At 49.0% G+C, this 133,952-nt stretch overlaps 1 protein-coding gene, 1 long non-coding RNA gene and 1 pseudogene across 2 annotated transcripts; 1 reads left to right on the top strand and 2 right to left on the bottom strand.

Annotated features, from left to right (window-relative positions):
* Positions 1 to 55,343: 55,343 nt before the first annotated feature.
* Positions 55,344 to 129,644, bottom strand: CDRT4 (CMT1A duplicated region transcript 4; the record flags this gene model as incomplete). The annotated part of the gene is made up of 2 exons (XM_073797913.1): positions 55,344 to 57,771; positions 129,524 to 129,644. Coding segments are annotated over 2 exons (579 nt in total), but the record flags the coding sequence as incomplete, so codon positions are not given.
* Positions 83,488 to 84,125, top strand: LOC101328804 (DDB1- and CUL4-associated factor 16-like; annotated as a pseudogene).
* Positions 85,296 to 90,282, bottom strand: LOC141277349 (uncharacterized). Its single transcript, XR_012328596.1, has 3 exons — positions 90,216 to 90,282; positions 87,340 to 87,486; positions 85,296 to 85,343 (listed from the first exon to the last, which is right to left on the bottom strand). It is a non-coding gene; the product is annotated as an uncharacterized lncRNA (long non-coding RNA).
* Positions 129,645 to 133,952: the final 4,308 nt, after the last annotated feature.

The raw sequence follows: 133,952 nt of genomic DNA, 5'->3' as shown, positions 1-133,952 counted from the left end.
GTTAACTAGAGATGGACAAGCCATTTTTTCTCCAAAGCCATGCGTACATAACTGACTTATCTGTGTCTTCAATAAACGATTCTAACTCAGTTGTGATTTGATGACAGTTGCCCTTGTATGTATCCTGTCTAGGCATTGGGGGGTGAGGGTGGAGAGGGTGTGTTAAAGGGCGGCTGGTGGGAAAATAAAGGAAGAGGAGAAAAAAAGTAAGAGAGGTGAGAGCAATATATGGGGATATGAGTGTGTTGGGCTGAGAAGGAATGTTTAGGAAAATGAAATGGAAAATATTGCCTTTACAGCCAACTGTCTCTAATCTCTCTGTGCCTTCTAAATTTTTTTAATCCCATAATTCCATTTTTATGGCTATTTATACAGGGAAATTGGAAATATTTCACGTTGTCAAAGTTGGGAGAGGTGATTACAAACATTTTCGGTCTAAATTTTAGAACAATGTAAGTTCTTGCAATGTATTCCTTATCATTGTTCTTGGAAATTACTCAGAAACAGATTTGGGACATTTTATTCCAATTTGTACCATCAATATCAATGGTATTCTTTTCCTTGAGTGCTGTGTTGAGAATCAGTAGTTTTGGAAACTATAACCTGTAACTGGGTATGGGATCCAAATGGCCTTCATGCACAGAATATAACACTAATATTTACAGAAAAGTGCTTTGTGGAGTGTTTATTGGCAACTTAATTGAGTGTGTGATGTGTTCATTCAGAATTTTATCATTTACAACCACAGGAAGGTAGTATCCGTTGTCACTGTTATGTTTTGCTTATGTTACTAGGTTATTTATAGGGGTGTGAATCACCATCGGCTTTTTTCATTGAATGACTTTTTCATGACATGAAATTGCAGCGCACACCTCGTTGAGAGTATTCCCAGAGAGCCAAGGTACACAGACTCTATCAAGTTCAGATATCATATTCTAGCTCACTTATTTAGCAAGTGAGGAGCTGTGTCCTAGAGGCTAAATGACATGCCCAGGGTCGCATTTCTGTGTGTGTCCTTCGGATCAAGTAGAAAACAATGGACTCCCACAGCCTCTCTTTCCTTTTGTTTCCATCAGAGCCATTATGTCACCGTCGTATGTTTTCACATATTGTCTCCCCCATTAGACTATGTCCCTGCGAGGGCAGAGACAATGATTTTCCAGCCTTAGTCACGGGAACCATTTTTGAAGCACTTGCTCTGTGCCAGCTTCATACACATCATTTATGACCCTCATCATAAGGTTGAAAATATGATCCCCCTTTTACAGGGACTTACAGGTTAAGTAACTTGACCAAGGTCACATTAGCCAGGAGGTCATAGAGCTGGAGTCTAACCTAGGTCTGTCTGACCTCAAAGCCCATGGTCTTCCCCCTACATCAAATAGCTATATTCCTTCTCGTGTATTCTCCTTTCTATCCTCAGCACCAGCCATCGAGCTTGGCCTACGGTGTACTCCTAGTGCATGTTTGTTGAATGAATGAATGAGCGCTTGGAGAAGGAGGGACCAGCTTCCCTCCCTGGTACTTAATAGTGATGATTTGGGACAAATTCCCAAATCACACCAGGTCTGTTGTATCTCTCCATAAAATGGGGCTAATGATGCTTCACTGGCCTGAAAGGAAGAGCATTAATCAGATGCTCTATTGAAATCCTTCCCAGAAAATAGATTGAAATTCAGATGCTCACTTATGAGTAGTTCTGGGAAAGCTAAGTGTATTTAGCCCACCTAAGGGGAATGGCACCCACCTCTACAGGGACAGTTGGATGCTTCTCTTTCTCCCTGAGATAAATAAAACTCAAGGGAAAAGCAACCCAGATTGGAGCTATCAGGTGAGGTGTGTTGTGGGGTATTAATCAGAAGCCGCCCCAGCAGCTGAGATAGCTAGACAATTAATTGAGCTCTATGACCTAAAGTCTTATATGATGTGGGACACCTCTGAAATCTAATCTTAAAGTTCCATTAAGATTAGACCATTGAGACGGTCCTGGTATTTATTGGCAGTCTAACGTCATCAATTATTCATCATCCACAATAAAGATGACTCATTTTAAGTGCTGCAGGGAGATCCTGACAATCTAAAGGAGGAGAGAAACAAAGACACAAACAGGACACTTTAAAGATGTTAAGAGTCATACAGTGGTGGGACTTCCCTGGTGGCTCAGTGGTTAAGCATCTGCCTGCCCATGCAGGGGACACGGGTTCAATCCCTGATCTGGGAAGATCCCACATGCCGCGGAGCAACTAAGCCCACAAGCCACAACTACTGAGCCCACGTGCCACAACTCCTGAGCCCATGTGCCACAACTCCTGAAGCCCACACACCTACAGCCCGTGCTCCTCAACAAGAGAAGCCACCGCAATGAGAAGCCCGCGCACCGCAACGAAGAGTAGCCCCCGCTCACTGCAACTAGAGAAAGCCTGTGCGCAGCAATGAAGACCCAGCACAGCCAAAAATCCATTTTAAATAAATAAATGAATAAATTTATTATTTTTAAAGAGTCATACAATGGTATATGTTAGGTTGTGGATTATACTTCATGCTATGTATGAAAAAACAGGGCTATATCAAGGCTACTTAGAATCTTGATCTGGCATTTTAGGAGCTGAGGCCATTTTGTAATATTCTCGTGAAGATTCTGCAGAGACTGCATTATTTTTTCAATGTGACTGATACAAGACTAACGGGTCTGAGTAGGCTGCTTTATATCAGCGATACACCGTATTTCATCCAGATGAGTCTTTATCAGTTAAGAAAAATTAGCTTCTGAACTCAGCTACCACTGGGAGGTTGTTAAACTTTAGTCAAGGAGATAGAGCATGTCAAACAGAGTCAGACAGTCAATGTCTCGAATTTACTGGACCAAGATCCCTCATGCAAGCACTGAAGGTATTTTAGCTGTGGGCATGCAAGGCAATGAATTAGACAGGTAACTGGCAGTAGTTTGATTTATAGTGGCTCACAACAGCCCATTGTTAAATTTGCAGGAATTTTGCAAGCCCATTGTTAAAGAGTCCTTATTAAGAGCTAAATTATATCAATGTAGCATTAAATAAATTATATTGAAACTATGGTAATAAATACTCAAAACATCACTTTCTAATTCTTTTCCAACACTTTACTGTTTTTCATCCTTTTGAGTTTATCTTCATCTGTTGCATCATTATGGTGGAAATACTACATAATGACGGTATCCCTTATCATTTTTAAGTTCAGCAATGTCACATTGGTAAATTGGGATTGACCGTGATGGGAGTATTTAAACCATGGAAATCATTAAAAGCTACAAATCAAGGCTTCATTTATTGTTTTCTTGATTGCCTAGACTCAAGAAAGTCATAGAGAAAATGCTATAATGCAGATGAAACTTTAAAAATGTCTTGTGTCTGTGGCCATTACATTGTGACAAGCAAAAAAAATTAAGAAGCTACATTCTCCCAGTATTGAAGACAAACATCTGATTCAGCAAAGAAGTGATTCATATCATTAAGTGAAATTTCAACATGCATCTTCAGTTTTGTCTACTCAACAACGTAAATGAAAATATCAACCAGCATTCAAGCTGAAACTCCTTTGTTCATCAGTTGTAAGGTTGGCTAGAGATACGAGTGTAGCAAAAATCAGTAAAAGCATTTGGCAAAAATCAATTGACTGGATTCACTTTGTTATAAAGCAGAAACTAACACACCATTGTAAAGCAATTATACTCCAATAAAGATGTTTAAAAAAAACAATTGACTATGTGGAATTTGCAATACAGAGTATTGTGTATTTTTGTGACTATTTATAAGTTGTGGGCTATGTGTCCTTTATATCATTAAAATATATAATAAACTTATGTATGTATGCATGCAGACATTTTTCCCAGAGAGCCAGCTGTTAAATGTTTACATCACTGGAAGTGGGCCCCTGTTTTTATCCTTAAAGAGATTATTCTCTGGCAGGACACAGGCAAAACCCCTGTGCTGCAGACTCCAGTGTGGTGAGAAGCATCAGTAAGGAACTCAAGTCTCCCAGGAGTTCTGAAGAGGGCAAAGCAGCGTCATCCAGGGACTCTTGAAAGATGAGTTCACAGGTTATATGGAAAATCGCCTAGCTCTTTAGACCGATGAGGGTTTGTGGAAATAAAAATGGAGTAGGATAGAGATAGATGTGCTGTATGTGTGTAAGATATACATACAAGCTCATCTAAGCAGACCTGCTCTCTCAGGAAGCCAGACCTTGAGTCATCCAGAGAGTAGCTGAGTCATCATATGTGATGTTGCAAAACTCTGGTTGAGAATCACAGACTAGGCCTGCCAGGGAGCCACCAGATACCCTGTCATTGTGTAACGAGCAGGACCCTACGGGGCCTTCCCCAGGACAGGCTTTTCCACCCCCCATATCCTTTGCTTTAGCTTCTCTCTGAACTACCTAGATAATAGTATTTGATGCAAATTTCCCGTGTTGTTTTGCAGATGTTGAAAACCCCCCACCAAATGGAAGATGTTAACTACTTGATGACCCTGAGCACATAGCCCCAGGCCTCCTGGAGCCTAAGGACTAATGAAGTTAACCCCTGTGACACCACCCTGCTCCCTGTGACCCCCAGCCTCCCTCACCTGGCTTTTAAAAATGCTTTGCGGAAACCCTTCGGGGAGCTCGGGGCTTTTTAGGACATGAGCCACCTGTTCTTGCCTCGTCTTGCAATCAACCTTTCTCTGCTCCAAACTCCGACGTTTCCGTTTGTTTGGGCTCACTTTGCTTCGTTGGGCACACGAACTTGCGTTAACAACTGGAAACCTATTGCCTCCGCCGTGACTTTCCAGTTTTCAAACGGTCTCCCATTTGCCATGAGATTTATTTCTCCAGGTCTCCTTCTTGGAATCCTCATGACTCAAGGTAATCGGGTGTCTCTGTTTCTCAAAGAGCCTAAAACACAAGCTAGGAATGACCTCAGGAGGGCCCCAATTTTCTGGCCACTCGTCAAATTCTTAGGGAAGCGTCCTGAAAACTATCAGGGAGGCCGTAATGATACAGCAGAAGCAAGGTGAAGTCAAGACAGTATTCAAATCAGTGGAGCGGTGAAGATGGAAGGAAATCTGGTTGCGATATCGAAAAGCTGAAAGGATGCAGATGAGTGTTCGTGCTTGCGGTAGAAGCGGCAGCTGAATGCCCTTGTCTTCCATGTCCCCTTCTCTCCCAAGGTGAGGCTATCAACCTAGGGAGGAGAGCGGTAGCAGAAAGAAAGAGCAGGAAGGCTATAAACCAGGAAGCTCTACAAACCAGGAATGTTGCGCCCTTTGGCCCTTGGCTCTCTGAGTCTTTGGCTGCCTTTTGCTCAAGAAAACACGTTAGTTCTAGGGATCAATGGAAACTGAGACGTGTTGTCTGGGCTTGCTCCAGGTTCGCCCAATAACTGGATTTAAAAGGAACTTCTGGGCTTCCCTGGTGGCGCAGTGGTTGGGAGTCCGCCTGCCGATGCAAGGGACACGGGTTCGTGCCCCGGTCTCGGAAGATCCCACGTGCCGTGGAGCAGCTGGGCCCGTGAGCCGTGGCCGCTGGGCCTGCGTGTCCGGGAGAGGCCACAACAGTGAGAGACCTGCGTACCGCAAAAAAAAAAAAAAAAAAAAAAAAAAAGGAACTTCTGACCTAGCTCTGCTCACCAGGGCCCCAGAAGAGACAGGGGCTCAGGGCAGACATCTCTGTTCAGAAATGTAGGTTGAACAGTCCTTGGAGTAACAGGTCAAGTAGGGTGTGGAGAAGAGAGATACCAAACTACAACCCTCCGTATCGAAGATGGAAGGCCAGCACTTTACAGGCTCCGGCAAACAAAGAGAAGCTGTGCTTGCCTGGAATCAACTGCAGCTCCTGCAGCCCACACCCCACACTTCTCTGGAATGCTCGTAAAAATACTAAGTGCTCCAATAATTAGCTCGCCGGAGTCACACTGCAGGGACATGGTTGCTCTGCGAGGACATTCCCAGGTGAAGAAGGGGACACATCAGAATTCCCCAGAGATCTTTTCAAGTGCAGATTTCAGGATCTCAGCCCAAGAGGATCTGATTCTGTAAGTCTAGGGCGGGGCCTGGAGATCCAGGCAAACTTTACTTGGATTTGAGCAATGATACCCGATCTTACATTTTTGTTCAGATGGCCCTTACTTTAATCTTTATTTTAAAAGTTGGGGAATTTTAAAGGCGAAGAAGGCCCCTGTATCCCGTTTGAGATGAATATTTGTCTACTTACCTAACTTGCATTGGAAATAAGTTGCCCATTTTTTGCTTGTGGGTGAGATGTTTTTAATAGTTATATTTCTCATTTAAATTAAGTTTAAAAACTGTTTTTAAGTATTCAAGAGGAATCTTTACATCTCTCCTGTTTCTCCCTTACCTGTCCCATTAAGCACACAGTGTCTTTGGAAAGAGGTTTCAGGTAACTGAATCGAAGTTGATGGAATCACAGAAAGTGAAATCTAGAAGGATCTTAATACCTCCCCAGTTCAGCCCCTTTATTAGATGAGGAAACTGAGACCAACGCGTTCAACGTGCCCCATGTCACCCAAGTGGCCACGGAGACCTGCCCCCAACATCCTTTGATGCTGCCCTGCACCCAGAGGCCTGGCGTGAGTATTATCATCTCACTGGAGCTTTTCTCCTAGTCTTGTTCTGCAAACAGCACCTCTGGCCCAGCTGAGCAGGGGTAGGCTTGCTGTCTCTGAGCTCAGCTCATCATGGGGCTCTCCGTCTCCCCTCTGCTTGATCAGACCCTGGCCACGGGGATCCATCCATCACCGCTTGAGGCTTCCCTAAGGAAGAGCCTTCAAGGTGAACATTTTTTAATTAGAAAAGAAAAGAAGACTTCATCATGCCTCAAGATACTTTCATGTCTTCTCAGTTACCTAAATCCCTGCAGCCTGCTTTCATATATCTTCTGAGAATACATACACCTATACGTTCTCTCTCTCTCTCTCTCTAAATATGTATATAATATCTATATATACACACACACATAGTCTCTCTCTATATATATACATATATACATACATGGATACACACATATACATACACCTATACATTCTCTCTCTCTATATATATGTATATCACATACATATATACTCTCGCTATATATACATACACATATATATGGATACACTACATATAGGCACATCTATATATTCTCTACTTCCTCAGAAATTATTTATTTGAGTCCAAAGTGAGAGTCACCAACCCCACGCTGTATTAGTTCTTCTTATCTCATTTTGGACTGTCGTCAATGGAGAGAGAAGGAGAGAACGCCGTGGGCAACGCCATGACCAGTAGGCAATCTCCTGCCACCTCCTGCTCCCAGGGACAAGGGCTGTCACTCATAACCACCTGCAGTGTCCCTCCACATTCCTCCACCATCCAAAGTCACCACTGCTCCAAGGACACTAAGTGCGTCATCACCGTGAATTCGAAAAGGGACCATCCATTGCTTATCCCATGAAGGGACACAGCTCCGCAGAGGCCCCGCTGCGACAGAGGCTGTTCCCTTAAGACCAGGTCTGCGTGGCACCTGCATGGTGGGTCAGCGCCCCAGCACCCAGGCCAGCACAGTTACCAGGGTACCTCCTTCAGCAGCCAGGTCAAGGTCAGGCCCCTGGCCTCCAGCCTTGGCCACCTTCCGCTGTGTAACCCAAGCTGTCAAATACACGTTTTCCTTTTCTCTATGAGCCACGACGTGGAAAGGGTGAGGCAGCACTGCTCCGGACTCACAGCTGCCAGGCATCCCTGAAGACCGCAGCATCACCTGCGGCCACTTCCCACGCCCCCGCCCGGGCACCTGCCCCAGCCAAGGAGCTGCGTGTTCCAGCCCGGGAAGAGCCGTGGAGAAGTCTTTCTGCCTGAGGTGGGCCCTCCGCGTGTTGGAAAGCACATGGGGTCAGCGATGAGACGGACCCAGACTGCAGCCTTGCTTCTGCCCCTGCTGGCCCGAGACCATGAGGAAGCCATTTAAACCTCATTGAGACTCAGTTTCCTCATCTGCAATGCTGGGATAATCATACCACCTTCCCAGCTTCTTACGCAAGTTCAACGAGAACACAGGTGAAATAGTACCTCCCCTCCCCTCCCCAGAATCCTGTTGCTCCTGTGAGACGAGAGAGGGGTACCTGAGGGGAGGTTTGGGAACCTACACGGCCCCAGGGAGCTATTTTCTCCTGGCGGGAAGGGAAGCACCACATCATCTTACAGCAGAACCACAGCAGGATGGGCCTTAATTATATGTGGCTGCAAGTCTGCCACAACCTGGGATACTGCATCAGCTCTTCCAGAAAATGACCAAGGGCTTCTTGAAAGGTGACAACTATTTTTAAATAACTAAACTGGAAAAAAAAAAAAAGAGTTTTCTTCTTTCTCCTCTCAGCTTAAGGCAGATGGGCCCAAGGACTAACCTAGATCAGGGTTTATGATGAATCTTGGGGCTAATTTTTTTTCCCTAGAGTTCCTAAGTGTTCCAAGCACACAGCCTAGAAATAATCACGGAAACAGATTACCTGATTCCTGACACACACGTCCAGGAAGTTTAATTTATCTGGTAGTGCAGTCTTTCCCTGGAGTCTCTAATGGAGCCCAGAAGAGACGGCAAAGGATGGGGACGCAGTGAGGCTACCATGGCTCGCAGGGCTGCTCTCAGGAGGCACAAAGTAGAGGAAGGGGCAGGAAAGTGTCTCACTGGGTCTGGGGCATTGTCCTAGATGCAGCCCAGCTCCCCTCTGCAGCCCAGAAGAGACCAGCGGACGATTGGACTAGCCCACTAGAGGTACCGAAACACTTTCCAAGGGCCAGGCGGGCCCTCCAGTGGTTTCAGGCAACCATTTCCATTCTGTACATATTCATTTCTACAACTGATCTGACCGGAGGGGAGCAGGGTCCTGGAATCCTCCTGGCTCCCCGTCCCTTTCACAGACACCCTTCTGACTTTCAGGAGTGTGTTGCCCTTGGGTGAAAAACATCTCAGGGTGTCCAACCAAGGGACAGTTCAGACTTGGTAATGGGTTCAGAAAGTGTATCACTCTGATAATTAGGTAGTGAATTTTGTTGCCAATCCCGTGGTTTCCAGTTGGCTTCCTGCAACAAAGAAGGAAGAGCTAAACGCTTGTCCATTCATCAAACAATTTTTGGTGATAGATGATCTTGTCATTTTTGACACATAACTCAGAAGGTGTTCTGTTTCCAATTGAGTAGCATTGATATAAGAATACTCCTTCCATCAGTCAGAAAGAGAGAGACAAATATCATATGATATCACTTATATGGGGAATCTAAAATAGGACATAAATTAACTCATCTACGAAACAGGAACAGACTCACAGACATAGAGAACAGACTTGTGGCTGCTGAGGGGTAGGGGGATGGGATGGGGGGGGAGGTTGGGATTAGCAGATGCAAACTATTATGTATAGAATGGATAGACAACAAGGTCTTACTGTATAGTACAGGGAACTATATTCAATATCCTGGGATAAACCATAATGGAAAATTATATATATTTATAAACATATAATATATATTATACTATATAGTATATATAGTATATAAATATATATTATATAATATATAATTTCTGTACACCAAAAAGTAACACATTGTAAATCAACTATACTTCAATAAAATAAATTTTTAAAAAAAGAATACTCCTTCCAGTCCTATCTAATTTGTGTGAACGAGGTTTCTCAACACCAATAGCTTGAAAAATGAGGCACTGGCACAGAACTGACACTGAAACTAAGCTCAGTTTAGCAATGATATGTGCATTGATTAAATAAGTAAATAATCTCCCATCCATCTCATCAAGAAGAGCATTTCCAATCAAGTTTTGCTTTGGGGGTTTAACAATAAATTTATGTAGTTTCGATTCACAGTTTGTTTAACTAAAAATAACCACAAGATTTAAGAACATGTTTTGGGTTTAAATATTAGCCAGTAGTGAAAGAAGGGGCTCAGGCCAGTGCAAGAAAGCCACTTCAAGACCTCAAGAAAGAGGGCAACTGGTGCATTTTTACTTGGTAGTTCTGTTCCACAATCATCACACTTATATAGACCACCCCAAATTCCTTTGGGTTACTCACCCAAAGGAAGGAAGAACAGACTTTTAGAGCTAGAAACATGTCAAGTGGCTTTATTTTTATTTCTGTCTTATTCCGGTATCAATGTTTTGTTCCACAGGAAGCGAAAAGTATATATGCTTGCACTTTTTTTCCGGAAAAAGTTCATCCCTAACCTCTTCCTCTTGTCCTGCAAAGCAAAGACTACTGGGAATCTAAGGAAACTCAAAAAGTATACTGTTCAATCTCATCTCTTTACAAACAAGGAAAGCGAAGGGGAGCCCAGGGAGTTGCGACAGTCACAGTGTTGGAAGGTTCTGGCCCAGAACACAGATGCTCTGACCCCAGCCAGGAAGGAGCATTCCCCACCCCCAAGTCATGATGGCTTTCATGGAGCACATGTGAGCTCCACTCTGCACAGCTGACATCCTGAGACTTTCATTTACCTTTTTTTTTCTCTATTAAATATTGTTTCCTGGCTCCATTGCTTTTTTCCATTTCTGGTTTTCTCTCTCACTTTAGTGGAATAAATCTTTACAGCTTCTTATGCGAAGGTTCACGGTCAGTAAAATGTGTAATTCCCTTTTCCTCTGAAAATGTCATTATTCTTCCCTCACACTTGAGTCCCAGTTGGTCTCAGTAGTAAATTCTAGGTTGAAAATAATTTCCCCTCCGAATTTTGTCATCTCCCGTTCAGGGCTGTGTGATACCATTTTGACTCCTAATCCTTTTTGTATGTGACCTGGTTTCCCTCTTGTAACTCTGTGTCGTTAATCACTATTGTTCTGAAATTTCATAAAAGTAGATTTCTTATGCGTTTGATTTCTTGTTGATTGTTTGTTTGTTTTATTTGTCATGATCCCAGACACTTGGTTGGTTACTATGTGGACTGTCATGTCCGTCTGTTCCAGAAAACCTTCTTGTACTATTTGTTTGATAATTTTCTCTCTTCCATTTCCTCCGGAACTGACATTAGATGATTTTTTGTTTCTTTTAAATTGATCCTCTTAATGTTCCCATCAGTTCTCTCCTGTTTTCCATTACTTGGTCATTTAACTTTTACATTGTGGAGTATTTCCTCAATTATATCCCCCATTTGTTTTACTCCCATACTTTTAGTTTCCAAGAGCCTTTTAGCGAGACCTGATTTCTGTTTTATTCTGAGAGCAACGCTCTTGCACGACTGCAATGCCATCTTGTACCTGTTTGGAGATATTAAATTACACAGTATTTTAAGTTTTCTTCTCTGCCCTGCATAGTTTCTTTCCTCTTCTCCTGTTCATTTTGGACTCTTGCCTCAAATGCCTGGTAATCCTTGACACCCTTTTATTATATGTGTCAGAGCAAGGCTCTAAGAAAGACACTGGAAGCTCTAAATATGTGAATAAGGCTTCTCGCCTGGTGGCCTCCACATTGGGCACTTCCAGATTTCACTGTGTGGAGCTATTTTCTCTGGGAAGGAATTCCCAAATCCCCACCCCTGCATATAGCTGCAGGGACTCTGTGAGCAGAGCAGGGAAAAGGGGCAGGGAGGGGGTTAGGGGATCAGACTTTCATTTCATACCTGTTTTTATCCCTACACCACACCCCTTCCCCCCCCCAAATTGTACCTGAAACGTCCAGGACCAGAGCTCCTTCTATTTAATTTGTCCAGAACATAAACCTGCAGTCTTCTGAGTGGAGTGGGGCAGAGCTAGAAAACCAGGAGCCCTGGATGGAAACAGTGGTCCTGTTTCCCATTTCCAGCCTCCAGCTTGCCTCCAACTTTCTGTGATGCTACCAGGTCCAGAGCCTTCAAGGGGTTTTATGGAATTAAATGGCTTGTTTTCCTTCAGTATTCCCTGCCTACACACATTAGAATGTAGTTTCTTCCTCCTTACTTAGTTCCTCTCTCCCATCTGTTTTCCATCTTGTAGAAATCTGTTTAAATCTCTTGTCCACTGGGGGCTCCTGTCTGCCCTTCTTAGCCCTCAGAAGCCCTACACTTTTGTCCTCCTGTAACGTTATTTTAGGGGGGTACGGGCAGAGAGGTGGGGAGAGAGGAAAGATACATACATGGATGTAATCTGTTCTCTTTTATTGGGTCTTTTATTTTCTTCTATTGTTGTCTAGTTTCAAAGTTAAGCTCATAGTACGAATTGGGAACGTTTACATCTTCTTCTAGGCTCTGGGAAAGTTCCTATATTTCTTGGTAGAATTTGTCCAAAACAGGATCTGGGCCTTATATCCTTTCAAGGGTTGGATTTTAGACTGCCTTTTCCATTTTTCTATGGTAATCGGTTTATTTAGGTTTTCTACTGCTTCTCAAACTTTTTCGAAATGTGGTGTTTGGAGCTTCTGGGTCTCCAGTCCAGATCTTTTACCTTTTGTTTCATTCTTTCTTTTTTTTTATATAAATTTATTTATTTATTTTTGGCTGCATTGGGTCTCCGTTGCTGCACACGGGCTTTCTCTAGTTGCGGCGAGCGGGGGCTACTCTTCGTTGCGGCGCACAGGCTTCTCACTGCGGTGGCACCTCTTGTCGCGGAGTACAGGCTCTAGGCGCACAGGCTTCAGTAGTTGTGGCTCTCGGGCTCTAGGGCGTAGGCTTGGTAGTTGTGGCGCACGGGTTTAGTTGCTCCATGGCATGTGGGATCTTCCCAGACCAGGGCTCGAACCCGTGTCCCCTGCATTACCAGGCGGATCCTTAACCACTGTGCCACCAGGGAAGTCCCTGTTTCATTCTTTCATCTGTTTGTTCTATAGTATAAAAACCCAGGACATAGAGGCATTATTCACAATAGCCAAAAGGTGGAAGCAACCCAAGTGTCCATCAATAAATGAATGGATCAGCGAAAGTGGTGTATGCTTACAATGGAATAATATTCAGCCATAGGTAAGAGGGAAATTCTGACACATGCTACATCGTGGATGAACCTTGAGGACATGATGCTAAATGAAATCGGCCAGTCACAAAAGGACAAATGCTGTAGGATTCCACTTATATGAGGTCCCTAGTGTAGTCAAATGCATAGAGACAGACAGTAGAAGGATGGTTTCCAGGGCCTGGGTCGGGGGAGGGGGGCAGGAATGGGAAGCTAGTGTTTAATGCGGACAGAGTTTCAGTCTTGCAAGATGAAAAGAGTTCTAGGGATGGATGGTGGTGACGGTTACACAGGATGTGAAGGTACTTAATGGCACTGAACTGCACATTTTAAAGCGGTGACAATGGTAAAGTTTATGTTATGTGTATTTTACTGCAATTTTTTAAAAAATTAATCTACATTTTTTAAAAACCAGGGAGAATTTCTTTTTTTAATTAATTAATTTTTTTTTCATGGAAAGGCATTTTATTTGAAATACAGCAGTGTGTACATGTCAATCCCAAGCTCCCAAACTATCCCTGCCCCCTACCCTTCCCCATAAATAGAATAGTACAGTCTATAAACTATTGAGACTGAATCCGGCCCCCGGCAGTGAAAGCACCAAGTCCTAACCACTGGACCGCCAGGGAACTCCCCCCAAGCCAGGGAGAATTTCTTGCTTTGACCATTTGGTGCCTGGATTTATTTTTTATATTTAGTTACTCATTCCATATATTGAAGGATTTTTTAAATTATCTTATTTTGAATTTATAAAATGTCTACTTGATTCTTTTTTAACATCAGTCGTTATTGTGCTGTGATGATTCCTCCCAATTAGCCCATCATAAGGTAATAATTATCTATATTTTAAAGTATTTTTCTGTTTTCACTATTGGCAGGGGGATGATTTGCCCCCTTGTCAAGCTTGGTGGTTCTCTTTCATGAGGTTGATCTTCTGGAAAGGCCGGTGATTCTCACGCTTCCCTTCATCTGGGGGATTCCCTCTTTGCCTGTAGACCCGTTTATTCTGTGGACCTCACTACAGGGAATTATGAGCAGGGGTTTTCTGGGTGTGAGCAGGTCTCCACTCCTCCCTGGGTTCAGTAGCCTCTGGGGACACTTCCTTCCATCTTAGCCCCAAGTACTCACTCTTACTATCCTAGTCAGTGGACAGAAGTCATTACTTCTTGAAGTAGGAGCTGGAAAAGGGGGTTGCCTAGCCCAGCTCACCTTCCAAAGGCAGTTTCCAACTACACCCCTAAAGTAAGACTAGGGGTCTCCTACCTGAGCCTGTGTTTCTGTCTGGAGACTCTGGGCTTCCTCACATCACTGCATCTCATGGCGGCCTTTCAATGGACTGTCCCGTGCTTTGGCTTTTCTGCTATTCTTGTTGCCCACCCCCTGCATCTTCAAAAACTGTCCTCCATCCTTACTGGCTCATGGCATGCCATCTTATTTTTTCGTGCTGTTATCCTTTCAAGAAACTTTCATGCAGGTGTTCAGCCCACCCCCTCACATCCTTCCTTTGTCTCCTTTTGAGAAACCTCTCTGGGTAGGACCAGGTTTCTTCTTAGGCCAACACCCAGTGGGTGGACTGAATATCTTTGCAAGGTGCTGCCTGTTCCCCATGCTGGGCTGGACCTGTAGAGTTAGTGCCCGGGACATGGACACAAACAGACAAAGGGGACCTTATGGCCAGTGGAGGTGCTTCCCACCAGGCTGCCAGGTGAGTGAAGCTCATCACTTCCCACTTCCCCAGCCTCACAAGCACGTCCCCGGGAGCACAGGTGACCCACGGCTGTGTCCTGTGTCAGGGAGCAGATCGTCCAGGGGAGACACTGGCAGTTTTGATACCAACGCCATAAAGAATCAATGCACAGCCATGGGGTAGAGAGGACATAGGCATCCTTTTGTTCACAGCAATTAATGCATTCCAGCCAAGCCAGTTCTGGGCAGGGGGCAGAGGGAGTCACCACAAAATGGCCTTTGTCTGAACTCCCATAAAAAATTCCAGCCAGTGGGAGTGAGCACAGACAGAGTCCAGGGACTCGATTGTAGATGTCCCGGATCTCGGCTTTTACAGCGAAACTATTCCAGGAATCCGTGGACCGTGGTCTATCCAAGGAGGAGGAGAGCAAATACCTCCTCAAGAAAAGGTGCTGCTTTCAAAAGAGCTGATTTGATGGTTGAGGATTTATTGTTCTGAAAAGCTCTAGATATCTCTAGAAAGCTGGGTGGGTTCTTTTGTTAATGCAGTTAGATAGAGCCATAGAGAGATATCTTTCCATCTTCACTCACCCGACACCTACACCCAGTTCCCTCATGACACACAGAAATAGGTATGTGGCCATTTGGTTCACAGCTAAATAACCTTAAAACTGTACTGCATCTTTCTAATGACAGACACACAATAAAACTTGCTCACTATGTAGTTATCATTATCTCTGCTTTAGAACTGGGGGAAATGGTGATCCAAGTGGTTAGGTAGCTGGATGAAGGTCAACTGGCAGGGCTGAAATGTCCAGGTCCACCTTCGTTACCTGGACGTCAGATCCACCACATGGTAAGACGGCCCAGGTCGGAATATTGCCTCCTTGACCATAAGCTGTAAGATGAGCACAGCTCTGTGCTTTGCTTTCCTCAGCTCTACAGTGACCACGACCACACTGCCTCCATCACAGAAATTCTCCAGCATCCAGTGATAGACAGTGGGGCGACCTATAGAACAGAAGCTGGCACTTAGTGAGCAGTAAATGGACCTATTTCAATTAGGTCAAGGGCACAGAGGAAGAGCCTGCCCAAGATGAGGAAGGATGTGCTTCAAAAGATTTTTCCAACTTGGAGGGATTTGCACTGATCCACATATTTTTAGTCTCATCTTGAGCTAATCATGTACACTCAGAAGGGGGCTGGCCATATTAACGATGCACTTTGCTTTCTTTTTCTTTTTTTTTGGCAGCGTTGGGTCTTCATTGTTGCACACAGGCTTTCTGTAGTTGAAGCCAGCGGGGGCTACTCTTCGTTGCGGTGCGCGGGCTTCTCATTGCGGTGGCTTCTCTTGTTGTGGAGCACGGGCTCGAGGAGTGCGGGCTTCAGTAGTTGGTGCTCACGGGCTCTAGAGCGCAGGCTCAGTAGTTGTGGCGCACGGGTTTAGTTGCTCTGCGGCATGTGGGATCTTCCCGGACCAGGGCTCGAACCTTTGTCCCCTGCATTGGCAGGTGGATTCTTAACCACTGCGCCACCAGGGAAGTCCCTAATGATGCACTTTTTGACGACCAGGACATTAGCTGAGGGCAGATGCCTTAAGGGTTGACCACCACTGGACAGAGTGGACAAGAGGAACAGGGCACACCCTAGTGTTCTGGTTTCCACTCTAGAGGGGACGCCCTAGCTTTCCTTTTGTCCAAGAAGATAGGATTTGCTCCATGAACTCTCCTAAGAACCTTGAATAGAAGGCATGCGATGGGGCTTCTCCTTCACTCACTGGGGGCCTTCACTTCTTCATCTGCACAAATAACGAGAGGAAAGGAATCCTCATCTACGCTTTCCTATAGTTCTAGAAACATAAAATTCTGCAGCATTACTTCTTTGTGAAAATCAACCATGGTTTGTCCCAAGGCTGGATTCCAGCCAACTACCACAAAGGAGCAAATCCAAATCCTGAGTGATTTCAGTTGAATTGAACCAACTCTCAGCTGTCAAACTGGAAACAGTATGAGCAAAGCCTTTGCAAAATAACAATAAAGCACAATAAGACATACTTGGGCTCTTCCTAGGTGGTAAATTCACCTTCTTACCTTGTACAGAATACTTTTTGGGTGTTTCACCTCTAGTGCTTCATTTCCACTGAATTTGGCATATAACTTAATTCTTATGAGGTTTGAACTTTTTATTAGTGGGAGGGTAGGAACAGGTTGTGGGTTTCATGCCTCCACTGAAAATCATCTCATGGGTCCGTCCTGACCCACCTGAAATGATTCACAATGTCTTCATCACCATCGTCAGAATAGCTGCCCTTCCTCAGTCACTGTGCTCCCCCCGGGGCTCACAATAAATATCCTTACACGACTCGCAACCCTGCAAGGGAGGGGGCCCCGGGTTCGTTAGAATTGAGGAGTCCCTTTCCCATCCTGCTGCAGGGTCTTCACTATGACGAAATATATTAATGCAGTTGAAGTTTAGTTATTTTGAGTTACAGAGAATCAATATATAATCAATATGTGTACAGCTGATTCTTGTTATTCACGGCAGTTCTGTTTTATAAAGTCACCGAGAACACTGAATTAGCGAATCCTAAACCTTTGCTCCTGGGGGAAATATAGGGCTAGGCTCCTGGGAGCCTCTGATGACAACATTTTCATCGACCAATCGACACATAACCTTGTTTTATGTGTGTTTCTGTTTAAAGACACTTTAATATACATCGTTGATTCACTAAACTCACGGCCGTCAGCACTACCACAGGTGCCCGACAAAGCTTCCCTAACACGTGTGTTTCCTCCATAAGGGACCATCACAGCCTACTTGCACTTAGGATCACTGGACAGCAACTCAGCGCTATTCTTGGAAGCCGTTCTAAACGCAAAATCACCGGCAAAACGCGCAAAAATCCACACAGCTGTGAGTTTCTAGACGTTTCTGAGCATACCACCCTCTCGCTTTTGTAATAACTTATTTCCACTGGACTTTGATATATCATTTTCTTTTTATGAACCTTAATATTCTGCTTGCTAGAAGAATAGGAAAACGAGTGACGCTGACATTTACGCAACATGTGGCTACACCCATTTGGCCCAGAGTCAGAAGGCATGACTCACTGGGTCCTACATTGTTGTTTAACCTCTAGGTAAATCTCAGATAACACACATGCCTTACAGTGTGAACTGTGGAGCCAAAGAACGACCATCAGGTGACAGCTCACCACATCACAATTCTGTTTCCTTAGAGTATCAATAAACTTCTTTTCAAGGTTGAATTTGCAGCCTGAAATGTTGCAAATTCACCATGCATGGTGACTGCAGTTAATAATACTGTATCTCATCACAAGAAAAAATAAAGTGTACCACAAATAACATTATGAATAGTCATCTCAAATACGAACCGTACAAATTCATTTGTTAATTTTCAGTGCACCTTAATCCAAAAAATCAGGTTTCTCGATAGTATCAGAATAATGAAAATCACCATGATCACCATGCTTATTAACATCTGAGCTGTCCCTGGGGAAGGAGAAGGGCAAGAGAGCACAAGGGTTAGGGTAGGAGTTTGCTTCAGCACGGGAATGGGGAAAGACAGCCGTATTCAACCAGAGCTTGCGTTTTTATCGTTTGAAATGACATCGTAAGAACATCTAGGAAATGCTAGCCCAGAGATGGCAGATAAGAGAATCTGCTGTATCAGCTCTAGCTCATGAGGGGTGGTCCCTCGGAGCCCTGTTGCAGAGGATTCTGCCATCACGCTTAGTGGGAAACGGAGCCACACACGCAGGACGTCAAGTCTGACCTCACGCGGGCTCTGTGATAACTGCTTTCTACGCGCTGGCTCGTGGATTCATCCCAAGGAGCACCGTTGATATCGCCATTTTATGGATGAAGAAACTTGCACAAGCTCCACCGACTAACAAAGCTGCCCAGGGGGATCGTCAGGGTGCTTCACTGTCAGAACCCTCCAGCTGGGAGGCAGTGCCTTTGAATGTGGTAGTTCCTGCTCATAACACTTAGTAGCCTTGAGACTGTGGGCATTGTTTTAACCTCTCTATGCCTTCATTTTTTAACCCACCTCATAGAGGCAATCATAGTATCATAGTAGCGTAGGGTTGTTATGATTGGGACAGTGCCAGGCAGACAAAACGTGAGCTATCGTTATTGTCGTTACTGACCTGCCAGCAAGCACTGTCCACGGTGCCTCAGGTGCTGCAGCCCCAGCCCTACCCGAGGAGTGAGTGGCCAAAGTCCTTTGATGGGAAAATAATGTACGTTCATCCAAAACGGATGAAGCTGCCTCTCAGCAGATCAACTTTGCTCAGACTACATAAAACCGCCCATCAGGTAATCTGCCTTTATGGCAGGTCATCAAACTATGCCAAACAGTACAAAACTCCTTTCCCAAGGACCCCAGAAATGACGCCATAGGTACAAGTTGAATGTGCTTTTATTGCAGAGATGATCATAGCACATGGTAGCAAACAGAAAACGCAAATGAACAGAAAGATGAAACAAAAAAGCACCCACAACACGCCCTCTGAGATATAACCACTCTCGACGAGTTTGCATATATCCTTCCAGACTTTCTCTACCTCTATGTGTGTATTTATTTTTCACACACACACACACACACACACACACACACACACACACACACACACACAAAAGTAATCATATGGTTTTGCGGCTTAGCTGATTTCATTGGCTGCGTGCCATTTGGGACCCTGGCAGCCTGCCAGTAGCCGTCCCAAGCACCTGTCTGATTTTCCTGACCCAACGAGGTTGGCATCCTTAAAACCACTCTCAAAGGGGAAAATTAGTGCTTTGAGAGCTTAAGTAAACTCGCCAAAGTCCACAGAGCCGGCAGGCGTCAGAGCCAGGCTTCATCGCCAGCACCAAGGCCTGTTCTGCAAACCAAGCCTCATGCTTCCGCAGAGGCTTTGCAGACACGCATCCACTGGGACAGAACCAGACTTTATTTGACCCACCTCCCATGACTGTGCACGTCGAATGTTATCAGTTCTTTTTACTATTATGAACAATGTGGCAGCAAATATCTTTACGTATCCTTTAGTTATTTTCTTAGAAAAAAATATTTCTAGAACCAGAGTTGCTGGATGAAAAGGTGTGTATGTTTAAGGCTACTAACACATAGTACTAGGTCAGCCTCCAAAATACTGCACCATCGAAAACCCTCCATAGTCCCTTTCCCACACCATGTACCCCTTTCATCAACAAGTACGTGTTAAGCACCTGTTAGAGGCAAGGCACTTATTAAGCACCACACATTTGTAGTCATGGGATTTTTATTATATGATAATATAACGTAGGTGGAAAGGTACGTATTTGTTCACTGACCCTCACAATAATCCAGGAGAGAAGCAGAGAAGGAAATGCTTCGGAAGAGGAAATAGACACCCACGGAGATTCAGGAGCCCACCTGAGGTCACACCGCTGGCAAGGGACGGAGCAGGGATCAGGGCCAGACCCATCAGCCTCCAACGCAGAAGAGGTCTTGCCTTTCTGCCGCCCGGCCAACCCCAGGCAGCAAGGATCATCTGAGGGGTTTTGTGCAATTTCCTGTCCCTTCCCCACACGCTGCCTATTTTGACCATCAAAGGGAAACATGCAGAAGAGCTGACTGAGGGAAAGTTGAAAATGGGGTGACACTTCCTGAACTTCCAGGCTGGCTGGAGTAGGGTGGTTGTCCAGATTCCGTCCATCGAAAGAAACCCAGCAGCAGATGCGTGGCAAGGTGATGGCTGCGCACACCAGCTGCAAATGATGTTGAAACCAGAAGAGATTCCAGCCAGCATGGGGCCCAGCTCCTTTACTTTACCTCCTCAAATGGCAGCCCTGCTCTCTTTCCATAAATCTTTTCTGAACAAGCCCAGATGGTCCTGAGTCCTTTCTCCTAATGCCCAGAACCCTCCTCTCATCCCAGTGGCCCATCAGTGCCAAAGGAAAGTACCTGGAATCTTTATCTCCATGTCTCACCCTTCACAATCCTGCTGGAAAAGTGTAAGACTCCTATGTGAAAAAAAGGTCAACAAAACATAATAACAAACTGGTAAAAAAAAAAAATCTGCACATCATGTGAAATATATATGTAAATATTAATTACTAAACAGATCGTACAGATCAACAACAACAAAAAGCCAAACAATCCCATAGAAAAATGGCAAATGGTAACAAACAAGCATTTCAGAGAAAAAGAAACACAAATGGTCAGTCCACTTAAAAGATGCTAAATCGGGGCTTCCCTGGTGGCGCAGTGGTTGAGAATCTGCCTGCCAGTGCAGGGGACATGGGTTCAAGCCCTGGTCTGGGAAGATCCCACATGCCGCAGAGCAACGGGGCCCGTGAGCCACAACTACTGAGCCTGTGCGTCTGGAACCTGTGCTCCGCAACAAGAGGCCGCAATAGTGAGAGGACCTGCGCAGCACGATGAAGAGCGGCCCCCACTCACCGCAACTAGAGAAAGCTCTCGCACAGAAACGAAGACCCAACACAGCCAAAAATAAATTAATTAATTAATTAAAAAAAAAAAAGATGCTAAATCTCACTCATAATTAAAGTCAAACCAAAATAAAGGCGATTATTTAATGAATAAATAGCAAAAGTGTAGCAAAAAATAAAACAATGGTATCTCATTTTAAATAAAGCTAGCAAATATTTTAAAATATTTCTCAGTCTTTGGCTTCTCCTTGCTTTTTCTGTCATCCCGGTAACATGGAGGGAATGTTTCTATCATTTGCTGTACTAACTGAACAATATTTTTTAAAGTTAAACATATACTTACCATATGGCCCAGCCAGTCTGTGTCTAAGTATTTATCCCAGAGCAATGGAAGCATATGTTTATACAAAAACATACACCTAAATGTGTATAACAGCTTTATTTCTAATACCCCCAAATCAAAACCAACCCAAATGCCCATCAACGGGTGGGTGAATAAACTAAATGTGGTCTAGCCATCTGACGGAATACTACTTAGCAATACAAAGGAATGAACTATTATTGCATGCAGCAACATGGATGAATCTTAAAATAGTTATGTCAGACAAAAAAAGACTACAAACTATACTGTATGATTCCCTTTGTATAATATTCCAGATAATGCAAACAAATCTATAGTGATTAAAAAGTAGATCAGGGGCTTCCCTGGTGGCGCAGTGGTTGAGAGTCTGCCTGCCGATGCAGGGGACACGAGTTCGTGCCCCGGTCCGGGAGGATCCCACATGCCGCGGAGCGGCTGGGCCCGTGAGCCACGGCCGCTGAGCCTGCGCGTCCGGAGCCTGTGCCCCGCAATGGGAGAGGCCACAACAGTGAGAGGCCCGCGTACCGCAAAAAAAAAAAAAAAAAAATAGATGAGTAGTTCCCCAGGGACAGGGTAGGGGCAGGGAGAAATGAGAGGGTGGGGCAAGGAAATTTTAGTGGGTGGTGAATATGTTCATTACCTTGATTGTGGTGATTGTTTCACGAATATACTATATGTATGTATGTGTAAGAACTTAAAAATTCTTTATGTCATACCCAGACAAAATTATAATTCAAAAAGACACATGCACCCCTATGTTCACAGCAGCACTATTCACAATAGCCAAGACATGGAAACAACCTAAATAAAGAAGATGTGGTACATATACATAATGCAATGGAACATTACTCAGCCATAAAAAAGAACAAAATAATGCCATTTGCAGCAACATGGATGCAACTGAGATTATCATACTAAGTGAAAGAGAAAGACAAATACCATATGACGTCACTTATATGTGGAATCTAAATTATGGCACAAATGAACCTATCTACAAAACAGAAACAGACTCACAGACATAGAGAACAGACTTGTGGTTGCCAAGGGGGAGGGGGAAGGAGGAGGGGAAGACTGGGAGTGTGGGATTAGTAAGTGTAAACTATTATATACAGGATGGATAAACAAGGTCCTACTGTACAGCACAGGGAACTATATTCAATATCCTGTGATAAACCATAATGGAAAAGAATATAAAAAAAGAATGTCTATATGTGTATAACTGAGTCCCTTTGCTGTTCAGCAGAGATTAGCACAACCTTGTAAATCAGCTATACTTCCATTTTAAAAAATTAAATTAAAAAAATTTTAAATTTGTTTCTTTCAATCATACCTCCATTAAACAAAGGCTAGCTATTAAACAACACCATAACTTGCCTTGTTCTCCCCGGCATAGCCATCTACCTCATGTTACCCTGTGATTTCTAGTTTCTCCTGCCCTCATTCTTGGGGCTTGCAATTTTTTTTACAGTTGTTTGTACTTCTTTATTTGTTGTTTGAATATTTAAATATTCACTGCATGAATTTTCTTCATGTTCCTATATTTTTCCATCAGCTTCGCTCTCTTATGAATTTGAACCAAGAAAAAAACCTGGAAATAACAGTAAGATCATCGCAACAAATGCAAGGTGGGGAGAGCAGAAGTGATTATCACCCGTCATGGAGAAGGTGACTCAGTTCAGAGCAATTCAATCATCTGGGTAAGATCCTGGTCGAGTGCCGCTTCTACTACACCTCATGCCATCCACCCTCTTACTCACTTAGATGCTGACAAGAAGGGAAAATATTTTTCCCTTTGTCCCCACACTTCAGCCTCAGCCCGGAGGTCAAAGAATCATTGAAACTTCCAGTTTACAACCTGTGATTTCCACAGGAGCTGGGGTTGATGATCTGATGTGGGAGTGTCTGTGAAATTCACTGGGTCTTGTTTGATTGGGGAGGTGGAGTACATCCATGCACGGGGTCTCCCTGTTCCCAACCCTCTGCATCCCAGCCTGGGTGAGTAAGTCCAGTCCTGTCTGCTCCGCATGGACCACCCTAGATTCCTAGAGTCCGTGTGGCCTCCTGACCAAAGCTACAGCCACCCATTCAGCTTTCCCAGGGAGCTCTGCCCTGGGACTGGGGCATATTTGCCATGTACCTGGGCCTTTCACTTTGTCTCAGAGGGGAGAAGGGGTATGCATCAGAATTCATGCATCAAAACCAGTTTGTAAATCCCTAACTCTAATCTCCATCACTCTGCCACCTCCCACCTCCTCCAAAAGCCCACTCTTGACACCTACAACTCACGCATTCCTTCCTTTATGAGGCAGGCGCATAGAATCTTAAGCAACATTAATTTTACGATGCAAAAGGACTCCCCAGAGCCCACGAAATGAGATTAGTGTGGCAAAAACTGCAGGTTAACAGAATTAACGTCCATTCCCGCTTCCTTCCTTGGTAATAGAACCCTAACTAGTAGCTGGGAACATTGCTGATCGGAAAAGGAAAAAAAGCCGATTTCCAGCCTCCCTCACAGGTAGGTATGGCCAGGAGACTAAGGTCTGACCACTGAGACAGGAGCAGGAATGCTGCGTGGAACTTTCTGGAAGGAAGGCTGCTTAAAAGAGCTGCCTGAGATGCGAGGGGCTCGTCTTTCCTGCCTGGAGGGCAGATGCCCTGGCTGAAGTTCCTTCGGCCTTGGAGGACCAGGGGACGAGGAAGCCACACTTTGACGATGGTAGAGCAGGAGACGAAAACCTGGGTTCCTGATGCCCAAGAGCCTCATACCAGCTCTGAACTGCCCACTTCTGGACATTTTTTATGTGCAAGAGAAATACACATCTATCCTGTGGAAGCCACTGTTATTTTGAGGGTTTCTGTTCTATACATTGGATCCTGATCAAAGCAATGTACTTCGTCTTCTGTCTCTGTGTCCACAGCACTTTGGTGGCTTATTGAATTCTACTGGGATTATCACCCGATGTTCACATCTCTCCACCAGACTGTATTTGGTAAGAGCACGGACCGTCTTTTAGTAGTCTCCAGACGCCTGGTACCTCCCCGTCGAGCATGCAGCAGGTACCTGGGGAATATTTTTAAATATCTGAAGGAATGAATTTCCAAGATAAAATTCAAAAGCTGTCTGAAGGTGGGGAGCTCTATAATCTTTGCCCCTGGGGTAACCCCTGCTCCTCTAGGTGACTCATGATGTCTGGCCCCAGGGCTTCCCTCCCTGGCAAACTCAACTCACTGGAGACCAGAAATATGGGTGTAAAAAAAGCCATTGTTAGCTCCCCCGGCATCTTCCCCCTCTCTCGCTGATAACAAAACGGACGCTTTGTTTAGGCAAAGTACAGTGTTACACATTTCTGACCTCTCAGACCCCAAACCTTCAGGAGTGGAGAAAAAAACAATTTGACCATTACTCCTTGTATATCCAAGCCAACATTTATTTAAAATATCTAAACACTGTTTTAGTATATTTTTCTCTGTCTCAGATTCCTACCCAGTTATTGAAAACCGCCCCCCTCCATCTACCCTTCTATCTGCGGCATGTCCAACATTTCTATCTCCTTATTTACTACTTTCCTTTTTTTCTGTAAATGAATTACCTTTAAAAATATTTGTTGGGCATTCATAAATGCTAAACACTGTGCAAGGTTCGGGGAATATGAAGATAGCTTTGATTACAAGTTGCGTTTGGCCACCAGGTGTAAACCACAAAACACAACTTGGCAATTGCTGTAACGGAGGTGCCGGACACAGTGGTTGCCTTGAGGAAGGACCACCTCAGTTTTTCCAAGACAGTTGGAAGAAGCTTCATGGAGACCATGGTGGCTGGGAGATCCTTGAAGGACCATCAGGAGGTCAGCAGAAGAGCAGAGGGGGCAAGTATTTTGTGCAAATGTGAGTTGAGTGAGAAATATTCTAGACGGCATGGGTGCACGTGAGGAGTGAGGCAGATCGTGCCATGGCAGGTGGTCAGAGGTGAGGCTGGACGGATGGGCATGGGTTAGACCAAGCAGGGCTCAAAACATCGTATCCCAGTTTGGACCATCACCTGCAGACGCTGGAGAGATATGGAAGGGATATGTGCTGTAGAGTCATCTCCATGATGATGGCCAACTTTAGAACGACCTCCCTGGCAGGAGTATGGAGAACACACAGGGGTGAAGCCCAGAGCAGGCAGCCATCGTGATACTCCAAGTGGGGGATGGTGGGTAGGGCTCTGAGAGATGTTAAGGTCTTGGAAACAGCAGGGCTTAGTGCCTACTGAATTTGGGGGTGATGGTTTTGACTTTGTGCAAGTATGTGGTAGATACATTTGAGATAGAAATCACCCCATCACTTCTACTTTTCTTGGATATTATCTTACCTGGGAGAAGAGGCTATCGGTGGAGGAAGCATCTCCCTCAGCAGAGAGGCTGAGCCAGGGGAGATGCTGGCCCTTCATTTTACACTGCCCAACTGTCCCTCCCCACTTTATGCTGACCCATATTAACCTCCACCTTCCCCAACTCCCATGCCTGTGTTGCCCATCTCATCCTACTCTCTCATTTCCAGTAGCTCTCGCTTTTAGAGAAGAGTACATGGCAGGCGATGGGCTGTCTCAATCACCCGAGCATCTCTGAAGCAGGGAGACTGGGGCTGGACACTTCTTCATTGGAAGATGCCCAACACACAGTAGTCAGTCCATGAGAACAAGACAGGTGCCAGGTGGGCAACCACTGGCCTTGGGGACTGGGGATTGGGGGCTGGGCAACCAAGAGAGTTACCTGGGCCAGGTCTGTGCTCCGACCTGCCTGATCTCTTCACACTCTCTTCTAACATCCCCCAGGGACTAGAGGGAATAGTTGTACTGCCTGGGGGAGAAAAGAGAATTGAGTCCCTCCTAGGCAGCAAAGAATAGGAAGCATATATTTTCATTCCATACATCTCTTTGAACTTAGTCACCTGGTCACAGGTGACTTGCTAGCTGCAAGGGAGGCTAGGAAATGCCTTTATTGTGGATGACCATATTCCCAATTAAAGATTGGGAGTTCTAGGCTTGTGGTTGCCAAGGGGGAGAGGGTGGGGGAGGGATGGATTGGGAGTTTGGGATTAGCAGATGCAAACTATTATATAGAATGGATAAACAACAAGGTCCTACTGTATAGCACAGGGAACTATATTCAATATCCTGTGATAAACCATCATGGAAAAGAATATGAAAAAGAATGTATATATATATATGTATAACTGAACCACTTTGCTGTACAGCAGAAATTGACACAACATTATAAATCAACCATACTTCAATTAAATAAATTTTTAAAAATTGGGAGTTTGTGTTGTTGTGGAAGGTGGGTAAAATTAATATTGGACGACAGCTATGAACATCTGCTGCCCCCTTGTTCAGGACTACTTGTTCTACCCAGTCTTTTCTCACACCCTCACCTCCTCCACAAGCCATCTTTCCATTTCCTGAACTCCTAGTTTATCTGACCTTCCCTCCCAGCACATGCATGTCTCTTCCTACTCTCTTATGGCCATCTGTGTTCTTTTATTATATCCCCCGCTGTCCTTTGGTCACCCACAGGGCAGTATTCTGCGCTGAACTCGCTTGAACTTCTCCTGTCCTCACCAGCAATGGGTACATAGGGGGCAATGTTTATCACAGGAATCTACAGTGCTCTGGCCCTTGGCCAACCTCCAAATTCTGAGCCAGTGTCTGTGAGCAGTTTCCACGATGACGATGATGATGTTTCAGGTGTACAGAATCAAAACTCAACATCTGCATACACCGCAAAGTGATCACCACAAGTCTAGTCACCATCCGTCACCAAACAGTTGACCCCTTCACCTATTTTCCCCACCCCCCACTCCCCTTCTCCTCTGAGTTTGTTTTATTTTGTTTGTTTGTTTTGATTCCCCATATGAATGAAATCATACAGTATTTGTCTTTCTCCATCTGACTTATTTCACTTAACATAAGACCCTCAAGGTCCATCCATGTTGTTGCAAAGGGCAGGATTTCATTATGTTTATGGTTGAATAGTATTCCACTGTGTGTGTGTGTGTGTGTGTGTGTGTGTGTGTGTGTGTGTGTATGTATCTCACATCTTCTTAATCCATTCAGCCAACAAATAAACACTTAGGCTGTTTCCGTGTCTTGGCTATTATAAATAATGCTGCAGTGAACACGGGGGTGCAGACATCTTTTCCAATTAGTGTTTTCCTGTTCTTTGAATAAACACGCAGGAGTGGAATAGTTGGGTCATATGGGTTCTTTCTTTTCCTGATAATCCATTAGTAGTGTATAGAAACACCACTGATTTCTATATATTTATTTTATATCCTGCAACTTGACTGTTCATTAGTTCTAACAGATTTTTGGCAGAGTCTTTAGGGTTTTTTATATATATAATACCATGTCATCTGCAAATAGTGACAGTTTTATTTCTTCCTTTCTACTTTTGATGCCTTTTCTTTCCTTTTCTTTTTCTTTTTTTCTTTTGTTTTTTTGCCTAATTGCTGTGGCTAAGACTTATGTTGAATAAAAGTAGTGAAAGTGGGCATCCTTGTCTTGTTCCTGATCTCAGAGGAAAAACGTTCAGCTTTTCACTGTTGAGTATAATGTTAGCTGTGGGTTTATCGTATACGGTCTTCATTATGCTGAGGTATGTTCCCTCTATACTCACTTTGTTGAGAGTTTTTATCATAAACGGATGTTGGATTTTGTCAAATGCTTTCTCTGCTTCTATTGAGATGATCGTGTTGTTTTCATCCTGCTTTTTGTGAATGTGGTACATCACATTGACTGATGCGCAGATATCAAACCCTCCTTCCATCTCTGGAATATATCCCACTTCATCGTGGTGCATGACCCTCTTAATGTATTGCTGGATTCTGTTTGCTAATATTTTGTTGATAATTTTTGCATCTACGTTCATCAAGGATATTGGCCTTTCATTTTCTTCTTTTGTAGTGTTTTTGTCTGGTTTTGGTATCAGGATAACACTAGCTTTGTAAAATGTTTGGATGTTTTCCCTCCTCTTCTACTTTTTGGAAGAGTTTGAGAAGGAAATGTATTAATCTTCTTTGAGTGTTTGGTAGAATTTGCCAGTGAAGCTCTCTGTCCTGGGGTGATTTTTGTTGGGAGATTTTTTTTTATTACTGTTTCAATCTCCTTACTAGTCATCAGTCTATATTCTATTTCTCCACAATTCGGTCTTAGAAGAGTGTATGTTTCTAGGAATTTGTCCATTTCTTCTAGTTTGTTTAATTTGTTGGCATATAATTGTTTGTAGTAGTCTCTTAGGATGTCTGTGGTATCAGCTGTAACATCTCCTCTTTCACTTCTGCTTTATTTATGTGAGCCCCCTCTTTTTTTCTTGATTAGTGTAGCTAAAAGTTTGTTGATTTTGCTTACCTTTTCAAAGAACCAGCTCTTAGCTTCATTGATCTTTTCTATTTTTTTTTTAGCCTCTGTTTCATTTATTTCCACTCTGAGCTTTATTATTTCCTTCCTTCTATCAGCATTTTTAAAAGCACACCTTTTTTTTTTTTTAACTTTCAGATCCTCTCTTTTCCTTGAACCCAGAAATATGTCCATATACTGCGCTGTATATACTGTACTGTACTGGGGATGGCTTTGAGTGACACCCACACAGACTCACCTCTCCCTTGTAATGACTAGAAAGATCCTTATCATACTTGGTTCCTCCTGCCACGGGACAGGCAGCCTCCCAGGATGCCCTCAGCCTCTTGTGAATATACACACTCCAGGGTCCACCCCGTCCCTCTTCTGCAGACACGTCTGAATTCCATCTCAGGCTCATAAGCTCTTACATAATCATAAGCTGTTACATAAGTAATCACAGACAGTTACATAAACAATACCCAGAGCCTCTAATTCTGTGCAAAAACACAGTGTTATCAACATTTGATGGGTGGATAATTATCGCCTCCAATTTACTGACTCTAGGAATCATTTAGTTGGGCTTAAGTGCAGAACTATTTTTGAAATACAGATGGATAACCATGGAGTCTCAACTGGAGGTAAAGCTAGTGATAGTGGAAAGGACCAGTTGTAGATAAATAGACATTTTGTCAGGTGACGGAAAGGAAGGGGCCCTGGGGATGTGCCCGCAGAGAGGTCTTTTCTGTCTTTAAACAAAAATGATGTCCAGAGACTCTCATGTTTCGTGAATGATGCTGGATCCTTTCTGTGCATTATTTCTTAGCCTATAACAACTTGAGGGTAGGAACCCCACTTTACAGAAGGGAAAATTGAGGCTCATAGAACAGAACTGATTTGCCCTGGAGCCCATTAATAGATTTTAGATTGGAACTCAGATCTGACTACAGAGCCTGTGGGGTTTCTGCTACTGCATGACTTTTCAGATATTTGACGAACTCTCCTGTGGAACAAGGAAGAGCCTTTGGAATGTGTTCAGGTAGGCTGAGCAGGGGTCAGTGGGCAACAGTACAGAGAGGCCAGCGGGGCTCAGGGGCACAGGGGTGGCCTAGGAGGGAAATGGTCTGGCTTCCTAAGCGATGAACTTCCCATCGGGGGCGGGTTTGAGCAGAGGTCTTGAGACCAGATGTCAGGAAGCTGCAGAGAAGGTTACATCTGGCTGGAGGTTGAAACATGGTTTCTAAGGCTCTACCAAGTTCAAGACTGCAGCTAGAAGACGGTTCTTCATCCGGGCAGACAGAGCAGGCTGCTTATGAAGAATGTGGACATGAGATCAGGCCTAACATGCCTGAGGAAGGTTGCACAACAGTGTGAATGTGCTTAATGCCACTGAACCGTACATTAAAAATGGTTACGATGGTAAATTTTACATCGTGTATATTTTACACAATAAAAAAAAAAAGTCAGTAGAAGAAAAAGAAGTGACCGATCCACTTCTAGACTGAAAACAGCGCAAACACAGGAGACTTCCAGCGTTACTGTAGAGGACGATGGCCCTGTAGACTCAGACAAAAGAAGCCTCTCTGCTACAAGACTGGCCATGTCTTGGAATTTAAATAAAGAAGGAGGACTTCCCTGGTGGCACAGTGGTTAAGAATCCGCCTGTCAATGCAGGGGACACGGGTTCAAGCCCTGGTCCAGGGAGATCCCACGTGCCGCAGAGCAACTAAGCCCGCGAGCCACAACTACTGAGCCCGAGTGCCACAACTCCTGAAGCCCGTGCGCCTAGAGCCGGCGCTCCGCAACAAGAGAAGCCACTGCAATGAGAAGCCCGTGCACCACAACGAAGAGTAGCCCCCGCGCGCCACAACTAGAGAAAGCCCGCGCGCAGCAACAAAGACCCAAAGCAGCCAAAAATAAATAAAATAAATAACTTTTTTAAATAAAGAGGAGGGATGACCAAAAATTGGTCAATAGCAGTCTTTGCCCACCCACTGTGCTCGTGTAAACAGCCCTGTGACGTCCGGCAACTCTGAGTCCCATTTCCCTTGCAATTCAGAGGTTGGTCCACCAGAGGTGTCAGGAGGGTCAGTGAGGTTTTGTTGTAATGATCAAACATTACAGCTGGCTTGACTGGGCACTTACTACCTGTGAGGCGCATCACGCTTACTTTACTGGAGCAGAGATGCACAGGGTCAGCGGTAGGGAGGAGAGAGGTGGGCCGAGAAGGAAGGAAGGGTGGGAAAGGGCACCTGGGAGAGGCTTCAGGCCTGATGACCAGTGAGCATGACTTCACTGCCTTTCTGGATGGTTCCCCTGGGTGGTCAGTACATCCAGCGCTCTGTGGGTGGACAAAGGCTGCTAACAGATTGAAAAAATCTAGGAGAATATTGTTTTCTGTCTAAAGACAAGTTTTTTTGGTTTTTTTTTTTTTTTTTTGGCTGGGATTCCTTCAAATAATTCAAAGAGCTGGGACTTTGCTTTCATAAATCTAGCGTTCTTACCTGCCAAAAATCTTTGCATTTGTGAAGAGCGGCAGTGTCCTAGGACAGCCAGTGAGCAGAGTCACGGGAATAGACAAGCCTTTGCCTTTTGGGTTCGCAGGGTTTTTCTCACTTCCATCCCACCCCTGTCTTAGCCTGCACCCTCTACGCCTCGGTTACAGTCAAAGGCGTTTTGGGTTCTCTGCCACCAGCTTCCCCAGACCCCAACCTAGACCTTCAGCTGTAGAAAAGTCTTCCTGAAATCCCGGGTCCATGTCTTGCTTACAAAGCCGGCAAGGATCTTTCTTCCCAAATAGGAGGCCCCGATTTGGTATCATCACAGCCCTGGGGGCCCGCTTCACCCTTTCCATTCCTGTGCACCCTGTACCATCCCCCTTCGCTCTGGTCAAGCCCATCTCCTCCACAACTGGCCCTTCCTGGCCTCTGTGCTTTGCCAAGACTCATCCCTCCCATCATAAAAGCTCCTTTCTCCCCATCAATTCAGGGCTACCAGCTCCTGCGAGACTCAGCTCACTGTCTGCAGGAAGTATTCCAAAATGGCCATTTGAGATTTGGGTCATTGTGTTCCATGTCTTTGGGTCATTGTGTTCCGTGTCTTCGGGTCCAGAAACATCTTCAAAATGAAGAATGTCTGGTTTTCTATCAGGCTGTGGGCCAGGCCGTCAGTCACCTACTGTGCAGAGCAGAGGCGGAAAGGGATGGGGGCAGGGGAAGGAGTATCGTACTTCTTCTTAAACAGCTTTCCAAGGAATACACTCTTCTGACGTCCACTTCTAAAGGCATGTGGGGCTGCCGTTCCTGCGGCTTTGGAGGGTTCCGGGGTGGACACTGGGCTTCGCCTCTCTCACCCAGGGTTAGCAACGAGCTTCCCATATCCGTTAAATTACTGACTGTGTGTCCATATGCTTCTATCTTCCAAAATGCGGCTACAATCAACTCCTCTCTCATTTTCTTTATGCTTATGTTCGTCTGCCTTTCTTCCCAACCCCTCTTCTGTGATCGATGGCATGTTCTGCCTTTTTTAACTAGAAGTCCCAAGTGGCTGTTTGCACTTCGCTGCTGAGTTCTTTCTGCCCTAAATGTATCTGGCCTCCCAGCTACATTCTAGACGCTGGTGGCTGTGGCTGCCTCTGTGGAAGGGACTTCTCTGGACACACACAGACATGGTTTTTGACTGATGACCTGAGTAGCCTCTGCTGCCTTTGGTGGGTGGAGCTGGTCATGGGTGACTGAGTCCTGGGAATCACTGAATCCTCCCTGGGGAGGGCACAGTGCCCCTTCACCATTTGCCAAGCTATGGGGTCCGTCAAGCCGCATCCTCTGTCATGTCCCGGGTTTCCCACTGGGTCTGCAGGCCCCTGCTGGGAGGTGTAGACGCAGCGTCATTAAGGCAAACGCAGCCCTTGGCCCGCATGTTCTCATTTCCCAGGTGAGAGTTGAGCAGACATACAATGAAAAGAGCCTCACGGCCCTGGAGCCACCCTGACCGTTCATCCCTTGGTACCGGAGCTATGCGTGATCAGAGGCATTGCCAAGCCCCAGCCCTGTTCTGGGTCACTCCATCCCACACGCTCACATGCTAACCAGCTGGGCACCCAGGAGAGAGGCAAGGAAGAACCGACCCAGGTTGGTGGGTTGCTCCTTCCTTCCCACCTGTGTTGTTGGAGTTTCCTTCCATTGATGTGTGTATGGAGTGCCTCCTCTGTGCAAACCCCGTGTTAGCCCTGGGGTACCAGGAAATCCTGTCCTAAAGGAGTTTAAAATTGATGGAAGCCGTAACCAGGTCAACGGTACCCTTGGCATGGTGGGTGTCGTGCCAGGGTGTCCAGAGCCGTGTGTGATCCCAGACTAGGGGTGAAGGCTGGCATCCCGTGTGGGTGGTGAGTGAGGTTTAGGGAAACAAAGAAGGCAGGCAGGGGCCTGAGCTGAGCACATCACTCAAACCACCTGCACGTGGTCCCGGGTTCACATGGGCCTGGAGATCACGTAAGAGTTTGCACTAACCCTGAAGAACAGTGGAGAGCTGCCAGAAGGTTCCAAGCAGGGGAGGGATTCACATTTCGGAAAGATGTCTCTGATCACTGAAAGCAAAACGAATCGCAGGGGAGGGGTCTAGGGCGTGGCAGGAAACCCAGGTCCCAGCAGGTCCTGGCGAGAGCCTGGTGGCTTGTGAGAGGTCGTGCAGGATTTGTTAGGTCCTCAGCAAGTGGGGTCACTGGGATTTGGAGATGGATTCACTCCAGAGAATGAGGTTCAGGAACCTAGGCAGGGGTCACGTTTCTAGCTCAGGCCTCTGTGTGGTGACATTTGCCAAGACAGGGAGGACTGGGGCAGTTCAGCAGGATGTGCTGCATCTTTCGTACTTAAAAAAGGCAACAGTCAAGACTAAAGACGCCCCTTCGCAGAAACTCCACTCCACGAACCTGAGCAAGGGGCCGGGTCTACCCTGAGTTCATTAGCGCTTTCTCAGCACCGCCCTCTGCCCATTCATGGCCCACCTCCTCACCTTAGCCTCTAATTGGACCTTCTGATCAATGAGAAGCCAAAAAAAACCCAGCTCCTAGGGTCAAACTCCATAACATCCCCAAGCTAAGCCCCAGCTACACCTGGGGACGTCAGCTGTCACTCTGCAGCCCCTCACTGCCCTGTGCTTACACACAAGCACATCCCAGGCATCACAGCAGCCTGCAAACCCACCGCGTCCCCTTTACTTCTGAGACCTGCGTGCATGCTGTCCCCTCTGCCTGGACCACTCTCCCTAGCCCCGGGACCTCCCTCAAAGCCCACTGGATCCCCAGGCCTTCTGAGATCCCTTTCTAGCTGGAGGCAGAACAGGTGACTGTGGCCCTCTGTTTGATGACACACACAAAACATTCAGGTAAAAGCAAACTGACGGGCTTCCCTGGTGGCGCAGTGGTTGAGAGTCCGCCTGCCGATGCAGGGGACACGGGTTCGTGCCCCGGACCGGGAAGATCCCACATGCCGCGGAGCGGCTGGACCCGTGAGCCATGGCCGCTGAGCCTGTGCATCCGGAACCTGTGCTCCGCAACGGGAGAGGCCACAGCAGTGAGAGGCCCACGTACCGCAAAAAATAATAAAAAATAAAATAAAAAATAAAAAGTGAAATGGGGACTTCCCTGGCGGTCCAGTGGTTAGGACTCCACGCTTCCACTGCAGGGGGCACAGGTTCAATTCCTGGTCAGGGAACTAAGATCCTGCATGCCACGTGGCCAAAAAATAAATAAATAAAAAGTGAAATGAACCATAATAATATATTTCACCCAGGATATGCAAAAGTATCCAGACCCCCATCTCTACACACCTCTCCTTCCACCAGCTCAAATCACGCTCTGCACCTGCTAGGACTTGCCGGGAAGGAGGGCGGGGAGTGGGGGTCTGGCTCTGAGTAGCAGCCTCTCCAAGGAAAGCAGTCAGCACGCAAGCCCACTAAGCCACACATTTTGCAGAAAATCTGCACTTCTCTCAGGAGCCTGAAGCAGAGCGAGAAATGTCCCCATAATGAAAGTGTAGGCCGTGGTAGACATTGTCCCCGCCTACAGCACACAGAGGACTTTTTATCCAGCCACCCATTTCCAGGGCGCTTTTAGCTGACACAGAAGGCCCGTGGGCTACTGGCATCCCAGCCATCCCCTGAGGTGGCTGCCCGTGGGTGGCACAGCCAAGTCCTGGGAGGAATGCGGGGACAGAAGGGCCTGGGGAGATGGACCGGCTGGCCCTAGTGCTGGAGGCCCAAGAGTCAGCCCAGATGACTAGCGCGGAATTCCCATCCCCCTGGGTCCAGGCAACGAGACCAGCTTCCAGAGTTCCACTCCCTTCCAACAGCCTGGAATTCCACATCAGGCCCTTTAAAAGCTGCTGCCGCCACTGGCTCTGCTTCCACCTTGTCCGAAGGTGTCCTCGTGCATCCCCGGGCCAAGCGCTTCTTCCCTGGCCCTCCGGACAAGCTCTGTGGGGACCACTTAACGGGCGGGCTGCCGACCAATGACAGGTTCCCAGGTCACAGAACCCTAAGAGCGAGGCTGGCGTATCGCCCGCCACCAGCTGGCCCAAGGCGTGGCTCACCTGAGCGCCGAGCAAGGTGGGCGCTCCGATGGGTGGAAGTAGCCAGCTCCTCAGACAACAGGCCATCACAGGCTTTGCCTGCAGGCTTTGCTTCAGACTCACACTGAAATGGCCACTGAGCCCTTGCAATGTGGCTAATCCAAGCTGAGATGCTGTTAGTGCAGAATACACACCAGAGGTCAAGGACTTCGTGTGCAGGAAGGGTGTAGGAGACCTCGCTGAAAATACGTATGTTGCTTCCACGTTGAAATGAGCTTATTTTGCATATACTGGATTAAAGGCACTGTATTGTTATAATTAATTTCCTGTGTGTCTTTTTACTTTGGATGTGATCACTTTAAATTTTTAAATTACATAGGTGGCCTGCGTTTTATTCCTACTGGACAGCACTGTTCTAGTGGCAGCATTTTATTTGCAAGATCACTTCCTGGGATTTAGTTCCAGGACAAGGGGTGTGAAATGAGAGTGTTCGGGCGCCAGGGGCCACCACCCCCATCACTGGCCCCTTCTCCACCCTGGAGGCTGAGGCGTATAATTCAGATGAGGAACCGTCACCTAGACCCAGGCCTCTCATCACTGCCCTGTGATGTCAGCCAGGGCATCTCCAGGTGAGGGCTGAGTTATGTGATTGCTTCTTACCCTTTAGAAATGGAACATAAAGTCTAGCGCTGCACATCAGGACCTCGTCAACACAGGGACCCCTGGGACGATGGAACAGACCTGTACCTTGATGTTGGTGGTGGATGTATGAACCTCCGCAAGTGATAAAATTACACAGAATTAAGTACATACACACATACACACCTGTATTATTTCTGACCACTGCATGTGAATCTACAATGATCTCCAAGTAAAAATGTTCAATTTTTTTAAAAACCTAAGCCATATTTGCACACCCATGTTCATAGCAGCATCATTCACAATAGCCAGAGGTGGAAGCAGTTTTTTTCTTTTTTGGCCATGCCACGCGGCTTGCGGGATCTCAGTTCCCGGACCAGGGATTGAACCCGGGCCACGGCAGTGAAAGCACCGAGTCCTAACCATTGGACTGCCAGGGAAGTCCCAGAAGCAACTGAAGTGTCCATCCACAGATGACGGATAAACAAAGTGTGGTAGATACACATGCAATGGAATATCATTCAGCCTTCGAAAGGAAGGAGATGATGACACCTGTTACCACACGGACGAAACTTGAAATTGTTATGCTGAGTGAAATAAGCCAGACACGAAAGGACAAATAGTGTATGATTCCACTGACGTGAGGTCCCTAGAGTAGTCAGATCCGTAGAGACAGAAGGTAGAATGGTGGCTGCCAGGGGCTGGGGGAGGGGGGCCTGAGGAGTTAGTGTTTCGTGGGGACAGAGTTTCAAATGGGGAAGGTGAGAAAGTTCTGGAGATGATGGTGGGAATTGTTGCACAACAGTGTGAATATACTTAACGCCCCTGAGCTGTGCACTGACACATGGTTAAGGTGGTAAATTTTATGTTATGTGTATTTTACCACAATGTTTAAAATTTTTACAAACCAGGGCCTTTCGACTTAAAGATGAATGACTTTCTCTCCCGAGTCACTCTGCTCAAAGAGGGAGAACCAATAAGCTATCGGGCATGTTAGCAGGGACCAGACAGCCCGCTTCTGGGCGATCACCCTTTGAGAGAAGCCAAGCAGGGCGTGTGCTTGGCAAATGTGTGGGCATTGGGACAGGTGAGGCCCAGCTAGTGCCAGGCCTCACCTCAAGTATGTCCCATCCCCAGCCGGATCTCTTATGCCACCTAAAGGTGGAACTAAACCTGTTATTACAGAGGTGGCCTTGATCAACAATGTTCATAACCGTGGAGGTCAGGGAACTGAAAATCTAGGTGGAAATGTGCACGTCTGGAGTTTGAAGCAGCTGGGAAGGCGAGGGCTGAACCCTGAATTGGCAAATGGGATCTACTTTAACGTGGGAGGCGGGATCGGCGTTTGGGGATGTAGTTCTTAATACCAGCTCGCTAAAGGTACCAGGTTTTTCCTGTACAAACTAAGGAGGGGTTGACCTTATGAGCCCCCCACCCCAAGTTGTGCAGTTGAAGCAGGCCTGGGCTTCTTAGGACAGGGAGGGTGTGAACAAACCCGCTGAGAGGGGCAGGGCAGGGGAGGGGGTCTCTGCACCCCACCCCATCTCTGGGAGGTTAGTGGCAACCCAGAGATGACTTCAGGGTAACAGGGGAGGAAGGAGCTGCCCAACTGGGAGTGTCTTTCTTATCCAATCATCAAAGAGCACACGATACCAAGGGTCCATCTTTGGGAATGGGGGCATCCCAGAAGATAACTATTTCTTTCCTCTGAAATCCACCCAGGCTGGCCAGGAGCCCCTGGACGGCCTGAAATGTTTATTAAAGACGCCAGATGTCTCAGCATTCATTTTCAGCCACCAGGGCATTGATCAAGATACACAGTGCCTCTGCCGTCCTGCTCCTGGCCTCCACCACGGCTGGTCCTCACACGGACACTGTGCCAGGCAGCTCTTTGGGTGGTCTTGCACCTGACCTTGGCAAAGGCAGGTGGGCACATCTGCATGATTCTGCTCCACTTATCATGGTTCCCTGGCCCCTGCTCCCTGAGCCAAGAGATTCAACTTTTTATGAAAAACAGTATTGTTTTCTCTCTCGGTTGTCCACATCATGGGAAATTTTTGTGTGGTGATGCAAAAATCCCAGAAAGTTTGGTTTAAAAAGTTCCCTCAAATGTGGGTGGTTCCTCAAGTCTGTCCAGATTTACTGAATATCCTGTGTCCATAAAACAAGCCTGACGCTTTCACCCCAACACCCCTCAAGGGGCCCCTGGGGTTTGTAGAGGCTCTCATTAGCGAGATCTGGAAACAGGCGGTTGCATGTAGCACTTTTAGCCTTGAAACTGAGATGACCCTACAAGCCTGAGTTCACAGGGTTCTCTCTGAAAAATCTTTCTCTGATGTTTTAATCCGTCAACAGCCCTTTCCTGAGCACCTGTGTGCGGGGCTGTGGCAATGCTACCGCCCCCGATTTCCCCTCCTGTCCTATCCTCCCACACCGCCCTCCTCACCCAGAGGAGGACTTGTCTGAGACGCCTCCGCGGTGACCAAAGCAGCCACTGAGAGTGATGGTGTCAATGGCGTCTCGACAGGGAGAGACGACGGAGGAGGGGCTGACAAAGGCGCCCTTCATGCCGCCTTCATAAATACTTCAGTAGTACACCTTTGTGGATATGTACGTACAGAGAGGTAGATATTCACGTGTATGTTTCAGTAAAACATATCTGAGAGGATACGCACAAAAGTGCTCAGAGCGATCGCCGGGTAGGAGAATTTTCTTTTCTTTTAGCTCCTCTGTATATTTTTCCTAGAGTAAATATGTATGACGTGTGAAATCAAAGAATAAATATGCTTTAAAGGAAACATCGGCGTTGGTAGTAGATTTGGCAGCCATTTAAATTGGTTTAGGTGTGTGGTTTGGGGAATTCAGAGTTCTGGCTGAGATCATGGGCACCTCTGCACCAACGGTTTAAGCCTGGACAACGAGAAATGTAAATTCTGTGATTTTCCTATTTATCCCCTGGGTGGGATTTAAATTATATCTATAAATATTTATGCCTATATATACGTTTATTATATACATAATTATTTATCAAGGAGCCTTTACAACCACTAACGTCGTCAGTATCTGTATTTATTACTGCACCAGACTTAGCCCTCGCACTGGCCTTAACAATACGGATCCTGTTACCTATACCATATCCAGTAATTAACATAAACTTATGTGTATTGTTTAGATCAGCTGTATCAAGCTTAGCTGTGTATCCTAGTCTCTGATCGGAAGGATGGGCTTCACACTCAAAATACACCTCGACAGGTGCCCTGGGAGAGGTAGCACAAGCTTCACACGAAGGACCTCAGCAATCATCCGATGATCTGCACTATTCATCACTTAAATATTAAGGTTAATGTTCATATTAACCTCCTCCCGGACCATGAGGGCGGCATCTCCTCTCGTCTGCTCGGGCGGGTTCCTGGCCCTGCCTTGGTTGTTCTGATGGGTCAAAGGCTGAGGCTGGAGAATAGATTAGGAAAAAGCTAAGAGAAGTTAAATTGATCTACGTAAGAAAAAGCCTAACAAAAAAGTGGGGCAATACCCCATAGGGGAAGGAAGTTGAAAGAGCTTGAGCAGAGAAGGGAGGGGGAATAAGGTAGAAGCAGTGCATCTGGGGTTTTTTAGAGAAAAAACTGGGAGGAGGGCTTCCCTGGTGCTGCAGTGGTTAAGAATCCGCCTGCCCACGCAAAGAACACAGGTTCGAGCCCTGGTCCGGCAAGATCCCACACGCCGCGGAGCAACTAAGCCCGTGCGCCACACTACTGAGCCTGCGCTCTAGAGCCCGTGAGCCATGACTACTGAGCCCACGTGCCACAACTACTGAAGTCCACACACCTAGAGCCCGTGCTCCGCAACAAGAGAAGCCACCGCCATGAGAAGCCCGCGTACCGCAACGAAGAGTAGCCCCCGCTCACCGCAACTAGAGAAAGCCCGCGGGCAGCAACGAAGACCCAACATAGCCAAACATAAATAAATTAATTAATTAAAAAAAAAACTGGGAGGAAAGAGAAGAGATTTGTGGGAAGCGGAGAGAAGGCTCAACAGCACCAATTGCAGGAAACGTGGACACAACCCACACTGGCTCCCCATCAAGGAAACCTGCAGTGAAGAGTCACTTTACTCATCAAGGTCTGGGGCTCAAGGGTGTGTCTCTTTGGGATGTGTCAGTTGTCGGATTGGGAGTCACCTGCTAGAGTGGGAATCCAGGCGGCTGAGAAGATGAGGCAGAGCCCCGAGAAGCATCGGGAAGCAGCCCATCTCTGCCCAGCAGCCCGGACGGCTGAAGTCAGGTCCCCACGCCCCAGGGTCCCACCACCGCAGCACGAGCCACGCATCCACTGAACTGGTTTCCGAGGGCTGTTGTCACAAAGTGCCGCGGACCCGGCGGCTTCGACAGCAGAAACTTGCTGTCTCACCGTTCTGGGGGCTGGAATCCAAGATCAAGGTGGCGTCAGAGTTGCTTCCTTCCGAGCGCTGGGAGGGAAGGGTCTGCTCCCCGGGCGCCTCCTGGCTTGTAATGGGCACCTTCAGCCTCTGTGTCTGCCTCTGTGCCCCAGGTTCCCCTGTTACAAGGGCACCAGTCTTACTGGATCAGGGCCCACCCTAATGACCTTATTGTAACTTGACTACCTCTGTAAAGACCCGATTTCCAAACAAGGTCACATCCTGAGGGACCAGGGCTTAGGACTTGGACATACAGATTTGGGGGTGGGCTCTGACACCTGCTGACAGCTCCACGGCCGTGCTCACCCTGCAGCTACATATCCCCAAGCTGTCCCATCCTCACCGTCCTCGGAACCCCAGCGTGGTGACCTCCCCCTTCCCGGTCCGCAGCCGGGTCCTGAGTTTCCTCCTGTGCTGCCGGTTCCCTGGTCGATGCGGGGGTGGGGACTGAGGAGAGGGGAGAACCTCGCGGGTGGGCTCAGATCCCGCCCAGGGGAGGCTGAAGTTGCTCCCACGTTACGATGCCCGCCGATTACAGCTTCGTCCCTGGGGGGGTCTTCAGGTGGCTGGACGGACAGCCCTGGCCACCGCCCTGGGACACACTTGGCCTCATTGCTGCGGGGGTTCCTGGGCCCTCTTGAGGACAGGTCTGTTCCTCAACGCCTCGGTCCTCTGCCCTAGATGCCAGCTGGGGGTCTGCGGCTGGAGGGACTGGGGAGCGAAGGGCACATTGGGCCGCCCAGCATCACTTGGGTGAAGGCTGGGGTTAGGATGGACAGCTGGCCAAAGGGCACAGGGAGGAAAGGGGCCTGAGACAAGATGGGAGGAGGGGCTGGATGGCGGGGCGAGGCGAGGCGGGGGGGCGCTGCTTAGACAGACATGATGTGTTTCTGCAAGGGGAGCCAAAGATTTGCACTAAAACCCCAATCCCTGGCACGCACACCGGGAACTGTGGTTCCTGACGAGAGCAATTTACGTTTGGGAAAGGTTTTTAATCATGTGTTAGAGGATTCGTAATTGTAGGGCTTCTTAAAACTACTGGTTTGCCTGCTGAGCTCCCAGGGTGTGCTAAGCCTCCTGCAAGGAAATGGGGAAGAGCCTGACCAGCCTCCAGAGCCCCTCCCACGCCCTCTGCCCCCGCCTCCTCCCCGCCTCCAGGCTGGCCACCCAGCTTTCACCTGCTTGACTTCACCCCAGCGTGACTTCAAAGGTCTCTGTGATTACAAAAAGAGACCTCTGTGATTATATTATTTTATATATAATATCAATATATATTATTTATAATATCACACTGTATTATTTTATACATTAAAATATCTATTATATATACATATGTATATATATGCCACTGATTTAGCTAACGAGTTCTCCATGCATATAAAATCATTCAAAATATAAATATTCAACGACAAGGTCCTACTGTAGAGCACAGGGAACTATATTCAATATCCTGTGACAAAGCATAATGGAAAAGAATGTACATGTATGTATAACTGAGTCACTTTTCTGTATAGAAGAAATTAACACAACACTGTAAATCAACTCTACTTCAATAAAATTTTTAAAAAAATTTTAATATATATATATATACATATTCAACTTACGTATGATCTCTCTTTTCTGAATCACATTTGCTACGTGGAGTCGACACCTGTGTCTGTAATTCATTCCGAATGAGAAAGGGCATCTTCAACACAACAGGAAATAAACTCTAACTCGAGAGGAGCTCTGTCCCTAAGGAAGATGCTCCAGCCGTCAAAAACAAGAAATATTTGGATGGAGACAGTCTTTGGCTGGGATGCTCTTGGCCGGTCCTGCATGTACCACATCAATGCTTCAAAGTTAAGCCAGCTGAGAGGACCAGCTGTTCTTCCCCAAAGAGGCCATGGATGCCGAGATGTTCTATAGATCTGACTGCCTCCGTGGAAGCCCCTTCTGGGAAAGGAAGGGCTGAGCTCGCAGGGCTGCGCCCCTTCGCACGAGCTGCACGGTCCTGCCTCAGAGGTGCGCTGCCTGAGAAGCAGGTTCTGGGGCCATCTTCCTGAGTTAAAGTTCTCACGTGTGGGCCTGGGTTGCAGCAAGCAGAGCGGCTGGAAGGAGAGACATGGGTGGCTGCCTGTGCTGGGCTCACTTTAATTCTGTTCCCAGTCCTTAGTGGGGCCTCCTGTCCGAGAAGCCCTGTGCTCCGAGCTGGGGGTCCCGAGGGTAGGGAACGAGGGTCCTTGTTGTGTGGTCGGGGGAGGGGCCCCACGCACAGATGATGAAATGTCCTGTGTAAGGTGCTGTACTCTGGTCCCGGGGCCCCGAGGTGGGGCAGGGCCCGTTTGGAAACGCAGCGAGGCTTTCTGAGCTCCTGGCAACCTCGCCTGCACTCCCATTGCGGGACTTTCTTGATGGACTCTGGGTCTATAAATACCTCCAGCTGTGGCGAATGCCCTTGCACAGAAGGATAGAATTTCAGCGTTTGAAGCAAGCACCATCTCCACGAACCCCTGCGCTGGTCTGATGCGGGAAGCCCCTCCAGCACACCCTCACGGGTCGGCGTCTTTTGATTGCCCTCAGGACAGGGTGCTCACTCCCACCTGGCAGGGGCTGGGACTACCTGGGCACCCGCTCAGAGGCGCCTCGTCTGTAGAGCCTGCATCCTGTTTGGGGCATGTGAGGCTGAGGAATGATGTTCGCTGTGTGTCTGGCTTGCTCGGCTTGCCCAGGGCCCCAGGCTCTGGGATGCCGGGGCCTCGGGTTACATCCCAAAGTGGTGCAACCGAGCGGCCAGCTGCCAGCGCTCCTTCTGGAGGCACCCGGCTCCTCAGGGTACGGCATGTGCCTCTCAAGGCAGCCGGCCCAGCCAGAGGGTCGGGGCCAGCACATGGTGCCCCTGCATCTGGCCCCCTGCTCGGCCACGGGCCCTGCGGTGACCTAAGCCCCGCCTGGCCTGGCCGTCAGCTCAGCTCAGCCCGTAGTGCCTTGGGCTCTACTTGGATGTGCTGCTCGCCTGGCTTTGGAGAGTTCTTTTTTTTTTAAATTTTATTGGAGTATAGTTGATTTACAACGTCGGGTTAGTTTTGGGTGTACAGCAAAGTGAATCAGTTACACATCTACATAGAGCCACTCTTTTTTAGATTCTTCCCCCATATAGGTGATTACAGAGTACTGAGCAGAGCTCCCTGTGCTATACAGCCCGGCCCTATTAGGTATCTAGTTTATATATAGTAGTGTATATGTGTCAATCCCAGTCTTAGCTTTGGAGAGCTCTAATCTCACCTCTTTCGTTTCTGCTGTGGCCCGGGGGGTCCCCTTCACTATTCCAAGTGCATCAGAGTTCCTGTGAGCACAGGGGCTCTGCCTCTCCTGTAAAGTCACATCACTGCCACCGTCAGTCCCAAGCCCCCCCAGCCCAGTGCATCTTCCAATCCTCCCCAGAGCCATCCCCCACTAACCCCGCCTTTTCTCAACTTCCATGGCACTTTCGTGCCACACCTGCCCAGCCAGGGCCCCACCGCATCCTCTCTCCTGCTACTTCCCACCGATTTTCTCTCTGTCGGCCTCCTCCCAGTGAGCCCCTAACAGAAGAATTTTCTCTCATCCCCCTTTAATCCCCTTTGAAGCACATCATAGGTTTCAACGAATGTTTGTTCAATGAAGAAATGAATACAGTTTGAGCCCTGTCCTCAAATAACCTCATAATCTACGGTGGGGGGGGAGCGTGGGGGGCAGGGAAACGATAACAATCACTGCAAAGCGGCAGGAGGGGGGGCAGCAGCACAGGGCCAGTCACCCCAGGGTCCTCGGTGATGGTCTGATTGCTCGATAAGATGTGCACACGATCTGTCTCTTTCTTCTCGTGAGCCATCGCATCCAAACATCAAGCCGGCTTTATTCCTTACAGCGCACCCTTGGGTTTATGCTAAAATAAGGAGACGTGTCATCATGAAAATCACAGTGATTGCGCTTGGGCGATGATTTGCAGTCTTCAGAGCTTTCTGTGAACAGAGCGTTTGCATGTGGCAGTGACGGGCTAGATGGTTTCTGGAACTCTTTCTAGATCAAATCCCCTTACTTTACAGAAAAGAACAGGTTTTCCAAGTGAGTTTCCCCAGTTCCTGCAGGGGTGTGGGCTACCAGGCAGCATCTTTGCTTCCAAGACCTTATTCAGAAAAATACCGTGGCGGGCACCGTGACACCCCCTTACCTAGCGGTGACAGATTACCCCTGGCTTTCCCACCTGTACCTGAAGGTTCCCCAAACCATTTGCCCCTGAGCACAGACCCCTCTCAGGTGTTCTCCTGCTCCCATGGTTGAAGCCCACAGGAGTAAAACTCTTCTCTGATTAAACTTTATTGCAGTATAGTGAAGATGTTTCCTCCATTTAAGGCATCTGGGAGGGTCCCCTCTGGGAGGGTGTATTGATTTTAGTAGGGGCCAAGTCTGAGATGATTTCTAGGTCAATAGGAGTATAATCTTAGTAGTCATGGTGGTGAAGTGGACTCTTCGGGAAAAAAAAGGAAAAGAAGTCCTGATTTGTAGTGTCTGCTGATTTCTGTGGTGTAAATACTCCCACCGTGGTCGACTTCAAGCTGCCAAAGTCATGTGGTGGAGTTGGCAACGTGCCAGCCGTACTTGGCATTGGAAAGAGACATGCACAGTTGGCTCCTAGGAGCCGGCACGAGCAGCTGCTCCAGCCACCACATTTACTGAGATTTTTCTACGAGCTAGGCATTTCTTTAGGCTCCCTGAATCCGAGCACTTCACTGTGATTTATATACAGAAATAGGAACAATTACAAATCCCTTCCTCTCGGGTTTTGTGAGGACTGAAGTCACACAAATGACTTAGAGCACGCCCGGCACGTAGGACGCTCATAGTAAACAAACACAACTGTAACTGTCCTTATTACTACGTACATCATCTCAGTTACTTTTTTTTTTTTTTTTTTTGGCTGTGCCACGTGGCTTGTGGGATCTTAGTTCCCCAACCACGGATCGAAGCCAGGCCCTCGGCAGTGAAAGCACGGAGTCCTAACCACTGGACCGCCAGGGAAGTCCCTCAGTTACTCTTTTCGACAGCCGTGTGCCGCCGATGTCTGTCGGTAGCGAGCAGGAGCCTGACTCGGTGAGCACGTGTGTGGTAAGAGCGAAGAGCGCCGCACAGGCTGCTGATCTATTGAGAAGACGATGCCACACGTTTATCTTTTGACCCCAACTCCCATTTTACCAGACCTCCCTGGGGATGAACTGTGATAGTTTTATACATCAGTTGGGCTGGGCTAAGGGATGCCCAGATAGCTAGTAAAACATTATTTCTGGGGGTCAGTGAGGGTGTTTCTGGAGGAGATTAGCATTTGAATCCATAGACTGAGTAAAGATCACCCTCCCCTGTGCAGGTGGGCCTCATGCAATGGGCTGAGGGCCTGAGTAGAACAAAAAGGTAGAGAAAGGGCAAATTCTCTCTCTCTCTCTCTCTCTCTCTGCTTGAGCTGAGACACGCATCTTCCCCTGCCCTCTGGCACTAATGCTCCTGTTTCTTGGGCTTTTGGACTCGGACTAGCCCTTACACCATCGGTTCCCGAACTCCCAGGCCTTTAGCTCGGACTCATTTAGACCACAGGCTGTCCTGATTCTTCAGCTTGCGGAGAGCCGACCGTGGCCTTTCGTGGCCTCCATCACGCCGTGAGCCAAGGCCTATAATAAGTCTCTCACACCTGTCAGTTGAGCCGGGCCCTCACTGAAGTTTGGGGGCGGTTGTGTGGGGCACTGGCCTGGAGGCAGGGGACCCCCCTCACCTGACCTGTACTCACAGCTCCTTCACCTCCTCCCCCCAGCCCCATCATCCTCTCCCGCCCTCTCCGTCTCAGACACATGTCCACATGGTCCTCGAGAAAGGGGTGAGCCCAGCTGTGCATAGGGCCCATCGGCCTGGGTGGGAGAACCAGGTGGGATCCCTCCTCCGGGCCTGCGAGTGCCAAGCTCTGGGCACCTCCTGAGGTTTGGGCGATTGTGCAGGACAGATGCTTGCGGGGAGGTCTGGGTACTCTTACAGCTGCTCCCCGGGGCCCCGCACACTCTCTCCTGGGGCGGCCGACGGCCCCCCGGCCAAGCTGTCCAGGGCGGGCGTGTACAATGGAGGCCTGTTCCTGGGGAACCAGGAATATTCTAAGAGAAAGAAGCCGGGAAGGAAACAATGTCTACGTATCTGGTTTTGCTTCCCACGCGTCACCCACTGCAAACATTGACTTCATACCAAAAGCTCCCACTGAACCGGGGACCGGCGACTCGAGCAGCCCGGGCGGAGGAAGGCCGCTCTGCCCAGCTCTGGCCCTGCGTCAGCCTCACGGCCTTGGCCCCGTGCTCCATGCTTTCGGTCTCCTGGAACGTTTGACCGAATCGTCGGCACCAGTCATATTCCAAGGGTGACAAGGGAGGAATTTCTTTCTGCTTTGCGTTTTCCTTCTATTTTGGTATCACTTTTCTAAGTGGAAAGGGAGTGCCTTCAGACTGATGGGCAAGTTCAAGTTCGGACGCTTCCCATCACATCCGAGGGAGGTACCCCAGTCCCAGCACACCTTCAGCACCTCAGGTGGCAGGCAGGTTATCACCTCCAGGAAGGGAAGGAATACAGGTAGCTTTTATTTTGCTGTCGACCTTTTAGCAGGAAACGGGGCTTGTCAGTTAAAAGGATCAAGGAGCCTGCCTTCCACTCACCAGTCTGATCACCTAAGAGAAAAGAGGGCAATTTTACTACCTGAAAATCACTTTCATTCTCGCCAAAAGGCTCAGGGGCCACCAGAAAAAAACTTCAGAAAGGCCCTCGGGGCTTACACTCTTATCAGACAGTAAAAGAGGTTTTTAAAGCTGCAGTAATGAAAACAGTTTGATTCTGTCACATAGACAGATCAGTGAGCTGAAATAGAAAGTCCTCAGAGAGACTGGAACACAGCACGCTTTAAGGTATAAGAAAGGGAAATTCCAATCACTGAGGGAAAGGTGGATTATTCAATAAGTGTTGTTGGAAAAACTGGCCAACCCAGAGGGGACAAGTTCAACTGCATCCTCCTTCATGTCTTTATACTAAAATCCATTAAAGGTAAAAATATATATTTAAGAAACAGAAAAGCTGTAAAAGTACCAAAAAGGAACATGAGGTAATTTTTTCATGTACTCTTGGGAGAGGAAAAAGCTTTTCTAATTAAGGCAACATTCAGAAGCCATAAATAAAAGTATTGATGAGGTTGACTGTAAAAGTATTTAAATTTTATCCATACCAAAAATACTAAAATGACATCAAAATACAAGTGAAAAGGTGGGAAAATATTTGAAAGATGGGTTATGAACAAAGGACTGAAGGGCTTAAGATAAAAACAGGACTTGCGAACCACAGGTTAAAGACCAACAAACCAATTTTTTTTAATTAGGAAAAGATATAAACAAGTGGTTCACAGAGAGAGAGAGAGAGAGAGAGGAAAAAAGGAAATGGCATATAAACAAATGCAAAGAAGAAAGAAGAAAGAGATGAAAATCTGTAAAATTTTTACTGATTAGGTTGGCAAAGATCAAAAAGTTTGCTAACACACGTGTTGATTAGGATGGGGGGAAACAGGCCTTCTCACCACTGTGGGGGGATGTGAATAGATGTGGCCTTTTCCGAAAGCAATTTGATAGTTTCTGTCCAGATGAGAATAAAAAGTGGCTACCACACCCCAGGAACTCCTCGTGTGCTGATGTGTCCCCGTGTGAGCAGAGACGTGGGACACAGCAGCTCTGTTTCTGGCTAAAGACCAGAAACCACCCAAACGTCCATCAAGGGAAGGCCGGCTGAATAGCTGAGTTCATGACCGACACTCACAGGACCTTACACCCTGCAGCTGCTTAAAAGGATGCAGTGATCCTATGTGTTCCAAGAGAAACAACCTCCAAGATGGCTACATGGGAAAAGCACCGGGTAGGACAGTGTGTATCGTATGACGTGTGTGTACATTCATTCAACAAAGCTTTCCCAAGCAGCTACCTTGTACCAGGAACTGTTCCAAGCGCTGGGGATACAGCAGTGAACAAAAGAGACAGACCCTCTGCTTTCCTGAGCTGATATCCTACTGCGACAAGCAATAAGTAGATGGTGGAGTGGTCCAGCAGATGGAAAGTGATACGGAGAAAACCAAAGATACGTGTGAGGAGTGCAGGGAATGGGCTGCAGCAGATAAGCTTCTCAGAGAAAAGCTCCGCCGAGAAGGGGGTACTTGAGCCAAGACTCTCAGGACGTGAGGGAGAGAGCTATGCACGTGGATGGGAAGGAGCCTTCCAGGCAGGAGGGTGGCAGGTACAGAAGCCTGAGAAGGGAGCCTGATGGCTGGCGTGATGGGGTCCAGGAGGCTGGAGCTGCCAGGGCGAAGGAGAACGTGGAGAAGAGGTCCAGAGAGGAGACTAGAAGAGCTGGCTGGCTGTTTGAAGGGCTCTGGTTTCTTACTAAGAGGGGATATGACGTGATGTGACTTCAGGTTTTCAGAGGATAACATTTCCAAAGGGACACACATCTACTGGTTAGGGGTGGTCACCTCTTGGGAGAGGGACAGGCGGAGGCAGGCAGGGAGGTGGGGACAGAGAACTGTTTTTCATCATATTCCACGGACGTCTTTTTGGCTTCTTGACCATGTACAGGCGCGTTGTTTTTTCCATCTTTTAAAGAGCCTTTTTGCCCTGAGTGAAACACAAAATAAGGAACTTCCCCCAGAAAGGGACTCCTTTATTCCTGGGTGGCTGCATAATCCAGGGATTGCCTGCATGATGTCTTGGGTTGCGTTCCCCAAAAGCAGACTCTAAGATGAGGATTCAAGAACAAGGAGTCTACTGGGGACATGAACCTGGGAGACACAGCAGAGGAGTGGAAAAGTAGGGCAGAGGAGGAAAGGAGGCCGAGGGTCAGGGCATCCTTGAGGGGACGGCTACTCGGGTACCCGAGGCTCTGTCCCGCTGGGAACTCAGAGACAGCGTGGGACTGGCTCACTTATCCACCCAACGTAGGGGTAAGGAAGCTGGGCTATTTGTCCTCCACCTCCTGTTGGCCATACCGAGGGCAGCTCCGGGGACCTCAACGCCCTGTCCGTCTGCGGCAGGGCATCAAGAGAAAACTCCAGGTGGAGAGTGACTGGTGGCTGGGGTGTGGGCGGGGGAGGGGATGTGGACCAGTTGCCACAGAGCTCATTTTGCCTCTTTAAAGGACTGGCAATGGTTTGTCCCTCCAGCACTTCTCACCCTGCCTTTCGTAAAGAATGCTGCTCTTTAATTCATTACACGTGAAGATGGAATCGATCGAAGGGAACGGGGTGGGCTTGGAGACGTTTCGAAAAACCCAAGTCTCCTGGAGCACGAGAGACAGGGATCGTCCCGGAACCAGGGTGTGGATGCAAACACCACCTGCCTGTGGTGCTCTGCTGGGAAAGAAAGTTTCAACAGAATCTTTAGCTTGCCTTTTTTTTTTTTTAGGAAAAGGAATTGTAGATGGCGGTCCGTGTTTGGATGTACCTGGGATGCCCCACCCTCTCATCCACCCTGTTTGTGTCACTGCCTGCTCCAAGCTCAGTTCTTGCAGGAACCCTCCTGAAGGAATTCCAGCTGCCTGCTCTGGGCTACCAGGACAGGCCCCGCCCTCGGGCCTCCTGGCCCCTTCCCCGGCCCATGACAGGCGTCAGCAGCGGATCGGGAAGATTTGGAGGGACTGCATTCAAATCCTCGGCCAAATCACTGGACCTCTCTGACCCTCTGTTCCCTTGTCTTCAGAACGACTGGGTGAGATTAAAGGAGCCACCCTTCCACATCCTCCCTCATTCTGTGTTTCTAAAGCATCTGGGTTTTGGTACAGCCCATGAACTGACTCAGAAACTATCATGACCAAACAATGGAGCTCAGAAGGCTCCGAGCAGGCCCAGCTTTGCTGGAACAAGGCACAGTTTCTCAGGTTGGCAACATGGAGTCAGTGGATGACTTGGAAGGGGACCCCTGCCACTTGAGGAGGCGATGCCTGTATATACTTCTAACATCACTTGTGAGCTCCTCAGAGGCGGGCCGTACATCCCGCTTTTCCTCACCCCCCATCTTTAAGGGTGAGCTATAATGTTCACAGTGCCGGGCCAGGGAGAGAGGAATCCAAACAGGGTTTAGTCTCCACCAACAGAGCTTGCTATTTCCCTGCCTAAAACCCCGCAGTGGCTGTCGGTCATTCTTAGGAAGAAGTCTGTCTTTTGTTTTTGTGTCTTGAGGTGACCCACTCTCACACCCTGCCTCCCCAGCCTCCACTTGGGTCCCTCAGCCCACACCCGCCCCCGACACTGGGGCTTCTCAGAATGTGCTCTTCAGACCTCCTTCAAATATATAATACGGTATTATTAGCTATAATCAGCATGCTGTACATTAGATCCCATTCATCTTATAACGGGAAGTTGGTACCCTTTGACCAATATCTCCCCGCTCCCCCCACCCCCAGCTCCTGTAACCACCACTCTATTCTCTGTTTCTCTGAGTTCAGCTTTCTTAGATCCTACTTATAAGTGATATAGTAAAGTATTGTCTTCCTCTGTCTAATTTATAAAATAGGCCTTTTATTGAGACTGTGTCTTTGCTGGTTTAATAATTTTTCAATAAACAAATAAGGGCTGCACTTTCATAAATTTGTTCAGAGGTGATGTGCTGGTGATGGTAGTGGGGATGGAGTTGCAGATGGGGGAGGTGAAGGTGAAAGTGGTGGTGATGGTCACAGTGGTGGTGATGATACTAGTAATAGCTGTAGATGGAGGTGAAGGTGGAGGTTGTGGTATTGGTGATGGTGGTGATGATGTTTGTGCTGGTACTGGTGGTGGTGATGGTGGTGGAGGTGGTAGTGGTGGTCACAGTGGTGATGGTAGTGGTGGTAATGATGTCAATGGTAGTGGTGGTGGTGGTGATGGTCATGGTGATGGTGATGATACTAGTAATAGCTATAGATGGAGGTGAGGGTGGAGGTGGTGGTGGTGGTGGTGGTGGTGATGGTGGTGGTGGTGGTGGTGATGGTGGTGGTGGTGGTGGTGGTGATGGTGGTGGTGGTGATGGTGGTGGTGGTGGTGGTAGTGGTGGTGGTGATGGAACTGCTGATGGAGGTGGTGGTGGTGCTGTTGTGTGTATCCTGCCAGGAGCTTCCCACCCTTGGACATCAGAAGGCATAACTTCCCCACATTCTGCCAGCAGGATCCCGAGAGGACTAGACAAAGCCCTCTGCTAACTGTTCTGAAGCCCCAACTGCACTGTGTTCTCTTGAATATTGTGATTGTCTTCTCCAGGCCAGGAGAACTAAACCACCTCTTAGAAATGGGCCACTTGGTATCCCAGTGGCAATTCTGTGACCAAGAGGGAGGTTATTGACCCGGGAAAGGAAGGTGGAGGTGGCTCCAGTGGCTCCAGGATTAAGGGGGAACTGGCCCTGGATTCTGAGTTAACGGCCATGAGTTGAGATCCATATTGGAGGTGGAGCTGGCCCTCACCAGGGAACAGCATTCAGATTTAGGCTGTGGGCCTCCCAAAAGAGACACTTCCAATAGAATTGTGATTTACTCTGTTGTGCTTCTGCCACGCCCAGGCCTTCAGGGTAGACTTGCTGATGCGACAACCTGGGAGAGCCGTGCGGATGGCTGGGCTGGGGAGAAGTGGGACAGCAGCGACCTGGGACCTTGGGACAACTGCTCTGGAGTGAGACAATGGCCAGGGTGACAGGGGCCCTGAGGGGCGGTTTCGTGAGCTACGCAAGCATTCCTCAGAGCTTCCCAGAGAGTGTCTGGGCGCTCCCCGTGGGCCTCAGGAGGGAGGCTGGGACCCACGATCCCGGCATTAAAGGGACCTGCTTCTCCTAAAGTTTGTGGAGCCTGGGCCATCTCGGCTCCCTTCTACCGCAGGGAGCCGGAGCCACTTAAAACAAACGTCATTTAATTTTGCAATGGCAAAAAAAATAAATAACAATGAAATTCAAATGGAAAGGAAGGAGGGGGGAAAGAAAAGGAGGGAGAGGCTCTGCAGACGAGGGCAGAAAGAGGAAGGACGTAGAGCGGGGACCCTGCCTTCCCGGGGTTGAAGCGCACCCCTTGCCCCGGTCTACAGAGGGACCTCCACAAACCCGGAAATGCTGGTAGAAAGCACGGAAGGCCAGAACTGGTCTCTTTGCTCCGAGACCTGGGGAAGTTGAGGTGAGGCTCAGTGGGCCAGAGGCCAGATGCTGAGGGCTTGGGCCTGGTCCCCGCCCGGGGTCTGGTCAGGGAAACACAGGGGCTAGAGGCCTGCCTTGAAGCTGCCTCGCCAGCCCTCCAGCCAAAAAGGCAGGAAGTGAGTGGCCTGGGGTGAGCAGCGTGCAGATGTGGGCGCCGCCTCTGTGTTGCTTCGTGGGGCCGGGAGGGACAGGCCATGCCCTGAACCTCGGCCCAGCCAGGGGACAGCTCCATGGTGCTACAGAAACAAACAAGAGAGCCAGGCCAGCATACACTGAAGGCAGCTTTGCAAAGTTCAAAACCTTCAGCAGGCCACTACGCTTCAGTTTGGCCAAACTTGCGCCATGACCTCACCCCTTTTCATGAGCAGCTGTCCTGATCCGAATCCTGCTTCCTTCTCTAATCCCTTCCTCATGAGCCTGGGGAGGGTACATGAGGAGCTCAAGGCAAGAACGCCCTCACAGAATCCTGTGCTTCTCTGTAACACCCCTCGCAACCGCGATGGCATGAAGTGATTGTCCGGTGTCTGCACCACCAGACGGAAGCCTGAGTGTCTGCCCTGCTCACGGCTGGGCCCCAGCAGGGTACCTGGCACAAGCCAGCACCCAGTGCATATCTGTCGGGTGCCCTCGATCGGCACCCGAGAAACTGTTAGGTCTATGAAATTTTGTCCCTTCTGATAAAGCCCGGAGGAAATATGTATAATTAACTTGGAATTCCATCAGACAGGCATGGATTGGTCGTTTAAAAGGACAGAATAACTAGATGTTAAATTTTAGGAGACTGTGTGTCCTGCTACTCTATCCCTCCCACGTCCTACAAGGAAGGGCACGTCCAAGGTGCCAGCTGGGTCCTTTGTTCGAATCACACTGTCAGGACCAGAAGGAACCTTACAGCAAAGGTGCCTGCCGCTTGCCTCAAACTTTCTACACAACCCGGCCAAGTGGTTTCTCCAGCCTCTGGATATTACAAAAGAAACCACCGCTTCGCCATGCATTCTGTTTCGGGTGTCAGGACCTGGCGTTGTAAGTAATTGAGCCCCAACCGTGTGCCAGGCTGTGGGCCGAGCTCTGGGAAGATGACCGTGAGCAGGGCTGACCTTGTCCAGATCTCACGGCCCTTCCAGACCCTCCTTCCTAGCTCTGCTGGTCCAGCGGCAGATGGTGAGTTAGCTCTGGTTCACGGGTCACACACGACGGGCTTCTAGTGAAGCCACTGCCTGACAGATGGGTCAGCAGCCACAGGCAGGACACACCTGCCCTCTTGAGGACGCGCCAGCAGGACTGCCGGTGATGAAACAGAGGAGGAGAAAGAGGGGGAGAAGGGGGAGGGGACCCGGGTACAGGGGAGGCAGCCTGGACTTGGGCTTGAGGGCCTGGGTTCCAGTCCCAGAGGGGCTCACTTCCTTCAGGGTCAGCTAGGAAAGCATACAGAAGCCCCTGGACAGTGAATGGATGTAGACGCGCTGCAACACACAGAAGTGTGTGCACAGGTGCTGGCGCACGTGTGGCCCTCGGGGCGAGCTTCCTTCCAGCCGCCACTTTCTCTGGAACCAACTCCTCTCTCCACAAACCCCTCCTGACTGGCGGTCCGCAGAAACCATGCTGACTTGCTGGAAGAGTTGTGCTTCTCACCTGCCTTGTCTACCAAAAGCATTGGAGGGTCCTGGGTGGCTGAACACTTAGACCTGAAGAGGAAGTGGATTGGTACCACGAGCTCTGCCCGGCCCCCAGCAGTAGAAGCTTCCTAGAAAGGCCTCAGGTGGAGTGGGAACTTTTATTTGCCCTGGAATAGAGAGCCTGGGAGAAGAGATGGGGGCCTTGGCATTAAGCCCAAGGTCATTTTCATGACACTGTTTATCCCGCCCTGTCCCATATAGACATCGGATCATCGTCAGGACCAAGGCACAGAACATGGGGTGGCACCTAAAGCTGGGGTGTTCCCGCATCCCCTGCCGGCGCTGCCTGCCCTCACCCCCGAAGAGATGCGAGTGGGGAGGGGTTAGTGAAGGAGGAAGAGGGAGGGTTTCCTGATTATTTGACAAACACAAACCCAGGTCTGAGCTTCAGTCCGGGCTCTGACGACATCAGCTCACAGTAAACCCCAGGCCCCTGTTTACCTCCCCCCTCCGGCTCGCATCCTGTCTTATCTGTGGCCCCGATAACCTGCCGCCCCTGCCCGTCACTCCAGAAAGGAGGGGCTTCCAAGAAGCTTCTAGGAACGAATGACTCAGCTAAAGCTGAAAAGAGACGCTCGGTCCTGACGGGCACCCTGGCCAGCCCACATCTCACAAAGCACTTCTACGATCTTTTTTACCACCTCTGCCGACACGCGGAGCGAGGCTACGGGGCTGGGACTCTGCTGCAGGTCTCCGTCTCCAGGGACACGGAGCCAGTCCCTGCTTGGGGTCCCTGGGCTACGTGTGACTTCTCCTCCACCTCCCAGGACGCCCACCAAATCCCAGGGGTCAAAATCCCTACCTCGGGGTACCCAGCTTTTATCCATGTCCTAAGAAAAGATTAAGGGGACTGTGGGGCAGTCGCGCCTCCTACAGCAAGGTCCTCCGGCCCACGAAAGGAAGAGGAGGATTTGCTGTCTATCAAGTGCATGGCTCCCCCAGGCCCCTGGGTTGAGGCCTTCCCCCCGCCCCGCCCCCCGCCTCCCTTGCCAAGTGGAGGGCTCCCAGGCCACCGCCAAGCACCCGGCCCGCACCCACCAGCACTGCAGCCTTGTTTACACAGTCACCCCCCCAGGGACCTGCGAACCCAGCTTGGCCTTGAAGGGACTCCCTCCTTTCCAAGGAATTAGACTGTTTCTCTCTCAAAAACGGCCTCAGGAGACAATGCGTCTGGACCACAGTCACAGACACAAGCCATTTTCATCACAGCATAGAGTGCGTATGTCCTTGGTTCCTGCTTGTGTGGTTGTAACAGGCTGAGAATTAAACTAATCTAAACAATACTATCTATAAAACAACCATTTTAACTTAGAGAGTATATGCGTGTAACAACTGCCAAACACCTAGAGATTTAAAAAAACAGAAACAACAAAACACCCAAAAAACTATACGAACACTAACACAATGAGGATCTATAATCCATAGCTTCCCAAACATACTCTGGCTATAAACCCCCATAAAAGGAGAGAAGAGAGAAGAATTCTCATTGGGAATTTATCACCAGCCTCCATGTCTATAAATGTTCCGTGGACCCAAATACAGTCATTCAGATTCACTGGAAATCACCTATTCTTTTTGCAAAAATTCAGCCTCTTCCAGCAACTAGCACATTGCATCTTCTATGTCTCCGTGAGGGAAACAGGGTGAGTATTAACTGCTTCACAAATATAAGCAGAGAAACTCAGGTGAGGGCAAAGAAGAGAGATGCTACCAATGAGGGCATGCTCAGCAGGCAAGCCCCAAGCCTGAGACCGTGTGGTCTGCCTGTCATAACTCGAGTCTCTTTGTGTCTAAAGACAGAGTCTTCTGCGTCCAGACTGAGTACAGCATCGTTTGCTTTGAGGCCAAGTGGGAACAGCTCAGAGCATGGGTGGACCAATGCCAGCTGCATCTGACAAAGCATAGCTGGGGTCCAGCCGGGAACCTCTCCCCCAGCCAACTGAGCTCCACAAGACTTAAAGAACTACAGGGGAGAAAAATCCTCCATTTCTCAGCAGGGGACGCCCGGGTCTCCACTGCCACTTTGTAAACCCTCCAAGGAGCAAACATCCCAATACCAGGTGCCAAGGCGGGCAGCAAGGTGGGATCGCCCAGAACCCCGCCGGGCAGGTAGTGAGCTCATCTTCCCTTGGCTCCAAGCCCATCCTTTTGCACTCTGCTTTGAGATGCAGGACTTGGGATCCTGCAAATCACATTTCTGCTCCCCTCCCGGTGAGGCTCTGCCCATCAAAAGAGCCAGAGGGAGTCCGGAGGCTGAAGGAAGAAGAAGGAACTCGCTCCTGATTTGTTTCCTGTTTACCTCTGTCGGCTTCCTGTCCCTTTCTGTTTTCCCCAGCAATTCTCGTTCACTCGGACGGTGTCAACTCCTTCCAGAAACAAATATTTGAGTCCCATTTTGGTTTTCCGAACACTCTCAGAGCCAACTTCGGGGCGTCCGTCAGCCAAACAGCTCCCCCTCCTCAGAGGCAGGGCTGCCACCCCCAAAGGGGTCTCCTGCGAGCTCAGGACACCAGCGTCTGGGAGCTGAGATGCAGCCCACCTGCCCCTTCTCCGAGTGTCTAACTCTTAACGCCTTCTCTTTGTCCCCCCAGCCTGCTTCCTGCGGGCGCCCCCTCCATCCACATCTCTGTGCCCCCTTCCTGCCTTTGCAGCTACCTGGCTAGAAATTCTTTCTATCAAAGGATCTCTGGTGTGATTGCTGTCTCCTGCCTGGACCAGGACTGATTCACCCCCAGCTGGGTCCTAAGCATCTCTGGCAGGATCTAGAGCCCGGGGGCTTCCCACCCGCACATGACTGCACTGCCAGACAGGGTGCCCTCACCCCCTCCGTGGCCCACATTCCATCTGGTTGATCTCAGCCGACCTCTGCCCGAGCAGGGGCAAGTTCCAACGCAAAGGCCGTCACGAAATATGTGGCAAATGGCCCTTAACTGCTGTACAAGCTTGGGGGCGGCTGCGGGGACTCCCTGTTAAACGTCGGGGCGTTTCTCCTCGCCGGCCAGCAGTGAGCGGTACGGAAGCACCCTCATCCTCGGCTTCCGGGAGAAGATGATCTTGTTGTAGTCGGCGGTGGGACTTGCCCTAGCATCCGCGTGGAAGTGGGTGCGCTCTGGAACCAGGGGGGGACCCGTGTCCGACATGGAGAAAGAGCCCCACGCCGAGAGCATGGTCTCTGACCCCACGTCCTTGAACATCATGTTGCCTAAGGACGTGAAGGACTTTCTCCTTTCCAGCTGGATGACGCTGGGAGGCTTTCTCTGCCTGCATGTCGGCCGGCTCTCCTCGGCCGTTTGCAAGCGTTCCACGTCTCTGGCTTTGCTTTTCTCAATCAGTCTTTTCACCAGCGGGGATGTGTACGTGACATAGGCGGGCCACAGGTCATGTTTCTCAAGCAGATTCACAGGAAGCCCGATGTTTTCTGTCAGTTCTACCGGCAACGAGAAATACGGGCAATTTAGAGGCACTCGCGGCCAATGATTCCATTCTTTAAGGGTCGGAGGGTATCGGAACTACATGTTTGATTTCCCCCCCATCATGCATGATAGCCCTTCCATCCCCCGTATTCAGTGGGAATAAAATGAAATCCAAAGTTAGGAGACATGGACTTTCCTGGCAGTCCAGCAGTTAAGACTCTGTGCTTATCGGAGAATGGATTACTTTACAGGTTCATCCGCGAACATTGGAAAGTCCCAGGGAATGTGTCCACTGCCTCCTGCCAACGTCCAAGGACTAAGAGATCGGGTGGCTTCTAACAAGGTCACGGGTGAGGTGGGGAGCTGTGACCCCACTTTGAGAACCATCGGTCCAGGGCCACGCCACTCCACCTCTGTGAGCACTAAACCCCGGGAGAGCCTGGGAAAACACGGCGGCGGGGTCCCGCCCCAAGGATGCAGACTCCGCAGAGCTGCTCTGGGGACTGGAGAACTTGCATTTCTAAGTCACTCCCAGGCGCCGCTGCTGGTTTGAGCACCTCCTGTGAGTGGCCCTGGTTGAGGCTGAATAAGCTCTAAATCTTTCTTTTGGCTGCAACATACACGAGGACCGGCTTGTGCAGGTGGGAAACGTGGCCCTCAGGGGAGCGACTGCCAGACTTTCCACCCCTTTTCCCTCCTCATCGAGGAACCACTGTGGAAGGCAAGGGAGCGAGCTCTTGACGGGGGTCACCTTCAACGCCACGGCATTTATAAGTAACACTCCCAATGTCAGTGTTTTATTATAATATACCTCACGAAGCATAGCATCCTAAAGATTCATTCAAACTCTTAAAAAAAAAAAAGCGAGTTTTTGTCAAACCTAGTCAGATTCAGGCCTCATGGATTCCTTACTGCTAAGTCTTAGTGGCAATCTTTCATGACAATACGTTTTTAGGAGAATTCACAATATCATTTTTCTGAAGCTAGGGAAGAAATAATGCTCAAATAGTCTTCTAAGCTAGAGAGAGTTTCATGTAATAATAATGATGATAAAATGGAAGTTGAAGCACCCTATGTCTCCTTCTAAGACCTAGAATGTCAGGCCATCCATTCCAAGTCCCCAGCAACACAGAGTATGTCATCCAAGGGGTCACTGTCCTTGCTTGCCCACCTCTAACCAAAGGAATTCCTGGCTTATCCTCCACGTTTGTAGGGCTATTAGAAACATGAGTACCAGGAGTCCCCTGGCGGCCTAGTGGTTAGGACTCGGCGCTTTCACTGCCGTGGCCCGGGTTCAATCCCTGGTCAGAGAACTGAGATCCCACAAGTCATGCGGTGCGACAAAAACAAAACAAAACAAAAACAAACTAACAAACAAAAAACACATAGAATTATACAATAAAAATAAGTGTATTTTTTTTTTTAAGTAAGAAATGTGAGTACTTCTCCCCATACATACAATAGGATTAATCAATCATGTCAGACGGTGGAAAAATGCTCTGAACCGGTGATATTTGGGGGATGTGGGATCATTCATCCTTGCTTCTAAGCCTCTAGTTTATGAGCCCTGAAGCTTCAGAGAAGCCCAGTTACTAGTGAATCGTTCGTTTCCACAGCATCCCCCTCAGAGCCCCTTGCCCCATCCCGCTGCTCCCATAACAGCCCCCACGGCTGATAGGACAATTCCACAGACTGGTAGGTGTTCTCACGCCTGCTGATGCAGAGACTAGGATACTGTACGATCAAGGGTGGGAATGTCCGAGACAGCCTCAAAACTCACGGGGAGGACTTGTTTAAAAATCAAAGGAAAGGGACTTCCCTGGTGGCGCAGTGGTTAAGAACCTGCCTGCCAATGCAGGGCACATGGGTTCAAGCCCTGGTCCAGGAAGATCCCACATGCCGCGGAGCCACGAAGCCCGTGCACCACAACTACTGAGCCTGCGCTCTAGAGCCTGCAAGCCACAACTACTGAACCCACACGTCGCAACTACTGAAGCCTGTGCGCCTAGATCCTGTGCTCCACAACAAGAGAAGCTACCACAGTGAGAAGCCCGCACACTGCAACGAAGAGTAGCCCCCGCTCGCCGCAACCACAGAAAGCCTGCACGCAGTGACAAAGACCCAACGCAGCCAAAAGTAAATACGTAAAATAAATAACTTTATAAAAAAAATAGAAAATCAAAGGAGAGAAATAGTCGACATTAAGTCTGAAGACAAGCTGTGGGCTCTGATAATTTCCTCCAACTCTGGCACGCAGGGTCCATTCTGTGTCCCTAGAAATGAAACGCAGACCAGTGGTCCCCAGACAGAGGCAGCATTGCTAGGGCAGGAGGCATGACACTGAAGGGGTTTTCTTGTTTCTCCTTCAGGCACGAAGGCCCGTGTTCAATCCTCTGGGTTTTCAAGCCCAGTTCCTCCCACCCACCCCCCGGTCTCATATCCCAACATCCCCAGAATCTAGTCTGATTGGCCGGGTTTGGCCCAAGTAAGGAATGACACTTGTGTGGAACCTGATCTGTGACCTGGATCGTGTCTCTTCACCCCGTACGACCTTTGTCATCTCACTTACGAGATGAGGACGAGCTCCTGTCCTGCTTCTCTCACAGAGGCGTGGTCGTTATAATAAAATGTTATAATAAAAATAAAGTGCTTCTACATCAGTGCCCCCAGTTTCGCTGCATGTTGGGATTACTGGGGATCTTTAAAAAATTCAAATACCTGGCTCTTCCCTGCCCCCACCCCACCACATTGTGATCTAATTGGAATAGGATACAACACAGGCAGCGGAATTAAAAGCTAGATTCTAACATGCAGCAAGGTTTGGGAACCGCTATCGTAGAATCTAAACCCCCCCAAAACACTGAAGGTTTATAGGGTTTTAACTACTTCAGAGATAGGAAACAGGTCCAGGAGGTCACTTCAGTCTTTTTTAAGTTCTAAGACACAGATTTAAGAATTTACACATTCAATTCCGACGTATATTCAAGGATTCTTTGTTATGTATGTTCAGGACTGCATATCAGTGGCCTTTAACCATTTTAAAGGACCCTGGAGCATTCCCACCACCACCTGCCAATACGGGAACCACTAAGACCGAAGAAAGCGCTGAGCTAAGAACACTGGGGCTGAGGGTGGTGCTTCGGTGCAGAACTAATTCACGCTCTATCTGTGGCCACAAGCTGCATCCTTATCTCGGAAAACCATCCTGCAAAAGGATTTTGTGGGTTCCAGGCAGGACTGATTGGATGAGTGGGCACGAGTCCACCCCACTCAGACTGTTTGCCCCACAAATGCTGTGTAAGTAGTGCTGTTTGCACACCCCTGATGGGCAAGACAGTATCTGGCTCCAGTGTCTCCTGAGCTGTGCCCCCAGAGAATGCAGGCATCTCTCAAGATGTTAAGAGTGTTACTTAAAGGAGGGGAAAAGTCCATGGCAAAGACCACCCTCTAAGGGCTGCATATACTTTTTAATCCAGGGGGCCCCCATACACATAGTCTGTGTGGTTTTGCAATAGAAATACAGCAAGCCTGTCCGCAGTCCAGCTGGCCTGAAAGATGACGTGTTAAATTCCTTTAGTGCAGGCATTTCAGAGCCTGTGATAGGCTGACTTGTTCTGTAACTCTCCAGAGGGAAACTGGGATGCAGCATCCCCTAACCTCATATGACCAGGGAATCATTCATTCATTCACTCACTGGGAAGGGCATCTCAGGGAACTAGTAAACCAGGGAAACGGCTGGGAGAACTCTGAAACAATGTCCTCGCCAGCCCTTGTTTTGGAAACTTGAGCATCAGAGGAGGCTCTGCCATAAGTGGACAGAGGGACAAACTTGCTCAGGGTATAGCTGGGTCTTCAATGACTCACTTCCTCCAGAACCAGCCTCAGAAGGTTGGCCTCATGAAAGTGCCCATCCCCAGAAGCGCCAAGCCAATGCGAGGGCCCAGCACTCCCCGGAGACCAGACCCACTTCCCTCTGTCCTCTCTGCTCTGCTCTAACCTGCAGGCATCTTGTGTTGCTTGCGTCTCCTCTCACTTTTCTCCCTAAACGATCCGGGGAGCTTGTCTGTTCCCCGAGGGAGAACCACATTTTCCCCGACAGGAAGCTGATGCAGAGTTTCTTTTCACCTCTGTGTGTTACCCTCCTCAACTTCCCGTTTCCTCCCCTGCCCGCTCTTTCCTTATCTGCCCTCTGGCTACTACTCATTTATTTGGGGTGAAGAGGAAGCTTCCACTTAGGCCAGAAGTGCCTGGAGGCTTATCTCTAAGAGCTGGGCATGAATCAACTTGGCGCCACGTGGGGTGTCTGCACTGATCTTCATCCGAGCAGTGCTCCCATCTTACAGGCCGAGTGTACGCTTTGACCCCCTCCCTGCACTTCAGACCTGAGGAAGCCCAGTGCCCCCCACGGACCTCCCGTGAGCACCACCCCCATCACGGCTCTCTCCACCTCTTCACCCTGTCCCGTCCCCCCGAGACCATGGAACTGGTGGGCTCCAGGGGGGCCTCCACGAGATCCTGATCTGATGCTAGGGAGCCCTGAGGATTCCAGAGCTGTTCACGCAGAGGGGAGCGGGATGGGGAGAGGCAAGTTGGTGTCCCCTCACCCCTCACTACGGGACAACGTGCTGGCCACCTTCTCTTCTGCAAACACACACACTCCAGGGAGAGGAGGGACAAGCCCATCACTGAGCTCTGTTAAAAAGCCAAGTTGCACATGACGGGCAGCTTTGGTAGCTGATACAGACCACGCCTCTTTCTGGGGGGGGGGGGGCAACAATCTCCAAGCACACCAGGGGTGGGGGGAGAGATGGGAGTCTCATGAGATGGGACGGTCTTCTAACACAGACCTGGCATCACCGATTCACCATTGCGGCGGGAGGGAGGGAACACGCCACTTCTTGAGAACCCTTCTGTACCCTCCACATTCTCTAGTGATTATGCACGGACTTTGAGGGACACAAAAGTGGAAACAGAGTTCAAGTGCCCACGGCCACGCAACATCAGTTCACTCAGGCACGCAGGCACTCCGCAAATGTACGCTGAGCTCCAAACACCGCACTTCTAAGAGATGCGGATCCCGCGCTCACCCAGAACCCGCTGTGGACGCGCCATGCTCACCTCTTGCCTTGGGGGGTCTACCCTTCTCAGTGTCAAGGGTCCACAAGGCACGTTCGTTTCCCATGCTGATAACAGATCAAACAAGACTAATCCATGCCACCTGAGTCATCAGAAACAAAAGCGGAGAAATCCCTGTAGAGACCAGAACAAGTCCCCTCGGCCACTCTGCAGATGGGTGTCCGGTGCCTGCACGTACCAGGCCCAAAGCAGAATGAGACCGAGCCTTGGTTCAAGGGGCTCCCTGCCCAGTGAGGAGACAGACCACAAGCTTCCTAACTCAGCCTGGGTGGGGAGGGATGGCAAGAAACAGATTCAAGGAGAGGAGATGATTGTGCTGAGTCTTGAAGGACCCGGGGTGGTGGACGGCAGGCCTCGAGGGTCTCAGATTCCGAGTGCACCGCGTCTCTGCTCGGAGCCCACATTCCTCTTCTCTGTGTGAGGATCACACAGGCTGTTTCCAAGCAGCATGGATTCTGCATAGGAACCGCGATGCTGAGTTGGCTGAATAAACACTTGACAAACGCGTTACAGGAAGAAGCATTGGGCACTGGGTAAAACTACGCATCTGAATTTTATATTTATCTGAGGAATGTTCAGTTATAAATATTAAAATTCCCACTTTAAGATGTAATACAAAGACCCGTTAGGCTAAAAGCACCCATGGCCGTAAGTGTCTAGAGATCAAGTTTCAAATTTTTTAATGTAATTTCCCAAACAAGCCCAACAGGCCTGATCAGAGGAGAGCTTTTCAGCCTTTTCCTTCCGTGGCCGTTTTGGGGCAGCCGGGTACACTGATAGGCTAGACCGCTAGGAAAGAGATGAAAAACCAGGCAGCAAGAACTAGCCCTGCCTTTTCGTACTCAGGAAACCAGACATGAAAGGCTTCAAGCAGTTTGTGCTCGGAGACCCTGTCTCTGCCTGACAGCTGGCTCAGGAGTAAAGAGACCATGAAAATGTGTGGCTTCACAATGTGTAATCAGTCAGAAAGAGGAAGTTCTGCTTCTCTGGAACAATGAGGGAAACAGACAGGCATCTCCCAGGGCTGGCCACAATCAGCGGGCCCGGCCACCCCCTTTTACGATGCTCAAAGCACTAGCAACCCAGGCCAGTGTTTGCTTTGAAGAAGGTGACTTGCTAACTGCTAACATTGGTTACCTTCAGGTCAGGGACCAGGGGACCAGAGAGCGAAGGAGGGAATTCAAATTTCATTTTATCCCTTAATGAAAAGTGTGAATTTTTAACATGGTCTATATTACCTACATTTAAAATATCTTTAAGAAAAAAAATAAAAGAAATCTCAAGCAAATCGTAGAAACAATGCTTTCTTTTACAAAACAATATTGTAGGTAATAATTAGGAGCAAAATTTTATTTTTTTATCCTTGTATTAATTTGATTTTTCTGCCTGTATACCTGTACTTATTTTTCTTAATTGGGGAATTTTTCATAAGGCCTCGTTCCACCTGATTATTTTCTTAAACTTTGCTGTAAACATATTAAAATCCTTTATCTTGTTTAAAAAAAAAGAGAAGTGACTTTCATTTGAGACTGCCTAGAAGCCAAGTACCAAAGTGGCTGCCTTCTGCAGGGTTCAATTATCCCATCAACACATTGACAGCTTGGCCTCAGCGTCAGGCTTTATCCCAGTTCATGCCAGGATGAGAGACAATCCAGGCACCACACTTCGCACCCAACTCTTGGGTCACCCGTAAACACAAATTGCAATGAAATCAAACTCCCAGCTGTCTGGGGTGAGTTGTCCGCAGCTGAACCACAATCTAGATAAACCACCCTTGTGAAAATTAAGGGTTTGACTTTGGCTGTACCTTGTCCTGAATCTCTTCATTCATACTCAGCAATCATTTCAGTCCTAAAACAGCTTACAAGATGGAGATGAAACAAAAGGAAGATGCGACGTTTGGGGATGAAGCAGAGGAGGAAAAGCCGCGTAGATGGATACGCGGCACTGTTAAAGTTGGAAGGTGGAGTGAAGGAGGCTGAAATCAAAGCTGGGCAGAGACGACCCTGTTCAGTAACTGGAGTCCCACACTCCTTCCCATGTCACCAGCCCCATGGTCACGAGCAGATTGTGAGCAGGAAATAGAGCAAATCATCCCCTTTCCCAGAAAAGCAACTCAAGGCCTATGTCGTGTCAATGATGGTCAGCTGCATTTTGCTGTATTTCTTTTTCTTTTCTTTTCTTTTTTTTTTTTTGGTCTAGAGGTTTTCGGGATCTTAGCTCCCCAACCAGGGATCGAACCCAGGCCCCTGCAGTGGAAGCGTGAAGTCCTAATCACTGGCCCGCTAAGGAAGTCCCTATTTGTATGTCTTCCCATAACGGGAATTATAAATCAGCATTAGAGAAAGTTTGGAAATGCTATGTTTTAATCTCACAGTCCCATTACCATCACACGACTCTGACCTATGTGCTCTCACCTAGTTCTAACATGGTATGGGCACAAAACGTAGTTTCGTCTTAATCTATCATTTTTGCTCTAACATTAAACTATCTACCTTTGTGGTCTTAGAGATTCCTCTGCTTAGCCATCCATCAAATGAATGAACCATTATTAATCATATTATTAATCATTCCTCCGTTCGTGTTTTTAACTTTAGCCACTATGAGTGATGAGCAGTGACTCTGAAAGATGAAGAGCTCCTTGGTGCCCTTCTGCTTTTATAAACCTGTGCATTGGAAGGTGCTCAGAAAATGTTGGCCACTGAAGGTTTCTGGTCCCCCAAAGTTCTCGGTACCACCAAAGCCCCTCCCCTCTCAGTCCTGGGAGGTGGGTAGTATCCTCCCTGATCCCCTATCCTCCCTGAGCAGCAGAATATTTGCCACCACGGTCTCTAGGGTTCCTACCAGCTCCAAGGCCCATCGTTTACCGCAGCACATTCCACACTGATGAGGCCAGAAGCTAAAACAGAGTCTGTGAGCGACTGGCAAAGTGAAGCCGACTTCAGGCAGGAGGACCACAGCTAAAGTCCCAGATGCCACCGTCATAGAAGGTCAGGGAGGAAGTTAGAGAGAATCAGCTCCCTGAGGCCAAGACCAGCTGTGCACGGGGAAATCGCCCGAGAAGCACGCTATGCTCTGTGAGGCTTTATTTTGGGGTTTTTTTAGTTTTGCACAGATATTTAGGGTTTTCCTTTAATTGAAGTATAGTTGATTCACAGTGTTGTGCTAGTTTCAGGTATACAACAAAGTGATTCCGGTTTATATATATGTATATATACATACAACTGAATACAACAGTTTTATATATATAACAGGATATATATGTATGTGTATATATGTACGTATATGTACATATGTGTATGTGTGTGAATATGTATACACGTGTATGCACACATACACGTGTATATGTATGCGTGTATATGCATGTGTGTGTATATTCATATATGTGTGTATGTACACACACATATATATACACAGACACACACACACACACATATGTTATTACAAAATATGGAGTTCCTGTGCTGTGTGATGCTTTGTTAAGACTGGATGTGCTTGCAGGGAAACAGCAATGCGATCAATGAAAAATACTCTCTAAACTTTCAAGGGGTGGGTCTCTAGGGCTCCAGGCATAGGAGCCAAGCGAAGGCCACACCACAACCCTCTCCCAACCAGGAGGGATGAAACACTCCAGCCGATGGTCCAGACACCGTGCGACCGGGAAGGGAATGAAAGAACTTCGAAAAGGAAACCAAGTTCCTATAAAAGCACAAGGAGCGCAGGGCACTTAGTGAAGGGCCACCAGCCTCAACTCCCCGCCCCAGCCCCCTGCCGTGACGAGGCTGTCCCAGCACGACCACAGCCAGTAAAAAGCACAGAGGTCCTCAGTGAGGTCCCTGAGCCATCACGAAGTTGTCGAATTGTGTCCTATATTTTCTACTAAGAAAGCAAGGACATGTGGGACAGATCCTTCCACAGTTTGCACGTTTCCTCCACGCTGTGCGGGGGAGCAGGGACTTGGGAAGGGCAGGGCTGGTTCTCTGAGAAGTGACCAAACACAAGGCGGGCTCGTTGGCTATCTGAGTTGATTAAAGGGGTCCCCTTTTGCTCTTGTGCTCTCAGCAATCTTCTAAAAACCAATAACCCAGTAACTCATAGGTACAGGTCCCATTATAAATTTAAGATGTTGGCATCCTGAATGATGATTCATTTTCTTTTGAATTTGGTCAAAATTAATCTTTCCACCTGAGCCTTATCACTCTGTAACCTCAATTCCACGGGGACCTTGACAATGAACCAAAACATGCTCCTGGGACCCATCTCTTCCCTGAGACTAGTCCCTTGTTTCTAACTGCTTATTAAACAACCTCCTCTAAGCACTTGTATTTCCATCAAATTCAAACTTGTTCAAGACCAAAGTCAGTAGCGGTTACCACCCCACAGGTCCACAGACGCCTCGTCTGTCTCCACACGCTGTTTCTGTCAATGGCATCAGCATCCTTCCCGATGCTCAAAGAAGAAACTCAACTCCTCCTTCCTTCTTTCACCCCAAATTCAGGTGCCAAGGTGACGTCCATCGGTTCTGTGGCTTGGCATCTCATCTATCTGCCGAGTCTTCACTCCAGCCTGACCCCCTCCCCAAAGTCCACACCTAGACTTTAGCTGCCGTCTTTACATCTTCATTGGTGTGTCTAATAGGATATCAACGTTTTCACGGCTCAAAAGGAACTCTTGGGCTTCCCTGGTGGCGCAGTGGTTGAGAGTCCGCCTGCCGATGCAGGGGACGTGGGTTCGTGCCCCGGTCCGGGAAGATCCCACGTGCCGCGGAGCGGCTGGGCCCGTGAGCCATGGCCGCTGAGCCTGCGCGTCCGGAGCCTGTGCTCCTCGACGGGAGAGGCCGCAGCAGTGAGAGGCCCACGTACCGCAAAAAAAAAAAAAAAAAAAGGAACTCTTGGCCTTACTCCCTAAAACGTTCCTCTCTGGTCTTTTCCATCTCAGAGAGAGGCACCAACCACCATTCACCGAATTGCCCAGTTCAAAAATTGGGGTTGGGACTCCCCTGGGGTCCAGTGGTAAGATTCCGCGCTTCCAAGGCAGGGGGCGCGGGTTCGATCCCTGGTCAGGGAACTAAGATCCCATGTGCCGCAGGGTGCGGCCAAAAAAAAAAAAAAAAATCAGGGCTGCCTGACTCCTCTTGCTGCTTCACTGAATACATGCGATCCATCATCCTGCCCCCTACCCACTGCCCCCACCATCACCCCCTCCCATTGCCTGACTTCCCGACCTCTCCATCCTTAGCCAAGCATCAACAGCTGCCTCCTGGCTGACTGGTCTCCCTGCTTCTCTTCTACTCTTGTTCTCTGCGAGCCCTTCTCCCCAGGGGACCCAGAGCGATCACTTGTAAACATAAATCAGATTAGATTATCCCGCTGCCAACACTCCAGTGGCTTCCCATCCCATTTAGGACACAAGGCAAATCCCTTCCCCTGACCTACAGAGCTCCCCTTGGTCTAGCCCCGCCCACCCTGACAGCCTTCACCGCCCCCGACCACAGGTGCCTCCTTCTCGCCTCAAACACACCAAGCTTCCCACGTCGGGGGGGTCCTTCTGTAGCTGCTCGCCCTGCCTGGGACGCACTTTCCCTGATTTTCGCACGGTTCTTCCTTCCTAGGAGTCAGGTCGCAGCTAAGTGTGAATTCTTCAGGAACGACTTCAGGACAGCCTGAAACAGCCCGCAGTCACTACTCTGGCTCCCGTTCTAATCCTCTGTGTAGCACTATCCCTGACCGACACATCTCATGATTTACTCATTTGTTTATTTTCTCTGAACCAACTAGAAGGCAATTTGCTCTGTCCCCAGGCACTTGGATCGTTAGATTAAAGGATGTCACTGCAGTCGCCACAGCAATTTCCCCAGAATCTCTAAGGATTATTAGGAATCCAGACACCAGGCAGCTTCCCCTTGTACAGGACCCAGAGGAAAGCATGAGCTGGCTGACTTGATAACAGCCACGACGAGAGGTCAGATGGCAAAACACGGAACGTGACCTAAGAAATATGAGGAACGGACATGGTGCGTGGAGAGGCCTCGGTTTACGTCCCAGCGCTGTCACTTACTGCCTTTCACTGGGTAAACCACTTCCCCCCTCTCTCGGACCTTTAGGTTCTTCCATAGGCGAAGTGGGAATGACACCCCTCTCCCTTGTAGGATTATTGTGCAGCCTGAATGAGACACTGCATGGGAAGTGCCCAGAAAACAGCAACAAGGCAGTAGCTTGGGGCCACCAAGTCCAGGATTCAGGCTTCACTGAAACCCTGTGTAACACGGAAAGTCCACGGGGCCTGAACAGACCAAATGCCAACTCAAGCCCTACTCCGATTTTCCTCAGAGCCTCCATTTCCTCTCCCACCTGGTCCAACACGTGCTCCATCCCCTGTGCACCTACCAGAGGTCACCACCGCCAGACGCGGCAACGGGGGAGTCGGCCATCTGCTCTTAGTGGATGAAATGGCCTTTTCTTCCCTCAGGATGATTATACATTTAGACGTGTGGCCCCCCCCTCTAGTCCCTTTGTCGCTCCTTCCGGGACTGTTCCAATGACACTTCTTTCGGGAGGCCGACCAGCCCCCTAGGTGGGCTTCCGCCTGCCCCTCCTCTGTCCTCCCAGGTGTCCTATCTGTGCCTCATCTACCAGAGCCATTTATCCCATTGTGCGTGACTTGGTATAGGGGTCTCTCTCCCTGGGCTTTCTCACCTCGTTTTGATCGCCTCTGGTTCCCACTTCTCCCGCATGGAAGCTTCTGAAAGTCCCTGACGTGGCTCATTTCACGTGGCTCATTTCACAAGGTTTCTGGAAAAACAGTTTGAGGAAGGCAAACTGGCAAAATAGACTATCATGTAACTACCATGGATGGTTTGAGGGAAAATGGACAGTTGAATACACAGGAAACTGTTGCCTATGGTTAAAAGAGAAAAATAGCAATGATCAGTTCCCCAGAGATCAAGAAAGAGGTCTTTTGAAATCAGGGAGAAACATTGTGCTACTAGTTTCAAATGAATCGTTCTAGGCACAAATATACACAAATAGTGCACAGCCACCCGTAACTGCCATCCACATAGAAAATATGTGTGGGTAACGTGCCAGGAAATTCTGAGGTACTGACAAAAGGAGTTTTTGTTGAGTCAGAAATCCAGTTAAACAAGGGCTTTAATGTGTGTCTTTGGCACAGTGGAGGGATGCATGGAATACTTTTACAATCCGGGAACGGGCCCTCCACGGCGTGTGCCGGGTGGACGGACGCTCTCTCCCAGTGAAGGCCTGGCCCTGCCGACCCACCCTCGTGCAGCCTTGCAGGAAAACCAGCTCTCTCCTTGCTGCTTTCGTGTTTCTGTGATCTTATTGTGTGTGTATTTCAATATCTCCGGAAGGCGACATATAAGAATTAGCCAAAGTTCCTAACGGAACAAGGCTGCCTATGAAATCATTGTTTGGAGTAAAGCATAGAATTGAGAGCAAGGGTGCAGGACAGGCAGCTACTGCTCAGCTGTGTGACCCGAAACGGGATACCTAAACTTCCTAGGTCTCAACGATCTCATCCGTAAAATAGGGTCAATGACAGGAACTGCCACGAGGACGCTGTCAGGAGGTGTGTCATGTGAAGCACAGCGCACGGGGCCCGGGCGCATGTGAGGGTGACTGGTTGGACTGTTCTCACCCTCGTTAACACGCAGGACTGTGACATCCGCAAAGAGGCTGAAGCAGGGGGAGGGGGCAGAATGGGCTCAGGGTGGGGGGCCCCCAACACAGCTGCTGCCACACTGCTGTCCCAAAGTCTCACTCATCCCCCATATCCGCCCCACTCCCAACAGCTCCGCTTATACCATCTGCTGACGGAAAGGACACCCTCTGCAGGTGACCCCTGAGGCCGGCAGCTCTGAGGCATCAGGGTCCACCTGCAGCCACGTGTGTTCAGATGCACAGACAGGTGCACGGCCCTGAGCCCCAGGGGCGGGGAGGGGTCTATGACCTACACACACACACGTGCACACACGCACATGCACACACGCCCCATGTTAAGTCTGTGACATCCCTGGGCGTGTCCGCTGGGTGACCCTCAGCTTCGACACCCCTGGTCCCAGCGGAGCCCCATTTCTCTTCTCGGGCCACCGCAGTTCCGGCCTAGAATGACTTAATGAGCAAACCGGGGCCAAGGAGTCTCGCCAGATTCCTGCTGGGAAGAATCTAGAGAACTGGGTATGTGAGCAGCTTAAAGGGGACGCGGAGTGTTTGTTTTAATTTTACTGGCGTATAGTTGACTTACAGCGTGGTGTTAATTTCTTCTGAACAGAAAAGTGACCCAGTTATACATATATATTCTTTTTCATATTCTTTTCCATTATGGTTGTCCATTCACGGAATATTGAATGGACCTAGAGATTATCATACTAAGCAAAGTAAGCCAGAAAGAGAGCAACAAACACCAACTTCACTTCTGTCCAATCTTGAGGAGGTTACTTGATTCTTCCGAACTTCCGTTTCTCTGTGAGAAACACCCTGCCTCAGGGGATGTTACTCAGATCCAATTAATTCAGGTGGAAGGATTTCATGACTAGTAAGCTCTCTCTAACCATCTGCTTTTATAGAGGAGACCAGGAATCCTGAACTAATGGTATGAACTTCCCTCTCGGGTGCGTGACCGGGGCTCACGTTGGTAACAAGAATACGCTGTAACATTCACACCCAAGGCAAGAACTAGATGAGTTCCAGAGAGAGTAGCGGTGTCGCAGAGCTTTATCCAGAGAGTGGAAGAGACCACAGCGGGGGGTGGCTGGTGTGGCTTCTGCCTGAGGCTCGTTCGCTTTCCTTGGGGTGGAGGTGGGATGGGAGGGGAGAGTGGAGTGTACGTGTAGCCAGTTTAGAAGCTCAGAATCACTGGCCCCTGAGAAGTCTTTAGAATGCTGTGTCTTACCCCCAGGAGGAGCAAGGGTAACCATGGAACTCGTTTCCCTCTGCCCCTCACAGCCACGGGCTTATCAGAATAAGTGTGGGGTGGCAGAGCCCATGGGCTGAACAGACTCAACCGCAACTGGGCCCACAGGCCTCGGTAGGCAGCCTCCCAGATGGCCCCCAAGGATCCCCCCTGCTGGAACTCACATCCTCTGAGACCCCCTCCCCCTGCATCTAGCGACTCACTTCTAACAAATAGAATGTGGTCAAGTGATGGGACATCACATCGCAGATGAGGTTACACAGAAACCTTGGCTTCCAGCTTCAGCTTGCTCTCTGTGTCTCTCTCTCTCTCTCTCTCTGTCTCTCTCTCTGTGTCTCTGTCTCTGTTTCTCTGTCTCTGTTCATCTGAGGGAAGCCAGCTGCCCTATTATGAGCTGCCCTACAGAGAAGCCAGAGGCAAGGAAGTGAGGGGCGTTTCCAGCCAACAGCCAGCAAAGAACGGAGGCCCTTAGTTCAACAACCTGTGAGGAACTGAATCTCGCCAATAACCACAGAGTGAGCTTGGGTGGGGCCCCTCCCAAGTTAGCGCTTTGGACGGGACCACAGCCCTGGCCAAAACCACGACTGCGCCCACCCCCATGGAGAGACCTGGAGATACAGGCACAGTTAAGTCTCACTCAGATCCTCGACCCACAGACACTGCGAGATAACACGTCTGTTTTAAGGAACTAAGTTTGGGGGTAATTTGTTACACAGCAAGAGGTAACCAGTACAAGGCCCTTATCAGACTTTCCAGGAAAGATCCTAGTCCTGAGACTGAACAGAGACGTGGAATCTGCCAGCCGTGGGAGCAATTCCTCTGCCTGGTTCCCCCTTCCGCTCTGCCCCCGTCTCGGGGGGGACAGTGCAATTCCTGCTACAAGGGAACACGTGCACGTAAAGGATTCATGGCTATCAAACACCATGGAAATGAAGCCATCCTCCAACAAAGCCAATTTCAACAAGGCCATCTCAACACCGTGGACACACTGCCGTGGTCGGAGGGATCAGGGTCAGAGTGAGGGACGGGGCAGGGTGGGAAGTGGGGGCTCAGGAATGGTGCCAGGGTGCTTTTCCTGCACATTCTTGAGAGGTTCAGGAAGCAGAGCTTTTAGTGGTTTGTTTTTAAGACCAAGGAAAAACGACTTTGGCATCAAAATGGCTTTGCGAAAGCAGCCAGATTATAAAGTCAAGTTCTATCAAGCAACTATTTTATCCACCCCCGCTACATAAATACCGTTTGGGCTCTGGACCTGGGTGGATGGCCACCCATCTTTCTCTCCTACTTGTGCGTGCATGAGCGCATGTGTGTGCACACACGTACCCACCCACTCACGTACACAGACACACACACACGTACACACACCATAACAGGGATTCAAGAGTAGGATTCCAGGGTTTGAGAGCACAGGGTGAGAATGCCGGGGGTTTCAAGGCCACTGCCTGCCCCCTGCCCAACGTGGATTTGGGCTGTTCCAGTTCAAGAGGCTGAAGGGCAGCTGCCCCGAGGCTGGGGCTTCACCCAGGACCCCACGGAGAGCAAGTCATCGTCGATAAAGAATGAAGGAGGGCTTCCCTGGTGGCGCAGTGGTTGGGAGTCTGCCTGCCGATGCAGGGGACACGGGTTCGTGCCCCGGTCCGGGAGGATCCCACATGCCACAGAGCGGATGGGCCCGTGAGCCGTGGCCGCTGAGCCTGCGTGTCCGGAGCCTGTGCTCCGCAACGGGAGAGGCCACAACAGTGAGAGGCCCGCGTACCGCAAAAAAAAAAAAAAAAAAAAAAAAAGAATGAAGGAACAGGTTATTGTGCTCGGAAGGAAGAGCGCCTTTATCTTTGAATTGATCCCATTGCTTTCCCGAAAGTCTCTGTACCTTCACGAAAGAGAAGAGAGTCTCCACGGCCCTGTGTGGTTGTGCTGCTCAGTAATAAACGACCGTAAGAGTCACAGCTTATCACAGGCACCTACCAGCTCGATCCTGAGACCCAACCAGCTGTGTTGGGGTCTTTCCAGCCCAGCTCTCTAGGCCTCATCTCACTAGATTTCTCTATGAAAATAAGGGTTCCCCCACCCCCACCCCCCCAGTGCTGACCTCTTCCCCACACAGCATGCCAGTTTCCCAACATCCCACCAAATGAATTCCTTATGAGCCCAACTTCTGGGTTTATCTTAGCTGAGAAGACACAGCAAGCCCTGGCCTTCGGTACTCAGCTGGTTCTCCCTTCCCGCTGCGTTTCAGCAGAGAAAGCTCACTTTGCCCTCTAGGGCGGGAAATGCGAAAGGCAGGGCGCAAAGCTGGGGAGAGGCCGCCACCAGCCCCTCACAGGCAGGCGCAGCGCCCACAGGGTGGCTGGCGGTCTTTCCATCCGCCCATGGAAATTCTAGACGCAGAAGGTGCCCGGACGAGCCTGCTTTCACGCCCTTGCCAACTGCCGTAAACCTGTTTCTGTCCCATTGGAGTTGCGACATGAAGCCAGAAATCTGGAAGAATTTAACACCCAGTCGGTTCAGACAGAGGAAAACATTGTTCAGAGTAAACACTGGAATCCCTCCCTCATCACCCAGGAATGTAGAGCCAGTGGGGAGGGATCAGCGCGGCTCTGTGAGGGCTGCCACGGCAGGAGGGCCAGGAGGGGCTGTGGTCCAGCCTGGAGCCTGGCGCCGGGGGGCTTCTCCCTTCCCGCCGTCAAACCTGGGCCTCGGCTCCAGAACCCCGTTTGCCGGCAGGACCCTGCCTGCCTGCGGAGGCCTGCACGTCTGTGAACTTGGGAGGAGGCTGGAAGAGGCAAAGGGGGGACCTCGTGGAACCCAGAGGGGCTCAAGATGCTCTGGGACTTCCCATTTCCTTCAGCTGCACAGGCCGTGAAAGAGTCACTTTTCCTCGAGGAAGAAAGGAGGCTCTTGTGCACGGCGAGGGCGCGATGCCCGCAACCTGGAGCCGCGTGTGTCGGGCGGGCTGTGGACGCCGGCATCCATCTGGCTCTGATGGAACCTTGACGGACTCCATCTCTCAAAAGCCACAGGCCGGGCCCCACCCCATTTCCTCTGGCCCTGGAGTGGGGAGACGAGGGACTGGCTTTCCCCAGGGCTACATGGGGGTCCCAGGAAGAGGGCACTGTGTCACCACGTCCCTCTGCCTAAAATGCTGCCTAAAGTCCACCCGCGAACACGCAGGCCTCACCTGAACTGCTAACGTTTCTGACAGTCGAGGTCAAGGAGGAAACCTGAGAGTCGGGAAGGCTTCAAGAAGGTGGTGCAGAGTCCGAAGACGGCTGCTTTGTCGCAGGAAGCTCTGGTGGGGCTGCCAGGGAGCTTAGGGGCAGCAGCAAAGCTGGCGACGGTCGCCCTGCGTGTCCCTGCGCCTCACCACAGCCCTCATCCCACTCTTGAGCCCCGAGGGATCCACAGAAGGCACATTTAATGTACTTACGGACGCCTCCCCCTGATGCCTTCCCTGCTCTCAGGGAGCGTGTGACCCAGCCCAGAGGTCGCCAAGGGTGGTCCAAGGGCCAGCCGCAGCGTCACCTGGAAGCTTGCTGGAAATGCATTTCCCCTGGTCCACCCTGGCCTAGCGCGTTGGAAACCCTGGCACGGGGCCCGGGGGCCTGTGGTTCAACAAGCCCGCCAGGTGATGCTGGCACACAAGAAAGTGCCCGTCTGCCACCTCCCTCCCGCTGGGTAACAGAGAAAGACTGAAAGGTTAATAGTTGCTTCCGGGAAGTCGCAGAAATGGTGTGTGAATGTGTGTCTAGATTCAAAACTGCTGCACCAAACTCTGGCGTCCGTGGAAATTCTGATTCCGGTTTTAGAAACACTCTTTCCACCTCAGTTTGGTCCCCCGTTACGGGTGGTTTCTAAAACTTTATTCTGAAGCTGCGGCAGGAGCAAGAAAACAGTGGGATTTCTTCTCACTTGGAGCAGCCCCCAGCCCTGGGCCGTGGCAGCTCCCTCTGGAGGCCACTCTGAGGGGCTGGAGGCCCTGCTGCCCCCGGGGGCTCCCACCTCACCTAATGCTTGCCGGGCGGCAAGGAGAGGATACAACCAGATTCTCTAACTGAGCTGACCTGTAAATTGAATTACCAACGGATAAAGTAAAATTTCATCCGTCCCACCGGCAAATGGCCTCCATGCGGCCCAACTCCATCATCTACGCTGTAATTTGCTGCTTGCCTTGTCTGCTGGCAGCAATGGAACCCGCGGCCTCTCCTGAAACTCCCTCTTCCCTCAGCCCCATCCCTCCACTCGGTCCCAGTTTCACCCGCTCCTCGTCAGATCCTGCCCCCCTGCTCCACCTTTAAAGTGAGGGGTCCTGGGCTCCCCTTCCTTTCCCCATCGGCACCCTCTCCCAGGGTGACCCCATCATTGTGCCGTGGCTCCCACCTGTGTGTCTCCAGCCCTGGGCTCTTCCCTGAAAGCCAGGCCCAGACGTCCTACCCCACCCTTCCCAGATGTTTTATAGGTGCCTCACAACTACCCTGTTCAAAACTGCTCAGAGCTACCCTGCTCTGATACACACACACACACACACACACACACACCCCAAAACCTGCTCCTTCATTGGTCTTCCCCATTTCATTTAAGGGCACCACCCACAAACCATTTTCACAAAAAATGAGTCTTTTTTTTCTCTTTCCTTCATCCTCAAGATTCAATCTATCAAGTCATGTTAACTCAGCCTGCAGAAGTATCCTGAATGCGTCATTTCCTCTCCATTCTACTATGATGGTAGGTGCTGCTGCAGCTGCTGCTACTACCGTCCCTCCTAGTGAAGACGACGATGAGAATAACAGCTCACGGCGTGGATGCCCGTGCTCCACACGTATTGACGCACTGAGTCCTCCCAACAAATGCAGGACTTACATGCTACTCTTCTCCCCTCTCACGGAGGTGCATCTGGGGGAGAGGAGCTCAGGGACTTGATCAAAGCCGTCTGTCCTCCAAGGGGGAGCTAAGACCTGGGCGCTGGGGAGCCGGCACCGGCTCCCAGCTGCCTCCGCACCCACAGGATGCTCTCATGACCTCTGACTGGCCTCCCCGCTCCTACCCTAGTCTCCATACGATTTACTTTATACACTCAGCAGCCTGAGTGGTCTCCCCAAACCATGCACCAGGACCCATGTCACCCCCCAACCTAGACATGCCTCCCCCAGGATTCCACAGAGTCCTGGAAGTGAAGCCCAAACTCCGACCAGGACTGCCTCTGCCTCTCAGATCTCTCTCCCTCTCTCTCTCTCTCCCTCTCTCTCCCTCTCTCTCTCTCCCTCTCTCTCTCTCCCTCTCTCTCTCTCTCTCCCTCTCTCTCTCTCCCTCTCTCCCTCTCCCTCTCTCTCCCTCTCTCTCTCTCTCCCTCTCTCTCTCTCTCTCTCTCTCCCTCTCTCCCTCTCTCTCTCTCTCTCTCCCTCTCTCTCTCCCTCCCTGTCTCTCTCCCCCCTCTCTCTCTTTAAGAATCACTAGCTTGGATGATTTCCTGGCCCCAGGTGACCACGAAAGTACTCTGTGAGAAGCTGTGTGCCACTCACTCTGGTAGAGACGTGGCTGACGCTGTGAGAAAGGGCCACCCAGCTCACCTGGGAGAAGAAAGAATCAGAGGCACTTCTAGGAGGAAATGGCACCTGAGTTTAGTTCTGAATAACATGTAGGCATTACAGAGACAAGGGAAGAAAAATAGGAAACGTGAGTAAAAGCAGGAAGTAGCAGGAAGTAGCATGACGTGATTCTAAAAGTTAAAATCTATTTCAATATTGCTGAAGTGTAAAGTATAAAACCGAGATTAGCTGAAGGTAAGACTGAAGCCAGCACCAGATACCAGTCTCTTGAAAGATGAGTAGCAGGAAGCCAGGCTGAATGAGAGCAGGTGAGCCTGACCTACTCAGAGAACTTCAAAAACTTTGGCCAACACATAGGGTGCGCATAGGTGGATGGAGAGGGTCGCAGGGAGAAGTGAGTTTGTAAACAGGTAGAAGCCAAGCCATGAAGAGTCCCACCCTGGGGCTTTGTGCTACCTGTTTCCTCTGCCTAAAATATTCATGCTGCAAAGTTAGATCTTCACCTTGCAGGCACCATGGTATCTGCTGAATGACTTTAAGGAGAGAGAAGCATTATCAGCTCAGAAAGATCCCTGAGGCAGAGACCTACGGTTGTGCACCAAGGGTTTGTACTTCCTGTCCTTCGTGTCAGCCTGACGCTGGGAATCAGTTGCCCAGCCAAGAACTCTATTTCCCCCACCTTGTATCCATCATAAGGTAGAGCCTTATGTCTGAGTTCTGGCTATGTGCAGACCTGGCCCAGGAAAGCACCAATGTAACCCTTCATTCCCTTTTTTTCCCCATTCATAGGCTAAGAAGCAAAGGAATCCAAGGTCCCAGGAGACGCAGAGCCACAAGATAGAAGGAAACCTTGGACCACCACATGGCAGTTGGCCACAAAACACCCAACTGAATTCTACAGGAGTGAGAAATGAACATCTATTGTGTTAAGTCCCTGATACGTGGAGAGTTATACACATATAACACCTCGGGATATCATAATAGATTCCTATGGCTTTGCTATGATCATGAACTGGAGGCCAGCAGGACTGGCGGAGGGAGATCAGTAAATAAGCTGTTTAGCAACTCGGGGAAAAATTATGAGAAACTGAAGCAAGTTAGTGGCAGTGAGAATGAACAGAAGCGGACAGAAGGTGACCACAACTAACTATAAGGATGAAGGAGAGAGTGGAGTCTAGGAAGATGCTCGGGTCTCTGACTTGGGTGATGGAGACAAGCAAAAGAGAAAGAGAGCAGGTTTGGGGAAAGGGTGCTTATCTTTATTGGGGGCATCCTAGAAAAAGCAGGTAGTCGTGCCCACTGGACGGCTGTCCAGATGACCCTGGAATCCAAGATGGCAGCCATGGTTATAGGCACAGAGATTTGGTAAAAGATGAGGCCAGAGATTGTCATAGGTCTCATTTTCATAGGGTGAGTTGAGAAGAGGGATGAGAAGGGAACCATGAAAAAGATCAGCATTTAAGTCATGAGAGGCGAAGAGGAGACTGAGAGGGGGCCAGGCAGAAGAGCTGGAGGAGCCGCCTCAGGAAGTCAAGAGGAATTCCCTGCTGAGGAGACTGTGGTAAAATAACACAATATGTGCTCCTTGTCCCGTTCCTGGCACAGAGCTCCTAAAGCCTGTGGAGCTTATTGCGTTTTGTGCGCTAATACGATTGCCAGTGGGGGAGCCCTTGATAGCTTCAGGATGGGGGCTGGTGGCAAGAAAGGGGGTCTTTAGAAGGTTAGGACTTTGACCCCACCCCCAGCCCCTGGAGCAGGGAGAGGGGCTGGGGATTGAGTTCAATCGCCAATGGCCAGTGAGCTCATCGATGGTGGCTACATAAAGAGAACCGTAAAAATCCCTCAACGATGGGGTTCGGGGAGCGTCCAGGTTTGTGAACAGTCCATGTGCTCGGGGTGGCAGCCCTGGAGAGGGCATGGAAACCCTGTGTCACCCCCATCTCTTCCATTTGGCTGTATCTGACCTGTATCCTTTACAACAGCGGTCACCAACCTTTTTGGCACTGGGGACCGGTTTCGTGGAAGATCATTTTTCCACCGGAGGCGGGGTGGGGGAAGGTTCAGGCAGTAATGCGAGCGATGGTAAGTGATGGGGAGCAGTGGGGAGCAGTGGGGAGCAATGGGGAGCGGTGGGGCACGGTGGGGAGTGGTTGGGAGTGACGGGGAGCTGTGGGAAGCGACGGGGAGCGGTGGGGAGTGGTGGTGAGCGGTGGTGAGCGGTGGGAGCAGTGGGGAGCGACGGGGAGTGGTGGGGAGCGATGGGGAGTGGTAGCGAGTGGTGGGGAGCGGCAGATGAGGCTTCGTTCACTCGCCCACCGCTCACCTCCTGATGTGCGGGCCAGTTCCTAACAAGGCACCAACCAGTACCAGTCCACAGCCCAGGGGTTGGGGACCTCTGCTTTACAATAAACTGGTGAACATCAGTAAAGCACTTCCTGAGTTCTGTGAGCAAACCTAAGGAAGAGGTGATGGGAACCCCCAAATTTATAGCCAGTTAGGCAGAAGCAGAGGCAGCCCCTTGAACTGAAGTGGGAGCAGTCTTGTGGGGCTGAGCCCTCAGTCTGTGGGATGTGATGCTCTCCAGGTAGACAGCATCTGAATTGAAGTCATTTGTAGGACACCCAGCTGGGGGTGGAGGATGGAAGAATTGTTTGGTGTGCAAAACCTCACACACTTGGTGTCAGAAAAAAGACGTCACAGAGATGGACATGTCGAGGCCACAGAAACGTCAAGAAACTCAAGGACCAGATAAGCCTGTTGACGTTGACCCTAGGAGCAAGTTTGAGGGCAACTCCATAAGAGGACAGGGTGAAAGCCAGAATTTGGGGAGCTGTGGAGCTCATGGGAAAGGTGGGCATGGGGACAAGGACCGGGGTAACAAGTGTAAAGGGAGGCCCGTGAGTGCCAGCACTGCCGCCAGAGGGACACGCTCCATGTCATTCATTCCTCGTCGCTGTACACCTATGACACAGCGTCCCTGTTCTGTAGGGGGAGAAATGAGCCTCAGAAACACCAAGCAACCCTCTCAAAGCCCTACCTTTGTCAAGTGCTGAGGTTCGGATTCAATCTGATTCTACAGCCAGTGCTCTTAACCAGTGTACAGTTGCCTCCCACCCGCTATCCACGGACGCCGAACCCGCAGATACCGGGCCAACCGTAAGGAACTGGAGCATCCCTGGATTTTGATAACCACAAGGGGTCCTAGAACAATCCCCTGCACACACGGAGGGAAGACTCTGACTGCACGTGTAGAAACCCAGGTGAATCTACAAATAAACTATTAGAATTAGTGAGTTTAGCAAGCTTGTTCGAGGCAAGGACAACATACCAAAATCATCTGCATTTCCATATACCAGCCAGAAACAAATGACTGAAAAGATACTGTTTACAATTGCCTCAGAAATGCCAAATCCAGGGATAAATCCAACAAAAGATGTGCAAGTCCTCTCTGTAGAGAAGTAGACATTATTGAGAAAACATGTTTAGAAATCTAAATAAATGGAGGGATATGCCATGTTCACTGTAAAAATGACAGTTCTCCTAAATTGGGTTGTAGATTCGATGTCATCTCGACCCATCGAAGAGTGTCTGCAGAAACTCACAAGCTGATTCTAAAATGTGCTGAATATATGGACATAGGGCAAGCTAAGAATAGAGAAGGTAATCTCAAAGGTGGACAAACCTGAAGAATGCATTATGCTTGACTTTCAAAACTTATAAAGCCAGAATAATTAGGACAGTGTAGAACTGGTACACAATTGATAAATAGACAAATGGCATAGAATAGAAAGCTCAGAAAAGACCCACTTCTCTATGGCTCTGCAGCGCAGCGAGTGAAGAACATTATTTTCAAAACTGCTGCTAGATCACTTGAATAATCATGTGGAAAAATCATTACATTTAACTCCTACCCTCTCACAGGACCCAAAAATCAGTTCTGGGTGGGTTGTCCTTCTGTATGTTAGAAGTAAGACAATAAAACTTCTAGAAGGTAAAATGGGAAACTATCTTCATGCCCTCAATGTAGGAAAAGTTTCTTAAAGTTAAGAATTTCTGTTCACTGAAAGATGCCATTAAGAAAATAAAAAGTCAAACCTCGGTGTGGAAGCAGACTTTTGTAGTCCATATGACAGAAGAGGGTTTATACACAGAGTATATTTTAAAATTTAAAAAAATCCCTATAATTAACCAAAAAAAAAAAGACAAAAAAATAGAAAATTGGTCAAGAGACTTTAGGTATATCACAAAAGATGATATTCCAAATGGCAAAATAAACAAAGGAAAAGGTACTCAACCTCTGGTAAATTCACATTAAAGCCACCAGGAGATAGCACTATACCCCACCACATGAATGGCTAAAACTTTTTCAGCTGACAAGTAGAAAGAAGACGTAGCGCAATGAGAAAGCTCATAACTGCCAGTGGGAATGAATCTGAAAACAGTTGGACCTCATCTACTGAACACAAACATACACCCACTCTTTGACCCGGCAACTCCACACCCAGGTTCAGAACCGTGTAACATGAAAACACACAGTCAAGAAGATTTATAACTGCATGACTTATAATACACCCCAAACTGGAAATAAACCAAATATCCATCTAGGGTGAGATGGATAAAATACACAGCAGTGCATTCATTCAATGGAACACTGCGTAGCAATGGAAATAAATAAGCTACACCTGTGTGCAACCACACGACAGAACCTCACAAACAAAATACTGAAAGAAGCCAGGCACCCATGAGTATATGTAGTATAAGTCCATTTACATCAAGTTCAAAAAGCAGGCAAAATACACATGATCCAGCAATCCCACTCCTGGGCATAAACCTGGAGGAGACTCTAATTCAAAAAGATACATGCACCCCAATGTTCATTGCAGCACTATTTACAACAGCCAAGACATGGAAGCAACCTAAATGTGCATCGACAGAGGAATGGATAAACACTATGTGGCATATATATATATATATATATATATATATATATATATATATAATGGAATACTACTCAGCCGTAAAAAAAGAATGAAATAATGTCCTTTGCAGCAACATGGATGGAGCCAGGTTATCATACAAAGCGAAGTAAGTCAGAAAGAGAAAGGCAAATACCATATGATATCACTTATATGTGGAATCTCAAATATGACACAAATGAACTTATCTACAGAACAGAAACAGACTCACAGACATAGAGAACAGACCTGTGGTTGCCAAGGGGGAGGACGGGGTGGGGAGGGATGGATCGGGAGTATGGGATTAGCAGATGCAAACTGTTATATATAGAATGGATAAACAACGAGGTCCTACTGTATAGCACAGGGAACTGTATTCAATATCCTGTGATAAACCACAATGGAAAAGACTATGCGGAATGCGAGCCTTGCGGAGGAGCGACTGTTGGAACAGCTGGTGGCGCTAGGCTTAGTCAGGTCTTGCAGCTGGGAGTGAGGCAAGGAAGAAGAAAGGATCCTCCTTGGTCTTCTCATTCACAGGTTAAGCCTACCTTTCCAGATAGTGCAACAATTAAGTCACCAGTTTCCAAGGGCATTTGCACTACCTATGGAAAACATTGGATCTGTGCACGCCAGAGAGATCCTTGACAACTCGTCCCACCATCCCCCTGCACAAAAGTTGCTGCACCAGCAGACGAAGAAGGCGACCACTGAGTTTCTTTTCATTACCAAATAGATATAATATCCCTGCCAACAAAAAAGAGTACACAAAGTGTCTCTTCATAATTTCACAACCAGTTGAGACCATGCTAAGAAAATCAGCTTGCCTAGATGAGGACCCCTTCTCTTCTTGGGTAGCCAGCATTTGAAGGAGAGACTCTGACCTGTGCCACTGATAAGTGACTAACTTTTACACACTGAACTGGTCCTGAGAAGTGAGCTGTCTTCTTTGTAAGTGAAGAACATACAGCATAATCTTGAAGAACTGCACAGTGGTGCGAGCCAGAGGCATACCGTGTGTGTGTAACAGACTGAGAAACAGACAAATGAATCCTATTGAAAGGATTTCTCATCTTCTGCTTCTGTTTGCCAGTGTTAGTGTTTTACTGGCTTATACTGGTACCTTTTTCTGGTACCTTTTTTTCTATCCCATTGTTCTGTTCTAATGGGTCCTAGAAATCCCTCTCCTGACCCCTTATCAGAATCAGAAAGTGAGGAAGAAGAAAACGCTAAGAAAACGCTGAACACACGCTAACTGCCTAAATGAGAGTTCTGGGGAAGAGTGGGATTCCTCTGAAGAAGAGGACCCTGTGGTGCCCCACCTAACACCTCTTGAGAGTCTTGCCTGGCCGGTTAAGTGCCTTTTAAAATATCCTACAACTTGGGAACCTTTAAATCCTAATTCCCGGTTGTGTCATGCTAAACTCTTGGATGCTAGCACACCAGTCCATATACTTCGAGAGACCCAAACTGGAACCAATTCCTGAGTGGCCTCCTCCAGGCTCTTGTGGAGTCCCACCTTTGCAAAAGCCCCTTATGAGTCCCAGCCGGCTTTCTAGAGATCATGCCACTCTCAATGGAGTACCGTGCTTTGCCACCGAACAGTTAAGCCAAACATTGAGTACAGCCACTCCCATACCTGAGTCCCTAAAACAAATTCCTAACTCGTGTGTTTCTGGTTGTTGCTGGGGCTGGTTAACTAAAACAGTTAAGGACACGACCCGCACTGAACCCATCCACACTACTTACTCCTACACTGAGTTCCAAAAGGCAGTTAACAGACTCCTAACTGCATCACGATAAAGATGCACCGTTCCTTCTCCTATCTCTTGTGTTGCCAGTTGAGAAAGGAATGCAGTTCCACAGCCCGCAGTCGAGAAACTAACGTCTTCCCAACCAAACTATGCCCTGTCCTGATATGTCAAAATACGATCAAGTACTGAATATAATACCCAAGGGTCCTGTAACTCAACTACAGAAGATGTTCGCTGTGAGCATTCCCTTTGGAAGACCTAAAATGTGAACTTCAGTAGAGAATTAGTCAAAAGGGACCTTATTACATGAGACAAGTTGACTATTCTCCACACTCAGTGCTCCCCACAATTTACTCTGCCTATCTAATGGACTTAACTAGATACCTAATTATTAATGGGAAGGAAAAGGAGGCCACTACCCTATTTGTTACCCAACCTTCAGAACAGCCATTGTGGAAAGTGATAAGTTAGCTACTCCCAGTAATACCTTTCTGAGCATACTTTTCTCTGATATTCATTTCTAGGGAGGTAGTTGAATTAAATTGAATAACCAGATTTAAAAAATGGTGGGAATATGGATTTATCTCCCAGTTTTTATATTGGTAGACCTACATATGGCAGGCACCTTTTAGGAGTTCCTATTTTGGGGGGAGGGAGTGCAGTAGTAGCCTACACTACCCCAGACCTATTATGGGACCTGCAGTTACAGCATAAACATTTTATAGGCTCCCACCAGTCTGTCTCTAGCTAACCTGGCTTATAAGATCATACCTGGGGATTAAACAGACACCTGTTCTGTAGGGAATATATTTCCTGCATCTTGGCATCCAGACCTTAGTCAAGAGCAAATAAAACCCATTCCAAAGACCAATGGGAAAAAACTAAGAGAGCATTTATGCTAGTGGATTAAAGTATTTCATCTGTATGATGCTTCCTGGAGCAGTACTTCATGTACTTTCCACATCCATTGCAAACTTTTCAGGAACACTTCTAACTTTAAAGAAACTTACTACAGAAAATCTCAGCCTAATACAGTCTGAAGTTGAAGAGGTTTTTTAGCATCATTGCTTTTCTACATCTAGCTGTAGATTTTTCTTTTCTGGCTGAATAGAAAGCATATGTATCCTTGTAAATGAGTCTTGCTGTGTTTATTTGGATGAGTCAAAACATAGAGATCAACATACATAAAATGCATGAGACCAGTAAGTCTTTTCACACACCTGCAATAAAGAGTGAAACCTTTGTGTGATCCTGGTTAACTGGGCCTCTAAAGGGAATCAGAAAACAGATTGTTAAAGATGTATCACATATCCTTCCTTATTTTAGTTTTGCTTTTTCCTATTCTCCATAATTAAGTGCTGTATACACTGTGGCATCAAAAACTTGAAACATTGGGGCTTCCCTGGTGGCGCAGTGGTTGCGAGTCCGCCTGCCGATGCAGGGGATACGGGTCCGTGCCCCGATCCAGGAGGATCCCGCGTGCCGCGGAGCGGCTGGGCCCGTGAGCCATGGCCGCTGAGTCTGCGCGTCCGGAGCCTGTGCTCCGCAACGGGAGAGGCCACAGCAGTGAGAGGCCCGCGTACCACAAAAAAAAAAAAAAAAAAAAAAAATTGAAGCATTAATGGAATCACAAATTCTATAAATGTATAGCAACTTTAAGGAGAGAGAAGAATGTTTATAACCTAATGAGTAGTTTCTGCTGAACCTTAGTGGTCTCCTCTTGAGGAAAAAGGAGAGAATTGTAGTGGATAGAAAAAAATATTTGTTAATGGAAAATTGTTACTGAACTGAAACCATCTAATGTTAGTGTAACTGAATGTATCGGTAACTGTTCCTTTGTAGATGTCCTATGAAGTTGGTTTTTAAAATGTTACAAAAACCTCTTTCTTTCTTTCTTTCTTTCTTTCTTTCTTTCTTTCTTTTAGGGGAAGGTGGGAAGAGGTAGCAGGGTCTAAAAATTAAAATATGTTGATGCTATGTAACCATAATATGTTCGTGTGTGTGTGTGTATAAAAGTGCCTTGTTCATGAACACATTTTTGCTGTTCATTCCCAAAGGAAGCCTTTCTTCAGCTTCCCTGCTGAATAAACCAACAGCTTTGTACATGCAAAAAAAAAAAAAGACTATGAAAAAGAATGTCTATATGTGTATAACTGAATCACTTTGCTGTACAGCAGAAATTAACACAACATTGTAAATGAACTATACTGCAATTTAAAAAAAAGCGGCAAAATAGTGTTTAGGAATACACTTCCTCAGCGTAAAGCACGGGTATAATTGATTACCATAAATTCGAGAGAGCAGTTACCTCTAAGGATTAAAGAAGACGGAAGTGATGGGAGGGGGCTGGAGGGGAGCTCCTGGGGGTGGCACTGTCCTACTTCCTGATGTGGACGGTCGTTGCCAGGCATCCACTTTTGAAACATCACAAAGATATAAAATGTATGCCTCAGTGCACTTGATGTATTGATACATCTCAATTTTTAAAAAATGCTTTAAAGATATAAGGATGGCAGGGCTAGAAAAAGGAGTAGGGAGGGTGGGCAGGACTGGAGCAAAAGCTGAAAGGGAAAGGGGAAACGGAGGATTGTGGAGACTAACTGGGTGTCACCCACAACCCCGCCACTGGTGGTAAGGCCACCAGTCTGGGGTGGGTCTGGATGTGGGGGAGGGAGTCTCTTTAGCATCAGAGAGGAGACTTGGGAAGAAGGGTGTGGGATGAAGAAAAAAAGGATCAGGTGTGGTGGAAAACCCAGAGGGCCATGGGGTCGGGGAGGGTCAGGGAGGGTCAGGGTCTCGGTGAGCCGGGGTGGCTGGAGAAGAACGCAGAGCCTGGAGACATCCTGTAGGCAGCCTCCCCCTCAGAGAAGCCCTGGCCACCAGCCAGTGACTTTTAGGCTGTAATTAGCTAATTGGGTCTTGTCTCTCCATAGCCAAAACTAAGTGTCAAAAACCAGGACAAAGTCATTCTTTCCCATGTTCCTAAAAACCTTGAGAATTACAAAGGTGGAATAAACATTTATGCTAGAAATAAACAATGAAAGTTGAAAATCAAAGTGGGCCAAGTATTTGCCAGGCAGCCGGCCTGACCTGCTCCACATTCCTGATGTCTGGTTTCAACCACGTGCTCCCCGCCAGTTGGCAACCCGTCCTTCCTTTCTCCTTGATTTCCCAGCACATTCCCCACAGCGCCAAGCCCTGTGAGCTCTGGGTTCGGCTCCCCATTTTCTCTCTCTGCAGCCCACTCCCCACCACACATTTACCAGGGGCCACGAGGCATGACACTGGCCCGATCCAACTGGAAATGCCTTGTCACCAGCACCCTCCTGTCTTCCCGCATGTCTGTCTGTCCCGTCACCAGAAATGTGGTGTCCTGAGGAAAACAGGGACTGGGGACGTCGCCTGAGGTCCTGGGGAAGAAACAGGGGCCAGTAGCTGGTGGGAAAATCTGAACTGGCACACAGGCTGGCTGAGGTTTCAACAGTGAAGGGCCAACTCAGGAGCAGGCAAAGCAATATTAGAAGATCAAGCAGGCAACAGAGCCAGAGGTCAGAGGGGGACCAGGGACCAGGAACCCAATGCTACAGAGGCGTCCAGAGCTTGAACACTGGAGTCAGATGGCGCTGGGCTCCAGTCCTGGTTCTGTCATTTACCAGCTGTGTAACTTTGGGCAAGTTACCAACCTCTCTTGGCCTCATTTTTCTCTAGTGAAGTGAGGATGTGGATGGGCATGGGGATGGGGATGGGGGTGGGGATGGAGGGGGATGGGTGGGGAGAGGGAGGGGGAGGGGTGGGGATGGAGGTGGGGAGGGGGAGTGGAGGGGGTGGGGTGGAGGTGGGGAGGGGTGGGGATGGAGGTGGGGAGGGGAGGGGAGGGGAGGAGTGGGGGTGGAGGTGGGGAGGGGAGGGGGAGGGGGAAGGGGAGGGTGGGGATGGAGGTGGGGAGGGGAGGGGGAGGGGATGGGGATGGGGTGAAGATCCACATGCCAGGCAAGCCTTCAGGTGTGAGAGGCTGATACATCTTTGTCGCATGAGATGCTGAGCCTGTTAAAGGCAGAGAGCAGCTCCTGGCCTGGGCTTGGTGTTTGGCACCTTCTACCTGCCCCTTTTGCTGGTCAGGGCTCATTCCCAACAGCACCAGCACAGCAGCTGGGTGTGTGAGCAATCTGGGTGCTTGGTGACCAGCCCGGGACGGAGAGCAGCTGTGCTGACGTCCACTTTCCACGTTCCGTCCCCTCCGCACGCCCAGCCCATTGGCCCTACTCCCTGCTCTCATCACCAGCATTTTCCAAATGTCCCTCCCTTTCTGCTTTCAAACATCCCCAAGTCTCCCCTCCCCTAGAAAATTCTTCTCTTGACCCCAAGCTTCCCTGACTTCTATTTTCCTCCTTTTCTCTGCCAAAACTCCCCAGGGAGCAGCCTGTACCAGCTGCCACTCCTTCCTCACTCCCCAAGGCCCAGCACTCCCCAAGGCCTGGCGCCCACTGACAGCCTCCGGGCGGGAAGGACAGAACGCACAGCCTCGGAGGGGCTCGAAAGTGGGAGGGTGGGCACACACCCATACAGGGATGCACACACAGGCACACACACATACACGTGCACACACAGACACACACGCACACAAAGATGCACACAAACATGTACACATAGGCACGCACACAGAAATACAGACGTACACACACAAACACGCATGTACATTCACAGAGACACACATACACACACAGAGACACACAAGCACACAGAGGCACACAGAAATACACACACAGATACAAATACATATACCCAGGCACAAAGACACACAAAGAAACACAAACACGTAAACACACAGGCACAGACACATACACTCACAGTCACACACACCAGACACAAAGACACACACACACTAATCCATTCCAATACGACAGCCGAGGGCCCGCACTCTGACCAGAGAGAGGAGGAGGGACCCCCGGGGTCATCTCTTGCTCAGCCTGAAAGCTCCAGACCCCTCATGGAAGCACCAAGAGCGCAAAGAGAGGCCGCTGGAATCGCTGCCCTGCGGGCAGACCCAGGCCATAGGGGCCTGACCGTCCACAACCGGGGAGGAAGCATCTTTATACCCTGCACAAGTCCCAGCTGTGAGCGCTCAGAAGACACCCCTGAAATAATGTCCGCTGAAAAGGAGGGAGCGAAGTGCTGGTGGAGGCCTGGAGGAAGACTGTGACCTTGGGACCCAGAGGGTCAGGCGTGCAGGACCAGCTCCCTGACCCCAGGCTGGTCAGTGACCATCTCCCAGACACGGGGCAGAATCTGAACTGAACCCCGGGCTCTGGTCCCCTGCGTTCTTGCCCCTCACCTTTCTGCTTCTCTCTCACCAACTCCACGCAGCTCAACAAGAGCAGAACCAGAGCTGCCGGCATAGAGAGGGTGGCCTCTGTGGGGGTCTGGGTTGTGGGCCCAGGTCCCCCTCTCCCGTGGAAAGGAGTCCTTGCTCCCCTTCCCCTCGCCCGTCTACACTGTGGCCTCACTGATCTCAAGGTTTACAGATTGTTGTGTTTATTTACTGACCCTTTTTCCTCCTGTTCTTAATTATTTTTAAATAAGCAACTGGAATATTCATCACCAGTTTTTAAAAAACCTACTGTCCGGGTGGCTGTAACAACCTTCTCCCCTATCGGTTCCTACAGGCTCTTAACCGTGAGAGTTAAGGAGATGCTTTCCCAGTCCCGGCCGAGCATCTCCTGGGTCCTGAGCTCCGGAGCGAACGTGATAAGAGCCCCGCCCCACACCTCCAGCGAGGAAACGTGGGTATGTTTTGTGGGTTTGTTTGGGTTTGCTTTGCTGCTCAAGTAGACTTGTCGCCTTGACTGCACTGTGGAGTCACCTGACCGTTTTTAAAAACATGCCCGAGTCGTCTGCAAAGTTAATCAGACTCCGGACCTCAGGAGGGTTACAAGAGTCCGGGTGTGGCGGGCGGAGCGCGACCAGACCAATCGGGAACCGGCAAGGAACGCGGAGGCTCCAGGAAGGCTCCTGCTGTGGAGGGCTCGGCCTCGGGCCGGTTGGGTCTGTGCTTTTTTCACCTTCATCCCTGACTCTCCTCTCTGGGACACCTGGCGTCCCAAGGTGTGAGATAGGACCCACACACACACCTAGCTGTTACCTGAGAGGCTCCTGCGGTTCCCCACACTTCCTTCAGGATCCTGGTAGTTCTCCTGCCCAGGGCTTATTTCTCCCCCGCAAACGTCCCCCGGTCCTGGATCCCCCCTCCCCCCTCGGTCCTCTATTTGCTGCCGCCAGCCATCCTCTCTCTGCTGCCCCCAGGTGGTCCAGGAGCCTGGAATCAGAGTAAATGGGGCGTTGTGACATCAGCACTTGCCGTGCTCCCTGCCCTGGAGTGTTCTCTCCTCTTCTCTTCTTCCCCAGGGAGCTCAGCCAGCTCCAGGGTTAGCCCAGGTACCGTGTGCACGACCTCACTTGGGTCTCTGCCCCCAGAGGAGCAAATACAAAACCTTACTCTGCGCCAGACCCAGCCAGCTGGAGAGCAGTGGTCGCCTGCCTCCGTGTGGTCACCTGGAAGGTCTGTTGAGACTCGGCTTGCCGGGTCCCACCCCAGAGTTTCTGATTCGGTAGATCTGGGGTGAGGCCCAAGAATTCACCTCTCCAACAAGCTCCTTTCAGCAGAAATAAGCCTATTTCTTTGGAAATAAGATGCTCTTTGGATGAACAGCAGAGAATTGCTGTCACCAGAAGCTGATGGGAATCAGCCCGTCTCCTCCACTCCAGTGACATGTCCATGTTTCTCTAAGGAATGTTCAACGTGTAAATTCCCACCTCACCTGAGACCCCAACTCTGGAAAATTCCCCACGATTCCAGGAGGACCCGGCACAGAGCAGTGTAATTGTGGGTGTCAGCTTGGGACCCATCTGAGAGCCAGGCTGGACTTCTCTGCTGCAGAGTCATCACGCCCCAGGTAGCCCCTCCCAAATGCCTCTCCCAGTATCCACTCTTCTCCATCCCCCCACGGCTCTGTCCCTGCCTGCAACCTGCCCAGCCAGGAATCCAGTGTTCTCTGGCCTCTCTGCACCCAATCAAGCGCTTCATCTCCCTCACGATGGTCAGCAATGTCCCGTTGTCTCCAGGGTTCTCTGGCACGTGCTGGGGAAAGCCCAGGACCAGGAAGGAGGCAGACGTGTCTCTCTGTGTCACAGCATCATCACTTAGTGGCAGGAAAATGCACACCCAAGTGTTCTGCGGCACAGACCCACGTTTCCTCCTGCCCACGAGCCAAAGCCTGGTTGCTGTCCTTCTCCAAAAGCCTTCCTCTATCCATCCTCTCTCCAGATTCTAGTTCTTCACATCCCGTCCCTCTCCCTGGGCATCCTTCCCCCTGCTAGGACCCCGAGTCACTGGGGCCTGCCTGTCACCTCTCCTCGGGCACCATGAAGGGCATTAATAAGAGATGGAGCCTGCAGGGCCTGGCTGTGCGGGCACACTGCAGGGTCTGCACGGGCAAGGAAGGAGATGAGCTCTGAGAAGCTCCACCCTCTCTCCCGGCGGGTCTACGGAGACTGTGGACACCTTCGTGTGCAAAGGCCAGGGGCAGCGGTAGGTTTGCAGTGTTGGGGGTGGCTGGTGACCACGGTTTCACAAGAACCTCCAAAGACACAGCCCATAAAGCCTTCCACAGCTTGAAGTGGCTCTCTGAGCTCTTCACAGGCCTAGCGCTGCAGGTGACGGGGACCAGGGCCCAGCTGGGAGCCAGTTAAAGAGCCTTCGGAGAGTGACATCAGCCCCGCCACCTGCCAGCACACAGGGGAGGCCATGATGCTAACCACACCCATGTCTATGTCGTTCATGGCGAGGCTCCAAATCTCACAAAGAAAATCCACGGCCCGAGTTATTTTCCTCGTACAGGCCTGCCGGGCCTTTGATTGCCGGCTTTGGAGAGGTGCGTTTTTCCCTCCTCTGTGGGCAGCAAATTCCCCGAGAGTCAGCACGCTGTGCCTCTGGGCTTCTCCCCCAGCTGCTGTCACCTCCAAGGGACCAGCCAAGGCAGTGTGCTGGGCGAGCCCTGGGCCTCCTGGTGCCAACCAGCCCAGACGCCCCAGGGCTTCCAGGGTCCCTGGTGCACCCGACCGGCCTCAGCAGGTGCTGAGCCCAGCCCTTCCCTTCACTGAGGGCACAATGAGTTAGGACACCCGGGGGTCAGGAGCTGGCTTCGGGTCCCCCGTGCACAACCCCCGTGCCAGGGACTGTCCTCAGCTTCCCACACATTCACCGATCTGATGTTCAAAATCTCCTCCATGGCCTAACAGGTAGGTTCCGCTACTTTAACTTGACAAGCAAAGGCACTGAGGCACAGAGACAGTGAGTGAGTTTTCCGTGGACACACGCTCTGTAAGTATGAGAACAGACTCCAGAACATACGCCACCGAGAAGGGGAAGCCCAGGCGACTATCTGCGTCAACTCATCATGAGGTCCCACTCGAAATCCATGGGGGGCACTGCCCGGACCCCTAGCTCCCACCTCTCCTGCAGGCCTTCCTCTTTCCCTCCCCCTTCCCAAATCACTGGCTACACAGACTCAGACATGTCTCTTTGGCACTCAGACTTTCTAAGAAAAATGAGAAGAAAATCAGTGCTTTGGGTCAGAAGTTGATCAAACCTCTCTCTGGGTCCTCAAGTTGCCTTCCAGGTGGTAAACACCAGCACAAGTCACCCCTCCCTACGAGGGTCCCCCGTGGCCCTGCACCTCCACTTGAGTAAGTCAAAGATGGACAGACGATCCCAGCAGGCGGTCCACTGCCTGGCCTCTGACCTGTGGCCTGGCCTGGAACAAAGAGAGGACCTGGGCCAACCCAGTTGTCTCGGGAACGCCAAGAGAAGGGAAAGAAAGGCCTGGCACCGACAGCTGGAGCCCAGCTGGAAGGATGTCCTGAGGAGCACAAGGCCATTGAGGGGTCACGGCAAACCCAAACAAGGCCTGGGGGCTGCAATCGGTCCATCCACCTCTTAAGTCTCTTTGATTGTACAGGCTTGTACAATAAAAACTTTGGTTCCTTGTGTGTAGAAGGAACTGAGACTCCCACGGTCTGGACTGTGCTGATTACATCCCCATGGTGTCCTCGAACTATGTGTTCCTCTGTCCCCTATGAACTGGCTGTAAGATCGAGAGCCTTGACCAGGTCCAGTTTTGCTTTTCCAGAATCGGTGTTGTAAGCATCAGCAGGCGTGTCGTCTACTCTGCCGTGTCTCCTTTTGTGATGTTAGCAGCTGTGGATGATCCATGACTAGAAGAGTTACTTCACGGGCAGTTTCAACGGGTAATATTCTAATTCTAGCATTCCTTCTTCATTTTTCATCCAGAGATCTTCTATAAGGAGACACTTCTCGCTGACTCGTTGGCTACACTGAGACGCAGTTCATGGGAAAAGCAGGACAAATCCTGGATTGTTTCCCCTTATCAGTTTTCTTTTCTTTTCTTTTTTGGCCGTGCCACGAGGCTTGTGGGACCTTAGTTCCCTGACCAGGGATCGAACCTGTGCCCCCTGCAATGAAAGCACCGAGTCCTAACCACTGGGACTGCCAGGGAAGTCCCTATCAGTTTTCAAAATAATAACCTGGGTGCTTTGCATGACCCAAAAGTGACTAGGGTTATTGGGTTTTGTAATGAATTCATGGGCTTAAATATATTTGAATTGTTTCAATCCATTACAGCTCTTATTCTTAGGGATGTCCAAGTATCCCTCCTCTAGCCAGTCAGAACCTTTTCACGCTGGTTCCTGAGTCCTTTTGACATGACCCTCGAGGTCTTTGATAGCTTCCTTGCTGTTTTTACAACAAGCTGCTCCAGGCTCATCTACAACATGAGATAAGCAATTCCCCTAAGGAGCCCTCTTCCTCTGGTGGGGTTGGTTGTCAGAGGCTGCACGGAGACTCACTCCCACTGCTGTCTGTGGACCTGTCCTCACCCCTCCAGATGTTCTATGCAGGACCTTCCCGCAAAGCCCCGCCCAGGGACAGCCTGCAGACCCCATAACATAGTACCCCAAGGTAGATTTCCAGAGATCCAGTGCTGTGCTAAAAACCATGCTTACTTCACTTAAGCTCTTATGGGTCTAGAATTCAGGAAGGACTTGGCTGGTCAGTCCATCTCTGATCCACGTGGCATCAGCCAGGGCAGCGGGACTGGAGGATCCATTTCCAACACAACTTCGTTATTACACGCTGGCATCTGATGCTCCTTGGTCTCTCTCTCTCTCCCCACCATGGTGCCCCATCCTCCAGGCCTCTCCATGTGGTCTGGGCCCCTCAGCAGCAGGGCGGCCTCGGGGTGGCCACACCTCTCACGTGGAGGAAAGAAGTGGAAACCTCAAGGCCAGTTAAGGGCTGCTACTGGAACCAGCAAGGCATCATTTCTTCCAGATGCTATTGGTCAAAGGGGTCACAGCACTTAGCCAGACTCAGCGGGGCGGGGGGGCAAAACAAACCACATCTTCTGATGGAGTGACAAGAACAAGTTGCAGAAGAGCACGTGAGGTAGGGGTATTATTGTGACCGTCTTCAGAAAATAAAGTCTGCCAGAGTAACTACTTCACAACCCTAGGAATCACGCACACGTTCCATTGACTCGTTCACGCATCCATCCAACAAATAATCTCTGAGTGAGGCCAAATAACTCTTGCTAAGGACTTTATACAGAATTTCTGAGAAAATGAAAAAGGTTCGGAAACCATTTCAATTTTTTAAATTGACTTTCCCCTTTAAGTCCCAGCTTTTTTCTCTTAAATCTCATAGAAAGAAAACATTGCCTATCTTGGGCCAGTTCCATTGTCACCTCCTCTGGGAAGCCTTCCTTGATCTCCCTTCAGGCATACTGTTAGCCCTCAAGCACCCTGTTCACAAACCAGTGCGATGTTTATATCTGATCTGTATCTGAGTTCACATCCACCACAAATAAAGACTACATTTCCCAACCGCTTTTGCAACTAGATGGCCATAACACTACGTTCTGGCCCGAAAAATGTAAGTGGAAGTGGTATGTGCGACATTCCAGAGAGGTCCCTAAAGAGAGGGACTGTACCTTTATCCTTTCTTTTCCTCCTTCCTGCTGCCTGGAATGCAGTCCTGATGGCTGGAGCTAGAGCAACCATTTTATACCATATGATGACTTTGGGAACAGAAGCCACATACAAAAGAACAAGATAAAGAGCTCAAGTTCTTGACACTGTGGAGGGCCACTCCCACGCTGGACTTCCTACACCCAGGTTTTTACATGAGACTGAAATGAACTACTATCTGGTTTAAGCCACTATTGGGATTTTCTGCCACTCACAGTTGAACCTGATCCTAGCTGATATGACACATCTCAAGCGGGGGAAAAAGGCAAAAATGCCATGTGATGCCCTCTTCACTGAACTATGTGCTCCTTGAATTCAGGGTTTGTGTCCCTGTCGTGCTCACATCTCCAGAGCCCACATGGGTGTACAGTAGGTGCTTGATAAACATTTTCTAAATTAAAGACAAGCACACAACATTTTAACATATCAAGACACATAGAAATGAATTATATGAGCTTCTAACAGACACAGACAGAACTTGCAGCTATTGGTGGGAAATACTAATTCTACTAACAGCCCAGGCAGGAGAACGAGTACCTCAAATAGTAGCATAATGGCCCACAACAATGCATCTGGGAACATTGTTCATAATGTCAAGAGTCTGGAAACAACCTAAATGCTGATTGAGGGGGCGTGGATTAAAATATGGAACATCCCCATAATGGAAATTCTATGTCTCTATTTAAATGAATGAGGCAAATCTATATATACAATGATCACAGTAAGTATTTAAGTAAAAATGGCAAATACTATCACCCTAAGGGAAACCAAAGAAAGTAGGTTAAAAATGAAAAAGGTGGGCAAAAGTGGATAATCGCTGAAGCTGGGTGATGGGTATGTGAGGGGTCCCTGTACTTGCCTCTCTCACTGAAGTGTACATTTGAGAAAATCCTGTAATAAAAGTGAAAACGGAAACAAAACCATGTGGTTCTGAGCCTTGTTTTTGTTTTCACATTTGATTAAAAATATTTTCAAAAGGCTGCCCTTGTGAAGAACTAAAGGGAAGAAGGGGGATGAAAATACATTTAAGGGCTTAAGTATGCACAGAAGATTTGTCTCTGGCATGCCACAAAATTCCAACTGCAACTGAAGGGGGGAAGATGGGAGACGGGAAACTGACTCTTCATTCTGTCGTTTGTTTCACCATTCGCCTGCGCAGCCCTGTCATCATGGACAAACTCATTGTAAGAGGAAGCATGGGAAAGAGTGCCACTAATCACCGGTAGGGTTGTAGGCCTGGAGGCAAGGACATAAGAAATCCCCATCTCCCCACCGGCCCCCGCTTTTGCTCCCTGTCTGTCTAATTCAGAAACAACCTTTAAGTTCCAGGTCAAAGGCCATCTCCCACGGTGGGGACCAGAACCTAGGGTCCTTGATGAACAGGCTGGAAACAGAAATGCCCCCCAAAAATGAGCTTAATTCACTAAGGAGTGATGGGGATGACGGCCTGCCTAAAGATGTTGAATTTGAAAATCGTTAAAACACAACAGCGGGGCTTCCCTGGTGGTGCAGTGGTTAAGAATCTGCCTGCCAATGCAGGGGACGTGGGTTTGAACCCTGGTCCGGGAAGATCCCACATGCCGCGGAGCAACTAAGCCCGTGAACCACAACTACTGAGCCTGCGCTCTAGAGCCCGCGAGCCACAACTACTGAGCCCGCGTGCCACAGCAAGAGAAGCCACCGCAATGAGAAGCCCGCACACCACAACAAAGAGTAGCCCCCGCTCGCTGTAACTAGAGAAAGCCCGTGCGCAGCAACAAAGACCCAATGCAGCCAAAAATAAATAAATTAATTAATTAAAAAAAAAACAAAACTCACAACAGCGACCCTAAAATATCTGTGTGTCGACCAGGTCTGGGCCTTGACTCCAGGTTGCCATCCTGCAAAATTGCCTCCCCTCCCCTTCTACCTGTCCCTTCCCCACCTAGAACTGACTGTTCCCTCCACTGGGCCCGTGGCCCTTTGATCATACGTCTTTCGGGGAACTTACATTGTACTACAGGCGTTCACGTGCCTATCAGACGGTAGGTCTTTGGAAAATTAATGACAATTATTGTCAGCCTTTATTGAGGGCTTATCAGGGTCCAGGCAATAGGCCAAGAGCTTTACATCTATTTTCTCACTGGGTCCTCAAAGCCAGCCTAGAAAGTAGGCTTCTTCAGATGAGGAAACTTGAGTCTGAGAAAGGTTGAATAACCTGTGGTAGGTCACAGAATGACCATTTGGGTGGCGAGCAGAGCTAGGACTTGAACCCAGGCATTTGGGCTCCAGAACCAACTTGCTTAACCAACACTTTATTTTAGAAGAGAAGGCGTGTGTCCCAATCCTACTGGGACATTGGGCGCCTAGCACCTTAGCTGAAATCCACCTAAATTAATACAATAACACGTTATGGGGCAACTACGACATGCAAAGTTTGCTCCCTACCCCGATAAAAGTCGTAACAGGGAATCATTCTCATCATGTCTCACCTGACCCACAGGTTCTTCTCAAGAAAAAGAGCTGCTACGTGGATAAACCTTGAAAACGTTAGGCTAAGTGACAGCAGGCAGTCACAAAAGACACCATATGGTATTGAAACAGAGCAGGACGCTATGGTCCTTGTGCCCCCATGTCCTCAGCCTGCCTTTAGTCTGTGGAAAAGCTTTAGCCAAAGAATAAGTTTAATCAGAGAAGTGAGAAAATGCAGAAACAAAGGAAAACGGTCAAAGGAGAACAAATAATAATAGTTTAGTCATTAAGCAAAGTCAAGGACCTTTAGTTCCTCCTTAAGGGTTACAGATAATATTCTGAGCCATGTCCTGGGAGCTGCCTTATAGATACTGAAACCCCAGCAGGTGGAAGAAGTTAACCACATGATGATCAGGCTGTAGCCATGACATAAGCTGCCACAATTCCGAGAACTGGCCTCAAGGAAATGGAAACAAACCGACCCTGGAACTGAAGATTAACCGTACCTGCAACACTCGAGATGACGCTGGTCAGACCACCGATGACCAACTTCAAGGTGACTGTCAGAGCTGACTGCACTGTTTCTGCAGGCAGCCCCCTCCCTCTGTCCATAAAAGCTCTTGCCCCCTGATTGTCAGAGGGGGAGTCGGCCTTTGGACAGGCATCTGCCCTCCCCGCCGCCCCCCGGTTGCTGGCCTCCGAAATAAAGCAACCTTTCCTTACCTACCAACACTTGTCTCTCGAGAACTGGCCTCCGAGCATCGAGCAGCTGGACCTGGGTTCGGGAACAGATTTTTGGTGCCCGAAGTGGGGCTGTGCTCTCACGGCATCTGGCTTCCCTGGGTCTCCCAGAGTAGAGCCACCAGCTACAGCAAACACGCCAGGGTAAGCCGCGACGAGCCCGCTGCTTGTGGCTAGCCAGCCCCGAGGGGGGGATTTCAGGGGATGTTCCCGGCAGCTGCCCAAAGCATTTGTTTCGGGGTTCCTCCCTGTTTCTCCCCTGCTGGGCACTGGCTTCCGACTTTCGCTTTTGGTTGGTGGAAATAAAACGTGTGTTTGGGACGAGCTGATGAGCTCCAAGGCTGGGAAAGTCCACCCGCGTGCACCGGGGCAACCTTCCCATTTGTGAGCGCTAAGTGCTATCTGGGCCTTTTTGCCAATTGGTTCTGATGTGTGTCTGATGTTGAGGACTGTTTGTGAGCACTGACTGCTCAGGGGTGGGGCAGTCAGCCTTTAGACAGGCGTTCGCCCTCCCCCCACTGGTGGCTGGCCTCTGAAATAAAGCAGACTTTCCTTTCCACCGACGTGGCCTCTTAATTGGCTTTCGAGCGGCGAGCAGCCGGACTGGGGTTTGGTGACAGTATGATTCCATTTATATGAAACATCCAGAATAGATCACTCCATAGAGACAGAAAATAGGGCTTCCCTGGTCTGGGAAGATGCCACATGTCTCAGAGCAACTAAGCCCGTGCGCCACAACTGCTGAGCCTGCGTTCTAGGGCCCGCGAGCCACAACTACTGAGCCCACGCGCCACAACTACTGAAGCCCGTGTGCCTAGAGCCCGTGCTCCACAACAAGAGAAGCCACCACAATGAGAAGCCCACGCACCGCAACAAAGAGTACAGACCCCGCTCACCGCAACTAGAGAAAGCCTGCGTGCAGCAACGCAGACCCAACACAGCCAAAAATAAATAAATTTAAATCAACTGTACTTCAATAAAAATTAAAAAAAAAAAAAGAGACAGCAAACAGCAGAGAGAGAGCCTTAGACACCTAGCTGTGTATACACAGCACATTCTGACCACTTCTGATGCCCCATGTCATCTGGGTTGACTGTTACTCTGTGCATCACAACTCCCAGCTTGGAATGTGTTATCATGTCAGAGCACAAGACATATTCTACCCAGTCAGCCCTCACCTTTCAACTCAAGAAAGAATGCTGCGATACAGTGATCCAGACCCAGGCAAGCCCGCAGGAATTTCTTTTATCTCTGGAACACTTTATGTAATTTATTTCCCAAGACATCCAGACACCTAATTCCATCTTTCATTGGCGACTATTAATAGGAGTTCACGCTGCTCCCAGATGAAATTCTGGAGCTACAGGGGGTGCTGGTGGAGGGGACGGGAGGAGAGATGGGGAGAGAGCAGAGTCCGCATCAGGAGCCCTGCAGCCCTGAGAGGAAGGGACTCTGGCCAACCTGACCTCAGCTGTGGACCCTGACTGACCCATCAAATGCAGACACCTACCATCCAACAGCCCCCTGAACCAAGCAGGAGGAGAGATTCAAATGTTTCATAAGGGGTTGGGGCCACAAAACCAAAATCTTTTTTTTTTAATTTTTTAAATTTATTTATTTATTTGGCTGCATTGGGTCTTCACTGCTGCACGTGGGCTTTCTCTAGTAGCGGCGAGCAGGGGCTACTCTTCGTTGTGGTGCGCGGGCTTCTCATTGCAGTGGCTTCTCTTGTTGCGGAGCATGGGCTCTGGGCACTCAGGCTTCAGTAGTTGTGGCACGTGGGCTTAGTAGTTGTGGCACACGGGCTTAGTTGCTCCGCGGCATGTGGGATCTTCCCGGACCAGGGCTCGAACCGGTGTCCCCTGCATTGGCAGGCGGATTCTTAACCACTGCACCACCAGGGAAGTCCCATGAAAGCAAGATCTTGCCCCGTAGGAACCAAACAGAACCTCTGGGGGACTTATTTCCCTCTGAGCCCAGTCAGTGGGGCCAGCGTGCAGCTCCGGAATGCTCCACATTCCCAGCTCCATCAGGCATGTTCACACTGTGCCCTCCACCTGGAAAGCCCTCTTTTTCTCAACTTTGCACAACTCTGTTCACCCTTCAAGGCTCACTTCACCTCTGTGAGGCCTCTGATCCCACCAGTCAAAGCCCCTCACTCCCACCTGGCGCTCCCCCAACACGCCACTCATACGTGTCTCACTGTAACAGCATCGCTTCTTCACATGTGTGTTTACCCCAGTGGGTCAATGGCTTCTTTTTTTGTTTTTGTTTTGGCCATTAGGTATTCATTGGTATATTTGGTCTTAGCAATTCCCTCCTAATAGTTTCAGAAGTGTGTAAATAAAAATAAATTACACAAAAACAAAAGAATCTAAAGACATGAGAACAATATTGTAAATAGTGCCAAAGTGTTTACAACACAATAATATATATTATAGAGCTTAATTTTGTCTTTAGTTTTTTTTAATTAACTTTTATTGGAGTATAGCTGCTTTACAATGTTGCTCAGGGAACTCTATTCAATGCTCTGTGGTGACCTAAATGGGAAGGAAATCCAAAAAAGAGGGGATGTACATATACATATAGCTGATTCACTATGCTCTCCAGCAGAAACTATCTATGGCTTCTTAAGGGTAGCAATCATGTTTTTAGTTACCATTCCATCCGAGGCATAAAGAGCTGGTGATGTGCCTGGCACACCTCCTGCCGTACATTATCGAGCTACTGTTTTTTAGAAATCCCATGATTAATTTAAGATACTACAACTGTACTGCACTGGGCTTTTAGTCTATTGAAAAGTGTCATCTTTTTTAAGACTTTATTTTTTTAGAGCAGTTTCCAGTTTACACAAACCTGAGAGGGTGGTCCGGATCTCCCATTTCCCCCTGCCTCCACACGCGCATAGCTCCCCTATTATCAGTATCACTCCCCAGAGTGCTACATTTTCTGCTGAGGATGAATCTACACTGGTACAGCATAATCCCCCCAAGTCCAGAGTTCACCTTAAGGCTCATTCTTGATGTTGTGCATTCCATGGGTTTGGACAAGTGTATAAATGACCTATGCCCATCATTAGAGTACCATCCAGAGCATTTTCACTGCCCTAAAAATCCTCTGTGCCCTGCATATTCATCTCACTCTCCAAGCCCCTGGCAACCACTGATCTTTTTATTGTCGCCATAATTTTGCCTTTTCCAGAATGTCATGTAGTTGGAATCACACAGTGTGAAGCTTTCTCAGATTGGCTTCTTTCGCTTAGTCATATGCTTTTAAAGTTCCTCCATGTATTTTCATGACTTGATAGCTCATTTCTTTTTAGCACCGAATAGTATTCTATTGTCTGGATGGACCACAGTTTATCTGTTCATCTACTGAAGAACATCTTGGTAGCTTCCAAGTTTTAGCAATTATGGATAAAGGTGCCGTAAACACCTGTGCGCAGGTTTTTGTGTGGACTTAAGTTTCAGTTCATCTGGATAAATACCAAGGAGCACAACTGCTGGATCATATAGTAAAAGTATGTTTCATTCTGTAAGAAACTGCCCAAATGTCTTCCAAAGAATCTGCACCATTTTGCGTTCCCACCAGCAGTGAAGGAGAGTTCCTGTTGCTCCACATCCTCTCCAGCATTTGATGTCATCTGTGTTCTGGATTTTGGCCATTCTAATAGGTGTGTCGTGGTATCTCATTATTGTTTTCATTTGCAATTCCCTGATGACATACGAGGTGGAGCATAAAATTATTACTTTTTCAAATTAAGCATCAAAAATATCACAGTGAATTTAGAAACTTGTCTTCTCGTTTCGGCTTTTTACAGGTCCAGGAACTCTGAGGCGGCCTGTGGCTCTCTTGACCTCCAAGAGACCCTGTGCATACCTCAAAGTCCATACAGAAGGTCTTCGGGAGATAACTGCTGATCAATTGCTACTCTATCGCAAACTTCCTTTGAGAGGGACCAAAGCCGGAGACGGTAGTTTTTCCGTAGGAAGACAGACGTGATACTTCTCAATTTGCTTTATGGAACTTGATTTGCTTCACGAAACTGAAACATTAAAAGTGTAAGGCTCTCAGCTGCAAGAGATGCACTCTGGGCTGAACTGCATCCCCCAAAAAAGATGTTGAAGTTCTAATCCCTAGGACCTGTATGTGTGACTTTATTTGCAAATAAGGTCTGTATAGAGGTAATCAAGTTAAAATTAGGTCATTAGGGTGGGCCCTAATCCAAAATGCCTGGATTTCTAAGCCATCCAGTTTGAGGTACTCTGTTAGGACAGCTCTAGGAAACTTATAAAGATGGACACTAGCTGAAACAGAAAAAGCAATGTCATCAGAACTTGGTGTTTCTTGGTTTCTCTAAGCTCTGCTTTCCTCAGTCTGGGCTCCACTCCCAGGCAAGCTGTCACGACATGGTGGGCCCCAACAGCAACAGATATACAGTCTTCCGGCTTCAAGTTCTCTGCGGGGAGAGCTTCTCTGCCCAGGAAATCCAACAGAAGACCTGGGATCCGGTCTTAGTGACTTGAATCTTGAGGGTGAGATTAGCCTCCTCCCACACCCCAAGGTCTGAGAGCGGGAGGATTTTTCTTCATGGAAAACCAGGGTTCTCATCCCAAGAGTGGGGGAAATAGATGCTGAGTGTCAGGCAGGTAAAACATAGGAAGGTCTCTGGAACACATGTGAACACAAAGGATTCATGCAGCCATATTCAGTCAGCAAGTCTTTCTTGAGTGCACGGCATTATTCTAGGTCACCGGTCCTGCGTCAGTGGGCAAAGTGGATAAAGATCTCGGCCCTCCTGGAGCTTACAGTCTCGTAGGAGAAAGAGTTAAGTGGCTGAAGGCCGAGGAAAGCACTGGGGCAGATTCGGTGCCGGTCGTCCTGTGGGCTCTGAGTGTTTACTGAACGAATAAATGAACAGCAGTGAGAACAAGTGGCTCTGCCTAGTGAATCCCCGCTGCGTCTGAAGCCCATAGAGACGGGTTATGGGATTCCCACATGCCACGTGGGATGGGACTAAAGTACAGAGACAGGTGGACCTCTGAACCCTAGGGAGGTGATAAGAAATAACTTCACCCAAACTGGAGAACCCAATGCCCGGTGATGTGACATTCTGTGACAGACACACGGGAAACGTGATCAAAGTGGACACACACACAGAAAAGCCTGTTACAATGGTCCTTTTATGGAGTGAAAACCGGATGTCACTGTAACACTGTTTTTCTGTTCTTTCAAGGAACGCTTGCTAGGCCGGCCCAGTGTGAAGAGAACGGTACTTCTTCTAAGGGGAAAAAAGAAGAGCATGAAGACGCTCCCTCCCGAATGAGATCACGGACGGAGTGAGAACTTGCAGCTCAGTCGGTGAGCTTTCAGAAAAAGCAGAATTCTAAAATAACGGCCCCAACACATGCAGCTCCCCCTGAAATTCTGAATCATTCAAACAGGTTCTGCTCTCTGAGCGAAGGACATAGTCTCTTTGTTTGCTTTAAACCAAGGGCAAAGGTGGTGCCACTGGCAAAGGCTGTAGTGGAAATTCACCACCTTCCAAATCATCAGTGGCATTTTACTCATTTATGTATTTGCCCATCAACAGATTTTTCTGAGCACTGCGTTCAAGCACGATCAGCAAAAACAGACTCAGTTCTACTCCGATGGAGCTTAGGGCCTATCCTAACTTACAGTTTGTAAGAGCCTACAGACGCCCATCGATCCATCACAAGTAAACATACAATTTCAAGTTGCATGAGAGCATAAATGTGGAGATTTGACCCAATCAAAGGGGTCAGAGAAGACTTCTCTGAGGAACTGCTAACTCAACTGAAATTTAAAGGATGGAGCAGAAGGTACATGATGACGAGAAAGGAGAAGCAGTCATTCCAGGAAAAGGAACAAAATGTACAAAGGTTAGTAGTGAAAATGAGGGACCCTCAATCTGTCTGAAATACACACGGGGATGCAGTGGGAAATGAGCCTGGAAAAGCTGGGGGGAGCAGATGTTGAAGAGAAGCCACACGAAGAAGCTTTGTCTTCATCCTAAGAGTGACGGGAAGGCATCCAGGAGCGAGTGATACGCTCAGATTTGTGATTTGAAGCTGTGGTGGACACAACATGGGAGAGAATGGAAGGGTCAGGGTGGAAGCAGGTAGAGCTTGCAGAGGATCCTGGAGTCACCCACGCGAGGCTGATGAACTGGGATGGCGGTGGAGGAGAGGAAGGGAAGAGGACGAATTCGGAATTGTTTATGAGCTCAAAGCAGCAGATCTTGCTGATTAGACTGGATGCAGAATTGAGTGTGAGAAGGTGTCAAGGTCAATTCCTGGATTTCTGGCTCACATAACTGGATGGTTGGTGGAGCCATTCACTGAGATAGGGCTGGAAGAGGAGTGGGGTTGAAGAAGTTAGCTGCCGAGTTTGTTGTTGTTGTTGTTTTAATTAATAGACTTTACTTTTTACAGTAGTTTTAGTTTTACAGAAAAATTGAGAAGTACAGAGTTCCCATACAGTCCCTCACCCACTTTCCCATTACCAACACCCTGCACTAGTATGATGCATTTGTTACAACTGACGAATCAGTATTGAAACGTGATTATTAACTAAGGTCCGTAGTTTACATTCGGGTTCACTCTTTGTGTCGTATAGTTCTGTGGGTTTTGACAAACGTGTGATGTCATGTATCCACCACGGCAATACCACACAGAATAGCTTCGTTGCCCTAAAATTCCCCTGTGCTTCATCTATTCATCCATCCCTCTCTCCTCCCACCCAAACTCCTGGCAACCAGTGATTCTTTTTTACTGTCTCCATAGTTTTGCCTTTGCTAGAATATTGTACAATTGGAATCATACAGAATATAACCTTTTCAGATTATCAATATGCATTTTAACTTCCTATTGTCTTTTCCTGGCTTGATAGCTTATTTCTTTTTTTTCTTTTTTTTTTTTTTTTTGCGGTATGCGGGCCTCTCACTGCTGTGGCCTGTCCCGTTGCGGAGCACAGGCTCCAGATGTGCAGGCTCAGCGGCCATGGCTCACAGGCCCAGCTGCTCCGCAGCACGTGGGATCTCCCCGGACTGGGACACGAACCCGCGTCCCCTGCATCGGCAGGCGGACTCCCAACCACTGCGCCACCAAGGAAGCCCCAGCTTATTTCTTTTTCACACTGAATAATATTCCACTGTGTGGATGTACCAGAGTTTATTTATCCATTCACCTAGTGAAGGGTATGTTGGTTGCTTCCAAGTTTTGGCAATTATGAATGGAGCTGCTATGAACATTCTGATGTAGGATGTTGTGTGACATAAGTTTTAAACTCATTTGGGTAAATATCAAGAAACCCAATTCCTGATTCATATGGTAAGAGTATGATTAGTTGTGTAAGAAACAGCCAAACTGTCCTCCAAAATGGCTGCACCATTTTGCATTCCCACCAGCACTGAATGAGAGTTCCTGTTGCTCCATATCCTTGTCAGCACTTGGTGTTGTCAGTGTTTTGGATTTTAGCCATCCTAATGGGAGCGTAGTGGTGACTCCTTGTTTTCACTTCCCCTTCCCTGATGACATACGATGTTGAGCGTCTCTCCACGTGCATATTTGCCACCTGGATATCGTCTTCGGTGAAGTGTCCGTTCGGATCTTTTGCCCACTTTTTAACTGGCTTGTTTGTTTTCTTATTGTTGAGTTTTAAGAGGTCTTTGTATATTTTGGATACAAATGCTTTATTGGACATGACTTGTCTGTGGTTTGTCTTTTCTTTCTCTTAACAGAGTCTCTTGCAGAACAGAGGTTGGTGAGTCGACTTTGAACTTGATGACCCTGAAGAGCCTTTGTGGGGTCAAGGTGGAAATGCCAAGTAAGCAGGGCAAAAGCCCTGGGACAGGAGAGAGCGTGGGAAGTTCCAGGAACCCAAAGAAGGGAGTGTGCTGAGCAGGGCGAACAAGCCCTGTGGGTTTGGGAGAGGAGTTTGGTCTTCATCCCATTGAAGGGTTAATTCCGGAAATGCTGAGGAGTCACCTCTGAAGCCAAGCCTTTCATGTTATTCTGATAGAGTTAACATCATAGCCAAATTCCCTTCTCAAAGACAGTGGGAAATCACACCTCAGGGTTTAATGCAGTGCCTTGGGTTGCATATGTGTTTAATCAATATTTGCTGAGTAAATGAATTAAATGTCTGATTATGTTGTATGGTGGCGTTTATATAAATATCCACATGATAAATTATTTCATTCATTCAAAATATATTTCATGAGTGACTAACACATGCCAGGCATTACACTAGTTACTGTGAACCAAACAGGCTAAGATCACTGCAGCCCTGGAGCTTACATCCCAGCAGGAGGAAATGGTGAATAAAATACAAACATAGCAAGTAAATGAAACCGGACATGAAAGGGATTACCAAGCTCTGGGAGAAAAGCAAATGTAAAGCAAGATAAAGGAAGTGCCCAGTTTGTGACGTCCAGTGGAAGGCCATGGCATGCTTCACTGACACGTGACCTTTAAACAAAGGTTTGAGGGGTAGGGAACAGCTGTGTGGACACCACAGGGGGTGGGGTAAGAGCCGAGGTCCCAGGTGGCAGGAGGCAGGCCCCGTAAGGTCCTGTGTGTGAACCCTGGCTTTCTTTGCGTGAAACGAGGAACTGTTGTGGGGTTTTGCATGGAGAAGTGACGTGATCTGGGCTGCATTTATACAGTGTCCCCCTGTCTGTGGAGGAGGGTGGGAGGCCAACCAGCTCATGACTGCAGTGATTGGAGCAGGAGGTTGAGAGCGGCTTCACTCTAGATCAATGCTGAGGACAGGTTTTCCCAACAGACTGGACATGGGATGACGAGACAGTGGAAACCAGGACGACGTCAAGGGCTTTGACCTGAGCAACTGGAAGGATGGACCTGCCAGCAACTGAAATATGAAGCGGGAGCAGACCTGGGGCAGGTGATCAGGAGCTTGGTCTGGAGGCACCGGCGGCAGGTGCCTGGAGGAGGGCTAAGGAGTACAGGTGTCAGGTGGGCAGCTGCAGGGAGCCTGCGCTTGATACGGGAGTTGGAGGGCGCGTAGAAGACACTTAACACCGTGACACCAAGAGAGGTCACCTAGCGAGGAGAGACAGAGAGGACAGCCCACACGGAGCCCGGGTTCTCCAACGCACCTCTCCTCACCACCTCCTCACTACCCCCTGGTCCACACCCAGCATCACTTGCATCTCACAGCCTCCAGTCGGCCCCCCTGGTTCCACACCTGCCCACCTTCAGCCCACGCTCTACGCCGCGGCCAGGGTGGGCCCGTTAACGCTCAGACCCTGCCGTGTTAGACAACCAGGATGTGTGTCAGCGGATGAACAGATAAAACAGACGTGGTGCATCCAGACAATGGAATAGCGTCAGAAACGTGAAGACTGAAGTGTGGATACACGCTACAATGTGGACGAAACTAGAAAACCTTATGCTTAGTGAAGAAAGCCAGTCACAAAGATCCCATATTACACGGCCCATCTACATGATACGGCCGGAACAGACAAAGCCAGAGACAGATGGTGCCCACGGGTTGGAGGGAGGGAGGGAAGGGGAGTGACTGCCGACAGGGAAGGGGGCTCAAAACTTACATAGTGGTGATGGTGCATAACTCGGAATGCACTAAAAACCATTGAATGGCACAGTTTATTTTGTTAACTTATTTTTTATTGAAGTATAGTTGAATTACAATGTGTTAATTACCGCCGTACAGCAAAGTGACTCAGTTATACATATATATACACTCCTTTTTAATATTCTTTTCCATTATGGTTTACCATAGGATATTGACTATAGTTCTCTGTGCTCTACAGTAGGACCTTGTCGTGTATCCATTCTATACATAACAGTTTGCATCTGCTAATCCCAAACTCCCACTCCATCCCTCCCCCCCAACCCCTTCCCCTTGGCAACCACAAGTCTGTTCTCTATGTCCATGATTCTGTTTCTGTTTCATAGATAGGTTCATTTTTGTCACATTTTAGATTCCACAGGTAAGTGACATCATATGGTATTTGTCTTTCTCTGTCAGACTTACTTTACTTAGTATGATAATCTCTAGGTCCATCCATGTTGCTGCAAATGGCATTATTTCATTCCTTTTTATGGCTGAGTAGTATTCCATTGTATATATGTACCACATCCTCTTTATCCAGAATGGTACAATTTAAATCGGTGAATTGCATGGTATGTAAATTACATCCCTGCACAGCTACTGAAAATGCCTGCAGGGCCCCCATTGACTGCAGACAGGAGCCTAGTCACTCAGGCCCCCACCAGCTCACACTGCTTGTCTGTGGTCTGATCTCTACTCCTCTCCCCTCCCCCATCCTCCTGCCCCAGGCTTGCTGTCCAGCAAACATGCACACTTGCTTTTCCTTCCTAGTCCACCACCTCGGGTCCTCATTCCAATGTCACCTTGTCACCTCGGCATCCCACACGTGCCTGTGGTGGCTGTGACTCCCCTTACCACTTTCTCACTTCATCCTCTTCTCACCACCTAGCCCACTGTGGACTCACCCATGGGCTTTACTGCCTGTGTCCCAGCTGGAAGGGATGCTCCTGGGAGGCGGGGAGTTGGCATGGGTTGTGCCCACTGTTGAACCCACAGGACTTAGAACAGAGCTTGGCACCCAGAGGCAGTGAATAAATAAACAGGTCTTCACGAATAAATGGTTATCTCTGTGGGCTACCTTGTACGTCGTACCTTCAGATTTCTTTTCTGACATAGTTGTTTTTTTTCCTGTAAGTTTTCTAGAATGAATATGTATTACTTATACAGTCAGAGGGAAAATGTCATATAAGGAAAAAAAAAAATCCTGACACTGCTCCCCACTGCCCACAGGATGAAATCCTAAACTCCTTAGCATATCCCGGCTTAACTAGAAGACAAGCTCCCCAAAATGGTACAGATAAAGCAGCCTGCAAGGCAGAAACAGAGACACAGATGTAGAGAACAAACGTGTGGACACCAAAGGGAGGGGGCGTGGTGGGATAAATTGGGAGATTAGGATTGACATGTACACACTGATACGTATATAACTAGTATGTATGTAACTAGTAAGAACCTGCTGTATAGCACAGGGAGCTCTACTTCACTTCGCTGTACAGCAGAAACTAACACAACATTGTAAAACAACTATACTCCAATAAAATAAATAAAGAACAAAAGACAAGTTCCCCATCCCCTCCCTGCCCAAGGATGGGATGCATCCTACGTGGTTCTGGTTCCTCAAGTTAAAAGTAGATGTTTCCTGAAACAGAATGGGGGCTCCTTTGCTGACAAACAGTTAAACAGGTTGTGTCTCGTTTTGTCTGTTTTGCTAAGGACCTTCCATACAGGCAACGCTGCCTGACTTACTCGACCCGGGAGCCCCTTCGGGGCAGGTGGCTGGTGTCCAGGGAGGAGAGTTCCACGGAACACGCCGAGGAGCACCACCCCCGGCAAGCAGGGCTCCCAGCAATCCAGAAGCACTTCATGGTCTCTCAAGAGACGCGGCTGGAATCCTCAACCCTTTTCCCCGCAGAGACGCTCCTCTTGCTTCAGAACCCAGTCCAACAAAGTCCCACCTGGGAGGACTTCCCCCACCTCTTAATCCAAGCTAATGCCTCACTCCCTTGCATTCCTATAGGACTCTGTTCATATGATTTGAGCTTGTGTCATAATCGTTGCTTGAGTGCTAAGCGATTGAATGTGTCTCCAGCACCAGACCGTGAGCCCCCGGAGGGCAGAAGTGGTGCCTCTGCTCTTGGGTACCAGGGGCCCAGCGAGGGGTGTTTGTGCTCCTGGACCAACTCCCTGGGGGCAGGTGGGCCCCCCAACCCATGTGGCCGGCAGCCGGAAGCAGGCTGGAGAGAATCCCATGTTCGCATTCTTTCCACTTGCCCTTCTCCAGGTCTCTGGCACCTTAGGGGTGAGCGAGCATCCAGATATCTTTTTCTTAGCTGTTCTCTTTCTGCATCTTTGGAATTTCTCTAAAAGGCTGGGGGATTTTCTCCAGTTTTACTGTGATATAACTGACAATATAACATTCTACTCACTTCAGGTGTGCAACGTAATGATTTGCTATAAGTCCATATTAAATCTAGTGATCACCACAGTAAGTCTAGTTAACACCCATCACCTTGCACAGTTATAATGTTTTTCTCTTGATGAGAATTAAGATCTGCTCTCTTAGCAACTTTAAAATATATAAGTGTATGCAGTATTGTTAACTATCTTCACCACGCCGTACATCACGTCCCCAGGACTTATTTATCATAGAACTGGAAGTGTGTACATTGTGTCCACCTTTACTCATTTCCCTCACCCTCTGTCCCCCGTCTCTGGCAACCACCAAACTGCTTTCTGTATTTATGAGCTCAGGTTTTCTAGAGTCCATGTATAAGTGACATCATACAGTATCTGTCTCTGCCTGACTTACTTCACTTGGCATAATGTCCTGAATGTCCAGCCATGTTGTCACAAATGGCAGGATTTCCTTCTATTTTATGGCTGAATAATATTCCATTGTACACATATACCACGATTTCTTTATTCATTCATCCATCTATGGGCACCTAGGTTGTTTCCATAGCTTGGCTATTGTGAATAATGCTACAGTGAACATGGGGTGCATATACCTTTTCCTGTTACTGTTTTCGTTTTCTTCAGATAAACACCCAGGAGGGCAATTGCTGGTTCGTATGGTATAGTTCTACTTTTAATTTTTTGAGCAGTCTCCAAGTTATTTTCCATGGTGGCTGCACCAATTTCCATTCCCACCCACAGTGGACGAGGGTTCCCTGTTCTCTACATCCTCGTCATCACATACCTCTTGTTTTTTTGATGACAGCCATCCTAACAGGCGTGAGCTGATCTCTCCTTGTGATTTTGCACTGCATTTCCCTGATGGTTAGTGACGTTGAACACTTTTTCATGTACCTGTTGGCCACTGGTATAAAAGGGCTGTTTTTAAATCAGAGGATCTGGGTTATGTCATACTGAGCCTGTCATGCTGAGGCTGACATCTTCTACCAACTTATTAGTTGGCAAAGGAGCTGTTTAGAAAATAAAAACTGCCCACTCTGTGGAAGGAGGGCGGATCTGCTAGAAACTGCACTGGACTGTGAGTCAGGAAACTTACATCTGAGTCTGAGCAGTATCACTAATATCATAAGGATCTGGGTCAATCACTTAGCTCTTCTGAGACTCTTCTTTCCTCAGTTCGAAAATGAAAGGAGCTCAGAGATCCTTAACTCTTAACTTAGCTCCAAGACGAAAGCCCAGCTGAAAAGCAGTAGCCCTCAGGGAACACATTTGCTGAGAACTTGCCCTTGAGACAGTCTGATGACCATACAGAACCCTCTCGTGCAGGAAAGCTCCATGGTCTCCACCACCATCAACCAGAAAATTCAGATGGGATTTTCGCCCCCCTTGCCAGGCCCTTTCTAGACGGTCTTCGAGGAGGTGTGTGGTCATCTTCTCTCTGGTAGAACATGGGTGGTCAGGTCGGAGAGAGCTTGGCTGTGCCTGGCACTCACCCTACACCACCTCCCTCTGGGCAAACCATGTCCAGAGAACCCAACACGAGGCCGGTTTACAACACGTGCTCCTCACGCACCATCAGCACCCTCTCTCCATCCAGGCCTCTTGTCCTGATCTAGTCTGGAAGCAAATGGCTGCTAGAGCGATGGCTCTGGCCCTCCTACAGGCGAGAAGCTCATGGGAGAATGAGTCAGCTCCTCCTGGACTTCCAGCAGCCTCAGGGCAGAGGGAGGAGGGCAGGGAAGCAGAAACAAACAGAAATCCTGGAGAGACAGTCACCGAGCCTTGCCGATCCTGGGACCCTCCCTGCACAGCGGGGAAGGGCCATTGATCTGGCTGGGGGACGCGGTGATACCGTGCGGGCGGCGTCTCTGGCGAGGAAGGCACAGATGTCCGTGCTGGCTGAGATAAGAGGCTGCTCGGGAAGCCTGAGTCACCGTGGGCCGACTGTCTTTGGAAGCAGGGAGACCTCCAAGCAGTGCAGCCCAGAGGCAAGGCCGGGCTTCCTCCCAGCCTGCGGGCCCTGGGAGGCAGCATTTCCTGTTGGTGTCCTCTGACCTGGGTGGCCACCACCCCTGGGAAGTTTCCGGCCACCCTCACCCAGGCACTGTGAGCTTGCTGCTCCGAGGTCATTGTCTCTCTGCTCATCTTGCGTTTGTTTCCTCTGGAATGTTCCAGGCCCCCTGTAGCGCCCTGTGCCGTGAATCGAACATTCCAGAGCGGGAGAGGCTTCACTCATTCCTCCTGGGGTTTCCCGATGAGGATCCAGAGAGCTGAACTCTGGTCCAGGTCTACAGAGTACTGGCGGTCACAGTCATGGCCCCCTCTAAGCCTTAATTTCCTCATTTACCTAATTGAGGGTGAGAGGCAGGATGGAACAATTTGGGGAAAACAGACTTTTGGAAGTAGGGTGATACTAGCACCCTATGCCTCCTGCAAATGATTTGCTACCTGCTGGCCGACACCTGCCATTCCATCGTTGGATGGAAAGGAAGTACTTCAAGCTGTTCTCATTCATGATTTCTCATGGAAGCAGAAATAACGGTAAATTCCACAAAGGCACTGGTTCCCTTCGGGGGTGCAGGAAGCCCTGGTGAAGACTGGGGAAGGAAGGAAGCACAGGTAGAAGATTCCACTTCACGCATTTCTTAGGTTGTGGCCCAAGTGAAGGGACTTTCAGAAATTAGGATGTAAGGGAATACGTGTGAGAACAAATAAGTCACTGAAGGTCAACTAACCCACCCTGGATTTTCCAAGTAGGGAGACGGTTACGTCAGTCTTATGAAAGTTCCCAAAGCCAGGAAGGGTGCCTGGAACCTCCACTCAGCAACTTACCACTCTGGGCAAACACACAGTCTGTCGGGTCTCAGTTTCCTCAACTGTCAAATGGGGATGACAGCAGGATTATGAGGAACAAGTGAGGCGCTACCCATCACGTCTGGCCAGTGGTCGCAGGGGGTAAATGTTAGAAGGGTAATAATAGCAAGAACAGTAATCATAGTAGATAAGCCACCCGGCTCTCCGACAAGTTCTCCCCCAACAACCACAGCTAACCATCCTCCTAACCAGCACTCTTGACCCTTCGGTGAAACTTTTTTTAAATGGAGGCAACACAAAATTGTTCTTAAATGAACCTAGCTTCAGTTTTTCACATCCCCATTTCCCCAGACCTCCCTGTGCCAAAGAGGCAAAACCAGCCATCACCATCTTGCCCCCGTGGGGGTCACCCTGGGCTCATTCAAAGGAATGGCGCTGCTGGAGGCCCCCCTACCCCCCACCCATACCAGTGACCCCAAACTCCCAGAGAGAAATGGGCGTGGAGGTGCGATCACACAGCTACCAGGCTGAGGGAACCGGAGGTGAGCTTGTGTTCTCGGAGACCTTGCAAGGGAGGGAGCAGGCTCCCCAACCCAAGCCTCATCCTGGCGCGAAGGCTGAGGGCTGTTGGAGGGGAAAACAGCCCGGTGCCTCCCGGGCCCGGGGAGCAGGACACAGGGACCAGAGCCCACCCTGGGTGGCAGCCAGAGCCGCTGCTGGGGCCGGCGTCCACTGCTGAGCTGTCCTGCGCCCCAGAGCGCCAGTCTTTGTCAAAAGAAGGGATTTGTGCGGTGCAAACCCCCAGGGCCCAGCTTTGTGGAGCTGTCCGTCTGCGTTTCAGCTCCGGGCTTCACCCTCTGGTGAAACTGATCCCTCAGTCACAGCACATCCAGAGCAGAAACAGCAGCCTCACCCTTTTCTGCTGAGAGCTTTGTGTGATCCAGGGCAGTGGGGGGACTCCTGGAACCAGACGCCTGCCCCTGCCCGCAGGGTCCTGCTGTCCTGCTGGGAGAAGGACCCCTGGGCGTCTGGAGTCACAGGAACAAAGTGCTGTCTTTCTCGGCTCTGGTGTCCTCGTCTGAAGGAACACTGCTGACTCAAACTCCATCTTCCCTAAAAGGGGCTGAACACCACCTGTCCTCCTGGAGGCCTGACAGGAACCTGAAGGCGGCAATGCCGATGGTGCTATTCTGGGCAAACTGTGATGAAAGCGTCCTTCACTGCATGTCACGCTTGTCAGGAGAGCCGGGTGGCATTATCACTGGCCGCCACCCATGGCGGGCTCTGGCCCCCGTGCCCTGCTCCGGGGCCCGGGAGGCACTGCGCTCTAGGGCCCACAAGCCACAACTACTGAAGCCCGCGCACAAAGAGCCCGCGCTCCGCAACAAGAGAAGCCACCGCAATGAGAAGCCCGCGCACCGCAACGAAGAGTAGCCCCCGCTCGCCACAACTGGAGAAAGCCTGCGTGCAGCAATGGAGACCCAACACAGCCAAAAATTAATTTTTTTAAAAAATCACTTCCAGGTAAATCAATTAATTTTTTGTAGAAAAAAATGCAAAATCATGTTTCCCAAGGAAAATAAACTTATTTTGTCACTAATGGTACAGACCAAAACACAGAGACATTATTCTGAGTGAAACTAGAGTAGCAAAAACAGCTCACACTATTTCAAAGAGGCTGGGGGTAAAAAGACTAAAAGATATGACAAATGTTGGGCTTAGAATAAAAGAATGCTTTTCTTTTAATTTATCAATAAATTCCTTTATCACATGATCCTACTGGATCCATCTGCTATAACATCACTGACCATAATGTCAGTGATTATGTGTAAGAACGATTACTGCTGAATGTGACAGCAGATACTTTCATCTGTCATTTGTCTAAACTGGTGGTTCTCAACTGGGGGTCAGTTTTGCATGCCTCCCCCTCCCCAAGGGACATGTGGCAATATCTAGAAATATTTTTGGTTGTTATAGCTGGAGCGGGGGGAGGGGGAGTGCTACTGGTGTCTGCGTGTAGAAACCAGGGATGCTGCTAAAATCCTACAATGCAAAGACTGTCCCCACAACAAAGAACTACCTGCCCAAAGATCAGCAGTGCCAAAGTTGAGAAGCTATGATCTAAACCACTAATGTGCAGATGCGTCAGCTATGTGGGTAGACAGAGAGAGAGGAGAGAGGAGATGATGGGGGGGTAGAAAGAGCACACAGATTCTTGGTTCTGTCTTTCCTTGGAAATCCACGCTCTAGGAGAAGAGGACGGGTTAAGGTGGCGATTCTGTTCTGAGCCACGATGCTCAGCTGCAGGTGCAGCCTCTCTGCTTGGTGAGCCGGCCCTCCCAGCCAGGACTCAGCGGTGAGGTAAATCATGAAAACTGTGAATGTGGTCAACTTGTGGTCACTGAAAGCTCACCTTTTCAGCTCATCTTGTGAGGAAATGAGCCCAAGTTCAAGGTCCTCCTTTTCCACCCTGCAGGACGCAGGGACTCAGGGAGGAAGCACATTCTTGAGGTTTTGAAAAGAGTACTTGAGTTAAAACTTCCTGGATGAAAATTATAACTGGAAAGGCCATTTTCAGGATTCCAGGTAGCTCACGAGGGAGGTGTACCTCACTGCTGTGTTGAGGATGAATTTTCAAGGCAAAAACGGCCTTTGCACAGGAGGGAACGGAGCGAGCTGCCCTCATGGCTCTCTTGCGGGGTTTCCAAACCCACCTGGGGCTCTCCCATCGTCCCCACCCCCGCTCTGGAGGTAACTTGGGGGGGGCGGGGGGAGGGACCTTCTAAGGGAACTTAAGCCTGTCCTTCTCCTTCACCTGTCTCTCCTCCAGACCAAAGGGAGTGTCTAAGTTGCTCTCAGGCGAGAGTGTTTCCATCCCCCAGGGGAAGGTGGCCCCGGGAGAGTGAGACAGAGACCCCTGCAGGGGGTCAGTCCAGACGGCTAAGCTCCTCAGAGAGTCCTGCACACCCTGGGGTCAGGGGAGCGGCCACTGCTTGAAGGGGAGCAGACAGGGACCTGAGAGCTAGCGCACCTGATGTCCGAGGGCCAGGACACACATGCGGTAGGGACCAAGTGACCCGGTAAGGATAAGGACACATCAGTGGGTATAGTGCTGATACAGCATCCCTGGGACTGAGGCCTCTCCACTGCCCCCGCCTGTGTTAGATGATGGGTGACAGGACTCAGACACCTTTCTGGAAAAACAAAGGCAGTGTGAGAACCCTAGATCTGAGTTTTAGCGGAAAACACAGAAAGTTCCTGACTTGACTCTGAATCAGCCAAGTTGTGTTTCCTACTCTCAGGTGGAATTGAACCTCAGAATCGAGAATCTTTCTTTTTTTTTGCGGTACGCGGGCCTCTCACTGTTGTGGCCTCTCCCGTTGTGGAGCACAGGCTCCGGACGCGCAGGCTCAGCGGCCATGGCTCACGGGCCCAGCCGCTCCGCGGCATGTGGGATCCTCCCAGACCGGGGCACGAACCCGTGTCCCCTGCATCGGCAGGCGGACTCTCAACCACTGCGCCACCAGGGAAGCCCCAGAATCGAGAATCTAAGGATGCTAATAATGTTAATATCATGATTATAAGAAACAGAGCTCCCTTTCTTGCAAAGCCGAGTACAAAGTTTGAAAACGTGAGCCCCTGGCACTCGTGAACTTATTGGAAATGGAGAAGCTTGAGGCAGACGTGGCTTTCTCTCCTATGGAGGGGGCAAGGCTCAAGAGAGGGAATACCAGCCCTTGAGGCTCCAACGTCAGAAGTTAAATACCCAAACCCGGGGACAGCTGTTCCTGCCTTGGCTTCGATGCCAAGCACATGCTCGATGCCTGCGCTGGGAGTGCTCTAGGCCCAGAGACACTTGAAGAACACTGAGAAGAAACATCCGTCATTTGCTCTGCTTCCTTCGAACAGATTATTTGGGTGTTGGAGTCTTCTGAAACCTAGAATTTCCTTTACAGAAAGCAGGCCGAAGGCCGGGAACTGGGGAGAGGAGCTGGTGACGAGAAGGGGTCCAAGGAATGCGTGGATTCTGCTCAATAGAAGAACACGGGCAGTTTCGTCCTGTAACTTCCAAACAGCTGCCAATCCCCCGGGAGCACAGGTTCCACCCCGTCCGGTGGCAGCCACGGCCAAAGCCAGTCCTTCTCTCCCGGCCAGTGGCAAGGGGCGAGAGTGTACGATAACAATCGCTTCCAAAGCCATGCTTCGAAGCTCGCTCCAAAATCAAGCACACGCCCACATAAAACAGACCACAAAGCTCATCAAATGTTAGAGCTGAGAAGTGCTTCCAAAATTATCCAGTCTGGCGCCCTCATTCTGCAGATGGGGACTCAGAGACAACGTGCCCTCATCTTGTCACCAAGTTCGAGACCGGGAATAAAGCTGGGAGTAAAACTGGTTCTCCGGTTTCCAGAGCAGGCTGCTTTTATCCACGGCTAACACTTTTTGAAAACAAACAAAACAAATGTTGGGTTTTTTAATATATATTTTTCAGTACTGACCTCCTCCAGGATGACAGCAGGACACAGCAAGGAAGTAAAACATGACAGTGTGACCCGGATGCTTCGCTCCCCGAGCTGGTTCCAGCTCCCCCTCCAAAGCGATCAGGGTCCGGTTGTGGCCCTGCCAGGGGGCGCGTCTGAGTGTCGCTTCGGCCACGACTGTGGGACATCAGGCAAACCTCTTCTCGGCTCTGTGCCTCAGTTTCCCTACAGTAAAACCAGCTTAGAAACATGATGACTCGAAGCCCCAAGGAAATTCCTGAGCAGCTCTGTGTCTCTGCGCCTCCAAGCCGGCGAGTCCCCTTCCAGAGAGGAGGGATGGACCTTCCTCTGGGGACGTGTCAGGTGGTAATTAGTACAGAGAGACTCAGGCCTCCCCGGGGTCACAGAGCTTCCCTGCTGCGGTGGCCCTAACTCTCCCCCGGAAGGTTCTGCCGGTCAGAGCCCCCGTCTTGTTCCGGGACTATGGGCCTGGCTGCAGGAAAGGACATTTATGTGGTTTCTCTGCCTCTGTTTTGATTTTTTTTTAATTGTCCTGCATATCAACCCAGCAGGCTACAATTTGTTTTATCTAATTTGTATTGGATGGAATCCATTGGGAGACCTGACCATCCAGGCCATACAACGTATGACAATTATTATGCTGGATTCTTGATTACTTGACCTCTTTGAACTTGCAAAATTGTTTTTCATTCTATGATTTATTCAATCATTCAATGAGAATTTGTTGAAAATTCATCGTATGTGAAAATACCTTGTAAACTCTTAAGGATATATGCAATTATTAAATTTTAAGACGTGTGGGAGATACGACAGATGTAGAAGACACAATTTCTGCCCTTAAGGAACTTATAACTTGTTTAGCCTATCATGTGTATTTCCCCTAAACTTCTTAGACCAAGACTTGAGCGTCTCCTAATAACAGAGAGAAGGTGCCAGGTGCAGCTGGAGCCTTTCCATCGGGGTTTTCCCAGTGTCCCTCCCTAGTCATCACTGTCCCATCCCAATGACCCATGTCAGCTTGGGATTCACTATGATCACTAGATCCTTTTCTTTTGTCCTCTATTCCATTTGGAGTTCATTCTGACCACTTGGAGATTATTTAATTCTATAGACACAAAGCCTACCTCCCCAATCTCGAGCTGACTTTGGCGACCTAGTAACAATAGTTTCTATTTCATTCAATGTGTCATTGGGGAAAGAGGGGGACATCACATTTGTGGGACCGGCTGCAGCAGGCCCCCAATCCGAAGCCTTGTGACCTGCTACTAATGATATTTCCTCAGGGAGCCCCTGGGGAAGGGGGCCAGAGAAGAGCCTCACAGAAAGCCAGCCTGGCCTGGCCTGGAGCTCTGCTCACAGCTCTGAACACTCTTCCACACGCTTCGCCAAAACACAGCCTTCAGGAGCAGTGAGAGAACGATGAGTTTGTCCCCAGCGAGGCAGCCAGCCGCAGTGGTTGAAAACTACGTGGTTTAGGTGGGAAGGGTGAGACAACCAGATTCAGGGGGTGCCACCTGCCTGAAAGCAGGGGTAAACAACCCCTCAGCGGGCGGGCTACAGGCAGAGCTCCCGTCCACCGTAGCCACGAAGGCATCTCTGGCCGCAAGAAGGGGAGGGAGAACTGGACCTCACTCCCTACCTGGAGAGGGTGCCTGGCTGGCCCTCTGCCCCCATGTCCGTCCCCCTCTGCCCCCTGTCCCCACCCAGAAAGATGCCTGGACCTCACTAGACAATGGATCACATAGCCTTTTAGGCACTAACCACTTTCCACCATCAAGGCCCAGAAAAATAATAAAAGGGGAAATCCAAGGTGGGGAGGGGTGATTGAGTGACATAGCAAGTTTCTGGAATTGGACCCCTTCAGCTGTACCCATCAGTCACCCTCGGAAGCAAGGGTATGCATGCAGAGGAGGAAGGTGGACGGCCTCCGCCCTTCCCTCCTGGTCCCCGCCTAGGAGGGACCGCCATGCCAGTATGAGGGGGGCTGGCAGGCCCTGCGCTCTGGGGACCCTGTCATGTCACCCTTTGTTTGGAACCCTCTGGCTCACCGCTTCCTTCCTCCAGGCCGTGCGCCCCGTCCACCGGAGCGGACGTGCCAGGGGTGGGGCTGGAGGCGAGCGAGGGGCGGAGGCACACCCTGCCCTCCAAGACGCCGGGCTGCTCTGCATCTGCTCGGCCCTCTTCCCCTCTCTTCCCCTCCCCGGTGTTTCAGGCTGTTCTCTCTCTCCCCACGTCTCTTCCAAGGAGACGAGAGTCAGACCTGCGGGCGTCGCTAATGCGTTCCAGGCGCCTGAAGAAAGCCTGGCGCGGTCTGCCCCGCACCCCACCCCTGGCCCAAGCAGGCAGGTGGCGCCACCCGATGGCCGCGGCCTGAAGCTCAGCGGGAAGGAGGAGGCTTTTAGGGTGGGGCTGGAGGTTTCCGGCGACCAGCTCAATTCAGAAGCTCTGGGGGGAAGAATTCCATCAAAGGTCCTTGCGGCAAAAGTTCCATAAATGAGAACGCTTCAGTCCTTAGAAATGAACGGTGACGAGCACTTAAGATTTGTGGGGCGTTCGGACAGGCCTCTTTGTTTCATTTTGCTACCTCCGTACTTCTATCAACCTTTTTTTGCTGTTAATTCCAGTCTGGAGCCCAGCTGGGTTGTTTCTAACGTCCAGTCCTTTGAAGAGTGGAGATTTGTGCTTCCAACCTCGTGTTAAACAAAACAAACCAAGAGAAGACGCTGTGCAAATTCAATTACCTAGTCAGTGTGTGGCCTGGTGAAATCTAGAGGAGGAGGGGAATTTGCAGTAAACGAAGCAAGTGGAAATAAATGATGGTCCTGTCTTGGAGAGACACCACAGGCCACTGATGTGGAGAGAATGGAGAGACACCACAGGCCACTGATGTCCGCTCGGACCCCAGCCACGGTGTCCTGCTCCAACCTGGCCAGGAGCTGCGCTCCCGTTCCTCAGACACCAGTCTCCAGCGTCCAGACTTCCAGCTGCTCTTTATGTTACCGAGTCCAAGCTTGCTCTGCTCACTACATGACAGACCAATGAATGGGAGACGAGGTGTTGAGGCAAGGAAGACGGCTTTATTCGGAAAGCCGGCAGACCGAGAAGATGGCAGACTAGCGTCTCCGATAAACCGTCTTATCGGGGGTCTGGATGCCGGCTTCTTTTATAGAATCAGAGAGGGCAGTGAGGAAGTAAAGTAAAAGGGCCATCAGTCTTGCAAAACATCGCCTGGAATGACCGGCCTCGGTGAGGGGATGTGTTAGTTTCTTTTTTCTTGCAGCCATTCACAGGTGGGCAAGGTTCCCTGAGGCAGGTCATTATGTACAATTATAATGACAAAAGCAAAGAAAAGCAAAGGTTAAAGTCAAAGAAGCAGATCCAACGTGGAGTCCAATTTAGCTCTTCCCTGTTACTTTTCCAGGGGGCTCACAAGCCCCCAGACCCCTCTGTTGCCAGTCCCCATGTCCTGCCAACCTCCCAGAATCCTTCTCGCCGGAATCCATCTTGGCTGAGTGATGCGTGCGCCACCAGGAAGGACCCTGAGTCAGAACGATTGGCCAGAGACAACCCAGAAACTAACCCCATCACCATAAAACCCGAGACTGCGAGCCACGAGGCAGAGCAGTCCTCCTGGGTTCCCTGACCCTGCTGCTCTCCACCCGGGCGCCCCTTCCCAATGAAACCTCTTGCTTCATCAGCAGGTGTGTCTCCTCGGATAATCCATTTCCAAGTGTTAGACAAGAGCCCACTCCCAGGCCCTGGAAGAGGTCCCGCTTCCTGCAACACCTCCCCGTGCCCCTCCCCATGGCTTCCCTATTGTTTCTCTCTGTGCACCCAGAGCTATAGGTTATAAGACACACCGTGCTTTCAGAGCTGTTGGAATGTGTTTTAAGTGCTACTTAGAATTAATGAAACACAGGCCCTGGTTTATAGCTGCCTCACCCGTGTCTAGGACAGTGTTCTGCATGCAGTACATGTTCAGTAAATATTTCTGTGCTTTGTCAGAGGTTCTGGCATCAAATCCCAGGGGAGGGAGTGGTGGAGCAGAGCACGGGCTGGAGGAAGATAAAAGCAGAAACGGACGAAGCAAGACAAGATGAAATCCCGGGAGCCCTCCTCATGGGTCGGATATGTCCGCTCCCCGTGGTTCAGGGAAAGAGTTCGGGGCTGAGGGCCCAGTCACCCCAGAGTTCCAGCTCTCTGATGGCCTGGCTGTCACCAGAAAGCCACTTCATCCCTCTGTCATGCCCCACATTCAACAATGACAAGGTAGTAACAGCTAATCTTTACCAAGTCCTAACCACACACTTGAGATTTTACACGTATTAATGTATTTTCCTTAAAAATGGAGAACCAGAGTCACTGGCCCTTTTCATTTTAAGAAGGATAATGGGAGGGGCAGCCACCCACAGGTCATGTGACCTTGGACAAGCCACCACCCACGCTTCACAGCTAAGGAAACGGGATCACAAGAGTTAATCACAGATACCCTGTCTCCACTAGAGGTATTTTATAAAGACAAAATACAAGACTGAACATCAAAGAGCTTTGAAAACCTCAGAGCCAGACAACTGTGAGAGGTTATTATGGGCAAACAATGACATTACAGATTGGGAAGTGCTCACTGTCATCAAGGACAAGGGTCCTATTTCGCTCCAATGCATCACCATAAGAGAGACAGTCCCTGATCTCAAGGCATAAATTTGCCCCAATGAAGCCTTCAGAGATGGTCCAATCGTTGTCATTACTAGTATCAGAAAACACAATATAGGGCAAAAAAAGCATCAAGATGATCTTATTGCAATTTCTAAAGACGGTATAATAGATGTGGACATTTATGTATTAAATAAAAGTGTGCTGTGTGTATACTTTTTTAAAGGTGAATTAATGGACACTTCTGAGATTTTGTAACCAACTCAATTTATAAATATTAAATTTTATATGGGCTCCCCTGGTAGCGCAGTGATTGGGAGTCCGCCTGCCGATGCAGGGGACACGGGTTCGTGCCCCAGACCGGGAAGATCCCGCATGCTGTGGAGCGGCTGGGCCAGTGAGCCATGGCCGCTGAGCCTGCGCGTCCGGAGCCTGTGCTCCGCAATGGGAGAGGCCACAACAGTGAGAGGCCCGCGTACCGCAAAAAAGAAAAAAAAAAAATTAAATCTTATACTTATATTTTATGTTTTTCCTTTTCATCTTTCCAAGATTGAATCTTCTAATAAATAGTTCATTAATAAATCATAGCAGGAAAGAAAAAAGCATCCTAGATGTTTCTACAGATTCCAGGAACCCAAAGGAATTGATTTTAGGTCCTGAAGAATTAGAATCATATAAAGTACCAATAGAGATAATGGTAGTCCTACAAAGACGGAGGATAGAGGGGTTTTTAATTAGTCCCATTTTCCCTTGTCTCTTTGTTCTAATCAGAAAATCATTTCAGTCTCTATCTTCCTCCAGATCAGTACGGCCTTGAGTTTACAGGATGGGCTTCCCTTGCCCCCACCTGACGGCTCAGGAGCCACTGTAATACTGCTCATTTCCCCTCTTCAGTAGTATTTGTGACTCTGTAAAAATAACTTACAACAGCTGATATGTAAAAGTTCGGCAATCTGATACCTTTAAATACGCTCAACATCGGACTTAATTTCTAGAAGGGCAAGGGAGACTCAAGGAGCTGGAAAGTACAGCTTCATCAGCACTCATGTAGAGGAGTGATTCTCCGTGAGCATCAGGACCCCTGGACCACTTGTTAAGCACAGATCCCTGGCCCCATCCTCAGAGGGCTGGGGTGGGATTCCAGGACCTGCATGTCTCATAACCTCCCAGGTTACGGTGGCGCTGCTGGTCTTGGGATCCCACTTTGAGAACTACTGACACAAACAATGGTTACTGGAAGAGCCAGCAAAGACAAACCATGGAAGCCTTCTCTTCCGTTTTCCTTGGGATGTGGGCTGCTACGGGCAAAAGGGCTGGGATTAGGAAAAGACTAGGGAAGACACATTGGGCAGGGGGATGGGTCTCGTGTATAAAACCTTTGCCACAGTGTTTCTGAGTTGGGCTCTATATGCGCCCTGGCATTCTCCATCGGTGGGCTAGACATCATGAGATCTAAGGTTTTTCTTTTGGGACCAGATCCTGTCTGCCTCCCTGGGATTCCAAAGGGGCTTTCCCTGAGGTGACTCAAAGAGGCCAAGGCTCCAGGGGGAATTCTCCAGCACCAGTAACCATGACAGAGCCCACACAGCCCCTGCAATGCTCAGAGGCTCATAAAGAAGGGGAGTACATGGTCCCATCCGGTGGTACAATGGGAGCTTCCCATCTGGAAGTGATCTGTGTTGCTACAATCCGAGACTACTGGGAGCATTCTCTCTCTGCGGTACATATTGATTATTAGATAAGCACTATAGATAGGTAGATAGGTAGATAGATAGATAGATAGGAGAGAGAAGGGGGAGAAAGAGAGACAGAGAAATTTTAAATAGCCCATAGATCATTGAGATATTTTGTGTAATGCAACATAGTTCAGATTTGGAAATACTGGGTCACACTCCCTGTTTACCACCTCCTGAGGCATCCATGTGTGTCAAGCAAACCAATGCTACCACTGTGACCAGACCTAACTGCACCAAAGGAAGGTGCCCGGATTAGGAGCTCCACTGAGCCAAGAGGGAGCAGGCCCCCCACTCCCCCGCTTGGGTAGCTGAAGGAAGGGAAGCAAACGGGCACCGTGAGGCCTCCCCAAGTGCCTGGCCCTCCCTGGGCTTTCATTTCGTCCTCAGCAACGTGAGGATGCTGGCTTCCACCAGCTCGGGGGCCCTTGCGGCTCTGACCGACATGAACACAGTAACCTTCTGTTCTTTCACACGCCACCACAGGTCCCCTCTTCTCTATGCTATGCCCGGAACTTGCTCTATCATCAGATTTGAGTTGGGGGGTGTTGGATGCTCAGAAAGGCTGAGAACAGCCCATAGGAAACCAGGGCCGACTTCGCACTGTACGGTCAGACTCAAATGGCAAGGACCTTAGACAATGTTACATTGTGGGGTTTAAAAACACTCATTTCTAAGAGCCTGGGCTTACTGAGTCAGCGATCTGGAACATTCTCAAGACACTAAAAATATCCTGAGAGTGGACTGAATTTTAAACTGTGCTTTAAGAAACTTTCTGTGCGAAAACAATTGGGCATTTCTTCTTTAAAACAGTTATGCATTTTCTTTATTTAGATTTTTCACTACTGGAAAGAATAAGAAATACAGAGGGTGTTCGAGCCTCAGAGAGGAACTGAACATCAGGGCCCATAAGGCCATCCAGTCCTAAGATTCTATCCAAACAGCCAAGATTCTACCAAGAGGACCACGATTTATAACCTTAAATCTCTCAATTTACATTTTCAAAGCAAAAAAGATAAAATGCTTTCTTTCCCTTCTGACTGATAGTTTGAGGGTTCCCGTTCCCAGCATCAACTTGCAGGACAAAGGGTTCTTTTCAGCCAGGAGTTGGCATCTACCGAATGCTTAGTTCTTGGAATCGCCTGCCTGCTCCTAGCAAGACGTGAGCAACATATCCGTAAACGGTCTGAAACAGGTAAAATGGACACCTGGGTCTCACCACCCTCCAGGCAACCTTTTCCTAATTCACACTAAAATACATTTGGGGACACAGGGAAGGCAAAAGTTCATGATGCTGAAAACTGAACGTGGTAAACCACTGCCTGGATCCCAGCACAAAACAGAAGGAGCTGAAAGGAGAAAGTGGCTTCTCTGATGTTCTCAGATGGGCTCTGAATCCAGGGGCCGACAGTGAGAGAGGCACAGAGACCCAGCGGCCGTCACTCGCCAGAAACCGCGGCATCGAGACGCCGCCAAGAAGACGTTCCTTCCCATTCGGGGGGCTCGCCCAGGGCCTTCCCTTGGGCCTATGGATTCAGACTCCAAAGATGAACGTGCACCATCGATCTGGCAGCAAACACACCCTTTAAAACTAAAATAATCTCCCCTCAGGTTGGAGCAGGCTCTTCATCCATCTGGTCTTAGCTCGGGCTGCCAGAACTAAACCCCATAGACGAGGCGGCTCAATCAACAGAAGTGTATTTTCTCACAGCTCTAGAGACTGGAAGTCCAAGACGATGGTGCCAGTATGGTCAGTTTCCAGTGAGGGCCCTCTTCCTGGCTTGCAGGTGGTCACCTACTAGCTGTGTCCTCACAGAGAGCGAGCGAGCGAGCTCTGGTGCCTCTTCTTTATAAGGGCACAAATCCCATCCTGGGGGCCCTACCCTCATACCCTCATCTAAAACCTAATCATCTCCCCAAAGCCCTGTCTGCAAATACTTTCCCACTGGGGGTCAGGGCTTTCACACAGGAATCTCAGGAGAGACACAATTCAGTCCACAGCACGTCCACTTACTGACCACCTGTTATGTGTCAGACGTGCTGGTTGCAAGGGATGCAGACATCAAAACACAGACCCTGGCCTTAGGGAGCTCCCAGTTGGGAGCTTTGCCCACAGTCTCAGGGACCCCTTCACTGTGGGGGGGCATCCTTTCCCTGGCTTCGGGGGGCTTTTTCCTTCCAACAGCCCACAGATGCAAGTCTTTTTTGGACAGCTGCCCTTGGGCTACTGGAGCGGCTCTTCCAGAACCAGCCAGAAATGGCGGGGAGCCTCCAACCCCCGCTGGGTGTGGCCCGTGGCCAGCGATTGATGGGTAGAAGCCCAGAGAGCCCGGCTCCCTTGCTCTTTGCTCCCAGAGACACACTCAAAACTTACAAAGGCCTAGCTGACACTCCAGGGCTCCCCTTCAGAAACAGGCTGAAGCTACCCCTCCGGGACTCAGCCTAAAACCACACCCTCTCCAGCCTGCTCCTCCCACTGCTGTGCGGACACCAGGAGCACAAGGCTTGCAGGAGAATCGTCATCTCAGTATCCCTCCTGGGGGCGCCCGACCCAGAACCAGCACCTGGGTGAACGGGGCACAGCACCAGGCTCCGTGGAGGACTTGCCACCCAGAGCAGCAGCATTTCTCCACTCGGGAGGCCTCCCTGGGGGGCTGGGCCTGAGCAGCGAGACACCGGCTACTACGCTGGATGTGACTTTTATGACGAAATGTTACCAGAGTCACTTGGGTTCAGAGGAGAGAAATCATGGAGTATTTTTTTTAATCATTTTTGCTTGTGGAGAACCAGAATCCAGAAAGGCCAGGTAATAGAAGACAGGCCTCTGAACAGCACACCAAGGGGTTGAGACTGTAATTATCCTAAATCCCATCTTTCATCAGTATCTCCCTTGCTCTGGAGTCTCTCGTCTCCAGGGCAGATTGCAGGTTCCAGACACAGTGAGGCTTGGGGCTGCCACAGCAGGGCGCCAGAGCGGAGGCAACCGCAGGAACAGAGAAGAAAGCCTGGCGGTGCTTGTGGAGGGAACCCCAGGGGTCTGGAAGCTGGTGTGAGAGGTGAGATGGAAAATGGTTAGTGTCGGAGTGGGCTCAGGCCCCCGTAACAAAGCACCACAGGCCGGGCAGCTCAGACAAGACACTGACTTCCTCACAGTCTGGAGGACTCTGAGATCAAGCGGCCAGCAGGGCTGGTTTCTCCCGAGGCCTTGCTCCTGGGCGCTTAGATGCCGCCTTCTGCCTGTGTCCTCACCTGGTCGTCCCTCTGCGTGTGTCTGCGTCCTAATCTCCTCTTCTTGTAAGGACACCAGTCTGGGCATAAAGCTTGGACTAGACGAGCCTGCGTGCCTGCCCACCTCGGGCCGCCTGGCGAGGTGGGCACACAGCATCTCACCCCAGGGGCGCAGGTTCAGAAACGCAGCAGGGTCCGATCACCAAGTGCTGACCAAGCCCCGGTGAGTCAGTTCACACCCAGCAAACTCAGAACAGGCAGCTCCGTAAGCTAGAGTGCCTATCTAATAATCTACCTGCAGAGATTTCTGGAAGGTTACTGAGTGCCGGTCATTTCCGTGGGACCCTCTTTTCCTGCCCTATCCCATCACCCCACACTGATTACAAGCTTTCTGTGGCCCCCAAACTGTGTCCTACTCGATTTCATGTCCCCGTTCACTCATTCCCAAATGTATCTTATTAATATTTGTCCACCCAGTACCTAACACAGCATCTTGCATGGAGCTGGTGGACAACATATGCGTGTTGGTGGCCACGCTGGCAACACGGGGAGTGTCAGCTAAGGGCACAGGCTCTGGGTCAGAACCCTGTTTCTACCAAGTACCAGCTGTGTGACCCTGGGTAGAACCAACTGCTCTGAGCCTCAGTTTCCTCATCTTATCAAGTTAGGGTGATACTTACAGAACCTCACAGCGTTATTCTGAGCATTGACTGAATTAATCTATGTGTTCATTATACCCCACAGAGCAGCAAACGGCACACAGTGAACAGTATGTTCGTGCTGGTCATTTTTTTTTTTTTAATATCCACTGTGTGCTTGACACATTACCTAGTTTTTCTCATTAAATCTCCAGACAACTATAAGGTGATGTTGTCACCTCCTCCTCAAAGAGGTGGAGGCCAGGCTACTCACCTGGTAGGCGGCAGAGAGAGAGAACATGAGCTCAGAGCTGAGTCTCACACCTGCCCTCTCTCTACTGCAGTGCAATTAGGCTGAAATCAGCCTCACCCAAGAGGAACATCTGCAGGTGCTCACAGTCTGAAGTGGGAGGCCAACATCGCATCAGGCTCCACCCCAAAAATAAGGGGTTCAGAGATGTGATCAAGTCCCACCTCCTACCGTACGTGGTTGCAACCCTGGATGCTATATCAGTATCCCATCCAAGTTCCAAAGCCTTTTCATTCCATCAGCCCCAAGGCATTCCTAGCATTCAGTGCCCCCAAAATGTCCCCCTGGCTCTCAGCCAGACCACCAGCATGCCAGCTGTGCCCACGTACTGGAAAGCAGATGACCGTTGGTGAAAAACATAGACTGTGACCAGGACAGGATATTACTGTGCTTTTTGACTCCTAAGCATTCCTTCAGCCCCATGATGGCGGAGAGTTAAACACTGTCAGCACTAATTCTAATTAATTAGAAGCAACAGTCTAGAGCCATGGCTGAGGCTGAGCTCAGTGGAAAAGAACTCCATGCTTGACTAGCGATGTCCGCCGGGGCACAGGAGGAAGGGCAGCACACAAGATGCACGTCTGCCAGCCCTTCCTCAGGCCAAGCCCCTACGCTCAGGTATTGAGAAAGCACCTGGTAACCATGGGGTTTATTCCCGGGAGGGGACGGGAGGGGGACATGAAAACATAGATGTGCCATGGTCCCTGCCTTCAAGAAGAAACACACGGAGGTGAGAGATCAAATTAAAATATAAATACAAATGATGCGTAGGGAAAACTGTTCTGTTTTTTCATGGGGTGGGGCTTTCAGGGACTTTCAGTTTTCTCATCAGGCTTTAAATGCAGTCAGTTGTCGCCTGCCTCTTACAGAAGCCAGGCTATCAAAACCAAACCATAATCAACCTCGGGACTGGGCCCTGCACAGCATTGAGCCCAGCCCGTCCCCCTGCAAAACCACCTTCGGCAACAACCTGGCACGCTGCCCAGTCCCTTCATCAGCCCAGCCGGGCACGGCAGCCACTCCAACCCAATCAACCACGACTCCTAGAAAGTGTTTCCTTGGGCTCGGCCCAAACCTCTTTTCCTAATTTCCATCCAATCGTCCTGATTCTGTCTTCCAGGGCCATACACAGCATGAAGAACACCACTCATCTGAGGTCGGCGCCCTTCCTGCTCCCAGCTAAGCAGTCCCAGGACTTGCCCCGTTTTCCAGGTGACCTGGTTTTCTCAGATCACCTAACTTACCCTGGGCTGGCTTCTTTGGACCTTCTTTGATCTCACAACTCAAGGCGGCTGCCTGCCTCTCTCTGGGCTCCTCCTCCCTGATCCTGGTGTCAAATTGCCTCCAGGCAGAAAGCTCCGGCGATTATAAGGCTCACTTCATTGTCATCCCTTTTCTCAGGCACCACAGTTGTGCACCACCTGTTGTCCGATGCCTGGGAGAAAAAAGTTCTTTTATGTACCCTGTTCAGCTTTCCAACTGACAATGGGAGGTTAAGTCCAGGCCTTGTTATCATGGAAGTCCCCACAACATACATTTGTGATTTTGAGAGCTATTTCTGAGCGTTTTTAGAGATCCATCCAGTTGAGAGTCCCATCAGAATGTCTGGTCCGGGAGCTCTCCACAGGGTTTTTTATGTCTGAATCTATACAGGTGCTGGCATATATGTTATCACTTAATTCTCACAATTCTGTGAGGTGGGTATTATTACCTCCATTTATCAGATGAGGAAACCAGGCTTGAAGGGATTAGCAAGGTTAAAAGTGATGGAGCTCCACACCCACAAGGAAAGAACCTGGACACTGACGGGGGTGGGACCAAGTTAGACACAGCCAGAGCTCCTCCCTCTAAGCCCCAGCCTCCCAAACACATACCTAAAATTAAAGTGTAAATGGGAAAATGTGTGCTTTCTAGTGCCTGCGACTCTACCTGACCAAGAGATCTTTCTAAAACTCCGGCCTGATCATGTTTTCACTCCCATGTTTCAAAACTGGGCAAAAGGGACAACTCTCTTAAAAATATATAAAGAACAGACTCAAGAAAAGCAGCCTGAACAGACTAATAACAATAAAAGTAATCAAATTAGGAATTTAACACACACACACACACACAATCACCCCACCTAGAGTTTCAGAGGCCGTTTCTATTAACATTCAAGGGATGGATAATTCACATTTTATACAAACTGTTCCAAAGGAAAGAAATATTCCCAAACTGATTTTATGAGGGTAATGTGACCTTGATGCCTTCCCACAAAGAAAACACAAGGCTCAGGCTGTTCTTCCAACGTACCACCAATTATTAAGGAAACAATAATTCCAGTGTTAAAGAAGTGGATGATATAGGGAACAAGGGAATGCCTGCCAGCTCACTTTACAAGGCAGTCATACCCTTGATATCAAAACTCAACAGGACAATCTGAAAAAGAAAAATTTCAGATCAGTCTCACTCATGAACATGGATGAAAAATATTCTTTTTTTTTTTTTTGCGGTACGCGGGCCTCTCACTGTTGTGGCCTCTCCCGTTGCGGAGCACAGGCTCTGGACGCGCAGGCTCAGCGGCCATGACTCACGGGCCCAGCCGCTCCGTGGCATGTGGGATCTTCCCGGACCAGGGCACGAACCCGTGTCCCCTGCATCGGCAGGCGGACTCTCAACCACTGCACCACCAGGGAAGCCCCAAAAAATATTCTTTTAAAATATAAAATCAACAACAACATGGTTGGACTTGGAGGATATCATGCTAAGTGAAATAAGTCAGTCAGGCAAATACTGTATGATATCACTTATACGTGGAATCTAAAAAATAAAACAAACTAGTGAACATAACAAAAAAGAAACAGACTCACAGATATGGAAAACAAACTAGTGGTTACCAGTGGGGAGAGGGAAGTGGGGAGGGGCAAGATAGGGGTAGGGGATTAAGAGGTACAAACTACTACGTATAAAATAAATCATCTACAAGGATATACTGCACAGCACAGGGAATCTAGCCAATATTTTGTAATAACTATAAATGGAGTGTAACCTTTTTTACTGAAGTATAGCTGATGTACAATATTATTTAAGTGACATGTGTACAGTATAGTGATTCACAACTTTTAAAGGTTACACTCCATTTATATAAACCTATACAATATTGTACATCAACTATACCTCAGTAAAATATTAAATTAAAAATAAAATAAGGATTTCCTTGATGGCGCAGTGGTTAAGAATCCTCCTGCCAATGCAGGGGACACGGGTTTGAGCCTTGGTCCGGGAAGATCCCACATGCTGCAGAGCAACTAAGCCCATGCACCACAACGACTGAGCCTGCTCTCTAGAGCCCACAAGCCACAACTGCTGGGGCTGAGCCTGCGTTCCACAACTACTGAAGCTTGCACGCCTAGAGCCCGTGCTCCGCAACAAGAGAAGCCCCCACTCACCGCAACTAGAGGAAGCCCACGTGCAGCAATTAAGACCCAATGCAGCCAAAAATAAACAAATTCATTTTAAAATAAATTTTAAAAATAAAATAAGTAAAATATTAAATCAAACCCAATTAAATATATTTAAAAATGGTAAAGTAAGTACTCAAATAGAGAATTGGAACTGAAAAGAGATTCCAGAAGCAGACCCACATGCGTGCAGAAGTTTAATTTATGGCAGAATTGGTACTGGAGATCAATGTGGTAAGGATGGATATTTCAATAATTGGTTATCCATATAGAAAATAAAAATAAATTAAATCTAGTGTTAGTCAGCCATGTTGCTGCAATGATGCTGTATAACAAACATGCCCCAAGATCTCAGTGGCTTACAACAAACAACATTTCTTTCTCATGCACATACAGGTCTGTATGCCAGCTGTGACATCTAACAGTTCAGAGTCAGGTCTGCTCCAGCTGTCTCTCATTCTCTGAGCCAGGCTGGAGGAGAAGAGGGGACCTGGGACACGCACTTCTCATGTTGCAGGTAAGGAACCCAAGAGGGTGAGCCAAACCACATAGCACACTTAAGTCTCTTGTTGGCTGGGGCACACATTATATCTGCTCCCATTCCATTCACCAAAGCGAGTCACATGGTTAAGTTCAAAGACAGTCAGAAAGTGGAGTATATTCTGCCCACAGTGAGCCATGGCAAGGGCACAGAGAAAAGGAAGAATTGTTTTAAAATAATACAATTTACTACGGATCTCTATCTCATACCATACAAAAAAAGTTCATCTTAGAGGCTTAAACACATAAAGGTAAAAGACAAAGTTATGAAAATTTTAGGAGAATATCTTTATATCCTTAGGGTAAGAAAAAGATTCCCAAATATGATGCATAAAAAAGAAACCATTAGGGGCTTCCCTGGTGGCGCAGTGGTTGAGAGTCCGCCTGCCGATGCAGGGGACACGGGTTCGTGCCCCGGTCCGGGAAGATCTCACATGCCGCGGAGCGGCTGGGCCCGTGAGCCATGGCCGCTGAGCCTGCGCGTCTGGAGCCTGTGCTCCGCAATAGGAGAGGCCACAGCAGTGAGAGGCCCGCATACCGCAAAAAAAAAAAAAAAAGAAACCATTAAAAATTGATAATTTCAACATTAAAAGTAAAAACTTCTGTTGATCAGAATTTCAAAATGAGATGAAACATTTGCAACATATATCAATGGTAAAGGATTAGTATCCAGAATATATAAAGCACCCTTCCAAATAAATAAGAAAAATAGACCTGTGCATATGGCAAACTTGATATTTGCCATAAGCAGCATTACAATCAGAGAGAAAATTCTGAACTGTTTTGTACAAGGTGCTGAGACAACTGACTATCTGGGGAAAGATAAAAAGAGATCCCTGCCTCACACTGTATACCAAAATACATTCTGGATTATTTAAAAAGCTAAATATGAAAAGCTACATTGTCATTTTAAAAGAAAATATAGAGTACCACTATGCACTGCTTAAGGAACAAGTGTTTTAAATGAATACTGAAAAATCAAGTCATAAAAGGAAAGGCTGACAAATTGACTACATATTTTTTTAAAGCTGTTATGCCCAAAAACATCCTAAACCAAGTTAAAATTGAAGTTACAGAACACATGTCATGGACAAGGGATAAATATCCAGAATAGTTAAAGGATGTCTGGCTAAACAAAGCCTTGCACATCTGAAGAGCAACGAGGTATCTCCCGTGGCTGTAGCACACAGTGGTGTGTGCGCGTGCGCGCGCATGCCCAAGCATCTGCGTGCTACGCTCCACGCTCCTGCACGAGGAATTCTTTTGACTCAGAAAGCCCTTTCCCTGTTTTCTTCTAGGAGTTGGAAGAGACTTCAGGGAAACTAGTCTCTCCTTCCTTGATGCTTCTCTGGCTCGTTTCACATCCTCTATGAGACAAGCTTTAAAAGATTACAATTCATTATGATTAGTATTGCAGTGGCAGCTTGGGCTATCGTAAGAAAATACCATAGATGAGGTGGCTTAAACAACAGAAATTCATTTCTCACAGTTCTGGAGGCTGGAAGTCCAGGATCAAAGTGCCAACGTATTCAGCTTCTGCTGACAGCTCTCTTCTGGGCTTGCAGACGGCCACTTTCTCTGTGTCCTCACACGGCCTTTCCTTGGCATGTGCACATGGAGAGATCTCTCTCTTCCTGTTCTTATAAGGCCACCAATCCTATTAGACTAGGACCCACCCTTCTGACCTCATTTT

The sequence above is a fragment of the Tursiops truncatus genome, chromosome 20 (genome assembly GCF_011762595.2).
Source record: "Tursiops truncatus isolate mTurTru1 chromosome 20, mTurTru1.mat.Y, whole genome shotgun sequence".
Classification (NCBI taxonomy): Eukaryota; Metazoa; Chordata; class Mammalia; order Artiodactyla; family Delphinidae; genus Tursiops; species Tursiops truncatus.
This window is presented reverse-complemented; position numbering and strand designations above follow the sequence as displayed.